The sequence below is a fragment of the Salminus brasiliensis genome, chromosome 10 (genome assembly GCF_030463535.1).
Source record: "Salminus brasiliensis chromosome 10, fSalBra1.hap2, whole genome shotgun sequence".
In the NCBI taxonomy this organism is placed as follows: domain Eukaryota; kingdom Metazoa; phylum Chordata; class Actinopteri; order Characiformes; family Bryconidae; genus Salminus; species Salminus brasiliensis.
Window position 1 is genome coordinate 22,234,452 of NC_132887.1, and position 144,179 is coordinate 22,378,630.

General features: G+C 39.9%; 1 protein-coding gene across 2 annotated transcripts; it reads left to right on the forward strand.

The window, feature by feature from the left end:
* Positions 1–5,542: 5,542 nt before the first annotated feature.
* On the forward strand, positions 5,543–87,258 carry insyn2ab (inhibitory synaptic factor 2Ab). Of its 2 annotated transcripts, XM_072689716.1 has the most exons (5): positions 5,543–5,624; positions 21,902–23,015; positions 50,147–50,221; positions 72,494–72,980; positions 73,091–76,455. In XM_072689716.1, the coding sequence occupies exons 2-4, from the start codon at positions 21,907–21,909 to the stop codon at positions 72,675–72,677; spliced, it is 1,368 nt and encodes a 455-aa protein (XP_072545817.1). In that variant the 5' UTR covers positions 5,543–5,624; positions 21,902–21,906; the 3' UTR covers positions 72,678–72,980; positions 73,091–76,455. The 2 variants fall into 2 exon arrangements, with proteins under 2 accessions (XP_072545817.1, XP_072545818.1); XM_072689717.1 differs by lacking the exons at positions 72,494–72,980; positions 73,091–76,455 and adding an exon at positions 87,176–87,258.
* The last annotated feature ends 56,921 nt before the right edge of the window (positions 87,259–144,179 follow it).

The following is a 144,179-nucleotide window of genomic DNA, read 5'->3' on the forward strand; positions in this document are numbered from 1 at the left end:
TTATGAACCTTTATGTATTTAACTCTTTAGACCCTTTATGTAAGCACACACTTCAGTTTCTTCACTCTAATAATTACATTATTGTCATAATTAGCCATTTTTATAGGTCCTTAAATAGAACCCTGTGGGACTCCACAAGAAATATGAAAATAAATCATTCCAAATAGTTTCTGCATTAGGGTTAATAAACTTCAGGGGGTTAACTGGAAAGTCAACACCTCTGAAACACAACTGAAAGTTCCAAAAATTGAAAAGGTTATAAATGACTGCAAAACTATAGCAATTATACAACCAATTCTGCAAATACAGTAGTTGTAGAAATAAATGTTGGCTAAATGTTTTGAGAACTGTTTGAAAGAAAATAAAGTGTAAAAACAATCCATTACTTTTAGAAAATGGACTTCAATAAGTAATGCATAATGTCTGACATTACTGAAGCATTAATAATGTCGCAAAGTGGAGTGCTTAGTGCCAGTCTAGACAGTAAAAGTGAATTGTGTTAAGCCGACCTCATGACTATGACATTAAGTTGAAATATCTAGTATGGTTCAATTAAATGCCAGCCTTCTTCCGTCTACTGGAACTACTGGATATCTGTTATTTTCGTCCTATCAGTATTCTAGAGCATACTGCAGTGTATCTCTAGAAGGTTCGTCAGAGGAAAACTTACCCAAGAGATCATGACCAGTGTAATTCATTTCAAGACTTTACGGGGAAGGTGATTCTGATAGTCCTGGATGGGCCAGATCTTATGGTATAACACAGGATGTCCAAGATGCTCATGGACATTTTGATCACTGACTTCTCCACTTCCCATCCCAGAGTAGTGTTTTAATACCAGCTGAGACTGTGTTTACACCAGCAGAGAGACACTGAGGAGCAGCAGAACCTTCTCTTCTGCCTCTTGCAGAAACTAATAGGGCTCTGAGAGACATTTGACAGATGAGCAGCGTCAGTGAAACACTCCCAGAAGTAGCATCACGATTTTTCCTTTCAGTGAGCGACATTTGGTAAGAGCATAACAATCATTTCAGAGAATACATGAAGCCAGTCACTCTCTTTAGGCTTGATTTCAAGGGTGTGATTCTGATCACTAGAACATGGTGTATGAATATGGAAATCGTCACTGCAGCAAGATTCAATGCTGTGACTTAATATTGGATCGTAAAACACTGGATCAAAAGATTGTTGCCGGACATGCATGTGGAATGCTTTTGTTGTCTCTCTGTGTGTATGTGTGTGTGAATGTGGATGCTGTGTCAAAAGCAGTGGAGTGAACCGTGGTGATCCTGCCCTCGGGAAACACTGTTAATTACTAGTCACAGAGTTGACACACATTAATTAACAATCCAATTACTGTTACCTCTACCTTTATCTTTTCTATTGTCACTCCTCGTGCTCTTTCCCCTTTCATATGCCATCTTATAATAAGCTAAAATCAATCAGGCGATAGAGAAGACAGGCAATTGAATTCCCATCACGCACACACACGCACATTCACATGTATAGGATTGTTTTTGTACCTTGTCAGGACATGAGGTCATATATACACTATGCATTTATTGATAAAACAGGGACTCAATCAGCCGCACACAACGATAATCTCCATTGAAAAGCATTGGCAATGGAATGGGATGCTCTGGGGCAGCTTCAGGCCTAAGGTCATTATGCCTAATGCCAAATGTTGCCTAGAGGGGTATAAAGCCCCCCAGCATTGGGCTGTGGAGCAGAGGAACTCCATTCTCTGGAGTGATGGAGCTCCATCCATTTCCTCTGAGATGAGCTGGAGTGGCACTTACGATCCAGGACGAATCATCTAACATCAGCAACTGACCCCTAATGATTGGGTGCAAAGAAATTCTCACAGGAATGTTCCAACATCTAATGTAAAGCCTACCTAGAAAGGTTGAGGCTGTTACTGCAACAAACTCCTTGTCTGCAAACATCTGAACATATAGAACATAGGCTGTAGGTTTCTCTTACAGGAGTACAGTCCTGGACTGTTTGCTGTCTAACACTCCCAGGCTGATGAAGTGAGTCTGACTGACCAGCTCAGCTCATATGATGAAATATGTCTGCTCTTAAGGGAGTGGCTTCTTTCAGGAAGACAATGTTCTTATTCACAGGCCACAAGGGGTCGCTGAATGGTTTGATGAGCATAAAAAAAGATATTAATCACATGCTATGACCTTCACAGTCTGAGTCACAGATCGGAACCTAGTTGAAAACCTCTGGGAGATGTTTGATTGATGTGTTAGACAGATCTCTCCACCACCATAGCACTAACTGAGGGACTTGTCTTTAGGAAGAATGCTGCTCCATCTCTACAGTCCAGTTCCAGAGGTTTGTAGACACATTGCCAAATGTCAAAAAGTATGCATGAAAAATGTCTTAGCTTAAATTTTCATTTTAAATTCTAAATTCTAATAAAACAAATGTTTAATATTGTCATTTCACTTATGCAAATTCTTACAGGTAAATAAAATGTTGTGAAATGCTCTGATTCAGATGTATTCACGGTGGGAGCAGGAACCAGGGGTCCCCATGTGTAAAATGCAAATACAGAGATTGTTTTAATATGATTTTACCATTTTGATAATGGTAAAATATTGATACATCAGAAATAAATGTTGTGAACAGTTTTGGCTTATAGTGCAATGCATGCACAGTCAGGTTCATAAGTATCTGGACAGTGACACAATTTTTGTTTTGATTTTGATGCAAGATCAAGATTTATCTTTAAAGCAACATTATGAAGCATTTCTACCTTAGGAGTTACCTTAGTAGGATAATTGGCTGACAATCAACTTAATGGCCAGGTGTGGCTTGTTCCCTCATTATTTCATAACAACTTGAGGACATAAAAATATTTGCAGTTAATTTCAGGGGTTGAATTTGCCTTTGGTAGCCATTCATAGTAGCTCCTCAATAAGCAGTCCACAAAAATGTAGATGCAGGTAAAGGAGGCTGTCAGTACTGAGAAAACAAAACAAACCAGTGGGATGTTAGAAATTATCTGGTACATTCTTAAAAAGAATAGAAATGCACTTGCGAGCTCAGCAACAGCAGAAACTGAAACTGAAGCAGATTTCTTTCCATGGTGCAGATAAACCCTTCACAACATCTAGTCAAGAACACTCCTAAAGAGGAATGTGTATCATTGTCAAAGTACAATTAAGAGTTGCCTTCATGCAAGTAAATACAGGGGGTTTACCTCAAAGTGTAAACCACTGGTAACACTCAAAAACAAAAAATGTCAGATTAGGGTGACAGGAAATATCTGTCCAGTGCTGGACTAAGATTCTTTGAACAAATAAAATAGAGTTTAATGGAGAAGGAAAGAAAGGTCGCCACATCCTCTGTTAAACATGGTTAATAAACCATATTGCCAAAAGTATTAACTCACCTACCCAAATAATTGAATTCAGGTGTGCCAATCTATTCCATGGCCATAAGTGTATAAAATCAAGCGCCTAGGGATACAGACTGCTTCTATAAACATTTGTGAAAGAATGTGTCGCTTTCAGAAGCTCAGTGAATTCCAGTGTGGTACCATGATGGGTTGCCACCTGTGCAACAAGTCCAGTCGTGAAATTTCCATGCCGGCCATCAGATGGACGAGTCTGGGTTTGGAAGTAGCCAGAAGAACGGTTCTTGTCTGACTGCATTGTGCTAAGTGTAAAGTTTGGTGGAGGGGGGATTATGGTGTGGGGTTGTTTTCAGGAGTTTGGTTCGGCTCCTTAGTTCCAGTGAAAGGAACTTTTAATGCTTTAGCACACCAAGAAATTTTGGTCAATTTCATGTTCCCAACTTTGCGGGGAAAAGTTTGGGGATGGCCCCTTCCTGTTCCAACATGACTGCCCACCAGTGCCCAAAGCTAGGTCCATAAAGACATGAATGAGCGAGTTTGGTGTAGAAGAACTTGACTGGCCTACACAGAGTCCTGACCTCAATCTGATAGCACACCTTTGGGATGAATTTGAGCGGAGACTTCTCGTCCAACATCAGTGTCTGACCTCACAAATGCACTTCTGGAAAATTGGTCAAACATTCCCATAAACACACGCCTAAACCTTGTAGAAATCCTTCCCAGAAGAGTTGAAGCAGTTATAGCTGCAAAGGGAGGCCCGACATCCTATGGCTTAAGAACGGGATGTCACTCGTGTTTATAGGCATGCGAAGGCAGGCAATCAAATACTTTTGGCAATATAGTGTACATGGCTGTCAGTGGAACTGGGTCACTGCATAAATACTTATGAACCTGACCATATTTCTTTTCCCTTAATAACTGAAAAAATACACTGTGGACCAAAACCTTTATAAAACAATATCTCAGGCAATGGGCAGTGAATTCATGACCATATCTAACAATAAGCTAGAGGCACTGCCAGGGATTTTGGGCCCCATTAAAGATATTACACGGGGACCCACAACTCTAAAAATCCTTCCAAATACTCAATTAATATATTTTTTTGCCCCCCTGTCAGTCACAGGCCCATAGAATCGTCCTGGCTTTCTTCCCATAAGGCATCTCTTTTTCAGCTTTTAGAGACGTGTTCCCATCAGCATCACTGTGAACTATTCTGACTCTGCAAGTTTCTCTAGAACTGAACGTTTCGCATGGAGCCCCTGTGAATAACTTTAATTACACCATAACCATTTAATTATGCAAACATCTCTGGAATTCTGACATTGTAGTCGACCCCTGATTTTCTATCTCTTTTTTTTTTGTCCCTTAAATATATAAAAGCAAACACACACACACACACACACACACACACACACACACGAAGTCTTTTCTCCTCCCCTTTCCCCTGATTATATAACCCTCCTCTCTGAGAGCTCAGATCAGATCTGCTCCGCTTGCTGCTGCTGAGAGCGCGCGCGCCCACACTGAAATGACGCTGGACTTCCCCAAACAGCTTGTGTCCTCCCTTCTTTCTCATTCGCCCCCCCCCCCCACCCCAGCCCACCCCCATCACCTTCTTCCTCCTCCTCCTCCTCCTCCTCCTCTCGCCCTTTCCAACCCTTCCTCCCATGTCCACCTCTTCTCCCTCCTCTTTCGTACCTCCTCTCACTGCGCGTGCACGCGCTCGCAAGCGCGCCGGGACTGCAGCAGCGGGAGATAAGCGATCCTCCTCACATCCGCGCGCGAGCGAGTGCGTGTGTGGCGTAGCGCGCTCCGAGTGCGCGTGAGACACTATACACATACGCGCGCGCGCACACACACACACACACACACTGTCTCCCTGTGTGGGATACCTTCATGGACCCTTCTGGAATCTAGGCACTTCTTTCTCGAGCTCCTCTGGGGAGATCCTCCTCCTTTCCAAACACTCGCAGACGCGGTGGATGTGGAGCATCTTGGCGCATCCTGACACACGCGCTCTCCCGGGGTTGCGCGTGTGTGAGTGTGTGTATGTGTGTCTATGTGTGTATGTCTGTGCCTGCGTGCGTGCGTGCGTGCCACCTCCAGCGCAACCACCTCCTTCGTCTGCTGCAAAGCCGGTTGGGACGCGTATGGCAGGGCTCCCCGCGCCTCCCCAGAGTGATCCGCTGAAGCAAACGGCAATGTCCCAGCGCCACGCCACGCTCGCGCTGCTGCTGCTGCTGCTCCTCTCAGGGTGAGTCCGTTCTCTTTCGCCTTCTTGCTTTCGCTCCCACCTCACGCGCTGCACGGAGGGGAACTGGGGAGGGGGAAGCTGATCTCCAGACAGCGCTTAGCTGCTCGCTTTGGGATGTAGTTGGCCGGTTGTGTTGTTTACTGGCGAGTTGGTCTTTTGGATAAGATTGGTGAATCATGCTCGAGCTGCTGCTCCACCACCAACAACACCATCCTTCATGCCACTTTTTGACCTTTGAGGACAGTGAGGATCAGGGAGTCCTTTATGGAGAAGCAAAAAGAGGTCTCAGGTGGTTTTACATCATTTGAATGATGAGTGGTGAAGAACCAGCATCTTCAGCTGTGCTGAGCAGTGATCTGAAGTGCTTGAAGGTCAGTCCTCTGTTGTTTGATCAGTATCTTTACAGACCACAGCTACAGAAAATGCAGGACTGAAATATCGTATCCTCCATTCAAGTATCCGAGAGTCTGCTTGATGGTGGAAAGTGCCCAACCAATGGACTGATTACGTGCTCCATTGATGTTCTTACTTATCATCTTCTCACACATGCAATGGGAAGGTATTGATCTGCGAGTTTGGCAGCTGAAATGTCCTGCAAAGCCATGCTTCGTCTCATTTTGGTCACGCATCGCCATCGTCTAGTCCAGTAGGCTGCGTTCTCACACACGGTGTGTGAGCAGCATCCACAAAGACCTCAGGTAACAAAAAAAGGGAAAATAGAAAGACCCTCTAACTACTAGAGAGAAGTTGTGGAATATAGGAACATCCCAAAGCATCTAAATGACACGGAAGGGTCAGTGGGGTCAGCTGTAGGTAAGTGCAGCCTTAGAGGAAAATGTACAGATATAGATATGTGAGTGTGAGAGTGAGAGCGAGAGATAGAGCGCAAGAGTGAGAGCGAGCGAGAGTGCGCACGAGAGAGAGAGAGAGAGAGAAATTTCCTTGTTGTCACAGTCGGCCTGTGTGATAATATCCTCGCTGTGTGAGAGAATGATAGTGCCTTGCTATGAGACAGCCGATCACATTCTTTCCTCAGAAAATAACTCGCTCGCTCTCGCACACTCGTCAGCGAGGGAAACACCATATTACTTTTTCATCTCCTTCTCCACCAGGAGATTAAACTCACCTCTATTTCTCCTTCTCTGAAGCCATTTCATCTCTCCCTCTCTCTCTCCCTCACAGTCTGTCTCTTCCTCTCCTACTCTCACAAACACACACACACACACACACACACACACACACACACACACACACACACACACACACACACTCATACACTGTCGTCTCCCTTTTTTCCCTTCAGCCCACCAAGAGGCCATGTCTGAACGGCTCTTTTTTTCGGACTTGACACACCTTTCACATGTCTGCCCTTGGTGTGATATCAGGCAGAGTCAGGCTGTGTTCTGTCACTCGTTTGTCTGAAGCGTTCTTTCCACTGCTCGCGGCCTTGCGGTTTCAAAATCTGTCACAGAAGACGCCGGTGTTTTTCTTTCTTTGTGATTTGTCGAAGGCCACTTGTGCCGGCAAATGCTGCCTCACAGTTGTTGCGTCAGACTCCACACTTGTAGATCTTTGGAGATCTTTGGAGATCTACGACAAGACGAAAGCAATAAAAGGTTGAGAACTGAGGTGGATCCAGGATTGAGGTGGATCCAAGAGCAAATAAAAAATCTTTTTGATCCTCTGTCTTGTTCTTTCTTTCTGTTTGCCAGAAATCAATCCACTGCCTGCTCTCTGTCCCCTCCAAAACATGAAGGTGCTTCAGAAGGTTCTTTGAGCAGGGCCATAGAAGAAACACTTTTGGCTCCATAAAGGACCATGTTTGTAATAGAGATGTGTAAGTCTGAAGATGCTTTTAAAGGTCTTGCTGTCACGTTTTTCTACACACACCCCTCTCTATTACAGACATGGTCCTTTATAGAGCCAAAAGTGGTTCTTCTGTGGCTTGGATTCTCCTGAAGAAGAACCTTCTGAGGCACCTTTTTTTTTAGAGTGTACATCCCAAATTCACAGGACGATTCCATTTCCATTTAGCCTGGTCTCAAGAGGAATTGGTGTGTATATATATATATATATATATATATATATATATATATTAGGCCATTTCAGGAGCTGTAGCCTGAAGCAGTGTGGCCTAAATATAGTTCAACAATTGCACTAAAGCAATAGGACACTCTTGGTTGCGTGTTATCGTGAAATAACAGACATGAGTTGAAGGTGAGTGTCAAATTTCACTACAGCCATGCTGTTATTTCACGATAACATGTGACCTTGAGCATTCTGCTGCTTTTATAGAGCAATTTGGAAAATAAATAAAGTACAAAATCAATAGATTGAGCCGTGAACGTTGCACTTCATTTGTTTTAATATTAGCATTTCCTTCGCCAAATTATAGTTCCTAACATGCAGCTTGTTGCTGCATCACATTAACAAACTCCATCCACTCACTGCACAGCCTGCAGGTCCAGCTCTGTACACAGACCAACTAATTAAACTCTGTTTCCCATTCACAGTATTTTTCCCCTCTGTTTGTTTGTTGTTATTCTGTATTCGTGTGTTAATCCTTTTACTTTCATTTCAGTTCATGCCTGTTTTCTTTTGCTCAAGGCATTTATCTTACGTCTCGGTTCATTATATGACTAATAGCAACGGCTTTCACCAGAGTGATGAAGTATTTATGAAAAAAATTTGGTTAAAATGTTCAACCAATCTGCTCGTGTGGCCGGAATTCCAGACACACAGAAATTTAACAATTTGAAAAGTAGTTCAACCTAAACGTGTGCTAAACTTAACCTAACTCTTAACTTAAGCCTAACTCTATACCTGATCATAGTAGAAAATGATGTCCTTATCTCTTTCTGCAGGAGTTTCTATCCATTAATAGCTTTATTAGAAGCTCCATAACAGAGAAAAGCAGAATGATGAGCCATCACTGTTTTATCAATTCTTCTTCGAGAACATGACAGGCTGGGTTGTGTATGTTTGCCAAAAAAACAGCGCCACCAGTGGATGGGAGCTCCTTGTGAATCCTAAATTATCTACGAATATATTTGTGCAAGAGTTCCAATTTTCTTGGGGTGCACCTTAGTGGTATATGTACAAAATCTGTGAGATCATGTTGCTCCATTAGATCTTATTGCATTCCTCATTCCTCCATGTTTTGTAAAAGATAATCCGATGTTTTCCCAGTTTCCATCTACCCAATCAATACATACCCACCATTTGTTTTCCTCTTGTAACGAGTGGAATTTATTGATACATAGCCATTACCAACCTCTCTTTATTGCTTACAATAAAAACAGGCAGCGTCAGTAAGGCTGATATATGTAAATTACCTTTGACAAAAGTATTGGGACACCTGCCCAATTTCTTTCCAAATCAAGGCTATTGAAAAAGGATTTTATCCCGTTTTTGTTGGAGTAACTGTCTCTACTGTCAAGGAAAGACTTTCTGCTGGATGTTGGAGCACTGCTGTGAGGATCTGATTGCAACTCATCCAAAAGTATTAAAAAGGACAACATTATTCCAGAGAACATAGTTCCACTACTCCACAGCTTAATGTGGGGTCTCCATATCTGGACTGAATAGACTGAATTTAAAACTTCTTCTAGCAATTTCACTCTCTTCTGCTCTCTCTCTCTCTCTCTCTTTCTCTCTCTCTCTCTCTCTCTCTCTTATTCTCTCTCTCTGTTCAGCACTGCTCTCCATTCCCGATTCTAAAGGAGGATTCCACTTCTCTCGCCGGCTTCTGTACTTCAGCTTGTTAGCGGGATTAGCCCTGCCTTTCCTATTCACGTTCGCCAGTGCAGGGCAGTTGTAATAGCAGCCATTTGATCCCACCCTGTTCCTCCTCACTTTGAAACTGCGGTTTCCGCCAATAAAGCAGCTAATCCAATGTCATGAAGAGCACCTTCATGTGAAGCTAGCAGCTGGAGGCAAAAAACAAGGTCGGCCGATCTCTATACAGCAGGGGAGAATGTGAGTGGTGGGTGAAATACTCATTTATCTAGCTCTAAGTGCCTGCACAAGAACAACTGCTCAACTAGACAGTGAAGATATTAGCCCACTAGAGGAGGCTACAGCAGGCAAGCCTCATCTGTACATGTCATAGGATCCGAATACAGCAGCATGGTTATGACTCTTAAAAATAAAGGCTCCTAAATGATTCTTGGTTTGGACACATAGCCCTAGGACTAAACCTACTGGCACAGGATTGTCTTTTTATTTGCACAACCACTGTGCTTTACTGTGGCTGTGAAGAACCTATAAATTGGTACAGAAACTTTACATCAAGTTTAGACCTTCTGGGTTAGGGTCTACTCACTCACACATCTCTATTACAAACATGGTACAAGTGATTGTTCTATGGCATCGCTCAAAAAAATTTTAAAATTGCGTTTTATGTATGTTATGGTTTGACATAGAACACAAGAGGCTGTGTATATATACAGCATACAACATACTTCTTTCATAAACAACAAAGCAACCATTGGGGGGTGGGGTTATGAAATTAGATTAGATTATTAATTTAGTGGTGCTAAAGCCGAAACTAAAATATCTATTAACTTGCCATGACCAAATCTTCTTTACTTCCTGTTAGTGATCTTGATGGACTACAGCTCGTAGCTTCTCTGTGCCCACAGGTTTGTTGGATTGCTCAACACAGAGTATAAATGGGAAAGTCCAAATAGTGTAGATCTAACAAGAATGATAAGTAGATTTACACAAGTCAGGATGTCTGTTGGAGCCGTTTTTAAACAACTGCAGATTCCAAGATCGGTTCACAGTTGTACAAAAGCACAAGTCATTGGAGGGTGTATCTTTTCTGACAGGGTCTGAAAGAAGAACCAAACCGTCAACCTCAGGAATAGCCCAAGAATCACCAATGATAGGCCTGCCATAAGCTGGGACATGTAAGTTTTACATCACCATGGCCCGAGAAGCCCCTGGTCTAAAACCGACATGTTCAAGCTTGACTACAGTTTGCAGCTGATCATATGGAAAAAAGAAAACGTTTTCTGTAGAAAGGTTTTATTGTGAGATGAGACATAGATTGAGTTCTTTGGCAACAATGACCAGAAGCATGTTTGGAGGACTAAAGGTGAGGCAATCCGCAGGCTAACATTAACATCCTGATCTCAGCCCAATCGAAAATATGCTGTGGACTGTGCCTAAAAGTCAAGAAACCTACACATTTAATTAAACTCTATTCTCAATTCTGTCATGAAAAGCGGTCAAATATCCAACTCGAATTCTGCCATGAAGCTTGTTGATGGCAATCAGAAGCGTCTGGTCAAGGTGCAGCTTGCTTAAAGGATCAAATATTAGGTCTGCTGTATGTATATTTTGGACCCTGTATGTATTATTTTGAATTAACTGTTTTACCCATTAAAATAGCAGAGAAGGGGGGCAAATACCCTCAACAAACAATTATACCTATTCCCCAAACCTAACATAGATAGTTTTGATGACAGTTTGAGCATCTGTGTATGATCTATAGGGAGTAATTCTTTAAACATTTAAAATACTCTTTTACAAATATGATTATTTAACCCGTTAAACCCTGTATGCAAGCCCCCTTTTCAGTTCTTTACTCTCATAGCTGTTATAATTAACATCAGCGTCATCGGCCCTAAAATAGAACCTTGTTGGACACCACAAGATATGCTAAACCAAACAATTGCCAAATCATTCACAATAGTTTCTGCATTAGGAACAATAGCAATAGAGGATCTTCAGGGTACCAAATATGAAACATTAGCTTGAAACAAAAAACCTTTTGGCACCTTTTTAAAGACTATATACATATATATATATATATATATATATATATATATATATATATATATATATATATATATATATATATAAACCCTGAGGTATAATAAGTATATTTTTAAATCTTTGCACAAAAATGTCTTCATAAAAAATATATATATTAAGTATTGCATATTTTATCTTAATTCTCAAATAAAATGTACTGTACACAGACTAAACAGAAGAGGTTATAGAGTTCAGACTCACACACCAACTTTTCAGCAACTCCACTTTTCACTTAAATGCAGTGTCCTTGCGTCAGATTTTTAGTCTGAGCAACCATGTGGAAGAAACCCAATGCTACGCTAGCTTGAAAAATCATTACACTTTGGCTAGTTGAAGGTTTAGGGCTATAGCGCTGTCACAAGTCCAGTGCAAAAGGAGGGGTAGAGAGATCAGCTATCGCTGCCCACCTGCAGCCTGGGATTATTCAAAGAAAGATAAATCAGAGGGGGGGATTAGATACATTATGACTAATGGAGTGAGACGGTGCTGGGGAACTATAAATCTGCCGACAGTGTCCTTGAAGCTGTCTTAACAAACAGGTATTTTGCTGTAAAGATTTTATGTTTTTTCATGAGGGAAACTGCAACGTGCTTCTGATCATATCAGGTAATATCAGGTAATACAGCCAAAGTATTCATTTTAAAGAGAGCACATAACACTCTAATATGCAGACACTAGACTAGTAAAAAGAGAGCATTACACTTACAGTGATGTGCTGTTATATAAAACCATTTATTTATTATAATAGATGCAAGTAAACATAAACACAGCCCCAAAGCTGCGTTCCATTTGCTGGGAATGACCTCACACCCGAGTTGAACACATTCCATGTACTTTTTATGTCCCAGGTTAGCATTGGGACCAGCATTGGGTAGCATGGGAGTTGCCAACGTACTATACAGTATTTTGTGTATCCAAACACCATAGAAATACGTCCACAGATAGAAGTTGGACAGTACAGAGTGTACAAACACTACTGTACAACACGTTATACCCACTACTGCTTTTACTACTGCTGATGTGCGGTGCAGCCAGCAAAATTCCTCTCTGGACAGCAGTAAATCCAACACCCGGTTCAAATGGAACGCAGCACAAGAATGTCTTATTTTCCAAAAAATAGATATCCTATGAGGTAGTTTAAAGTCCCTGACATCTCTCAGCTATGGATTTGGTCAGTTTCACTTACCTTAATAAAGCATGGATTAACAAAACTAGGTATAGAATGATAAATGTCTCCTACCAACTTATATGATCAATTATTTTTTTTTATCTATTTAAAAATGTGTCTTTTTTTTTGTTGCAGCTGTACTGCAATATTTACAGCATACTATTTTATTCAGTAGTATATTGAATGAACTAACTTAACAAATGGAATGAGAAACTGCAAGCATTGTCTCTCTTTTCACACAAAGTCGTTTGAAACATAAAACACCTTCAACATATCTGAAAAAAGTGGGCTTTTATTAAGAGAATAGCAACAGATCTTTCAAAATGCTATTTACAGGATTTGAAAGGTTCAGAAACAATACGGGACCAACACATGAACAAAACTTTTTTACTCTACCCTGGACAGCCTTTTTCCAGGCTGGAGGCTGAAATGCAGAAAAAAAGAAAATTCATTTTCAGAAAACATCTGTAAGAATGAGCAGGTCTGTAGATATAAATTAGTCCAGTAACTTGAAAAGAAAAAAAAATTATGATAGCTAAAAACTGAATATACTGTCCTGAATGCATTCAGTAATGTATTCTGTTTCAGCACACTCTTAAATATAAAAATGCTACAAAGGGTTCTTTGAGCGAGGGCATAGAAGATCTTCTTTTGGTTCAATACATTTCTGTGAGAAAGAACGTTTACATCAAATGAGAGTTCTTTAACCTCACATCTCTTTTACAAACATAGTGCTTGATGAAACCGAAAGTAAACTGAAATCCAGTACTTTTGGAATGAACTGAGGAGTAGGGGATGAGGTGGAGAAGTGATCATCCAACATCCTGACCTTACTAAAGCTCTCGTCTGTGAATGCAATCAAATCCTCACAGCAATGCTCCAAAATCTAGTAGAAAGCCTTCTTCCCTGGACAGTAGAAACAGTAACTCCAACAAAAGCAAAAGTCTTTTTTTTTAAAACAATGAATGAGCAGGTGTCCTAATACTTTTGCCCATATGCTGTATCTTTACAGTTTTCAGTCGATAAAGCTTATTAATAAGCCTGCAAAGATTAATGAGAGACTGAGGATAATAACTATTGAGTGAACCGAAGAAAGAATGAATACATGAGAAGGGTTTTGTAGGAAATGAGGATCAGATCAGGATCTTACAGCACTGTGTTGTCCTGCACCGTGAAGAGATATCTGTATCTAACAAGACTAGTACAGTACCTTTACAGTAAAGCAAACTCGGAGTGTAAAGTACATTTAAGTTTTTACATCAAGCCTTTTTTATGAGGAACTGCCTGCTGCCTGTTCCAACGGACAACATGGTCTACTAAAGTACACGAGGAGATTTAAGAGGATTACTTTTGCAATTTTAGATTCAAAGCATTATTCATAATCCCAGCAATGACTGTGGCCAAATCACCAGGGTCGAAGAGAGACCTCTGAATAACAGCGCTCTCACACAGAGCGAGAGAGAAAATCCGCTCCTACTGTATTACTGTATCACTCTACTTGAAGAACATCCGGAATGATGCTATTGGAGAGAGAGAGAGAGAGAGAGAGAGTAATTTAGTGTTCCTTATCATCACCACAATACAGTTTTGAGAGTTTTAGGGGCCTCTGAACATCAGACTGTACAGTAAGAAAGGGCATCGTTGATCTGGTGGATCTAATTACGCCATGCACTTCTGCAGCAGCAAGGCTTCTTATCTGCTAGACTAGAGGAGCTGGTTAGCTGAGATGGCTAGTTGCTGGTTAAATACATCACTAAAGCAAAAAGGAAAGACCACTTCACTTCCCCTTTTGTTTCCTGTATTATTAAAGCTAGACTTTGAAGTCCTTTTACTTGTAATCAAGGCTCTAAATGGGTGAATACCTTGATGTTTCAACACAGGAACTTAGATCTGCAGAATCCGTCAGTCTGCAAAGCCTCTGCAAATTACAGACAATATGGTGAGGACTTGTTTTGATGCTTCCAAACTCAGTTCCAGCTTTCATTAGACAATCAAGCTCGATACACCCTTTAAAGAAGCATTTAAAAACATTCCTCTTTGATCCAGCTTTTAATTACACTTAAAACTTTTTTTTGGCATTTATGTTTTATATATATATTTTTTTTTATTGATCTGATCAAACAGTAATATAATAAGTATAATCACTTAAAACACTTAACTATTTTTATTAATAAATATGTATATTATTATTATTATTATTATTATTATTATTATTAGTAGTAGTAGTAGTAGTAGTATGTAATTATCCCCTGTATAAAAGGTGTCATATAATAATAATAATAATAATAATAATTAAAACAAACAAACAAACAATATATATATATATATATATATATATATATATATATATATAATGTAATAATCTTTATATGACACCTTTGTAGGGGGATAATTACATAATAATTATTCAAATGAATAAAATACATAATAATAATAATAATAATAATAATGGCAATATTAATATTAACAACAACTTAAACTGAAAAGTTATTTTCAAAGTTATTAAGGGGCCCATACCATACATTTTTCTCTGACTTTTTTTCTTTCAAACTCTACTTATGATGTGTGGGTTTCTGTACAAAAGAAATCCTTTAAAAAATTATTATTAACCTTTTTCAACCTCCTTTTATTCCATTTGGTTTAAAAAAAGACTGCTTCATTTGAATTAATTTTAGTATTTTTTGTGGTTTTAGTCTTTTTAGTTATATGTAAATAAGATGCACGCCCTGTATTGTGTCATTCGAAAAGCACCCCGAGGTGAAACCCTCAAACTGCAGTATTAATAAGCAGAGCTAAACTGTGATAGGCTGAATTGGCGGTGTTATGTAAATGAGTGGATTCCCATGATATTATAGAAAGAGTGAATTCAAAATAAGCTGGTTTTTACATCCTTGTTTCCAAATATGTGCCATATGGACCGAACTTCAACAGTGCTTATATATTACTGTATGTGTATTCAAAGGTTAAAGAATACACATCATTCAGCATAACTGCTAAAATACTGTATCCAGTTGGAGTACATGTTTGTTCAAGAAGAAGCATGTGTATTTAACATAACACTTTTAATTAATAACACCATCATTAATGCTCTTTACATCTGAAAAATGTTCAGCATGTGGGATAATTTATTTAAAACAGATAACATGAAAATGAATGAATAATTTCAGCTGGAAACCTTTTCACTTTTATCTTGTATTATCAGATAAAGACGGGAACAGATTACATCTGGAATTGCTTGCAGCCCCTGTGACATTTAATGTCCTACTGGATAAAAAAATTCTCTTAGAATAAAAAGTATCATTATAAAAGGGATTTGCAGTGAAGTTGCAAATGTCCTTTGAGCACCATTTATTGCCACTCCCTACAAATTGTTGGCTATTATGTTGTTGGTGTTTATTACTTCTTTTTAGGTTTAGATTTGTCCATTTCAGTCTAAATCATACAATTACGTTCAGCCTTTCAGCTATAGTATTATCACAGATGCTGTTACACTGGAGGAAATCAATAATGTACAGTAGTTGTAGTAGATATTGTTTAGATGTATTATGCTACAATCATTACATATATAGTACTGTTTAGAGTCATAGACCAGCCTTCATATGCTTTATTTTAGTAAAAGCAGCCATTAAGTTATTTATTTTTCAGCATTAGGAAAACATTTTTTTCAGGAAAATAAAAAGAAGCCTTAACAGCTATCATCAGGTGCCAAGAATGAAATACAGGTTGTTCTTATATTTAAATAACATAATCATGCTCAAACATAGGAACAATATCAGGAACAATTATAATCAACAAAAATACATGATGAGTGCTCAAATTTCTATTTTTTTTATTTCTATTCAATTAATGAATTTATTATTAAATGACTGGAGACCCTGGCAGAGATGTGTTGCTCTCTGCTCAGTTTGGTCTTTGTGGATCGAACTTCTGCTCAAGTGAGAGAGAGTAAGTGTTACTTTAAACATTTTGTTTTGCAAATATCAGAAAAAATGGTAATAACCATAATAATAACAAAAATAATAATGTTTATTATTATTATTATTATTATTATTACATGTATTACTACTACTAATAATAATTGGGTTTATTTTGATTTATTTTGACCTTACTGGAGCAACTACAGGTAAAGGCAGGTGTCCTACCATGTTGCTATCAAGATATTAATGAGAAATATGAATCCTTTATTGCTGAAAATACTATTTTGTGAATGTAAAAGCTCATTCAGTGCTGATTCAGTTTGGACCTGTAAGCAATTTTGCAAACAAAATAAAGATTGATGAATGTTAGGCTTTGATAGATCACAGTCATTACATATTAACTGCAAAATCAGTGAGGTGTCACAGTATTAATAGAGAAAAGTAGACTGAACTGCAGGAACAGGGACCATCGGGGTCTGTGGAACGGGGTCAAAACAAGTCACAGGTTGTGGATCCACACAGTAAAAAAAGTACTTTTCCTATTTGTGTCTATATGTGTTTGCTGTCACTCAAAAACATTGTATTTTCAATTTTACGGTTTTCCTCTTTTTTGATATAATGTGAATCTGATTTTTTTTTACATTGTGTTGGAAATTCATGGTGAATAGACCAATACAAATGTTGCAAAATGACATAATTTTACATTTCCATTAAAACTTCCATTAGACTTTCATTAAAACTTTAGAAGGTTTTTTCTGTCCCTGTAAAGTTGCTATTTTGGAGATACAAGGTTTTTGTTTAAGAATGTGACAAGGACGATATACTATGTACATATAATCTTACAGTAATACGGTACTCACAGTACACACACTCACACACACACTCTTATACAGTATATATGTGATATACAGTACTGACAATTATACAAAGTTCCCGACACTTCATCAGCACATCACAGGTGAGCCACATGATGTTAATTGAATTATCAAATCAATGAATCAATCAGGCATTGCCATCTGTTTATAACAGACAGATGGTGTTAGCAAATGAGAGGTAGGTGAAACTGCAGATGCTATTAGGAGCCTTGGGCATGTCTTGCACATAAGTTATTATCTGCGCTCAATTCTATCACATTTCCGACTACTGACTGTTGTGAGTGGATGTATGGTGTGCGATTGCATGATGAGATTTCATCAGTAAATGCATGGAGGCGGCCATATCGTATTTTGCAGCATGCATTACGACCAGTGCATGAATATGTTCTTTCATATTTTCACCGGCTTAGCAGATTGACAGAGCAGGCTGCTCATTATTTTGAGAGGCGGAACAGAACTGATTGTATCAAGAGAGAGAGGACAGTTGAATGACGTGCTGAGGATAAGTGTATCACTATCATCAACTCAGATGGGCTTACACACTGAAAATCCCATACCTTAAGACACTGTGACCGCCTGACGGCTGCAAAGGAGACCAATCGTGCTCTCAGTAATTGAGCCATCCAGACATTGCCCTGGCTGATATTCAGGGCTAAACCAAGCCTAGGATGTCAGAAAGTATTGATAATACAACAATGGCTCAATAGCAATATCCGTGTCTGCATAGGTTCAGCGGCTCCTAGGGAAAAATACATGAGGCCAACAGAGTAAAATTCTCAGAGTTGTCACCAATTAAAACCAACAGAGTTCATTTAGATCTACTTGTACTCTTAAAATAAATGTGCCAAAGAGGGATCTTTGGAGAGATGCTGTTAAAGACACATTTTGTTCCATAAAGTACTACTACTATATATCCTTTCTGCCCCTAGATGTTGCACTAGAGTATCAGCATCTCAGATAGGAGTGGGCACTATCCACTGTCTCAAAGTTTTATCGCAGTATATGGTATTACCGGGGTCAAGGGGTCATGGGCTGTTGTACCACCTCAACCTGCCTTATTTTAAAACTGAAAAATGATCAAATACAAAGTGGAGTTTGCGACAAATCGACTGTCTGATAACTGCAAATGTTCAACTGCTCTGAAGCTTAGAGAGACGCTGGTTAGCATTAACTTAGTTAGCAGGATAACAGTCTGCTCACTACAGAACAAATTCAAGTCTGGCTGACAGAAACACCACTTATAAATGTTTATATTCAAAAGACTCAGATGGAGCGACTATTGTTCACGGACAGAAAGCTGAAAGTGAAGTTTTTTCTCCATGGGTTTGGATCTGTAGCCACTCGCTAAGTGAGCCTTTGCTTAACTAGCTCGATCACAACTCCCCTGAGTCAATCAGACAGTTCAGTTCAGCTGCTGTTGAGCTACTGCTAAACCACAGTGTTGGGAGTAACAGAAAGGCAAATCGAGACCGGTTTTTGGACTTAGTCTTACTTACTTAGACTTAGTAGTCAGGTAGAACTATCTAGCTAGCTATATTTATATTAGTTAGCCAGCGCGCTAAACACCACAGCACAGTCCGTGTTCCAGCTAACTGAGGCTCAAATCACTTCTGTGGTTTAAAGGATAATGCAGCATGTGTTTTCAACTGTTTTCAGGCACATTTGGTATCCAGGTTTGCTTGATTTCCCCTTTAAATGAACTCAGCACGTTGTTAACTCACAACTACGGTGGGCTTGTTTTTCCCCCAGATGATTTCAGAGCATGACATTACCAATCAGTAAGCTCCCACAGCGCCCCCACCCTGTGACTCTCTTAAACACACATGGGGGAACAAGCTTATTCGGCCGTGAACTAGATCGGCACAGAACAGAAATTGGACACATCAGACATGTCGGAATGTTGAAATACTGTCAACATTTTTAAATATTGTGGTATACGGTACCAGACATTACCATTATAACACCCAACCCTAATCTCAGAGGTCCATACAGTGGGCACACAGGCACATGGACTGGACCTTGGAGAAAGGAAGAAGGTCATCTGGTTCTTTTACAGCATGTGGGTGGTCAGATACACATCGGTTGTTTACCTTTGGAATGTGTCCGATTTCTAGTGGATCCACTTTGCATCCTCACAGTTAAAAGATCTGATGCTAATGTTATTACCTCAGGCACCTCCATAGGGTGTAGAATGAGCTGCTTTGGTGGCATGCAGATGACCATCAGCATATTAGGCAAATTAGTCTTAATAATTTTATTAGTCTCAATGCCTCATCAGTGTAGTTCCTATTAATTTGCTTATTTATTAAATGAGCTCTTTAGCTGTTGGTGAGTGAGAGTACACTGCTCTGATGTTTTCTTCATTTGGTTAGTTTCAGCCTTGTTTGTAAGGCCTTGAATGGCTGAATTGATTTCTGTTTCAGTTGAATCGCGTGTTTATGAAAAGTCAATTGTGGGCTTGTTCATATACTGTGTTTGTAATATATTGATTCCCAAACTGAATAGTGAATTAAAGAGAGCGCAATATTAGTTCACTGTTGCTTGAAATCTGAGTGTTAGTACATGTAAGCTTTCTTATACTACAAAGCCTTGTCTTGGAAAACAGAATGTATGAGATTCTGGCCCAGTCAGACAGCAACTCTCATTTTTTCCCTCCCGTTTTAAAACTCCTCTCTTTTAGGGATCATAAAGACACTCATTGAAAATCAAAATGCTGTGATTTCTCATTACGAAGTTAGTTCCAGTGCTCTTCTGTGTAACTTTAGTTTTGCTGCTGTGATTTCCCTAATAACAGTACTCAATGCATCTTGTGCTTGTGCAGCTTATGCAGAGGATAAACAAGATAAGCACTGCCTTTTGTCTTCCCCAAGCATTAATTTCTTTGATGGAAACGGTAGGAGCCGATTCTAGCCATCGGCTAATAAGAAAGCCCTTCACAAGCAGGTTTGAGTGTGTCAGAGCAGGGAAAACACAGAACAAATGTGTTATTCCCAGGACTGAGATTGAAAAACACTGCAATAATACTTGACTGTGTTTCTCAAAGGTCCAGGTCACCTTGTTACATCAAGATAAACAGTTTTAGGGCCTGGCTTTGGGTTTTCTAAATGGCAGAAATACTTTGCAAAGCTGTCACTCTTTGGCTATGGCAGGTGTTTTTCCCACCTTACCTTTTGTTTTTTTTCTGTACTTGGCTATCAATAAGTTCTGGTCTGTGTCAACGAGGCAATGAACTGGATTTCATTTCCTTGCTAAATGAAAAAAATAAGAAAACCAACAATTAAAACAGTCTGCCAGATGTCTCATATTGAGACGTCTCATTATTAAGTGATGATACACATAAAATTTGCTGGTCTTAAATCAACACAGTGTGTGTCAAATTTAACACTGGAAAATGCACAACATTGTATGGACAAAAGTATTGGGACACTTGCTCATTCATCGTTTCTTCCGAAATCAAGGTTATTAAGAGTACTCTACTGTCCACAGAACGCTTTCTACTATATTTTGAAGCTTTGCTGTGAGGATTTTTTTGCATTCAGCGACAAGTACGTTAGTGAGCTTAGGATGTTGGATGATCACCATCCACCTCATCCAGAACTCCCCAACTCATCCTAAAAGAATTGTATGGAGCACCATCATTCCAGAGAACACAGTTCCACTGCTCCACAGCTCAGTGTTGAAGGGCTTTATTAGGCATGGTTCCCACAGGTTAATGTTTATCTGCAAGCTATGTGTGTGTGCAGCTATGTAAGCAATGGGTGCAGCTCAAGGCATTCATTAGAAGTGGTGTCTACAAACATTTAAACACATAGTGTATTCGTAAGCAAAGCATACTGATAATGGATATGAGTAAGAAGCTGGCAGGAAAGGGAAAGTAAATGTATAAGTCGGATTTAGAATATCATTTATAAATATGACTTCATCCCGCATTGGCATACCACTAGACAGTCTGACCTTTCCCAGACAGATCCAAATGTCCAGGAAAGTGTACAATCAATGAATTATTCACACCAAAGTTTAAATTGGCACCACTGTCTTTAAAGTAGCCGAGTATGCATCAAGAGGAGATTGTATTAATGCAGTATGCAGTCAGGGAGTACATTTTTAAAACTCAGTAAAGATGAATGCATGCTTTTGTCCTCTCTTAATTACATTTCTGTGGTTCTATATTTGATTTAAAGCATTAAGTTGCATTTCTGATGTAACACCACAGTAGCCCTTTATCATCCTGCATGCTGCAGCCACCTCGTTCACAGCTATTCTGCACACAAAACATCATTAGAGAGGTGAAACCAGAGTATACTGAGCCTGAATGCAGGTCGCTCTGTGTCAACAGCATCTTCCATGACTAAACAAAACAGTGGAGTAAAAAAAAAAAAACTTTTGGCTGCCAGAATGTTGGGAGCAAGGGAACAGACAAAAGTAGGCCATCTGTGCCTGAGCTGCAATCACAGCCATTATTCTCACCATACTCTCTTTGTCTTTCTCTCCCAGGAGTGATGGTCAGTAAGGAGGCAGGCCGCTGTGCCCTGTCAAACTCGGAGTCGGACTCGGAGTGCGGCGGTCCGACCCTGGGAGCAGAAGGCAGCGGGCGTGGGGACGCGGTGCGCAAGCGGAACAAAGCCTTGCAGGTCCGCTTCAAGGACATCTGTGAGGCCCAGAATGAGGCAGCTCGTCTAGCCCGAGGTACAAGGGGGCGCTCCGTTTCCTGCAAGGTGGTGCACAGGAGGTACATGACTATGCCGGCACGCCGCTCCATCCCCAACGTAACCAAGAGCACTGCGGTGCAGACCTCGCCGGACCTAAAGAAGCGCTATCAGACTTTCCCCTTCGAACGCAAGAAAGGGCACACGATCAAACACACGGCTTTGGTGGAGAACTACCAGGGCCAGAACAATGGGTTCTTGAGCGATGTGAAGAGTGCAGAGGAGGAAAGGCCTTGCGAGGGCAGGGTGCAGAAGACCCGGGTACTTTTGCACAGTATGCCACCATGCAGCGATGTGCAAGACTTGTGCGCTGGGTCAGATTGCCCAGATAGCAATCTCTGCTCTGACTCCATTAATCGAGGCCGGGATGCCACCACTAACTCGGACCAGTCAGACGCAAGGAAAGAAGGGAGTTCTCAAGGGTCCAAGCACAGCGAGAGTGAAGTGGGGGCAGGGCAAGAGCGCAACTGTGCCAAGAGCTCCTCCTCCACTTCCTCAACGCAACCTCTGCAGGACAGGGGTGGCACTTTGAAGGTTACTGGCCCCATTGCATGGACGTCTTTGACACAAGTGGAATGTCTGGAGAGTCCCTCTGTGCGGTGTAAGCGTAAGAAAGAGACTGCACAGTTGAACGGCCTGCAGTCACAGACCCTGCCACACGCAGCCAGTTGTTCATCCCAGGAAACCACCCAGGCTCACTACCATGGCAGCCATGGCTTTAGTAGCCGGGAAGACGCAGCAGGGCAAGGGTACGGGCAGGTGATTCCACTGCCTGGGGTAGAAGGGGATGTGAAAGCCAGACTACAGGCCATGGAGACTCTAATCAGCTCTAGCCAGGAGACCATCAAAGTGCTGCTAGGGGTCATTCAGGAGCTGGAGAAAGGAGAGGCGCAGCGCGAAGGGTGAGTCACACTATATATCAGGACTTATACTATTCAACTGCTACACTTGCGTAATTGCCAGAGAACCGCATAACTGGATAACAGTGTGTTTGCAGCAGTCTCAAACTAAGCTTATTGTCCTTGGAGAGACAGAGATCATAAGCTAGTGATTTTGTGAATCTTAGTATGGTATACAGCACAGTGCTTGAGCTATTGTGGTGATAACACTTCATAAAACAGTGCTGATCAGTGTAGACCTGAGAGACCTTGCACTACAGTTTGGTGTGGTGTATTCCCTGCATTAACAGCTGATGTAATTCAGCCGCTAATTATCACCTCAACATGACATGAATCAAGTGTATGAAAACAGGGAAAACAATACACCATGCAAATCAGGCATCTCTCAGGACCAAGACTCAGAGCCCCTGCCTTCATATAAAACATTAATAAGAAAAATAAGACATCTCATTTTCTATTTTATTAAAATGTCATCTAAGCTATCTAACATTTCAATATATTCAAACAACTGGAAACTGCTTACTTTTTTAATGTATCTCTCTAGATTGTGGGGAGATGCAGGAAGTGTAGCAATCGGTTAATTTTCAGTTGACCAGATACGTCTAAAGATTTCACGGTCATGAACCATTATTTCTGCCTTACAGTCAACCCCCCACATTAACATCACTTCTTTTTAATATATTTTCTGTCAATATCTCAATAGTCATGATCTCAAATTGGTGTTAGGTCAAGGCTGACAGTGGGGTTTAAGCTAAAACATCCAGAAAAGATTCTTCAGGGGTTCATTTTTCAAATCAATGGCAGCAATAGGGACAGTTTAATACGAAGTGGCCTCCTTTTCCTTCTCCCTCTGTGGATGTTCATTCACAGGCATGGAGCCAAACCTTCACGTAATGTCTCCTCACCAATGCCAAGCCCTAGGGCAATGGCGGCTGATGAAGGATTTCTGGTGGGGTTCATGATAAAAAGGTTACTTTCTAGTTCAAAGATGAACAAGACAACTCACATATATGACACAGTGGAGTCTTGTGTCAAAAAATAAGCCTTATTCATTTATTATACATTTTACATAAGCAAATGTTGGACTTTATAGTGTCCTGATGAAGTTTACCCTACTCAAAAATCCATCTCAAGACCAGCTTTTGCTGATAACTAGTTCCAGATGGTCTAAGCTGGTCCTTGATGGTCAAGGTGATGGAAAAGCTGATCATCCAGGTGAAAACATAACGTATGCTGGCAAATCAGCTAGTTAGACTGATTGGCCAGCTTAGCTGTTGACCATCTTAGCTGTTGACCATGTTTTCATCTGAGTGCATGGTTTAGCTGGTCAAGTTGGTCATACTGGTGGATCAGTGTGGTCATGCTGGTTATGTTGTTTAAGAGCTAAGCTGGCCAGGCTGATTATTTCAACAGGGTAGTGTCCCAAGTGCCTCTGAGGGAAGGGGTGAAGAGAAAAGAGGGTGCCAGCATCTTGCTTCCCTGAGGTTACCCCAGGCTAGCCTCAGTTAGGCTTTTGCTAGTCATGATATAACAGTAGAATGCACTGTGATAGTGTGCAGTATGACATAACACTACATATTTTGTACTGTTGCATCGCTACAAATCTGCATTTATTAAAATGAAAGAAATGTTGAGAATTTTGAGCACACGAAACATATACAGGAATTCCACAATTGTATGTGTATTTTGGATTTCTGAGGTATATTGCAGAGTATGGTGACTGACAGTGAGAGACATGCAACCACGTAATGTAAAATTGATTAATGGTAAAAAAAAAAACATTCAGTCAGATTTGAAGGGTGGAGCTGGCATTACACCAGCGCCTTTATGCTGTACACCAGCAATCACCACCCAGGGGAGAAAAGAGCATGACATAATGAGTGCCCCTCATGTTTAATAATGCCTCTCCATTAAGCCTGTCGTTCTTGTACAAGGAGCTGAAAGTTCGAATACTGCCTGACTCAGCTTTTAGTTAAAGTGGATGTGACAGTTCAGCAAAAGTCTGGGAGAGTGGATTCTGGAGATACCAGCTGCTATCAGCACTCTGTCAGGGTTGTGACTGAGTTAGACACATGTTTAATGTTCAAAGAGGCTTGTGGTTCATGCAAGTTATATGCTTGTGCTATGTACTAGATTTTATGCAACTGCCAAATACTGTGGTGGTATAGCAGACAGTGAAAGCATCCGGTATAACCTGGGAGACACTGCCTCATTACTATTATTATCATTTTAAACAGTTAGTGTTGTTAATAATGTTGTTAATGTGTGTTATTAACTAACACTGGCATGTTTATTAAGTCTTGTCGAAGTGGTTGTATCCTAATAATCTTAATAAGTGCAGATAAAGTATTTGGACAGAAACGTTTATAACTGTGCCTTAGTACGCCATCTCAGTTTGATAATCCAGTGTAGACTTTGAGCTTTCATTTAAGGGGTTTAACACAACTATTTAATCATTTTACAGCCACAGGCTCTAGCTAACAATATTAAATACAAACATTATTTGTATCTTCTTGGATGTACATTTTCTGTAGTCAACGCCTAGAGTCTGGAACACATGGACATTACCAAATGCTTGGTGAGTTTCCTCTGCTGAGAGGCCTTTGCCAGGCCTTTACTGCAGTTTACTGCCTTTGGTTTTGATCAGATGACTAACTCATTTGAACTTTAAAGCGCCATCCTATCATTTTTGCAGCACTAGACTGAGTCTGAGCAGAAAGTATACACTTCAAAAATTCTACTTCTATCAGCAGTCACATCACCAATAAACACCAGTTACCCAGTTCCACTGGAAGGCATACGCTGGCAGTGCCTCCATTAAAGCATCAACACCTCTTTGGACTTCATACTGAGAGTTCAAGGATATAAAAAAGGAGTGTTGTTGAATTAACTGTTGGAGGTCAGGATGTTGGATGATCACCACTCCACCTCATCCCCATCTCCCCAAGTCATCCCAAAGGTTTTGGATAGAGCACTGCCACGAACACAGTTCCACTGCTCCACAGCACATTCTGGGGGGCTTTATACTCCTCTAGCACCCAACAGCACTGTGGTTTAGGCAGCCGTCCTGCATCAAAACCCAATTAAAGCAGGCAAAATAAACGAGGAGAGCTCTCTTTAAATGCAGCAGTGCTGACAAACTATTGTCTTTATAGATTTAATATTGAAAAGTTTCTTCACAGATTTAAGTGAACTTGTTTATGTGCCCACACTGTGCCAACAAAATCTAGCACATAAGAGTATAAGAGCATAATATGCTTGAGGTTCATGCTACACCATGGATATTGGTGCATTCTCAATCATAGTACTAAAGCAGTAAGCAGTATTATATTAAGCACATATGATTTAGAAGAGCATACAAAACCACACTATATTCAAGTTTATTTACTTGTTTATTGACTGTGCTCAGCGCAGGGTCTCAGTGCGCTTCATGAAGTGGCTGTTTTGCTGATACTGTGAAATGACAGGGAAGTTTTTAGAAAGTAAATGTTCTGAAATAATGTTTCAGTTAGTAAATGTGGGAATTACAGCATGTTTTTCAATTTGTGTATTCGAGTCAGGTTCTGTAAAAATATTAGTTTATTTTGGAGCTCAGCTCTGTTTACGTCAACTAGAACAAACCACTTGTGGTAACAATTCAGACAGACAAGCAAGCAGAGTTTAATGAGCAAATGGAGTTTGCTGTGAATCTGGAGGTCGTGTGTGGTGTGGGTTTGAAAAAAAAACCCAAAGTAGATCCTATAAACTAAACCTTTAAAATATTAAACAAATATTGTCAAATATTGTTTCCTATTCATATTATGTATTTGTATATGTTTAGATAATAATATTATCTGCACATCCCAAGTCAAACATTTGTATTTGGTTACAGTCATGTGAAAAAACTAGACAAGACAACCATGTTCACTATTTGTGTTGGACACAGATACTGCAGTCCATACACAGGGACACAGTAACAGAGAGAACACATGCCCGGAGCAGGTCCCAGGGAGCAGGGAGGGTGAAGGACCTTACTCAAGGTCCTAACAGTGGCAGCTTACAGAATTTGCGTATTGAACCTACAACCCTGTGTCTGACCTCACAAATGCGCTTCTGGAAGAATGGTCAAAAATTCCCATAAACACACTCATAAACCTTGTGGAAAGCCTTCCCAGAAGAGCTGAAGTTGTAATAGCTGCGAAGGGTGACCTGACATCATATGGGCAGTGGTGGATCAGTGGTTAGAGCACCAGGCTATTGATGACAGGGTTGTGGGTTCATTACACTGGCTCTGCCCACCAACACTGTTGGGCCCTTGAGCAAGGCCCTTCACCCTCCCTGCTCCCTGGGCACTGCAGCAATGGCTACCCACCACTCTGGGCATGTGTACTCACTGTCACTGTGTATGTTTGATCGCTAGTGTGTGTGTATTCACTGCATGGATGGACTTAAATAGCTATGGATGGAGAAAAATTAGCTAAACCAATCTTTTTGTAAAATGTTAGAATACCCCCATCTTTATCACTACTTACAATGTCTTATGCACATCAGCTGCAGGTGATTAGAACATGGTTAGAGAGCCTGTTTTATTTAAACCTCAGATATGCAGAGCCTGTTAACAGATCATGCTTGTAGTTCACTAAAAGCCAGCTATAAACACCCCAAATTGTCCTCATGCTTAATTACCAGTAGATGATGGCAAAAGTGCAGAGTTTCTTCCCTTGGGGTTTAAACTGTCCTCTAACGGTTCTTCTAAATTGCTCACAATCTCCCGAAGCAGGACAATTTTGATGAGACTGTTGTTTACAAGAAGTTAAACGGAAATTCCGAATGCGTTGGTGTGTTTTTTATACGGGAAAGTAAAAATGAACAAATTTTATTAACAGAATCAGGTCAAAGTAGATACAAAACACATGTTAATATCTGGTGTACACAGGCCCTTAGTTTGGTATGCTCTTGATTGTTGAAGTGAGTAGTTTCTCCATTAAAGCTCCATCCAAAGAGCTCTCTTAGGCCTTCAGAAAGAAGGCTCTGTATGAGGTTCTGAAGATGTATATAAGTCTGGGAAGGTATCTGGGTAAAGATCTCAGAACAACATAACAACTGGCAGCATGGCTAAGTGAGGCCATCCTAGCAAGGTCAGCCCAGGAGCAGACCTCAAGATGCTTAAATAAACCTCCAATGATACCAAATTATTATCACGGGACATACAGGTAGCTTTTGCCACAGTTGATGTCACAGTAAAGCATCTACCATCAGAAAGAGAGTGCATAAGTTTAACTGTCACAGGAGGTATACAAGCAGGAAACGCTTGTTGGTCTTTTCTGTACTTTGGCATCAACTATTGCAGGAGCTACCAGTAGGTCTTGTAATGACATGTTAGGGATGTTGGAGACTTCTTTATGAACCTGGATGTGTGCTTTTAGACTGAATCTGTTACCTTAGTAAAGTTACCTTCATCTCTCAATATTGCATTACAAATGTCCATATGTTTAAATATGTTGAAAAGATTAAGATGTCCTAAAGGATGTCCTATTTTTTCTTATGACTATGTATAGACACAAACACTGTACATGTGTGTAAGATCAAACTTTCCTTGAAGTATGTCAAATTGGCCACTCACCCTGTGCAATGAACCTGTGCTAAAACATCCCTCTCTGAGCATTAAAGGGCCCTCAGGCTGTGTGTAGGACAGCTAATGGCCCTTAAGCCTGCTCCACATAGACCCAGCAGCAGTGGAGTCCTGGCTAATCCTGTGCCAGGAGAAAAAGCAGAAGCCCCGCCTGGTCTCGGAAGCACAAAACCACCACTCAAACAGCCTCAATTAGCAACGCCTCATCAAGCAGGCCTTTCATCTTCCCGAAGAGTGTGGGACTGTGTGTATATGTGTGTGCATGTGTGTGTTGGAGTGCCTTTCTGCCATTCTGAAGGTTATTATTAGAGCAAGGCCCTTCTCTTTCCCCCTACTCTCGCTCGCACTGCATCTTCAAAGCAACCGTGTTCGGGCCGGCGAGCAGCGCAACGGGGGCACATGAAAGCCCCCGCTACTCTCTGTGGGCCAGGAGAGCTGCTGCCAAGGGTTTTCATTTGTTTCTCAGGCTGCGAGCGGCGCTTTTAGAGCAAACAAAACGGCAGCACACTCCAGACAGGCAGGGTGGGCAGATACTGTATGAAAAGTGCAGAGCACCCAGTTCTGGCACTGGCATGTCTGTAAGAGACTTCGGGAGCTGTTCACTCTATTTAATCCCTCCTGATATGGGTTCAGTCTGAACGCAAACCTGAACGGAGACTACACCATTCTTTTTAGTGAGTTCACCTGGCATTAAAGGTTTTGCACAATTGGAAACGGCACCATAGCACTCTGCATAATAGCTTCAGTGCTAGAGCTTCGAGTTAGAGACCTGGGGTTAAAGCCATGAATGTCAAAACCCATTCTACAATAATGGTCGTTTCTGCCAGAACCAGTAGAGGAATTGATGTTAATAGCATGTTAGCGCCAAGTTAACGCTGGTTGCACAAGCACATTATTTCATTTAAACATCTAGACTAAAAACCTACATTTGAAGCTTGTAAAAAACACTGTATATGTTCTAATTGAAGCTTTCAGCAGAACTTGACATTTACCTTTTCTGCAGTATTTCTACAGTGACTGCTGTTGAAATTACTGAGTATTTTAAGCTGTTATTTGATTTATAAATAGTAAGTATGTGACTTTAGTTGGGACAAAAATTACTCAGATGCAATGTTTCAAGTGTTTTTTTTTTACCACCCTGTTATTTCGAATTCAACCCTTCCTCTCTAGAAAGGCCACTCAGGTGCTCGTTCAGTCCCTTCTCACTTTAAGACTTGACTAATGCAACTCTCTTCTGGCTGGTCTCCCTCTGCGCACCATCAGGCTCCTGCAACTTATCCACAATGCAGTGGCACAGGTCGTCTTCAATGTTCCTAAATTCAGCCATGTCACTCCACTGCTGCGTTCTCTTCACAGGTTTCCTATATCTGATTCCCGCATCAGATTCAAAACCCTGATGCTGGCCTACAAAGCCAAGAACGGACCAGCCCCTCAGTACTAGATGGCAATGGTCAAAAGCCCTTCGAGCTTCAAGTACGGCCCGGCTTAACCTGCCATCCCTTAAGGTCCACGGAACACAAGCATCCAGGCTTTTTTGTCCTAGCTTGGAACTTCCCCTGGGTGTCCGAACAGCAGAGTCGCTTGCTGTCTTCAAACACAGAATTAAGATCTACCTCTTCCGAGAGTACTTGGCCGAAGAGTAGAGAATTATGGTCTCCTTATTGGCTTGTGTTTAGTAGTGTCTAAGCTTAGAGGTATCTTTGAATTTTAGTCTATTCAATCTAGCTGAGGTTATTCTTGAGCAAATAGTGAAGTGTAAATATAAGGAGTCAAGACTGTTATGAAACAGACTGTTGAGGTTATGGAATTGGCATGCTTCACAGTCCTGTTTTGGTGGTTGCACAAACACATTATTTCATTAAATCATCTAGATTACCTACATTTGACCTACATTTAAGCTTGTAAAAAAAACACTGTATATGTTCTAATCAAAGCTTTTAGCAGACCTTGATTTTTACCTTTTTTGCAACATTTCTACAGTGACTGCTGTTGAAATGACTATTTTTGTATTTTAAGTTGTGACTTTGGTTGGGATGAAACATGCTCAGATTTAATGTTACAAGTCTATTTACCACACTGTTACTTTGCCTCAGAATGGCTTTTCGGATGCCATGTGGGGGTAAAAACAAAGCTCTGTTTTTCTTGGCTGGCTTAAGCGAGTCTGACAGGCTCACAGAATCTGCAATACATTTTGATGTCTAGCATGATGAGTTTGAGCTCCTATTCTGCGGACACTTGTACATGAAAAGCCACAGCCAGGGAGGCCTGGTTCATGATTTATATTTCCATAACAAGCAGAGTTTGGTGGTGATGCTCCCTAGTGTCAACAACACCCTATTCACCTGAAGTTGTTGTCAAATTTTACAGCTTCACCAGCTTTGACTAGGGCTGTTGTAAGTGGGCTGGGTGTATGTACATTTTAGGAGTGTAAATATAGCTGTAAGACTGTTATGAAACAAGCTGTTTTGGAATTGGCACGCTTTGCAGTCCTGTTTTGATCACATCACATTTGTATTTTTTTATTTTTTTTTTATTTATTTATTTTTTTTTTTTAAAAGACACACCAGTGATTAATGTCCTGGTGTGGCACTTCCATGTACCATTATTTAACCATGCTAAAAAAATACAGTTTGATATTCATCCCCTGTTTTGGATTTCTGTTTTTAGTTTTCAGTTTATGTCACTGATGTCAAGTGAGAGCATATGGCTGCATGTTCTGCTTAATCATATTTACAGTTCCATCTTGTTCTCATACAACTCATATATTCAGCTGAAGGCGTACACCAGTGTTGTTACTTGTAAAGCACAGTCATGTGAAAAACAATGTACACCCTCTTAAATTCTATGGTTTTACACACTGGAACATAATAAAACACATCTGGTTCTTAGCAGGTCTTAAACTGAGGTAAATACACCACTACATTAACAACAACACACAATAGATTCTACTGTCATTATTTATTAAATATAATCTAGGCAACAAAATGCAGAGGCGCTGTGTGAAAACTAAGTACACCCAGTGAATCAATAGCTTGTAACTTGTGCAATAACTTGAAGTAATGGCTTTCTGTATAAATTAATCAGGTTTACATTGCTCTGTAGGACTTTTTGGCCCACTCTTCTTTACAACATTGCGTGAGTTCAATGACGTTTGTGGGCATTTGTTTATGCACAGCTGTCTCTTAAGGTCCCACCAAAGCACTTGGCTGGGCCATTGCAACACCTTTATTCTTTTCTTTTTCTGCCATTCAGTTGTAGATTTGCTGGTGTGCTTGGGCTTTTTAATAGAAAGAATAGGCTTTCTGCTGGCAACCCTTCCATACAAGCCATATTTGTTCAGTCTTTATTTAATTGTACTGTCATGTACTTCAACATTTAACATGTTAACTGAGGCCAGTATAGTTTGAGATGTAGATGTTGGGCTTTTTGGTATTTCTCTGAGCACTGCACAGTCTAACCTTGGGAAGAATTTGCTAGGACGTTCACTCCTGGGAAGATTAGTGACTGTTCTCAGTATTGCCACTAGTGAATGATCTTTCTCACTGTAGAATGACATTTACATTGTTTAGAAATGGCCTCATAACCCTTTCCAGATTGATGGGCAGCTGCGATTGCTTCTCTAAGATCATTGCTGATGTCTTTCCTCCTTGGCAATGACACCTGAATGTTCTAGACCCTGCTTTTATAGAGGTGGCTACACTTGCTCAATTAACCAAGATGATCAATTAACCAAGGGCATTTGATTGGCAGCACCTGGCTGCTACTTAAACTCTTCATTCCTATGAAAGCAGTAAGGATGTGCTTCTGCATTATGGTCTAGTTTTTGTTAATATAAAATATTAATATATAATAATGACACTGTAAATAGTCATGTGTTGTTGTTCAGCTGAGGTTATATTTAAATAATATTAAACATTCTATGATTTATATATAAATATATATATATGTAAAACTATAGAATTCAAAAGTTTTTTTTTTACATGACTGTATATTTTGGACGTATTTCTGTCATGAACAAATTCATGGTATATCAAAAGCTGGAAACACCTTTGGCTCTATCAAGAGAGCCTCAATGGAACATGTGGACCATTTAAGCTGTATTTGAAAAAGTGGCCTAGAGTAATTTGCTAAAACTCAAATAGCTCACTGCTTTCTATATAGTGCACTACATACATCATTAAAACCTACACATTTCAAACCCAAATGGAGCACTACATGATAATATGAAGGTGATGACTGAATGTAATTCACTATTTTAGTGTAGAGGCTGTTATTTTGTGGCTTATAGTGCATTACATAGAGAGTAAGGAGTGAGTTGAGATGCAGATTCCAAAACAAATATATAGTGCTTGAGCAGCTCACTTGATCACAGATGATTATAGAGCTGGGCAATATGACCATATTTTATGGTATTGTGATAAATTTTGTTATTGTGATACACAATATGATTTTCTAAGCATATCAAGGATTTTGTAAGTGCTTAGACTTTCATTGCCAACAATGTAAATAGATGTTGAGTAAAAATAACTGTATTTAGTATGGGAGAATCTCTGAATAGTAGTTTATAAAAGATTGTTGCTTCTGATGTATTTAGTCTGTGATTACATGTATCGTGACAAATATTGTGGATCGTGAAAATGTTTAAATATAATGATATAGTACTATCATAAACATAATCATAAATATAATGTTTAAATATCATGATATAGTATTTTCCCCATATCTCCCAGCCCTACTCAAAATCATGTTTTAACTAAACCCAGACATTTAACCACAATGCTGAAATATCCATTTAGTTTTTTTTAGATCACAGGACTTGTATGTGTGTGTGTGTGTGTGGTGTGGGGGGGGAGGGGGGGGGGGGGCGGTGAATGAAGAGTGCAGTTTACACAGAGTTATTCGGTGGCAATACACTAAGTGCAGGTCTAAAAGAGAACCCTAAAAGAGTCTGCATTGTTCTTCGTAGACATTAGAGGACTTCTCCGCTCAAAAACAGCACTGTAGCACTTAAGCCAGTGCGTCTCACTTCTCGGCTTAATAGCTTTAGTGCTAGTCCTTCAAGTTAGAGACCTGGATTTGAACCCGACTTCGTTTTGACCGCTGCCCCCAAAATGGCCGCAATGCATCACTGTCTGAGCGAGCAGTCATTTTGCTTGATGGAATTCATTGTGCTGTTGCATTAGCTGATGGCAGGCTTTTTTTGGACAGCAGCGCTTTCCAAGGACAGTCATCCCGCGATGTATCCAAATAGAGCATTCAGCAGCCCGAACTGCTTTTTGATCTTTATCACAGCTGGCTCGTTAGCGTGTCAATTACTTCCGCAGCCTATCCAGACTGGCAACAGATTGTCTGTAGATGGCTCATGACAGTGCCTGAAAGGACTTGTAGTCTTTCTGTGCTGTTCATATGTTCAAACATCCAGAAATCCTAAAAAGGGATAGAAAAGGCCTGACTAATGGTGCACTGTTACTGTACTAGAGCTGTATTTGTAATATTCAAATACGAAATGGACTTTTAAAAATACTTTTAGTCAATTATTATTATTATTATTATTATTATTATTATTATAGTCAATTATAATTTTTCCACTAGACAGCAGAATTTTTTTACTCCCTTACATTTTCAATCAAAGGCCAATGAATGCGTTTATTGAGCAAGTTTGACATAAATTGATTAATATATATGACTTTAGTCAGGGTGAAAATTCTTTGTGTTATTATAAATTATGTTTTGGCCTCATAATAAAACACAATGTTTTTCCTTTTATGGTGGGCTCAAGAAGAATATGATGAGCTCTTCTCTGAATGGCTGTCTAATGTCAACGTGATGGCTCACACAGAAGCCACAGAGCATCACATAACATAGCACACCATAGCATAGCTTAGTTTTTAGTACTGTAACAAGAGCATTATTTTTTGTAACTCCTTGGTTTGTATTTTTTGGTTTGTCTTACTGGATAGTGCAATTCTCCTGTCTAGTGGTGTGCGGTTAGCTAGCTGAGGACATGGTAAAGCCAGTCAAATAGTGTTAGTGTTTAGCCTAGCACAGATACCTGTTGGCTCCCTCGGGTTTGGCTTTGTTGCATGCAGCGTTATAGTGCTTCTTCTGTTATAACTGGCACAGGAAAAGCCACAGTCACAAGTTTGGTGGTGGTGTGCTGCTCTCCAGTACAACACCACCATATTCTGCCATTGTGGCTGTAGAATTTGACTGTGTTGCAGCTTTACTTTTTGAAAGGCTTTTGCTAGTGCGATGGGTCAATTTTAGGGATGTAAATATTTAAACATTTAAAGTACTTGTTATAAATCTCAAGACTAATAGACATTCTTCTTTTTACCTGACAATCAGTCGAGTTGCATTTCAATTCAATATTTTGATAAAAATATTAAGCCAAATTATTCTCAATGCAAAATTAAACTGCCCACAACTGTGCTAATGTATTGTTTAAGAAGGACTAGTACTGATAATTGAGTTGCTGCATCACTTACCACTAAAATAAACAGATGCTTTCAATGTAATTGTTGAAATGTACTTTTATATACTTGGGTATGTTTAAATGTAGATACGTCCCAGGCTGTTGTTAACAGCATTATGTTTTTTTCTGTGATCACAAGTGCATAAAAACACAGGAAAGAACCCAGCACGTCTTTGCCAAAGTGCTCCGAATCTCGGTGGCACAGTGGAACAATGTACTGTCACACTGTAAAACCACATTAACATATTTTAATGCGGTGTGTAATGTGAGGCATGCTGCAGCTGCCAAGGCATTTTTCACAGGTTACTGACAGAGCATGGCATCGTGCTCCTCTACTGTATGCCCAGGGCACCTCTCCAGCCAGCCACAATGTGCCTTTTAGTTGAGCTGACGTCTACAGTAACACAGGGGGATGTGCGAGCTGCCTGCGACAAAGCCGAACACTTGTATGAAAAGCAAAGCTTGTGAAAAAGTTAGGACACCTCATTTTTTTTTATTTTATTTTTTTTCATATTTTAACATACAGATATTTATTCTTCATTTGTACAACATTGAGAGATGGAGGTAATATAACTAACACATACCACCAAAAGATCTACAGGTACCTCTAGGCACAGGTGCCTCATTGCACACCTCCTATGAAAATGAAACTTGTGCATTCTCTGATGGTAGAGGCTGTACTTTGACATTACCTCTGGCAGGAGCTACCTGTTGATCCCGTGATGACATTTTAGGATTGTTGAAGACGTCTTAATTTATCTTGCCATCTGAATTTAGGGATGCTAGGATGAGCTGATCTGCCCATTTTCCAGACAGTGGAACAGCTGATTTTTGAGTGTTCTGAGATTTTAAAAAATCCCTTCCCAAACTCATATGCAATCTATAACTTTCTTTCTGAGGGCCTCAGAGAGCTCGTTGGCCATGGTGATATCACACAAGTCAACAATCAACCAAACAAAGGGCCCACTTACACATGCCATTAACAGGATCGATTTTGGAAATACTTTGACTGAATACTGTTTACACGTGTCATGCGATTTTACTTTCTTAAAAAGCACACCAACATCTTTGGATCTGGCCATGGTGATTTCACTCACTTCAACAATCAAGAGCAAACCAAATGAATTGTCTGAGGTTGAAATAAAATCCCCTCTAACCATGTTCTAATTATAAATTATAAGTAGCTGATGTGCTGCACCTAAATCCTAAACTTTAGGCTTTTTAAGTAGTGATAAATGTGGGGGTGTTCTAACTTTTTCTCACAAGAAAACTGCATGTCAGTTACGTATTTACAGATGATGTTTAAAGACATCTCTCCAGTTTTATTGATTTAGTTATATTACCTCCATCTCTCAAGATGCCCAGAGTGTCCTAACTTTTTCACATGACTGTATGTAAATATGGAGCATAGTCATTAGCAGAAGCCATTACTCACTTTATTTAAGGTCTATAATTTATATTTGTCTTGTATTTCATGTTTCCTTGAGGTCCACAAACATGCAGACACTATTAAGAATGTTCTTTGAGGGGTTCTTCGATTTAAAACTGTTTTTCTACTAAAAAAAAATTAGGGGTTCTTGAACGTTCATTAGAGTACCTTACGAGGTTCCTCCACTGTTTCAAATTAAATAACCTCACGAATGGGGATTTGTGTGTGTGTGTGTGTGTGTGTGTGTGTGTGTGGGGGGGGGGGGGGGGGGAGGGGTCTGTATAAATTAGCTTGTAGAAATTATGTCGTGTGAAACCTGGTTTATTAAAAAGATTATACTGGAAAAGACTGTGGCAAGTGGGCTTAAATGTGTTAAATGTATAATGAGATGGTGCTGGTGAATAACCCATTTAAATGCAGAGAGAATTACATTTACATTCCATTTACATTCTGTATCGGCAGCTTGGAGTCTGCACTTTTGATGTAACTTTTAGCTCAATTAAAGTTGTAGTAAAATACCATTTTGTCTACAAGAGCGATTGAGTGTTTCATATATATATATACTCTTCTCTGCTTACTTCAATGAGCAACAAGTGAGAAATAATTTACATAATGGCATGCTTTTATTGCTTCCACTAACTGTGCTTCATATGGATTAATTGGAATGCAGTGACAGTGTGTCTCAGAACACATTTTAATTACTGCTATGTTTCTATCCGGCTGTCCTACTGTGAATCAGTTATCTACATCAACATCTAACTTTTAAAAGAAGGCATAAAAAGGTTTGCATTAGGATTTTTTGCCTGAAAAACTACAGCTGTTCAAAACTATCCTAATGTAACGTTCACAATCTGTCCAGTGTAAAGGCTGTTGTTGATTGACTTTGTCATATGAGTATTTTATATATGGCTTAAATTCTCAGAAGTAATGGAAAAAGATCCAATTGCAATATTCAAATAAAAGTGTATATAATGATCCAGAAAAGGTATTAAGTGAAAGCTGAAAGCCCTCTTGGTTGCATCCAGGGTAGAGTGGGTCTTATGACTCCTTCTTAGTAGAATATTGGTCACACAGATGGAACAGTCTAACCAGGCTGTTTGGTGACATCACCGAAAAAGGTCCCGAACTCTGCTATGAATGCTTAATTTTCCTAACTTTTTGTATTGCAGACCCTCCCCTCCCCCCTTTCCGTTATGTGCGCAGAAAACTGTTAATACCCGAGGGTTGGAAAGGATACATCAGTTGCGTCCTCCAAATCACTCCGAACGTGGGCTGCATTTCTAGGCTGTATACGAAGGGTCCTTCACTTTGGAACAGCCTTCTGTAATATACCACCCAAGAAAAGCAGCCTACCTCTCCTGTAGACTAAGTTTTGAAACGTGGCTAGTTTTGGGTTTTATGTGTAGTTAAAGCAGCATTATGTGAAAATTGGTATTTTCTGCTCCTGTGCTTACCCTAAAGTTGGAAAGTGTAATTCGCACTTTGAGCCTTTTCCAAAGGACATGCTTTACACATGCATTTCTGGACAAACAGAGAGATACAGAACTGGCATCTGGAGGTAAAAGAAACATGTGGCTGAGTGTCAGAAAACCATTACAGGATTTTACATAAATATAACTTAGGTGATGCAGCATTTTGCACTTGTTGTGAGTGTTGTCCTGCCCAAGTAACAAGTGCAGAGTTCAGAGTAGCAATGATAGAGATGCTGTCCCACCTATTGCAGGTCGGTGGAGATTCACAATGAATTTGAAGCTGTTATTTTAAGGTACAAATGTCACATAATGTTGCTTTAAAAATCAAAAGTTAACACTCCTTAACACTCATTATTTTTTAATGGTCTTTTCTGTTGCAGTCAGTATGCTTTACCTCCTAGGAAGGGTGGCACTGAATTCATGGTGAAACCACTCTACAGCACCTATTGCCTAGAGCTCAATTGGTAACATCTTGTTAAGATCTAAACCTTTGAAACGTACACAACAGACTATAACATCTCCAACATGTGTGGTGTTTGTTTTTACAGGATTCTATTAATTCTGAGGAGTTTTATAATGCAGTTTTTTAATAATTGAACAATGACAGTATTGACATTTTGCCACTGCACTGCAGAAGACTGCATCTGGAATTAAACCATTTACAACCACTTAAACAGTTAAAATGCAGAACGTCAGCTTTAATTGAAAGGGACAAACATTACAAACACTCCTCTTTCCTGCAGTAAGAGCCCTACTCTTCAGGCATTGGAATGTTGATGTAAGCGTTGGTTACATTCAGCCACAGCAGCATTAGTGGGGTCTCCTGCTGATGTTAGAAGTTTGCTCTCAGGGTGAAAAACTAAGTGGACAATAATATAAGTATCAAATCTTCAATCTAACAACTGCAAGAGAAAAACTGGTTAGTATTAGCTTAGTTAGCAGGATAACAGTCTGCTCACTACAGAACAAATTCAAGTCTGGCTGACAGAAACACCACTTCTAAACATTCAGACAAGAATGACTCAGATTGAGCAACTGCTCTTGAAAGGACAGAAGCTGAAAGTAAAGGTGGTTTTGGATCTGTAGCGGCTCGCTAAGCAAGTCTTTGCTTAATTAGCTCAACTACAGCTCCACTAATTAATCTTCAGGCACAATTGGTATGCAAGTTTGCCTGATTCTCCCTTTCAAATACACTGACCGTATCATTAACTCACAACTATGGTAGACTTGTTTTTTTTCCCACCTGTTTTCAGAGCGTGACACAGTGCCCCCACTCTGTGGATCCCTTAAAAGAACATGGGGGAATGAGCTTATTTGGTCATGAACTAGATTGACACAGAATCGAAATTGGACTGATGTGTCCAATTTCGATTCTGTGTCAATCTAGTTCATGACCAAATAAGCTCATTTGACTTGTCATCATTTTAAATAACCGTCCTCATTTTGAGATACCATTAACATATTTAAATACTGCGGTATACGTTTTTATCGTTATACCACCAAACCCTATTTGTAACCTGTTTATCATTTAGCAAACCATGGAAGACCACAACAGTGAACAAAGACCATGTTTTGCTTCCATTCTTTTGACCAATGTCCTCCCTAATGTTAATAATCTTCATTGCCTACTCAACATCTAGCCCGCTCTTGTTTCAACACAAAGGATAATGCAGGTATCTTCCCAATGCATGGCTAACCAATTAGCATCATGGTTCAGCTGCATGTAGTTGGAAAAATGACAAAAGAATCCTCCTCCACTTTTAAAACCGGAGCACAGCAGCTCGAGCAGCAAACCTGAACCAACTTACACTGCTTCCTTACAGCACTGCAGCTGTACGAGCATTTTAATCCACATTCATTGTGAATTTTTCAATGTATAGTGTAAAGAAAGGCCTTGGGTTTACTAAAAACCCTCTCAATATAGGATGTGGTGTTTAAATGGTAGAGTGAGAAACACATTAAACACCTCATCTACCAGTTAAGATGATCTCAGTACTTCAAAGAGGTTGGGAAACGGGCCCAGATCTGAATACAACATGCATCACCCCTTAAAAAACAGTCAAATACTGTTTATGTAGAGTATTTTCAGGCATAGCAATTAAGTGTTGAATTGGGGCATTAAAGCTAAGTTGCCCTTGCTTGTTTCCCCCCCAATTCGGTACTGCCAATGAACCCACCTGTTTATAACTCTCCCTTGCAGTAACAATGCTCCCAACACTAAGAGGGTAAATACTTAACACGTCTCTTCTGATGCATGCAAAACTAGCCAACATTTTATTTGGAACTGCCGCAGTGTCATTCGTTTGGCACACAAGGGACGTTCTGGCATGGCCACACCCACAACTAATTTTATTGGCTACTGATGGTTTGGAGCTTAAGAGTGCATTTCCAGGGCTTGGTGATGATTTTATGTGCTCTATGTTTGGACAGTGCAACCTTAATGAGCAAAACTCGCAACTTTCCTGTTCGCTCCTGGCCTTGGAACCATGTACCTGCATACTGGGCGTGTTTCCCCTCCCCTCACTCGCCGCCAGTGTGTGGTCATTTCCCCTGGGCTTGCATTCCTCTGTGTGTTCATTTGTGGTCTTTATTATGTTATACCTGCCTAGCCTCAATGTTGAAGAGTGAAAGAGCAAGTAACAGCTTTCTCTGCTGCTGACTATGGCTTTATGTTGGCTGCATGCCATATTGTTCACCTTAGGTTCATTTGTGGATGGTAATTAGGATGTCAGTTATTAAAAGTCTATGATATTAAGTTACTCTTAAGTAATTTAATCACTTCTTGGATTGGCCATATTCAGTGTTTTTGTCAAGATGTTTCTGTGTTAAAAACACACATCAATTGTGTAAAACCACTTTACATAATTAAATTAAGTTCATTACCATGATTAAAGTTCATTTGTGCACAGAGTATAGTCCTGACATCACATTGTCTGCAAACATATTTTTGAAAGATTATTCCAAGAAATGAGAAGATAAGGAAGGAAACAATAAGTTGCCGTGACCTGATGAGCAGTGCTGCCTCGTTGGCCATACAGTTAGAGACACAGAATTTTAACATACTTGCATAAAAGGTTTAATGTTTGTTATTAAGCCTTTTAAAGAGAGTGATTCTGTTGTTTGTTACCTTATCAATTATTAATTGCATTTTCCTCAAAAACACTAAATGGCCTTATTTTAAAAACAATTTGGCTCAAGGAGCTTTTTAAAGTTCCATCTAGACCTTTCATCTTTTCTGTGCTTTCTGTTATTATTTGTTAAGTTATACCATAAGTCATGTACAACCTTTTTTACAGAATGATTAGTCATTCATTTCATAAAAAGTGAAATCACTAAAACCTCCATATCAGTCCATATTAGAAAAAAGTTCCACAAACTGTACACATATTTTGTTTAAGGTACTATGCTTTTAAAATAAAGATGCTTCTTAAAGACTTCTCTGAGCAATACCATTAAGAGATGTGCTTTATTTATTTTATTTTAATTTTATCCAATTTGGACCAACAGTTACCCCCCATTGCATGTGACACCCCTGCCACTAGTGAGGATGCAACATCCCACTGGGCAACCAACACAGGACTGCCCTGGACTGCAGTGAAGCGTTGTGGGGTGAAGTGCCATCTACCCACCCAGGAGAGAGCAAGGCCAATTGTGATCTCTCAGGGCTGCATGACCAGGATTTGAACCAGTGATCCTCTGATCATAGTGACAGTGCCTTAGCCGCTGGACCACTTGGGGCCCAAAGAGCCTTTAAGTTTGTAAAGAACCTTACCATGAAGATTAAGTAGGTTCCTCACACTTACACACCACTTTAATTAGGGACCCACTAGTGTGTTGTTTTTTGTTAATACCGTTGCTCAAAGACCCATCTGAAGCACCTTTATTTTTAAGAGTGTATGAACACAAAGCTCATTTAATTCTGTTTATTTTTATGGAGGAGAGATAAAAGGTCAAAGTTGGAAAGCCAAAGTAGTGGAATTCTGGCACACTACATTACAACATGCATGAAAAGTAAGAAAATGTCATTAACGAGGCACAATATAAAAGTTTAGTGCTACTACCACTTGACCTTTAGATATACACAAATAAATGAGGCCCTAGTTGTAGAATGAACCATTAAAAACCATTAAAAGTTCTGTGACAAAATCCTATGGAATCGTGAGAAAAACTATGAGTGGAAACAGAGAAAAATAAACTGGAGAACAAAAAGAGCTAATTGTGGGCTGAGGCAAGCCACCTCCTCTGTGGACTGTGGTGGCTGGGGTGTGAATGGCTGCTTTTTTATTGACGACAGCTGCAGAATGTTTTCTGAGATTTAGATACTCATTTTAACTGCTCACGATGACTCGACTGCTTCGTCAGTGTTTTCTGCTTCACCTTAAAAACACATTCACGGTGGCTTTGTGATTCAATAGAAGCAATGCCAGACATGAACTATTAGACTGGTATAAAACCCAGACACCAGGGAACGGAAGACCATTTAACACTGACATATATCAGAATAAAAGAACCTTACTTAATGGTCACATCAACAAAATTTTTCAAGCTTAATTGCTAATGGCACAGGCTTTCGTATTGCAGCATGAGGCAGCGGCTCCATGGTTTTAGTTTTAGTGCACCTCCTTTAATGAACTCATTTCTTTTGAATTAGACTTTAACAAAACTAATGAACTAGCTAGCACAGCGAATCCCCCCAAACCACACACACACACACAAAACAGACAAACAAGACAATGCACCCTTCAACCAGGGGTTTAAGGTTAATGCAAATGGGATGGGTAGGGCCTCATCCAAAAGATACTCAAGTATTTATCTGTCCAGAGAAACACAGTATGCAACGAAGCAGACATAGAGGCAGCATGCAAGTGTGAGTTGAAGATGTAAAAGTGACTAAGGCTCCTCTTCAAAACAGTTCACAACTTTTTGTGCGCAAATCTAACTCAACTGTCGGCTTTACGTGATGCTTATAATACACATAAGTGGCCACTCATAGGAGAGAACTAGGCTAGGCTAGCATGAATATTAGGTAAAATGTGTGAATAATTGCTTTGCCTGACTAAAGTCTTTCATTTAAAGCTCTATTGTATCTAGGCCAGTGATAATTACGTTATTGACTTATCATACAATATATGGACATGACCTTGATTGTTTTTGCTAACCTCGGTAATGCCCATTGTGGTTTCTTGCGTGTATTTTAACGAAGTAGTTGATTTTAGCCAACGTCGTGCTGCTTTGTTCTGTTTTCTATGCTGATCTGACAAATGACCTGAAAAGCAAAAAAAAAACTAAAAGAAAAAAGTGATCCATTCTGAACAGTGATTTATATTTTATTGATGTTAAAAAAATGTTAAAAGATTTTTATATATAATTTTTTTTTCATATTCCAATTCCAATATTTGAATAAGCAAAGTTCTTTGCTTGTTAAAAGGTTGTAATTGCATTCTTATGGCATACAGTGGTCTCAAAATGAGTGTGCTAATCATCTAGTTATGTAAACTTTGCAAGGTAATATTTTTTTTTTAAAGTATGAATATAACATCTATTAAACTTGGAAATAATTGCTTTCCCTGACTAAAGTGTTTGGGTTAAATCTCTATTGTAACTAGACCTGTCCCGATAATTACATTATACAATCATACAATATATGGACATGACCTTAATCATTTTTGCTGACCTCGTTATTGCAGAGAAGTTCATTTTAGCCAGTCGCGCTGCTATAAGGAACCTTTGTGGGAATGCAGAGGTTAAACAACACAACATCCTGATACACATTGAGTGTACATCACTCAGCCCAGTATAGTGATTATCAGAACACAGCAGAACTAGCAAACACCACTAACAGCACCAAAGGAGATTGGTATATTTTCATATTATTGCTGAAAATGTTCTGAGCTTTGAATGGTCCATGTAAAATAAGAGCTTATTCCAAATAATTTAGAGCATTTCAAAAAGTCTATTCATCATTTTTTTACACAGTGTACAGGGCAATTACAGGGTTCAATCTTTGGAGAAAACTAAAAAAGGACAAAAATGGAGATACATGATTTTCATTGGACAGCAGAGATATAGTCTATGTTTATTTTGGTCCATATCTACTTTTTTGCTGCTCTTAACCCTCCCATCCAAAAAAATATATATATTTATATATATAAAATAAATATATAAAATTTATTTTAATGTAAACATTTTTATATTCCAATTTCAATGTCTAAATAAATGAAATTTGTTGTTCTGTAAATAGGTGTAATTGCATTTTTATGGCATAAAATACTCTTAAGATGAAAATTATAACATTTATCACAATAATTTCTGGGACAATATATCATCCCCAAAAAAGTTACCACCTTTGTATCATCTTTATTTATTTAATAATTTATTTATTTATTGTTGTTGCAGACATACCTTTGTAGCATGTCGCTTTAGCTTGCTATCTAGCGAGCTGGCAGAATGTAGTAATGCAGACATCTACTGTTACAATACAGATGGAGAGGTTTAAGCCATAACCTAAAGTAAATTTTTTTGAGTTTTGAACAGTAGTATCCTGGTCAACCAGCACCATAAAACCAGCACCAGACTTTGTCTGCCATTTGTTTCAGGTTTGAAAGGTTAAACATGTCAGGTCTCAGTGATTTCTGTGAAGTTCTGACATCGGTAATTTGGTTGTGCGCATGCAGGTCCTTTCAGGACACAGGTTCATTCACATTTTAAAAAGACAGATATGCGCCTCTTGACCATGCGGATGTGAATCATCAAGTCACTAAAATACTGGAATTGAGCAATGAGGCTTATAATGTGAACACAGCCACAGACATGAGACTGGGGCAAAAACAGGAAAGGTCAGAAACAGACTGGGGAAACCATGTAACATAATGCATGCGGCAGCAACTAGCTGCAGTATTATGGAATCCTCTGCCCTCCAATAGAAAGAGCCAATTGCCTTGTTTATAAACAATAATAATAATATAATAATATTAGTGATCTAAAATAAATTTGAAGCATTAATGTGGCCTTTAAATAACTGATAACTGTGGAGGGCATTACAAAGATGACCATTGAGTGAACAGACTTTCCTATAAGGACTATAAAGAGCTTTGCAGAAATTAACATTAGCTAAGGTTAACTAACAGTATCCTAACAGGAGAAGAAGAAGAATTCTTTTAAAGAAGAATTATACGAGAAATGTTACTCTTGGGATCCCCCTACAGTTGCAGAGAGTAATTTACATTTACTCCACTGCCATAAATACAAATCATGCTTTAATCTCCCCTTCATAGCCAGCTGTACATTCACACAAGTGTAAGTGACTGACACAGAAGAGTAATTGCAGGAATTAACACAAATATTACTTGAGTTTTGCAGCATAACACAGTTCAGGCAAATAGTTCACACTCCACCAACATTACACAACGTTACAGCTGACAAAGAAATATAAAAACACTAAGCAAATTTTTTATTTAAAATGTTTTATTATAAAGAGAGCATAATTAGTATTGGTTAACTGTATTAAGTCCAACATAGTGTGTGAAATGTTGAATAAGAACATATATAGGTTATAGATTTTAATATAATTATTTAATATGTCCACACTGTCTCTATTACAACTTAACATGTCAGTATAAGTCAAGTATAAGTCATATAAAACTTGTGATTACATGTATTATAAAAACATTTTTAATGCCATTATACAACACCTACCTAATATTGGGAATGACCACAATTGGCTTGGATGACACTAGCAAGAATTTGTGTAATGGACTGTATTAGGTAATGGAAGGTGTTAATTATAGAGGTTAACTGATCCACAGTGGCTTTGTGATTGCTCCGTACCACTCCTCATTTCTCTCTGGCATCAATGGCCCATGAGGCACCACTGTAATGCTGTTGGAAGGAACTCAACGTGTGAGAAGTCCGTTCTCAGTACATCTTCAGTATGGTAGCTCTAAAAAATCCTACGAAGTTAGTGGTTTCCGAGATGCTACCAGCCTTCGCCCCACTGTCACAGTCATATCGGAATTTTAGGATCACCCCTGGTTTGAAAAGAACTCGATCTGGGACGTCACAGATGCCACTTGACAGGGTTTGCTGCACATATAAGTAAGCAAGCACACTAGTCAGTTGTAGCAGAGTGCAAAACGATCGTCATGGGCATCAACGCGCCCCTGAGTAGTTAACCTCTATAATGAACACCCTTCATCACCTAACACAGTCCATGCCACAACTTCTAGCTAGTGTCATCAGAGCGAAGGGTGGTTACTCCCATTATCCGGTAGGTGATCATAATATTCTGATTTGACTTTGTTTATCTGCAACATCACCCACTCCTGAGAGATAGTTATGTCTGTGACTGAATGCAGTTCATTCATTTTTTCCACTTACTTTTACAATTAATCAATTCTCAATCATGCTCACAGCACCCCCTGTTGGCAACAGTGCTATAGAATACAGAGCATTAGGTTAATATGGCCTTTGTAAAGCTATATAGTGTGGTTTTACCTCTCTGTATTTGTATCAGCATATTGCATTTTGCTGCACTGTTACACAACCAAGGTCAGTCTTTCTTCAGCCACGTCCATGTCCACTCTTTGCTGGAGTGAAAAAAAACTGATGAAATGCAGTGACCTCAGAACATCAATCCAATCCACAGACAAGGTCATCTGTAACGGCGTGCACCTGCAGACTTACAGACACACATACTTACTTGGCCACACAAACAGCAATTTTCATGTGCTGAATGACCATGGCAATTACTGACCCGACATTTTCTTTTGCCATGTCCTGCATGTGGCTGACCTGTAAAATATCCACTGCTGACAGCAGTTAAACAGCTCAGATAGAAGTTTCATTTATTACCGGTTGCATGAATATAATTTGAACCTGATTCCATTATTTTCTGTACAGGTAAGCACAGCTGAAGATCTTATTAAATGTTAAAACTCCATGTGAATATGCACAGCATTCAATAGTGCCAACACTGAAAAATTATAAATGATTAAATTAAAGTCATCTTAAGGTCAAAAAAGATGACCTTAACAAAGGACATCCACTCCCCTATAGCCGCTTTAAATAAAAAAGGAGCTCTGTAGCAGCTCGGTAGGTTACATCGTTACATTTAACATCGCTTAATCAAGTGTCTTTAATATGTCATGAAATATTGTATTATGCCACAAGGTTATTGTTATTAGATGCCAGGGTACCTTAAAGGGAAAAACCACAGATTTAATAATTTACAAAAAGGGTCACGTATTATTAATATTAATCATTGGTAACCTTTGGATATAGTAATCCACTGCTCATTAAACATCAGTTATTACTCAGCTATTAGTGATTAAGTACACTGTTAGGTACACCGTCACTACTAAAGCTTATTTACTCAACAACTATGAACTAACTGCTACCAGTGAATTGAAGGTTGATAACTGATGTGTACTGAAGAAACAACAAGCGAATTGTAATTATCCCTTTTAATTATCTTTTAATGATTTTATCTTTTAATGTACTGATAAGCACATTGGGTTTTATTTGCATAGTTTCCAACCCAAAACGGGTAGGAAGCATTTAGGATAACAGCAGTTGTCATGTCTTAATTGGTCTTCATAGTTCGAGTAGAAGTAAACTACTTTATTTGAACGGACATCATTATAATAAATGGTTAAGTAATAGAAACTAAATATTAATTCATTCATGGTAGAAATAGTAATGCTTAGTAATCCAGGGAAAGCCTAATTATTTTAAGGAATTAAAAAATACATCTGTAATTTTAATAAAATAAAATAAAATAAAAATTGATCAGTAGATGGATGCTTATTTTGAAAAAATAACTTTTTAAAATTTCACTTTTTGACTTTGAGCTTGTATCTGGCAGTTGTTCATTTTGATGATATTTTGACCAATGGAAATGCTCTAGAATGGCTTGGAAAACAATATTTTACATTGACTTCCAATGAACGTAAGGAAGAATTCCCCCTTCTCCTGTAAAGTTTACATTTCAGAGGTATAAGGCTTTTGCGTGACCATAGCGATATATTACATTACAAGTCTTATTTCATTGTTTAGTTTTGGCTAGCAATATTTGTTTCTCAGCGGTGTTGAGATAGACAGAGCCAATGGTTGGTTAACAAACATAGAACAAGCACAGATGACACACATGGATCATGCATGTGACTTGGAATTCAACAAATCAGCAGGATGCCAGCTATCAAGTGAGCAGGTAAAAAGTAAATAATAATTTGAGGCTAAAAACTGTTTGGTAAACATGTTGAAACACTCCTGTGTAATTGTGTAATTGACACAGTAACAAAAGGACGTGATGGGGTTGAAATGCTTTATGCCTGCGGTTGTACAAGTCCATTTTGAACCCGAAATGTGATGCCGTTCGGTGCCTTGTTGAAGTAATGGGAGGTAATTTTTGCATCTTACTTCGGGAGAATGCTTTTCGCAGAAAATAAATAAATAAAACACCAGAATTGCTCCAAAAATGGGTTGAGGAAACAAGAAAAAATAAAGGCTGCTATATACCTTTACCTGCTGCACATCCAAACACTGCAGTCACATTACATGGCACTGGGCGCGGAATACCAATGACCACCCCTATACTTCAGTGCACTGAAAAATAAAGTGATCCAATTAAGTTTTCATTAAGCTTTAATGAAAACACATAACTGTATGGCCTCCGGGTGTGGCGGGTTATTGTCTCAGGAGAAATGCGAAGCTGGTGCCTCGACGGCACACAAATAATACATCAGACCGCGGCAATTCGGCGTGGCTGATTGATGTGTGATCCATACACACACATCAGCAACGCTGTAGCCTGAGGGCCAACAAGAAGACTCTCCGACACTTAGGGTCAATCTGTAATGCTGGGAAGATGTCCTGGAACTACTGAGAGTGCTTGTACCACAAAAAAAAACATACACACACATACACACACACACACAAACATGATTCTGCACTTACACATCTATCAATCTAAATGCATTTAGTCCAGATGTTTGACTTTTGGTGGAACAACATGCCAGTGTTGAAAACGTGTCTCTTGGATATTGTCACTGTTGTGGAGCTTGGAGGCGGAGGTGGGTGTAAAAACAGGTAACAACCAAACCAAAAGAAAAAGAAACCAAAGAAGTACAAACTAGGCAACAAAAGAAAAATAAACAGGAACCCAATAAGCCAAGCTAACAAACCACAAACTGACATTAACGCATATGCACAAGACCAGACCAGGAACACTGAAACCAAGGGAGTACTTCTACAAACAGCAGCACTTACACAACAAGCAACACCTGAAACCAACAAGAGGGCATGGCTACAAAGGAAGCACACCCAATAAGGCATGGCTGGGGTGGAGACAAGAAACAAATAAACAGAGCTAATGTGTACATTGCACAGGACAAACGACCAGTAAGGGAAAGACCAGTAAAGGAAAACACAGGGAAAAGCACCTGGACACATATTTAAACACATGGACATTTGATATTCACTTGAATCTTGGATATATTGGGACGTAATATAACGAAGAAATGTCTTGACAAATTAGGACACCCACACATTTATCACTACTTAAAATGTCTACAATTCACACAGAATCAGCTGCAGTTGATTAGAACATGGTTAGAGAGGATTTTGGAGGAGCCTGCCTTATATAAACCAGGTTTTCTCTTGATTGTTGAAGTGAGTAGTATTACCATAGCAAGATCCTAAGAGCTCTCTGGGGCCTTACGAAATTACAAGTAAAACACCTGCCAACTTGGCCAGAGCAGGCTGTCCTAGAAAGTTTAGACCACAAGACCACCGATCACAAGATGAGTAAAAAAGTCTCAGACAATCATAAAATGTCATCCCGGGACACAGGACTTACAGGTAGCTCTTGCCACAGTTCAGATTTCACAGCTCAGTGTCTACTATCAGAAAGAGAGTGCCTCAGTTTGTTAACCAACTTTAATGGAAGGTGTGCAAGGAGGCCTCCTTGTACACTTGTGAGTAAGACTAAAGTTTGCCAGAGAACATCTAGACAAACACCAGGACTTCTGGAACAATGGGCTTTGGACAGATGAGCTTTGAGTCTTGCCCTGCTGTCATATCTCCCTCCCCCATGACTGTATGTTAGAAAAAAGAAGACCAACCTTTCACATTGTTTCTGTTCTCTTTCAGCCGACTGTCATACCGGACCGGGCAGGATACAACCAACTGTGACACTTGCCGGAACAGTGCCTGCATCATCTACAGGTGAAACACTGCAGACTTAAAAAGCACCCTGGCAGATAACACTTGTAAGCCTTAATATGGTGGAATTACTGTAAATGATTAAGACATGTAAAAAAACACATTTATTCATTTTTGATAAATCTCATAATCCCGCCATATTATTAAAGCTTACCATTAGAACCAGCCGGGCTTCCTTTTAAAGCCAGAGCACGCTGGTTGAACACACCGTCACGAAAGCAGAAAGGTTTGGTTGCCATAGCCACGTTTGATTGGCCCCCTCATTCACTCTGGTTCATTTAGCTTGTTGAGTTCTCTCCCTGCCTTCTCTTAATACATCTCCAAACATAAGAAGAATGGCGGTGTTTGTTGGAGAAGGGTCAGTAGGTGTGTGTGATGAATGTATGCAGTCGGTTCCATTTGGAGAAGAAGTGTTTCTGCATCCTGTGTCTGTTTTGTGTTTTCACAATCAGTGGCAACAAGTGGATCAGATCTACACTCTGAAAAATAGAGGTACTACAAAAGGTTCTTTGAACGATGCCATAGAAGAACCACTTTCAGTTCCATAAAGAACCATTTTTTAAACTGAAAAAGAACCTTTACATCAAGAGAATTTTTGGGGGTCTTGTAAAGGTTCTTCACACTCACACATTTCTATGACAAACATGGTTCTTTATGGAACCAAAAGTAGTTCTTCTATGGCATTGCTCAAATAACCGTTTGTAGCACCTCTTTTTGAGAGTGTAGATCTGAGATTGTTTCAAGCCTGTGTGTTTACATGCCTGCGCAAATGTGGACAGATTCACTGGGTAATATGGCATAAAGCCTGTTGCGGATAGATGTTAAATAAGGATTTACTGTTTTCATAACAAGTACACTTCATTTCTGCATTATCATATACAAAGAAAAGTTTAGAAAGTGAACACCACTAACTTGATATTCCATATTACATTTACATTTAAGGCATTTAGCAGACGCTCTTCTCCAGAGCGACTTACAAAAGTGCTTTGCTATTTACTCAAGAAAAACCTCAGCTAGTTTGAAAAGGCTAAAAATTCAAGTTATAAGGTTACCACTCTGCTTTTCGCCCAAGTATTCTCAGAAGAGGTGGGTCTTCAGTCTGTTTTTTAAGACAGCAAGCTGTTCAGAACCCAGGTGAAGCTCGTTCCACCACTTTGGTGCAGGACAGAAAAGAGCCTGGACACTTGTCTTCCGTGGATTTTGAGGGATGGCGGGTCGAGCCGAGCCATACTTGAAGCTCGAAGTGCTCTTGGTGCAGATTGGCTTTTGACCATTGCCATCAAGTACGGAGGGGCTGGTCCATTCTTGGATTTGTAGGCCAGCGTCAGGGTTTTGAATCTGATGCGGGAAGCAGATACAGGAAGCCAGTGAAGAGAACGCAGCAGTGGAGTGACATGGCTGAAGACGACCCGTGCCGCTGCATTCTGGATGAGTTGCAGGGGCCTGATGGTGCGCAGAGGGAGACCAGCCAGAAGAGAGTTGCAGTAGTCAAGTCTTTAAGTGACGAGAGACTGAATGAGCACCTGGGTGGCCTCTCTAGAGAGGAAGGGTCGAATTAAGTCCAAATCTGTTTGAATAGTGCTTTCCGCAGTGTCTGTCATTACAAAGCAGCTTTTCTTAAAGCCAGGTTTTGAGCCCCTGGTAATCAAGCGAAGTGCAACAGTCGCAAGAAAAAACTCCCTCAGAACAATATCAGGGAAACCTTAGGGAGAACCAAGCATCATCCTCCTGTGCTTGACACTGAATAGCAAAAACACAGCATATTAATTACAACAACAATAAGAGTTATGAGAACAATGAATGAACCATAAAGAAAGTGAGTCTAATCAGTAGATGGAATTCAGATGAACCGGAGGGAAAAAAACCTTGACTAATATTAGAGGTTATTGTAAAACAGTGCAAATGAGAATTCAGTCCATGATTGGATACAATTTGGTTCGCTCAGCCAGTCAGGAAACTGAAGCTGAATAGAGCCTGGTTTCTATAACAGGATAATGATCCAGAACATACCTCAAAATCCACCATGAACAAGCTAAAGCTTTTGGAAATGGCCCTCACAGACCTCTGACCTTAACAGCATCTTAGACGTGCTGTGCATGCAAGCCCAAAACTGCTGCAGAGCTAGAGGCGTTCTGCAAGGGAGGAGTGGACAGAAATTCTTAAAAATCAAACCAGAAAACCTTTAGCTAGCTACAAAAGTGTTTCTGACTAGGGTTGGCAGTATCCACTTTTTCCATACCTTCAAATCATATTCAAATCATTGTTTATATGGTAAAATAATGACTCAATGCTAAAAGATGAAGTCAAGTGAAGGCGGAAATTGTTTTCGCTAGTTTGGCTACAGAGCCACCGAGTGGCACACAGCACGGGGCAGCTGCATCACTGACTAATTGCTATGCGAACAACAAAAGTGTTGATGATGTAAAGAGTGCAAAGTCTGGCACCAGGTGTGGAGGAGTGAAAGAAAGTCAAAATGCAACAGGTTTATTCATGTTTGAAACCATAGTCAGCCAGCTAGGTCTTGCTTCGCTTAGACACGTTAGCTAGCAGTTCATACACCTTAGTACAGACAGTGTTGCAGCTAACTGAGGCTCAAATGACACGCATTTAAAGGATAAATATTTAAATATCTGACAGCACAAAGTTCAGTGAATGGTCTTAGGAGTAACTAAACAGCCGGTATTGAAGGTCTTCTGGTCATTAATGATTGATCAGTGGCATGTAACTTTATTAACACTAGTTTAACCAGCACAGTGCATCCATAGGAATCAGGAATCCATAGAATCCAGAGGATCCTTAATTATTTTTAATAAAAGTGTTGACTGGATGTGTTTCCTTCTCTGGCTACGACTGTTTCCAGGAAAACATGCTTTCCATTTTTTGTATTTGGAATACTTGGCAGAGGCAGTTTGTTTTCCCACCTCTTGTCAGTGCGTGATATCCCTAGTCAGTAAGCTCACACTGCACCCCTCACCCTGTGGTCCTCTTAAAAAGACGTGAAAGACATGGGCGAATAACTTTTAGAATTTTTTCAATTCTGAAATAGTCATCATTTTTTAATTAACATTATACCACCCAACCCCAGCTCTGACTCTGCAAGACCTCTGAAGGTGGTATCTGGCACTGCCACATTAGCAGCAGATCCTTTAAGTCTGGTTAAGTCGCAGGGTCCGATCCGTGGCGGCCCCACCTTTACCACTTACAGGACTTAAAAGATCTGCTGCTAACGTCTCAGTGCCAGATATCACAGGACAGCTTAAGAAGTCTTGAAGAGTCCATTCAAGCTGCTATGGAAGTTGGCTATGAACTCTATCCTTTATAAATTTGAATAAAATACCTTTCCCATGAAATAAGCGTATTGTAATACATATGTAATGTTTGCTTTAGCTACCTCAGCGGGGGGCACCCTTATCTGTGTATGGAAATGAGGTTTGCTGTCTATGCAAGAGAACCTATTGGAATTGCTTTGGATCTAAAGTCACAGAGGGAAACAAACTAATGTGAAACGCATCTTTGCATCCTGTAAAGACAAGGCGACTTCACAAAATCCTCTCCCTTGCATCTCCACTGGTTGAACTGATCACAACAAACAGCCAAATCACTTTAATTAGGCTTGAATTTTAAATGATTTCCACCAAATAAAGGACAGTACCAGAGCTCAGATCGGATTGCCGCATAAAAATCAAGGTTCTGAAGCTTCAACCCAGTTTAAACTCTGATCATGGAAAGAAAGCCAGAAGCAGCAGAACCTTCTGCTCACTCCCTAAGGAACATGCTTGCTTTTAGTGCAGCTGTAGAGCATTTTGCTGCACTACAGAAGGCCAGGGGTTCAGACACCATCACATTTTCCCACGCAGCATTTGCAGAACACACTTTGAGAGTACAGAAAGTGCCGATTGTTTCCCGTCAAGACTCCCCATTAGCACTAATGTGGTTTTTAAACACAGCCCTTTATGATTCATTTTTATCTTGGTTTCACACAGACACATGCTGATGTCCTTCATGCGGTCAGCCACCATCAGAGAGGGGGCAGCTGGAGCTTTTAGGCCGATGACAAATCCACTGTGGAGGCTCTAGTCCTTTTAATCAAAAGTTTGTGTCCGCCGCATTGAACAGGACATGCAAAATGTCCTAAAGCCTGGACACGCTAAGCTGATTTTGCCCTGATGTGGCGATCAATTTTGAGAGGAATCTCATTGGTTGTCCCGGCCTTGCGGTGGACAAAGACATTTAAAGCTGTGTGAAATAATGGGAAATGTTTTTGGTGCAGATTGACAATCTTATCTCTCTATTATTGCTTCTATTAGAGCACACACAGGTCCACAATGACAGTAAACAAGATCGCTTTTTAGATTGTAATTTAACAAGATAGCACATTATTACTATTTGAGTTTGTCGCATACAACCCACTGATGAAATGACTGCCATTAAAATAGTTTTAATTAGAGATTATACATATTCAGGTACACTGTTAAAAGTATTAAAGTTTCATGAGGAACTTTTAGGAGTCAATTTGGAACTGTGAAGGAACCTCTTATTAATTAATTATTTTGGTGGTGGGTCATTCTCAACACAGCAGTGGTGCATGAGTGGTACAGTGTTGTGGGTAACACCATCACCCCCATGAAATTGAACTGGGGTTCAATTCTTCACCTGGGCACACACCAAGGTGTATTATTCAGTAACAACATGTAAAATAAGTTTGTAATAATAGTTTCGGCCAGAAAGGGGTCAAAGGTGTTTAAGGGGTCAATGACTGGTACTGCTGATTAGTCACTATTAGGGCTCGACATAACAATTATTTATTAATCTATTGATTATTTTTTTCAATTAGTCGATTCCAAAATGACTAATGTATTGATTATTCTAAAGGGGGTTGTGGATGTGTGTGAATGCTTGATTTAAATAATTGAATCATAATAATGTAAAAAAAAAGCCTCATGCACCTCAGGGCATCATTCTGTAACACAAAACAACAGCAAGTGTACAGATAACCTCTGTTTTATGTCATAGCAACACTTTTTATGTTGATACTAGACCTAATCTTATAACGGTTAGAACCTGGAATTATTTCATCGCTGGTAAATTTTAGCACAGTAGTCCAACTGCACCTAAGCATTCTTTTCTCTTAGCAGTTTCATATATACATGCATATATTTTGCATCAGTGTAGTGGGCAAGTCTTTGTTTAGCTGCAGCTTGCTCTCTAGAGAAATCCATTTGTTTTTAGTGGGTGCGGTCATCTTAGCAACGCCCTGAAAAACATTATGCAACTCAGCGTATTTCCATAATCGATAAAGCCAATGAGTCGCCCTATCCCTGGTCACTATATCATTACAGCATCACATACCACTAATTTTAAAAAAAAACTTTTGTTTGCTTGTTAAAACATTTCATTTTTACTTTTATATACTTCAGTGTGTTTCAAAGCATTGGAAATCTGATTGCTGTGTGGGACAGAATATGCAAATCTACTCATTACGTGGCAACCTGTTGTTTTTCCGTTCAGCCTCTTCCTGTGCTGTGCTGGAATTTGCAATTTTACATGTCGTGGCCCTCCATGATTATATTCCCCACATACACTGATCACGTGCTCAGTGATGTACTGCATGCTGAGTTATCTAGGAGACATTCTTCTTGAAGACTGTTTCTTCTTAACTTTTCACTTAAGAAAGATTCTAAGGACAAGCAAAAGGAATTAGCTCAAAAGTATGCGCCTCATTTATGGTTGTTGCAGCTCAGAAAAAAAGGCACTGGCTGGTGTTGGAGAAGGGCTGTGTCAGTTCTTACCCTTCCAGTGTCAGGAGCATTGCATGTGATAAGGAGGGAATAGATATGGGTTGGGTAATTGGAGATCGAAACTGGGGAGAAAATGGGTGAAAATCAGAAATATAACTTTAAGAAAAAAGAAATCTAGCCCCAGATTTATAATAGAGATGTGTGAGATCAAGTGAAAGTTCTTTAGACATTTAAAAGGTTGTATATTCTCTATAAGCGACTTGCAGTTGAATTATGCTGCAGAAGCAGACGAATGCAACATTACACTCAACATAAAGGTGCAAAAAAAAGTCCTGAATAGCAACAACATTAAAAAACTGCCTGAATGTAAATGTCACAATATAAATGGCCAATCTGTACAGGCAGAAGGTAGATGTAGCCCATCTACTGCACAAGCAACCTGTAAATATTCTTTGCAGTACAGTCATGAGATGCAGAATGAAACCATCAAGGATAGAAGAGTCATCATCCTGGTCCTTAAACTGCAAATGCAGCTTTTACATGTAAAACAGAGCCAGAGGCCATTCTGCCCACAACACTGACCACTGGATTTGCGTCATTAAGTAATTACAAAGCAGGCTGTTATGTATGTGTGTGTGTGAGTATATGTGTGTGTATATCGCTGAAGTGAGGCAGCCAAGACAAAGGGGGAGAAAAAAAAAACGTTTAGGTTCCTTTTGAAGAATTTTACATTTAAAAAGGATGGTATTGTTTTTGCCGACCAAAGCCAAAAAAGATATAATAGCTTACTGTGCAATAGCCCAACCTGTCTCTCTCTTTTACACACACACACATGCGCGAACCCATACACTGTCAGCTCATTCACACGTTGGCACTTTCCTATATATCTCCTTGAATGTTTATACAGGCTCAGTATGCGTCCGCATGAGAGCACAGTACACGCATTTTGCACGTGAAGCATTTTCCCATTCATTCACATGCACCCTTAAATCAAGCTCTGTGGCTTGTATGCGAGTGTTTTTCATTTATCATCAGGAAAAATGTAGCACTCCAGCGCGTCACAGACGGCAGCGGGCATACATTCCTCTGGATTAATCACAAATGAATTCAAATGTATGCGTCTCATTCACAGAGCCGGAGAAATCAATTAACACACATACACACACACACACACACATTTATTCTTTCTTCTTGAATTATACATTATAACTGCCCCTCTCTTTTACCAATTTTCATGTGTGTATTAACTATCTTAGTAGCAAATATCATGGAATAAAGAGCAAAATATCTTCTCCCCAGTTCGGCTGACATGTAACCATGTTATTAACATTAAAACAGCGTATTTTTGGCCATGTTTTTAGGAATGCAGGGTTGAAGACCAACTTGAATCATCTTTGTCATCTTTGATGTCGATCAGTTCATCCATTCCACCAGATAATTGCTCTGGCAGATGTTTGGAAGCTGGTTAAGGTTCCGATGAAAAAAACAGCAGTTTACACACATTTTGACTGCCTTATCTGTAACTGTGCAGTTCACACTCCCACTGAATGGAAACCGAATTGTGAGCTAAATTATTAGTCTAAAAATATCCTCACCATTCTGACAAAACCTAGGTTCTCCAAAATGATAAAGACCGTTATGTACAATCTAAGCAAAAAGAGTTGTATACTGCCTTAAAAATGACTCTGACTGGCATTTTTAATGTATTGGCTTTTAAGATTCCGATCCACTTCCGATCCTTAGGTTTGCTGTAGCAGGGAGCTGTCTGGCATCCTCTAGACGCCATTCATAGACATGATCTGTAGCTGCTGCAGACGAACATTTTATTAATTTTTAGAAAGCTACTCCAGGCAGAGTTCATCTGGGGCCTTATTTCGGTGAGGAAAACTAAACAGAGCTTTATTTGAACTGGTAAGTGCGTCAATGTTAACAGTCAGTAGCTAAAGTTGGCTTCAGTTACTCTGAATCCCGCCTTAAATCTTAGACGCTAACGTTCCATCCAGCCGTCTTTACTCCTGAATTCTACCTGATTAGAAACCAGACTATGGTGTAAATGCTCTGTTTTACCAGCGAGAGAACTATGCTCCTTGCTAAACCAGCTCTGAACGGTGCATTCAGAACCGAGGAGGAGGCTAATGCTAATGCTAATGGGGCATTCACCAGCTTCTTATTCAGAATTACTCCTTCCACCTTCAATGGTGCAGAAGTTCACGTTACATTCTGGTGCCTACATGCCACTTAAGGATACTGTGGCACAATTTAAACCCTTAATATCAGTGGATCTCGACATTATCTTGTGAAATCCTGAAAAATCTTGTCCATTTCTGTTTTTGGTTCCATTTCTTGTACTGTTTCCATTTCTTGATGTTTATTGTAACCCTAATTTCTAAGAATAGATAATTTAGTGATTGTTTACTTACAGCTCCTGGTGAGATATGTCATCTAGAATAGCTGTAAAAGTTATTAACTGCTTTTCTCATCTCTATTTAGTATTTTAAACAGGTTAAGGTGAATGAAAAAGTCAGAATGTTGATCATAACACTGTTTTGTATCGCTCAGTTTCTCAACCCGTAGATTTAAGTAAAGAATTTCTAGGCGATTTTGACAGCTCAACCAAGTATTTGAACCGACTGATCTAAACTTCAAATTCTTGTAAATCTAAGCTCATTAAAATAAATAAAGGTAGAAAAGAAACGTAGAACCATCAGTGCTCACACTGTTCCCCGTCCTCTGGAATTCCTTTGTTGTGCAGTTTTAAGACGATGTGACTGTATGACATTAGTGGATGCCACCAAACCCTAGACAGAATTTGACTTGACTTCAGTGCCCGTGATTGATCTGCATCTGTCGGATGTTGATGGAGAGCATTTAAGTCTCTGTGTTTATATCTGTGTCTGATACTAACTATAAAGGGACAGATCTACTCTGTGCCAACTTCACCATGTAAATATATATTTTAGGCATTTTTAGAGGGCCGCTGTTGCATTAAGGTTAGAGAAGCAAGCTGGAGGGCCAGAAGAAGGCTGGTTCAATCCCCTGGGCCAACGGGAAGTGGGGGCATGGAGAGTGAAAGAACAATGCTTTCTCCTGCCTCAACATTTACAGCTTAGATGCCCTTAGATACCCTTGATCAAGGCACCTAACCTCCAAATGTTCCAAATGCTCTCCAGGAGCCAGGTGGCCACTGGTGGCTCAGCAGTTAGAGCACCAGGCTATTGATGACAGGGTTGTGGGCTCGATCGGTAAGCTGCCACTGTTCAGCCCTTGAGGAAGGCTCTTCACCCTCTCTGGTCCCCGGGTGCCGCAGCAATGGCTGCCTTACCACTCAGGGCATGTGTGCTTACTGTCACTGTATGTGTTTGACCACTAGTGTGCGTGAGTGTGTGTGTTCACGGCACGGATGAGTTAAAAGCGGAGGCCAAATTGCATTTGTGTCCAACACAAATGGTAAATATGGTTGTCTTGTCTTGCCAGGTGCTAAGGTGGCTGCCCACTCCTCTGGGTGTGTGTTTTGACCACCCATTCATTAGTGTGCGAGTGTGTCTGTGCGGAAGCAATGGCTGCAGAAGTGTGTTTCTGAATTATCTTTGAGGAAGTGAGCCCCAGACCAGCTGAAATTCAGTGTTGTTCATGTGGAGTTGAAACAAACCTGAATAGGACCTGAGGTGTCTAGTTCTGTCAGAAGGCAGTGCCTGATTGGTCAGAAGCTCACCATGATTGATACATGAGCTATTCCCAATCCAAAATCTAGAACTTAACCTGCCCTGGAGCAGGTTAGGCGTGCAGCATGAGTTGCCATGGTGATGTAGTCCTGTGAAAAATTATCCACCGTCATGAGACTGAAAATCCATGCTAAGGTCGAACTAAGCTTAAACTTAGCTGGCTGAGCAAGAAACACTGCATCCTGAGACCTGACCCTGCATCCTAAACCTAGATGGATTCTCCAGCACGTACTGTTTACACTATGTAGGTTTTAAGACTGTGAATGATGTAGCTAATTATCATGTAGCTTAAAATGTCTTTTGACACATTTACCATCCTTTTTTTTTTTACCTTGGGTTTTACTTCTCATGTGTTGCTTCTCATGCAGATAAGACCTGCTCTTTATTTTACGGCTTCCAATAATCCCGGCTTGAATCCTTATAAGCTTTAGCGCCCTCCACCTTCAGCCTCATTCATGTCACGTCTCAGGACACTCGAGCGGGTATCCACATACGTTTGGCAGGAAGAACAGGCTGCTGATGAAATATTTATCCCGTCTCATGGCACATTCAAAGATTCAACATTGTAAGTACTACGTGGTATTTTGCAACTCTTTGTTTCTCTCCAAGACAATTATAGCAACTATCCTGTTAGCATTAATTATTTACTCGGTGGGTGATTTCTTTTGCAGTCTCTTTTATGGGCTGCATTTCCCATTATAAGCCGTAAGTCTGTTTCCATTACAGTATTTATGGTGGTGGAATAAATTGAGACAATCTCGCGCTTTATGGAGGATCCAGATGATTTCTCCCAGTTTAGGAGTTCTCTCTGCGTGTGATTAGCCTCATTCCTCTAAGCTGTTAACAAAAGAGAGCAAAGAGAGAGAGAGAGAGGGGGGGGGGTCGGGAGAAATAGAGAGAGAGCAAAAGAGAGAGGGTAGGGAGGGGAGAAAGAGAGAGGGAGAGAAGAAAATAGGGTGACAAATGTGAGAGACATGCAGTAGAGAGAGAGAGAGAGAGAGAGAGAGAGAGAGAGAGAGAGAGGGAGGGAGAGATGGAAATAGGGTCTGTGAGAGAGACAGGCAGTAGAAAGAGAGAGAGAGAGAGAGAGAGAGAGAGAGAGAGAGAGAGAGAGAGAGAGAGAGGGAGAGAGAGAGAGAGAGGGAGGGAGAGATGGAAATAGGGTCTGTGAGAAAGACAGGCAGTAGAGAGAGAGAGAGAGAGAGAGAGGGAGAGAGAGGGAGAGAGAGATGGAAATAGGGTCTGTTAGAGAGACAGGCAGTAGAGAGAGAGGGAGAGATGAGAGACATACAGAGAGACAGAAACAGAGGGGAGAAAGAAAAAGACATAGGGACAACGAGAGAGACAGGCAGTGGAGAGAGAGTGAGAGAAAGAAAAAGAAGGAGACAGGGAGTAGGGAGGGACAGAGAGAAAGAGAGAGAGAGAGAGAGAGAGAGAGAGAGAGAGAGAGAGAGAGAGAGAGAGAGTTAGAGAAAAAGACTAATAGAGAGAGATACTGAGTGCTGCAGGGAGTTCACCTTGCTTTATCTCCGTGCTGTAGTCAGCACTAATGATCTGGCTCATTGGAACAATTGGATCCTGAGCAAACAGGAGACAAGAGTGTGTCTGTTCTTGAGTCGTCTGGAGAGCGTGGCCTGGCACAAACCCGCCCTGCGCTCCTCCTTTGTTTGGCTTTGTCTTTTAGGTGTGAAGTGCCAATCTGCCCCTCAGCCACTTCACTCCTCCCACTCTCCTCCCTCTGCAGGACTACAACTCTGTTTTTAAAATCCTGGAGGAACACGGTAGTGGACAATATAAACAGCACATTAAGCTCCACCAGGCTCAGCCAGGTGCAATGAGCATAGCACCAGTACATTTAGCTGCATTACTGGTTAATAAAGACCTGCAGTCATGTTACACTGCTCAGCCGTCTCTTTCTAATGCACATTTTTACACTTGATTAGGGATTACCTAAAGGTCTGTCTTATGTCAACATTAGCAGTCATTTAAGCTTATTTTAAATTGTGAGGTCACCCTTTTTATTTATTGCCAGGCTGCCTAGAGGAGGTAATTTTTGCTTATTGACAGGCTGAGTGAGTGAATGACTGACGAACGGACCTCATTGAAACACACAAGACCAATGACTGCCTCTTGTTTGCCTACAAGACATTTCTCGCACTGAAGGTCTGAGTATCAAGTACAAGTATCAAACCAAATCATCAAATCATATTGATTTGTATAGTGATTTTGAACTGGTGTTGTCCCAAAGCAGCTTTACACAATCAGTGATTACTAAAAGACAAGAAATCAACAACATAAAAAGACATGAAAAAGCTTAGAGCAAGCCGAGCAACAGCAACAGTGGCGAGGAAAAATTCCCTCAGGACTGGGAGGATCCAAGAGGGTCAGAACTATTTATAAATTATTAATAAAAGTCACCAAACCACTTATACTGTTGTATTGCTCAGGTGTGCACCATATTAATATATAATATAATATATAATATAATCATAACATAATCATGGTGTAGTAGAAGTTAATATAGTCATGGCAATGATGGTAAGAGTAATGAGAGTAATGATAGTTAATAGTGCTAATATTAATAATGGCAGATAGTTAAGAGTCCATTTAAGTTTTAACATGGTCATTAGGCAGGTAGCAGTGGTAGGAGGGTGTTGTGGTTAGGCCTGGTGGTGGACTGATAGGTGGCAGCTGGTCTGACGCAGGTAGTGGGGACCCCAGTGGTCAGTTTTTCAGCAGGTTGGGCAGGATGAGTGGGTGACCATTTACTCAGAGAAGGTAAAGAAACAGAGTTAGCAGAGAATGTTGAGCAATATCAGAGTGTGTCCAGACTCCGGCAGGTCTGACTATAACAGCCTAATTGAATGGAGAGAGACAGAAGGTAATGTGTGCTGTTGAGAGGAAATATAATCTTAGGTTGGGTCTCCTTAAAATATTATTATAATGGGAAGTGGTGCAAAGACATGCTGTGGCATTAAATGTGCATGTCAAAGTCTGTTGCAATAGCATGTCAACCAGCATCAACTACCGTGTTGTTGGCTCGCCAGCCAACATCTTTACTGTGGTGTTCATGCACAGGCAAACAGCCTCTCCCAGCAATAGCGTTTGCATCGCGAACAGAGAGACCGCCAGCCTAGCCAATCATTGCTGCTTTGGTGTTTGTTCATGAGGTCCTAAGCCCTTCATGTAAATATGTGGTCTACATCTTAAGGTTCTGGGGTTAAGGCTTGAGTCCTTTACCAGGCAGGGTCCTATGAAATGGGACATGAAACGTAATAGATGTCATTTTACGCCACAGCACCTTTTTTCACAGATATTTTGGTCCCAAACACCTCATTGCTGAAATTCCATTGATGATTCCATGCAGCCAATAGGCTTGTCTGGTTGTCCTTGTTTCCTGTTAAAACGATCATTAAGCATGAGGCATTTAATTTCCAGTCCACGGGACAAAAAACATCCGAAAATTTAACCGAAGCCTCAACAACTCAAACATAATTTTCAGTATTTAGTGCGTCCACCCTATACCTAGACCCTATAATTTATTTTATTATTTGCCACACCTCCAAAGTTCAGTCTTAGATGTTGGAACATGTTCTGCTTCTCAGCATCATTAAATGCGTTTACTTGGATGGTGAGGAGCAAAAAAAAGTTTTCACACCAGGACCGATTCTGGGTTCGTTTGGGGGAGTTGCTCCAGCGGTTGGTGGCTCAATGGTTAGAGCGCCAGGCTATCGATAAAAGGGTTGTGGGTTCAATTCCCGGGCTCGGCAAGCTGTCACTGTTGGGCCCTTGAGCAAGGCCCTTTACCCTCTCTGCTCCCCAGGCGCTGCCCACCTCTCTGGGTGTGTGTGTACTCACTGCCCTTAGTTCATGTGTGTGTTCACTAACACAGATGGGTTAAATGCAGAGGACACATTTCGCTGTACAGTGCACACTGTACAGTGACAAATACATGCACCTTTACCTTAATCACTGGTTTGCATTCACACAGAAGAATTCCATTCAAACCTGGATCTGTTGGGCAGATCCAAACATATGCACACATTTGTGCAAACCCTCAAACAGTGAAGAACAGCGATCTCTGGAATCATGGCATTTCACCGTGCAGGAATACCTGCAGTCAAGGAGCTGTTCTCGCAGGACAAGGTTTTTAGCTGTGCAGACACACATGGCGTCTGGAGTGGATGGCTTTCACACGCACAGTAGACTGCATTAGATTCCACTTGAAGCGGACCTCAAACCACTGATTCCAGGTTAATCAGAGACTGTTTCTCTGAGTTGCTCCTGGGCTCAAAAACGCTTTCACACTTGATCAAATGTCCTGAACTCTCAAAGCAAGTGCTCCCCCCCCCCCAAACTGAATCTAAAGCATTTTTACACTATTTCTTTTTTTTTTGCAGAACTCTTTAAACCAGCATTATTGAGCCCCTCCCCAAACGAGACCAGAATTGGTCCTGGCTTAGACCAAATTTTGAAAACTCCTGTCGTTCTTCTCCTATTCATTTGACTTGACTCTTCCCAATGCAAGTTACAAGATTGCCTTGTTTGTCAGAAATAATCCCTAAAATATTATTTTATTCATTTCCAGTCTATTAAATTGAGCAGATACTGTGCAATGTATGCAGAAAATGGCATATTTAAGTCTGCTTCCTGCATGGAATGTGTTCACTTATTTAAAGTTAGAAAATAAGCAAAACATGACATTTGAACTAAAATATCCAAACTGCAAACAACTATAGATTGTATCAGTCCACACCGCTGCTTACAGCACGTTAAGTGCAGTTAGAAACTGGTGCAACATTAAGGACTTGGAGGCATTTGAACAAATGGAATTGGTAGGTACGATTACCAGGCTCCGTTCATAAACCCAGCGCTAGCCTTGGGCGGCTTTAGTATTGCTGTCCATTGGGACTTTATGAAATTGGGTGGCTCCCAATGCTTGTGCACAACTTACAATAACTTACAATAATATGAATATTACCTTCATAAATAACTTAGATAGACAGTTGGTAGCCCGGCTTTACTTAATGCTTCACTAAATAAACACTCCGACAAGTAAACAATGTACATCCCAGTCCCAGTCTGGCAATCTCACTTTGTGCCAACAAAGAGGCTGCTAGAAAACCTATTGTTCAAATATTTATGGCAATACAGAGCAATGCTAGTCGGTTTTGCAGTGACAACACTCAGGAGAATACTTGCTGAATCCTACTTAGTGAGTGACTGTGGTGATGTGTGATTGTGTGCATGGTGGGTGGGCGACCGAGCGTATAATTGAAAGAGACCCTGGGTTACGTATATTTGGTGTTAACAACAGATAGAGTTATTTTAACATTCATATTTCCATATCTATCCATGCTGTCAGTCAAAGTAAGGTAATATACACTAGAATATTACAATCTTCATACACAAATGGGAATAGGGATGTAAATGCATAATATTCAGTGTATTCACTGAATATTATCAATAGAAAGTGTCTCATTTTGATATAGTGGTTAGAATATGTTTAACCCCTTAAACCTTGTGGGTCTTTTCTCTCACAGTTACATAACTTCCATATTAGTTGCACTGTAGCTAGGGAATAATTCATGCTGAAAAATACCATCTTGAGATTAATAACGGAATGTTGAGCCTTGTGTTTAAAGGGGTTACCATGCAAAGCCCATCTCCATTTCTATGATTAACCATATGCAGGCCCAATTCCTAAAATGATTGTGGTTCTCAACTGACCCCTCTATAAGGTAAATGTACAACTTTCAGCAATGACACTTTTAATAACTACTGCAGTCTCAGAATTATTCACCCCCTTCATGACAGCATCTTTAGTGCTTAGTAGAGCCCCCTTTTACTATTATGAGATGCTGCAAGCATGATGCATAGCCAGACACCAGCTTCTGGCAGCGGTCCTGAGGAATCTTAGCCCATTCCTCATGGGCAGTGACCTCCAGTTCACTAGTATTAATGGGTTCACATGCTGCAACTTCCTTCTTCAAATCCCACCAATGATGTTCTATGGGATTCAAGTTAGGCCACTGTGACGACCACTCCAGAATCTTTTGACCACTTCAGGACTTCTTTTGAAAGGTATGTTTGAGATCATTGTCCTGTTGGAAGGTCCAATGTCGCCACGCTTCAGCTTTATTACAGAAAGCATGGTGATTTCTCCTAGGATTTCTTGATACCTGACTGAATCCATCTTGCTCTTCCACACGCTGCAGGCTTCCAGTGCCAGAGGAAGCAAGTCAGGCCCAGAGCATTACTGAGCCACCGCCATGCTTCATTCTTCCGCCTTCAGACTGCTGATCCATAGCCCCGATAAGGTCCAGTTTTGTTTCATCGCTCCACAGAACAGAATTCCAAAACTTCAGTAGAGCTGGTATGTTTGGATCAGTAGTATGTCTGGAGGAGGAAGAGTGAAGAAGAATGACAAATATGCTGAAAAGAACACCTCCATGCCTTTTTTTGGCTAATAAATCTGATTTGCAGTTGGGGGGGTGAATATTTTAGATTGCAACTGTATGTTACAGATATCAGCATTTCCAGCAAAAAGAAAAGTCATACTACATCAGTAATAAACAGACCAATAAAAGCAGTTATTGCTTCAATAAATAAACACAGTGGAAGTGATTGCTTTGCTTTCTTGCAGTTCCTCACAGTGGCTCACTCATCACACACACATTCATGTGGAAGTGCCAAAGTAGCTAAACCTGGGTTAACAAACTTTTGAACCACTGCTGTAGGACAGTTATCATTACTTTAATCACAGACTATGATTTTGTAAAGTCTGAGAATCCTGCAGGGTCACTATTTGCAAGACTGCAAATAACAATGGAGCAGGAACAGAAGTGGCTTTTGGCCACTCCTGTCAGGTCCGTGTCATTGCACCCTCCCCCGGGGCGGTCTCGAGCCACGGCCCGGAGGCTCACATAAGGATTTGTGTTACGTTTCAGTGTGTGTGTGTGTCAATTCAAAGACTTGGTTCTATTCATTTACGGTCATGTGTGTTTGGTTCAGTTCATTGTGTTCTGGTTTTTGATTGCTCTTTGTCTCTTGTTTTAATCATGCGTTTCACCTGAGCGTACACGCTTCGATGCTCAGTTCGATGCAGAGAATTAAATGGTTTGGAACCTTGAGGTAGCCCGAGAGGTTCCCGTCTCTGACCACATTGTGTTTAGGCCAGCTTCGTCTTGACTTCCTCGTTTGCAAGCCAGCCACCCGGCGGTTCAAGTACTCAGCGAGGTTCGCTCGCTATCTGCTGAGATATACCCACGACTCTCGTTCCAGCTCGACTACCCACGTTCACGTAGCAGTGTCAGGTTTGGTCTGCCTTGCCGTTTTGGTTCTGCAGCTGGTCCTCCAGCTGTCATTTCCCCTTCTCTTAGTAGACTCAGTGCCAGGCGAGCGCAGCTTTAGTTCTCCCCTGTTCATCCCAGGCCCTGCCTGCTGGTTTTTGTTAGTTTTCCCTTCCCGTTTCCTGCCCTTCGTTCAAGCTCAGCTCCCGGAGTGTCCCCGGTCTCAGGTGTCATGTTTGTATTTAGTTTGTCTTTGTGCCCTGTAGTTGCTGCCTTTTTGCTTAACGTGACCCTTTGTGTTTTCCTGAGTATTGTTAATAAATTACTAGCATTGGACCCATCTCTGTGAGTGTTCATCCGTCTGTGTCTGGCCTAACCTGCCATGACAACACCAGCCCTTGTGTGTGCAGAAGTTTGTTTGGAAGACCCCAACCCACCCAAAAAAGATGCCACAGAACCACCCTGGTTTAATAAACGGGACAGCAAAGTGCTTTCTGTTTGGTGCAGGATAGAGCTCACCTATTGGTTATTCAAAATGTCCATGTCACAATTTGCATAAGCCAAGACTGAAAACCTGGGATTATATTAAACACAGTGGATTTTATGGGAACATTTTACGAAGTAAGAGCCTGAGTTAAGACTGCTATACGACATTGGCTGACGCAGTGATATTATCCACTACACAACACCAACCACAAAAGATAACATGACGCAAAATGATCCCAGCTTCTGTTGACATCCCTCACCTAAACCAGTCATCTGTCATTTGATTAGGACAGTTTTGTTTTGGGGATTTTTTGCATCCAAGCCTTGCATCCAAGTGTTTGGGGCATGGAGAGGTCAATTAGGATATTTTTCCCCCAAAAGCCTTTTTTAATGGATTGCAGTTCCTTCTGTATAATGACGACCAAGTAGCAGTCACTCATTAGTGAAGAAGCCAAGCTCAGCGATAGAAGAGAAGCTCTAATAGCTTCCAGAGCAGATGATTAGGCTGATCATACTTCAACCATTCAGGGTCATCACTGCAAAAATATCAGATACAGTTTCTGTTGTTCGACGTCCCACTGGCCACTGATATGGAGTAGGCCTCACGTAAGACGAGAGTAATTGTCCAGGCCTGCCCAGTGATTAATTGCTCAACAGAGTCTATGCACATTCTGGTGCAGTTATTCTCTTCTGTTGCGCCATAGGAGCTGAGAATCGCTGAGCTTTCACGAGTGCTGAGAATAGACGAGGCAAAGTCGATTGCTGATGCTAAATTTACCGTGCCGACGAGAAGTTTACTTGTGATCATTTGCGAAAAAATCTGGATCTCTTAGACTCCACGTTATAAAAAACTGTGTTTGTTGACTAGGCACATTTGCGCACTTCGCCGTAAAAGAGGACACAGACTCTGAGGCTTCTTGGCTGGCTTTTATTCGCTGGGATAAAAAGGCAAAAGTGCCTGCTGTAGAAGATCATCACAGGCTGCAGACTGACACTTACATGCGGTATCTTCCCAGTGCCAAGACATGCTGTAACAAACAAAATAAAGCCGGGAATTTGTGCGCAGGTGTGTACAACTGCCTCCCGAAGCCGTCGTTATTTACTCAGAGCTTCCTCTAATCTTTAATAAATGAATGTAATCGATGGTCACGACTGTATCGACTTCCACTCTATTATGTCTGTTTGGAGTTTAATAAGCTGCAGAGGAAGCAGCTAAAGGCTAGGTGGGTGTGCGGGCTTGGTGGTTAGAGAGAGAAGGAGAGTGAAAAAGAGGAACTGGAAATATCATGAGAACGGCTGGCGGGTCTGTACATTAAGACTACAGCTTGTGGGAAAGTGGAATGTGATGTTGATGGCATTGCAGTGTAGTGTAATGTAGGTCTGTGGTGCAATTCACAACGTCAGAGGTCTCATGTCATAGAAATCAATGTCAATGAATTTTCCTAACGTCTATACATTGTTTGATGTCATTTGTAAACATTGCTAAAGCTTTTTAATAAACAAATATGGCTGTGCATCGAGATATCTATAGTCTTCATGTTCATAATTCATCTCACAGTTTTCTAGATATCAACAAAGTTCCAACTCCTGTTGGGTCAGATTGTGTGATTCAGGCTTGTACATTGCTTTTTGCCTGCATAGCATAATATTTTTACGGGACTTTTGTCCCATAGGAATAAATGGGGTGCAAATGTTTGTGCATCCTTCTTATGTCTATAACTAACCACACCGGGTACAACAACATCCATTTGGCAACACCATAGCCAACCACCTAAAACCTGAAATGCCTTAGAAGCAACTTACCACTACGTTGCAACACCATAGCAACCACCTGGAATGCTATAGCAACCACCTAGCCACCACTAAACAACTTAATAGCAATGGCCTAGCAACAATATTATGCTTACGTTTATCCATATGTTTTCAAACATGTTTGGTCACACAGGCAAGTCATCAATAAATTGTGCATATCCACACACTCTAACTTATTTAATATTTATAAAGTAGTTTTTGGTCTGATTAGACTGATCATTCTAGCAAACATTGCAACTGCATTTAGTTTTTATAGTGCATTAATCCAGCCAATCAGATTTAGGAGAGATACAGTTTTGCTGCTCTGTCACAATTTTCATCATTAACTTAATTAACTTGATTAAATTAGCAAACATGTAGTTTATGTCAAGCACTAGAGTCCCAATGTATCCAGGGTACACTTTTCTTTTTCTTATTATTGTATGTCATTAAATATTTATATGATTTTCTATTTGTTGTTTATTTGTTGGTTTTCTCTGAAATTGCATGTCCAACTCAAATGGTGCTGAGCATTACCTCATTAACATGCCCCCCCCCCCCAAACATCCCCCACCATCAACGGTACTACCGGTGCTAATTTCATTGGACCACTCAACACTCTTGGAGGAGAATGCCAACTGTTCTTAGGTCAGTTGACAGCATTGCATCATGCTGAGTAATTGGTCATAGAGGAAGGGGTGCCAGGGACGGGAAACTCTGCCAATGCTAAGGCTAATGTTTCAACATGTGCCACTCAGGAGACCAAACATGTTTTTGACTGCCTCGTACCGCGGACATAAAAATGTAAAAATACACTATAAATCCATCCAAATGTTTGTGGACGGCCCTTTTAATGAATGCGTTTAGCTACTTTGAGTTACACCCATTGCTGACACAGATGTGCAAATGTGCACACACACAGCTTGTCCAGGTTCAGCAGAGAAATACTGCCAATAGAATAGGACAAACATGAACCAATTGACAACATGCCTAATGCCAGGTGTGGGCTAGAGGAGTATAAAGCCCCCCAGCTTCTGGAATGATGATGCTCCATCCGATACATTTGGGATGAGTTGGGAAGGTGGGGATGAGGGGGGCTGGTGATCATCCAACATTCTGACCTCACCAATGTTTTTGTTGCTGAATGCAGTCAAATCCTCAGGGCAGTGCTTCACAATCTATTAGAAAGCCCACTGGTCACCATCACAGTGACTTTATGAATAGAACCTCATTACAGTGCTGCTCATTTTGTGTGGCTTAGCATGTGCTTAATCCAGCAACAGCTGTTCGGCTCCGCCCTTTCTGTTTGAAGTTGGGAGTGTTTCTGCATTTTTCTACATTATGACACACAATACAGGGCAACCAATCAGAATGGAGATCATTCAGCTCAGCGCACAGGAAAAGTCCTTTATTTCTATTGGATCTCAAAAGGGTGGTAAACGGTCAAGGGACAATATTAATGACTGGATTTGGTACGTAAAGCATGTGAGAAAATATGCGAGGGAGTCGAGGCTGTGGAGCAGCCTTTGTTTGCTCTGTGTATTGATGAGTCATGTCACGCAGGACACGAGCGCTTGCCCAACGATTTTATTTAGATCAGATTAAGGGCGGAGAGGGCCGCTAATCTGAGAGTTTAACTGCTGTGCTCCTCAGAGATCAGCTGATCAGCAAAGGGATTATGACTGTGGCGAATAGAGTGGGTCAGATAGCTCACTGAGAGATACACACACAAACACACACACTTGTATTCCTTTCCTACCGACCATAGTTGTATACACAATATATGAGATCAGGCAAGCTGAGATCAAATTGATTCTCTTGTTGAAATTGGCTCTGAAATTAGCTGGGAGAGTCTTACGGGAAAGCGTGCAGTGTGCATTAACTGTGCAGCACTTTATTAATGACGTGCTGTGGTTTTCACTCTGTGGACAATTACAGTGGTGGCCCTAGCAATTGATTTGCCGAGGGAATGAGCCGGAGGTGGGCTGCAGGCCTCAGATTCATAACTACAACTCTGGAGGCCAAGAACAGTCAGCATGTTTAGGAGCCATCATTTATATACACTGCCTCTGTAGATTAAAGAATGAAATACACACACATAGTGTTTTGTGACAGTCTGAGAAGTTTAAGTTTTTGCTTAGGCACTTTTATAGTCCAGTTGACAACACCTTTTGATGCTTTATTTGTAGAAATATCATGTTATTAGGGGCGAATAACGGTTGGACCACACAGTTTGCCCCGAGCCTGGTAGAACATGAAAAAAAAGCAACATAAACCCCCAAAAGCATGAAGCTGTTCTAGGCTTCTTCTCATTTATTGTGAAAAGGCAGTCATGCAGGTTACAGTGTGTTCCACCTAGTGTTGTATTGTTCCCCCTGAGGTAGTTGTTACAGCCTGTAGTGTGTAAACATTAGCATGTTCACACACATACTCTGCAACCCTCCAACAATACTGACAACACACCATTCTCATCTGATCCAGCATGAGTAAATGTGAGAGTGCATATTGTTCAATGGATACAAAATGCAGATTTACTGAGAAACTCAGAGCTTTCAAGCCAGTTAATGTCATAATATGTGATTGACATTACTGAACTAAACAGATTACTACTAGGGGTGTAACTGTATGTGTGTTTGTCCCAAGGCATCACAGTACAGACATTACAGCTCTGTGCATGTGGTCATACACAGTATGCAGTAGTCTATGTGATCCATGTATTGCACCTAGAAACCTCAAGCTGTAAATTGTTAGCAAGTTAGCAACATGCCATGCTATGCTTAACTGAAGTTGATTAGTGTCTTACTATGGCGAGTGCAAATGACACACAGTGGCTCGAAGGCCCGTCTGCTTTTTTTTTTTCCTTGGGAAAAATTTTAGACTTATGATTTAAATGTTTAAATCAATTTTAAATAGAGCAGTTATTTTTTATTTTTTGTCTTTTTTTTGTTTTGTTTTTTGTTTTTTTTAACAGCCCTACATAAAACTACAAAAACTGCCTCAGAGGGACTATAAAACACTAGGTGGAATAAAGTGTTACTGTGACTGTGCTGTGAACCGAACTGCGACTTCTGAGTACCTTTACACCCCTAATAATTACTCTTAATTACGTGTCAACAGAACAGCAAAATTAAAGTAATAACTCTCAGCTTCTGAGGGTTAAAGCAACATTATTGCCTTGCTTTTATGACCTGTAAGTAATCACACAGTACCTAACGTAACTGCATCTGGCTTCTCTTGTGTGTCTAGTGTGGAGCTGGACTTTAAGCTGCAAGAGGATAAACTCCAGCCGCTGATGAAAAGACTGTGTCCGACAGTGGACCCGCCCTACCCGTCTCTGCCTTACCCACACGACGTGATTACGTCCACCCCCAAGCGCAAGTCCAAGAGCGAGGCCAAGAAGCACGCACGCTGGAAACTCTGGTTCCTCTGACAGCCGACTGTCCGAACTGCTTTCTTGGATCCGGTATCCCTGCGCCATCAGGCCACGAGAACATTCAGAGCCCAATCTATCCAGTCCTGAGCTGACCAACGGAGGCGACGGAAAGCCACGATCCACTGCTTTGCGACTGTAGTGGCGGGGGCTGCCGTCAGCCGTCGGATTTTAACGAGGAACAACATTTGTTTTCATTCTGTAATCTTTGATAAAACCTAAGGGAACTGCTGAGAATTCATCTGCTGTCATGTTTGCCAAAAGGATCCCATGTAAAGGCTCCATGTATGGTTAATTAGCAAGGTAAGGGAAAGAATCTAGCTTTGTTGGCTAGATTAGAGCCGTTTTTTTGCTGTTTAAATCAACTATCTTCTCTCCTATTTTCTCGCCCTAACTCTTGTCTCCTTCTCCAGGGGCCCGTAGAGCGGAACAGAAACTTCAAAGCTAAAAGCTAGTTCACCACAATGCCAATTTGGAAACGCACCCTCAGAGGCATCTAATCAGCAAAGCACAAACTTTGGGAAATATGAAAGGGACATTTTCATTTCAGACTCTCTTTATGTTTGTCTTTCTTTCTTTCTTTCTTTCTTTCTTTCACTTGCAAATGGTTTGCCTATTATTTTTGCAGAAAAAGGGGAGCTGAAATAAAACAAATGTCAAGTTGTTGAAAGAAGTGATTGTGTGTGAATGCAGAAACAATTGACTGCATGCACAACAGCTGAAGACTGATAAAGATATTTTTATGTAAAACATGTTAAGAACAATTAAGTAATTAAGTGAGTAGTTTGTAAGATGCTGGGAGCTAAATAATAATTAAATTTCCGTGCAAGCGTTCCCCTAAAAAACGGCTGTAAACGATTTCTGTAAACGATATGGACTTTTTTCCAGTTTCAAACAGCGGCCTGTCTTTCACACTAAACAAAGCCTGTGGCAGGACGGCAGAGACTGCGGATTTTCTAGACTCGTCGCGACGCAACGAAACAAAGCATTGTATCTTCATAGGCTAATTAAAATGTGGTTTTGTATATTTTGCAACGTCACCTCAATTGACAACAGAAACCCTGGACCCCCGTCTGTGTGCAGCTGTCTGACAATACAATCCTACAGACCTCAAAACCTGAAGAGGGGAATGATATCGGTGACAAAAAAAAAGAAAAAAGAAAAAAAAGAGGGCTATGTATATATCTTATTTCTATTATATATTATATTTTAGACAGTCATTACTTGGACAGCTTTGTATTAGCTTAAGAAATTTCAAGAAGCCACTGCCTAGCCTACTTCTACTCCAGTGCCAAATACAGTATTTTTGTTAGCACATCACTGAAAACTGGAGGAGCCACCACCAACTGCACTCTTGGAAATAAAGGGGTCAAAAAGCCTTTTGTATCAATGCCATAGATAAACCACGTTTGCTTCCCAAAAGAACATTTGGTAACACTTTATATTGAGGGTCGTGAAATAGTTCCAAATTGTGTGATTGATTAACCACTATTAGTGATTTACCTGACTGTTCATTAGTGACTGTTCATCAGGACTGAAGTATAATCTAGTAAGATGAAGTACACCATTAACTGATGGATTCGTGAAAACTTGTAAAACTGTAACTGTAAAATCCATTGCGCAATTATGATAAATTAATAAATTATAACAAGTTATATATTTCACTATAATTTAGAATCATTTATAACTGTAAAATTACAACGTATATACTCTGAGTTTACCCATTCAGACCGCATCATTACTGTGCTATACAGTCATATGCAAATGTTTCAGCACTTTACAATTTACATATATTCTCTCAACTATTCTAAAGCATAAGTACTGTTTATTTGACTAGTGTAACATTGCACAAACTGTGGTATATGCAAACACAATGGCACATTTCCTTATATTTAGACCATGAATAGCAACTAAATCTACAATTTGCAGAAAATGCTATTTTCACGTTTTCGTACTGCAGAGGATTTTTTCACATATGTTTATGTAGAAAATCAACAAAATGTGTCAAACATTTGCATAGGTCTATAGCTGAATTCTGCTGTACTTTTACAGCAATAGGCAGGAATCATCCCCTGTGTTTTACATAAGAACTGTAACAGGAATTCAACTAGTCTGGCAATTTCTGTCAGTTCACCTAAGAAAAAAATCCACATATACATTTTACCTATAAATGTCAGGAGAGCATGATTTGTGGGAAATTACTACAGGATACTAGTTTCTAAAATATCTGATGCTAGCTCTGCTTGAGCTCTGCTAGGTCTACTAACAGCATATTACAGCTACAGAAGCATATATATTACAGTTACAGTCGTAATCTAGAAGTAAGGATTAACTAAACTGGGCCCAGCTAAAATCATCTTAACTGGCAGAGAGAGGAACTTCTTTGCCAGCTTTTTAATCCTCAGTTCCAGTTGTGTCCAATAATGCCAACCTTACAGTAAAGTGCAGTGTTATTACAGACATTCTCTTCATGATGTGTTGATTTCACATTAAAATGATGAATAGAGTGTTTAACTATGAAAATTAGTGTTAAATATTATGAAATCCTCGCAATATTTAACAGTGTGCTCATAAATCAACTGATTTCTAATTGCATTTTTTCCTCCATTGGAAAGCCTTGTGTGGGACAAAGTGCTTGGGCTTCACTGCTCTCCTCTCTTTACCTTCACAGATTCAGCTGCCTCACTGCTCACAGCTGTTTTTACACTTTCACCATTAATTACTGTTCAATTCCCATTACTTAACCATTTATAGGTAATATTTGGGTGCTGGGACATTCTAAGTACTAATTCTAAGTGCACACTGTCCACTTCACTCACTTCTACCTAGTTGATCCACCTTGTAGATGTCAAGTCAGAGACAGAAGCTCATCTGTTGCTGCACAGTTTTTGCTGGTCATCCTTTAGGCCTTTGCCAGTGGTCACAGGATGCTGCCACAGGAGGCTGTTGTTTGGATATTTGTGGTTGGTGGTGTTTAAAAATCTCAGCACCACCATACCAGTTTCACTGCAGTGCTGAGAATGACCCCCCACTCAAATACTACCTGCTCTGTGGTGGTCCTTTGGGGTCCTGATCACTGAAGAACAAGGTGAAAGGAGGCTAACAAAGTACACAGAGAAACAGATGGACTACAGTCTGGAATGATAGAACTACAAAGTTCTCCTGTATGGTGACTGGAGCAGATATAATGGACAGTGAGTGGTAGAAGCAAGGAGGTGGTGTTAACATTATGGCTGATGTATAGTTTATATGATCAGCAAAGAGTATAATTGCTAACAGTTCTGATCAATTCCATCATTGGGAATTATTTCACAGCCCTTAAAGCTAAGTGTTATCAAGCATTTCAGTGGATGGTTCTTTAAAGAAACGTGGGTATGGACTACATGAGATACTGAGAGTCTGAAGAACCCTTTTGTGAAGATGTAAAAAACCTCCTCATAAAGTTACAGTTCTGCACCAGTAAGACATTCTTTCTTGAACTGTACAACCAAGGCAAGAACCAAGAACTATTTTGGAACCCTTTTTAAAAGAGTGTACCGCAAGAACCCACAAGCTAGATCATCTGTTTTAAATCATTCATGCACATGATTAGTTTAGAATTAGTGGAGTGGAATTGCACAGTGTGGACAAGCTGTACCTGTAGCATAACGAGACCCAGATGCATCGCTATACCTTGGGAAAGTGCAATTGATTTATATTGTGCAATATATTACATTTTATACTCTTTCTATCCACTACAAAACAATGCATTTACAATAAACAAACAGCTGTGAAAAAGTCCAAGACTCTTCTGTCGTGTTCAAATTCAATCAAGTTTTTTTCTCATTCTTTTTGGAAGTGGACCAGAGCAGCGCTGGGTTGTTTGGGGATACTCACAAAGTAGATCACAGCACAGCTCGTGGTGATTGAATAGTGCCTGTGAACGGGACTCAGCTGTGGGATTAGAAGGTGGGAACTTTTTTTTCCCCCCCCTCACCGAAATTGATTGGCTCCGGCTCTGGCGAGCAGCACAGACGTGGCCTGTGATTGGACTGCCTCTAGTGCAACACCTGCTGCCCAGATATTGTCAGTCAGTCCTACTCAGGGGATAAAATGTCCCTCCAATTTCTCTCTCTCTCTCTCCCTCTCTCTCTACACCATATACTGAAGAGTGTCTCTCTCCACTATCTGAATACAGGCTACATGAGTTTAGTAAGAACATCTGTTTCACCTCTTTAGTCATTAACCTATTTTTCTCCTAACATTACTAGCTAGGTTAAAGCCCATACAGGCCCCTAGGATGCTCTGAGCCCCCCCTAAACCAGTGCCAAAGCTTCCTATACGCAAGTAGAAACCAACTTTGATTAATTAACTAGCTGGCTAGTTTTTTTTTTCATTAGTCTAGTTTGCTATACTTAGCATTAATTAAGTGGTCATCTCTGAGCCCTGATATGATCATAGATGTTCCTAAATTGCCTTAATCGGGAAAGCTCATACTTTTTAATGAATAACTTATTTAAGTAAGGAGGCGGCCATGGCCTAGGAGTAGGCATGAGACTGGAAGGCCGTTGATTTGATTGCCAGGACCAGCATCCAAGGCCGGTGTACCCTTATTGCAAGCCACCTAAACCCCTTTTGCTCCCTAGGATTGCTCCGGGTGTGTGTTCCCTCTGCTCTAATCACTAGTGTTTTCACTGCCACAGTTGGGATACGAGAAGGAATGGACTGCAACACCAAATAAATTGAAAACTTGTAAGACGATTAAAGTGGATGAACTCTTCCCTTCTTCCCTTAAAACTAGTTGCCATGTCATCTCAAATGTCTAGAATCTAGAAAGTCTTTATTCATTTAAATACCAATGGTGACATTCAACAGCAGAAGGGTCAAACTCAAAGGAAACTAGTACTGGAACAAGATACCTTGGACAGATTAAGTCAAGACTAACTTGAGAATGGAGAAGAAAAGGAAGGGCCTTATTATTTGCAGCATTCCACATCAGCTGTCAAAAATGGTGGAGGCATTGTTGGGGCATAGGCAGTTCTCAAGGAACTGAGTTACTTGTGTTTATTAAGGATGTGTGCGGAAGCAGAATTAACACTAATGTCTACGGAGCTATACATGCTGCTCAGATTCAGTCAAATGCTGCAAAGCAACCCAAGAGCTTCTTAAGGCAATTAATTGTTTTTTTTTTTTTTTTTTTTCAAATGTCAGAGTCGGTCATCTGACCTTAGCTCATGAGTAAAGCATGCTTTTTACTTACAAATGACAAAACTGAAAGGAAGACGGCTGCAGAAATAGGCCTGGCAAAGCATCGCAAGGCCTCAAGTATTGGGGAAAAAAAATGCATGGTATAATCATAATTGTGTTACGTTGTTCAATCACCATGTTTTTTAACATGTAGAAATTAAGGTACTGTGCAAAAAATGGCCATAATTTCTACATGGTCAATACGTCAGTCACATATTGACTCCAATCCACTGACCTGACTGTATATTTTATGTTATTTACATCATAAAAAACAGCAGACATGCTATCCAGCAAGTTGCTGGGAATGCCTGTCAGTAAAACATGGCTAGCAAATATGATTGCTGTGCCCCTGGGTGCTCATCCAAGCCCTCCAATTGTAGATCCAACAAGACAAGATTCTATGATTATAATTATATTAGTAATCAAGTAAGCTACCAATTACTTGAAGGATTTATCAAGTAATCAAGCTTAGAAAAGGCTGAATAATAAAAAGGGACATTATAGCAGCAAATCATGCTTAGCCTTTCAAAGATTCCAAAATAATTTATTAGAGAATTATAAAAATTAGGAGCCTTTAAAACCCATCATTAAAAAAAATGGCAGGAATGCATATAAATGTGTTCATCAGGCTTAGTGTTTTACTCTGAGAGCGACCAGTAGGAGGATTTAAAATATGCAATTTCATCATTCAGACAAACTAATTAATGTTGTTTCATCAAAAAGGTAAATATTAATCACTTTGGTTAACTGAGTAATCATGTTTAATTAACTAATGAGTACAATTACTGTTTCAGCCCCCATCTTAGCATGTATAGGCCTGCATATATTGAGAGGACTAAGCTGCAGCATATTCTTAGCTCAGCAGTAGACTATTTTACCACTGGACTGATAACAGAGTCTCATTGTAAAGCTTGAGGCCTGTTCTCAAGATAAATCCTGTAACCCCGAACAACCCTTTATCATCTCAATAGCTGCTCATCCTTAGAGGACTTCCAGGACTCTGAATGTTCTTCATTTAAAGGTTTATTTTGAAAGTGTATACAGTCCATGAAGGAACAGAGGATCATAACGGATATTGAGACCAATAATTTAAAACAAGAATTATTGATCGTGTTCTGCACATTAGCCCCAATGGAGGATTGTTCCAGGGTGGCTGATATAGCAAAAATATAACACTACACTCTTGAAAAATAAAGGTCCTTCAGATGGCTCTTTCAGGGACACTATATGGTTTCATAAAGAATCATGTTTGTAATTGTAGATATGTGAGCATGAACATTCACTTGATGTAAAGGCTCTATACCAATGTAAATGTTCTTCCCACTTACTCATCATTATGGTTTAGATATGGGTGTTCTAGAGCAGTGGTTGTACCCAAAAGCTTAGACACCATGACTTACTTCCCAGTACTTAACTCAGTGACTTAAAGGACTAAGATCTATAGAGACTTAGTTTCTGTACAAGCTACATGCCTATGTCTATATCATATTAAGTGCTACCAATGAAGTGCTATGGGTGGGCTGACTTTTGGATCATGACTTTTCTCTCCACACTTCTTCATTCCTTCACTCTGGTGCACAGTTTAATCTTTATCAGTTCATAGGTCCCAGAGCTCTAAAGGCTTTAACAAACTCCATTAATACCTGCTTATTAAAGCTCACTTGCTGATTATACAGTTCATACTTCTGGTTTCAGTTTTGGTGGAGGTAGTATGATGGTTTGGGGACACTTTGCCACGTGAGGAACTGGATCCTGCTGTTACCACCTGCTCTGTGTTAGAGAATTCGTCAAAAGAATATTAGCTAAATCAATGCAAATGTAATGCAATGCAATCTATATTGCCATCCAATTTATAGAATTCTTCACCTTTCCAACTCCAGATTGATCGGTCTGATTGTGTGATTCCATATACAGACTTTTAATCGGACACATGGTTTCTGCTTAGCAATTGGTTTTTGAGGATTTTCTCCCTCAAAATGTTCCCATAGGAATGACTTGGGTGCTACCATAGCAACTGCCTGGCAACCACCAAGTATACTTGGTGTACTTAAATAACATATCAATCACCTTCCAACACCATATCAACTATCTAACAACCATTTAGGAACATCATAACAACCACCCGGGATGCCATAGAAATCACTTTTTAGTAACACCATAGCATCCACCAAGCAAGCACTTCGAAACACCATAGCAACAACCTGAGGTGCCATAGCAACCACCCAACACCACCATAGCAAGCACTTAGCAACATCATAGCAAACATCAGGCAATTACGCATCAACAGCATAGCAACCACATAGCAATCACTTACCATCAGCATAGTAAACTTTAAGAAATGTATACCCCTCTAGCCCACACCTTTAGGCATTAGGCATGGTGCCAATAAATCTATGTTTATTGCCCCAGAGAGTCCTACTTTATTGGTAATACTTGTCTACAATGACTAGGCAAGCTGTGTGCTTGTATTTGGACTTGTATTAGTACTAACAGGTAAAGTAGCTAAATGCATTCACATGCCTGACTCCACCAGGACAGGGGTTTGGCACCCATAGTCTTCTCCCTGAATCAGAGAATAGGTTGTCAGGGTCAACATATATATATATATATATATATATATATGCTTATATAGTGGTTTGTTTGTCTCCCCAGTTAACCACAGCCACAGCATTATGGATAGAAACTGTAAACACACACTGCCATAGCTCAGTGTACACTGTGGGTTTATTCACTGTGAGAACTGCTTACAGATGTTCAGCTGAGGCACATGAAGGCAAAATAGAGGTGAGTGCTGTTCTCCCAGAGCCTGCGATAACCTCCACGGCCGATCCCCTGCCTGCCATACAGAGAGAGTCCATTTACATGAAGAGTGGCCAGGGTCACCCTCATAGATATTCCCCATACGCACCCGGCCGGTGAGGGGGGGGGCAGAGAGCAAGAGAGAGAAAGAGATGGCACAAATTAATGCATGGAGAGAGAGAGAGAGAGAGAGAGAGAGAGAGAGAGAGAGAGAGAGAGAGAGAGCGCGAGAGAGAGAGAGAGAGAGAGAGAGAGAGAGAGAGATCTCACCACCCAGCAAGAACAAGGTCATCCAGACCATCCACAGGATTCCACTCATACTCTAATTAATTACAAACAAGAAAGAGAAACAGAGAGAAAAGGAGCAAAGTAGAGAGAGACAGAGAGAGACAGACAGAAAGCATGAGAGAGAGGTAGAGAGAGAGACAAAGAGACAGACAAGGGAGAGAGATAGACAGACAGACAGAGGAAGAGCATGAGAAAGAGAGACACTGAGGAGAGAGAGATAGTGAGAGACAGACAGGCAGAGAGAGAGAGAGAGAGAGAGAGAGAGACAGAGACAGAGACAGAGACAGATACAGAAAAACATACATAGGTGGACAGAGGAAGAGAGAGACAGTGAAAGACAGAGAGAACAATGAGAAAGACAAAGAGCATGAGAGAGGTAGTGATAGAGAGAGATGGAGAGAGACTGACAGAAAGAGAGACAGAGGGGGAAAAGACAAGAGAAAGACAGAGATACAGACAGACAAGGATGGGAGGACAGTGAAAGGGACAGAGAAGAGAGACAAGCGTGTGAGAGATGGGAGAGGGAGACAGTCAGAGACAGAGAGACAAAGAGAGAGAGAGAGAGAGAGAGAAAAGGGAGACGATAAAAAATGGCCAAAGAAAGCAAGTAAATGGTAGAGAGGGGGGAGAAAGAGAAAAGGGGGGGGGGGGTGTTGGGACAGCACTTTTATGAAAATCAAATGTATGAAGTGTATCTCCAGCATAGATGCAAATTATGAGCACAGTATATTGTAATACATTTTTTAAAATCATACTTTTTTAAGAAAAAAAAGTGAGACAAGGACAACCGAACTGAACTGTACTTTAATCCCTAATCCCTGTCCCTCTTTAAAAATGCAAGGCTTCCTAAGAGCTCATTAAATAATGATGGAGTGCAGGAGCTCAGTGGGCTGTAAAAGCAAGCTGCCCCGGCCTGTTCCCTTCATCCTCACAAATGTTTACGAGGTAGCCCGCGCAAGCTCAGCCGTGGACCTTGTATAATGGCGTATAATATTGAAGTGCAGTGCGGGGTAAGGAGGTCTAATGGAAATGACAGGCTAAGGTTAATGCGTGTGTGCGTGGAAGCGACGACAGAGCCCACAGGGAAATGCTTAGTCCGCATTGGTGACATGTAGGCCTTTTGAAATCTCCATATGCATCATTAGATGAGCACAATGCCGCATTGCCCCCTAAAAGTATTGATGCAGCTATTGTTATCAAGCTACCTACAGTACAGTACAGCACAATGCACAGATACTGCACTGTGGCACAGTGCACAGGACGGTGCCTTACTTTTTCCAGCGCAAGAAATAATAGCAGCTGAGTAGATCTGCTGTCTTATATATGTGGCAAAATTCGGGAAGGAAGGGGGGGGGGGTTTTAGGCTAAAGTCATGATTATGTTTGATTGAAGGTGTTAGGATTAGAAGGAGTTCTCAAAAATAAAGGTTCTTTAGCTCTACAGTTTGGTGACAGTTTAGAAAACCTTTTTGAAGTTTAAAGGGTTAAACTTAGGGTTAAGTGTAGCTGTAGTTTAAGGAGTATTTTAGGGTTATGTTATTTAGGGGTATGTGTAGATTATGGTGTAGGTTAAGTTTAGGTTAAGGTGTAGATTAAGGTTAGGTTTAGATTTAGGTAAAAGTTAGTTTTAAGTGTAGGTTAAGGTATAGGTCAGGGTTAGGTTTAGGTATAGATTAAGGTGTAAGGAAAGGTTAGGTTTAGGTGTAGGTTAAAGTTAGTTTTAGGTGTAGATTAAGATGTAGGTCAGGGTTAGTTTTAGGTATAGATTAAGGTGTAAATTACGGTTAGCTTTATGTGTAGGATAAAGTTAGGTTGAGGTGTAGGTTAAGGATAGATGTAGGTGTAGGTCAAGGTTAGGTTGAGGTGTAAATTAGGGTTAGTTTTAGGTGTAGGTTAGGGTTAGGTTTATGTATAGATTAAAGTGTAAATTAATGTTAAGTTTAGGTGTAGATTAAGGTTAGTTTTAGATATAGATTAAGGTAATGGTAAGGGTAAGGTAAGGATATGGTTAGGTTAAGATTAAGGGAGTAGATTAAGGAGTAGATTATGGTTAGTTTTAGGTATAGATTAGGATATAAGATAAGGTTAGGTTTAAGTACAGTTGTAGGTTAGTTTTAGGTATAGAATAAGGTTAGGTTTATGTATAGGTTAAGGTTAAATGTATGTATAGGTTAAGGTTGGATTAAGAAGAGGTTTAGGTGTAGATTAAGATGTAGATTATGGTTAGTTTTAGGTATAGAATAAGGTTCGGTTTAGGGTATAGGTTTAGGTTAGTTTTAGGTATGTAGTATAGATAGTATAGTATAGTAGGTTTAAGTATAGATTAAAGTTAAGTTTAAGTATAGATTAAGGTTAGGTTAAGTTTATATTTGGGTATAGATTAAGGTTAGGTTAAGGTTATGTTTCGGTATTAGGTATAGATTAAGGTTAAGATAAGGTTAGGTTTAGGTATAGATTAAGGTTAGGTTAAGGTTATGTTTAGGTATTAGGAATAGATTAAGGCTAGGTTTAGGTATAAATTAAGGTTAGGTTTAAGTATAGATTAAGGTTAGGTTTAAGTATAGATTAAGGTTAAGATAAGGTTAGGTTTAGATACAGCTTAAGGTTAGGTTAAGGTTATGTTTAGGTAAAGATTAAGGTTAGGTTTAGGTATAAATTAAGGTTAGGTTTAAGTATAGATTAAGTTTAGCTTAAAGTTAGGTTTAGGTGTAGATTAAGTTTAGATTAAGGGTGAGCAAGTTTTGGTTTTGGGTTTAGGGCTAGGTTTAGATTTTGGGTTGAGTGTTTAGATTAGTTTTAGAAAGAGTGCTGGGTTTAGGTAAATGTAATGGGTGTCGACAGTTAGTTGAATACAAATTAAAGACAAGGGGAGTATCTACCAGTCATCTACACTGAATAATCAAAATGAACTGTTCCCAATATAGCTTTGCTAGTGAGGGTCTCATTAGAGCTTCATCTGCACCACTGTTTTATATAATTCTCCAGAATGTCAAGCAATGTGATATAATTGCAAAGCCTTATAGATTTTACCTGGGCTTTTGAGGCCATCTGAGACACACAATGGATAAAAAGCAATTCTTTGGTGTGAGATCTAAGTTTTACAGTGGAAAAAAGACCCTAATGAGGACTCCTGCTTTTCCACATTCCTGATCCAGGTATGATTAATAGAGTAAGTCAGCCAGAAAAGTGGACGCAGTCTTACCCTCCACAGTGTAAATTACAAAGAGACTGTCAGCATAAGCCACATTTTGATAGACATGACCAAAACAATGTCAGAGAAATGGTTAAACACAAGCTCACACTGTGTAGAGTGTCTGTGTGTGTGTGTGTACACTGTTAGATCTCACAGTTGAACACTGTCATTTGCTTAACTGCTGAGCCAAGCCACAGTGAGAGTCTGCCACTTCAGCTGATGTGCTATGAGAGGGAGGATAAAGCAAAGAGAAGTGGATGACAGTAAGGGACTTGGACAATAATATCACACGCACACTGTTATCCTACTTCATGACATCCTATTTTTGAGGCTGGCATTTATGATGGATCTAAATTCTCCTCTCTGAGAGGGAGCAAGAGAAAACAGCACAGAATTGGATAACATTGTCCTTTTTCTCCAGCTAGCTGCCCTTTTGACGAGTTTAGGCCAGAGCTTTATACTGCATAAATTATAGATAGGAGGTTGAGAGAATAAACTCGCTTACCCAGCCCAAGAGACATGCGGGAAAGGTGCCGTGAGAAAGCATGGATCTTAAATCTGGAACAGAATCAACTTTGCTCATGCATTCGTCTTCAAAGGTTGAGAAATACTCCACTCCCATCATGTGCATCTTCATAGGTCTCACAAAGATCCTTTCCTCTGAAAAGGAGAAAAATCATTTTTAACTGACAAGAATGAAGAACAGAGCTGTAGGTTAGCTCCTTAGACACAACATTAGTCACCTTGCATGTTTAAGGCGGTAGTAACTTTGCACAAGGATGATCAGGCTTGAAATACCTGCTGGGTGAGTGATGGGATTCATAGATTGAGATAAGGGGGAACAGTGCAGTGAATGTCTAGTCTGTATGTGTGAAAACTAGGTCGCAAAGCAGATGCTAAAAGGAGTGATTGCATTTGGACATGCCAAAGGCCATAGTGTGAAGGAAGTAGTTGAATTTGCAGGGTCATACGGGTCTACCAGCTGTGGCAAAAAATCTCAGCCTACAGGAAATTCTCATCAGAATTGTGTACGAAAGATGAAACTGATGGACAGGGACTGCTGAAGGCTTAACAGCTTGTGAATGAAAAATCGCTTTCAGGCAAAAATGGCTTCTAAAAGTCAACGCTGGTTCTGCACAACCAATTTCTGAAAGAACGCTCTGCATAAACCATAAAGATATGGAGCAGAGTGACACACACAAGGCCTTTCCTTACTTATGCTGAGAATTTCCAGCATACTGGGACTTTTGCCACTGCTGATAGACCTGTATGACCATATGCTTCGACACGCCTGCAAATTCCATTACTTCCTACACACTATGGCCTTTGGCATGCCCAAACTCAATCAAACCTCTTCTTCACTGTCCCACCTCTTCTCACTTAATGCATCCAACTGCACACCTGCCCGCATCTATAGCCTGATTATCCTAGTGCAAAGGCATCTGCAGGAGCCTGAAGTTACTAAAACTTTGAACATACACTGAGCTTTTACTGTTCTTTAATATCCAGGATGCTTCATGTTTAAAAATGGTGATAACACCTTGAGGCAGGAAACCTGACAGAAAATCTTGCCATCTCCTTCAAGAAATCCATGGTCACCCAGTCTGCAGAAGCATGTAGCCTTGGTGTCATTTTTTGTTCTCAACTCATATTGCAAACCTTTTTTTGCAAACCGTTTTGGTCCAAAGTAGTTAATGTGCCGCAACAGGTAACACCACTTCCTGCCACTGAGCTATTACACCATGTGGGAGCCCTGGGTTCGTTTCCCAGTCAGGGTGCGCTACACCACATACGATTCCTTGGGCAAGACTCCTTACGCTGCTTTGGCTCACATCTGTAATACGAGTTGCCTTATATGTCGCTCTGGATAAAAGAATCAGCTAAATGTAAATATCTCCTTTGCAACATCCAAAGACTTTGATGTTTTCTGTAGAGAGACCACCCAGGTGTTTGTGCAGTCCCTCTTCTTTTCCAGACTTAACTACGGCAACTCCATCCTGGCTGGTCTTCCTATGTTTAGCCATGTCACTCCTCTGCTGTGTTTACTTCACTTTGCTTCCTGTAGCTGCCCACATCAGATTCAAAACCGTGATGCTGGCTCACAAAGATGAACATGGACCAGCCCCTAACTACCTGATAGCAGCAGTCAAAACCCCATCCATACTAAGAGGCCTTAAAACCACTCCAATTCACACCATTCTTCAAAATGCATAGAGGCAAGCATCTACACTATTTTCTGTCCTGGCACTGAGGTAGTGGAATAAACTCCCCCTGGGTTTCTGAAAGGCAGACTCACTTGCTGTCTTCAAACCCAGACTGAAGACCAATCTCTTAAGAGCACTTAAATCAGCACTTTTAAAAGGTTTGTGATGGCATGAATGTCTTACTTTGATTTTTACTTTGTTATTCAAGCAAAGTGTATTAAAAGAATGTAAGTGTTGAGTGGCATGCATCTTGTGGATCTACACTATATGTACACTATATACGTATTGGGACACCTGCTTGTTCATTGTTTCTTCCAAAATCAAGGGTACTAAAAAACTGCTTTTGTTGCTTTTGTAACTGTCTCTACTGTCCAAGTAAGGCTTTCTTTTAGATTTTGAAGCACTGATGTGAGGATTTGATTGCATTCACTACCTGTCCCATCCCCAACTCACCAACCCATCCCAAAAGTATTGAATTGAGCACCAGCATTCCAGAGAACACAGTTCCACTGATTCAGAGCTCAATGCTGGGGGGCTTTATATTCCTCTAGCCCACGCCTGGTATTAGGCATTGTGCCCATAGGTTCATGTTTATCTGTTCCAGAGAGTCCTATTCTATTAGCATTACTTCCCTTCAGGGGCTAAACAATCTATGTGTTTGTGTGTGCGCTTTTTTCACATCTGTGTTAGCAGTGGGTGCAACTTAACGTAGCTGAATGCATTCAAGGGGTGTCCACAAACATTTGGACATATAGTTCAGATATCCACACTGACTGTTGTATTTGGCAGGATCTACGTTTGGAGGTATCTTTGGACTGCAGTCTATTCACCTTAGCCAGGGATATTTTCTGAGTGGACAGCAAAACACTGTTGTAAGTTGATCTGGATAAATGCCTTAAATGTAAAATGATTAAAAATAAATGCTTATATTATACAGTTTTTTGTTTTAAAATTTTTATTGTTTCCAAAATGCTTGAAATATTGATGTAAAACAACACATTTCTGTTTTTAATATTTATTAAATCCACATTTCCACATTTCCTATTTAATACCCAGCAGGTATTTGTACACAGTCATATCAGAATATTATAACCACCCCTGGTTTGGAATTCATTTTATCAGCTCCAATAATCACACAGGAGCTCCTTGTAATTCTACAATTCCAGACAGTAGTCCATCTGTTTCTCTGTGTACTTTGTTAGCCTCCTTTCACCCTGTTTTTCAATGGTCAGGACACCACAGGACCACCACAGATCAAGTAGTATTTGGGTCATGGGTCATTCTGAGCACTGCAGTGACTCTGACACGGTGGTGGTGTGTTAGTGTGTATTGCGCTGGTACAAGTGGATTAGACACGGCAGTGCTGCTAGAGTTTTTAAACACTCCTACCAAGTTGGTCCACCTTGTAGATGTAAAGTCAGAGACAAGAGACCATCTGCTTTTGTACAGGTGGTGTTGGACATCCTCTAGTCCTTCATCAGTGGTCACAGGATGCTGCCCACTGGAGGCTGTTGGTTGGATATTTCTGGTTGGTGGACTGTCTTCAGCCCAGCAATGATGCTGAGGTACTGCTGTGTCTGATCCTCTCGTACCAGAGCAACACACACCACCATGTCAATAACAGCCCCCAACCAAATAATACCTGCTCTGTAGTGATCCTGTGGTGTCCTGAGCATTGAAGAACTGGATGAAAGGAGGCTAACCAAGTACACAGAGAAACAGATGGACTACAGTCTGGAAGTATAAAACTACAAGATGGTTAGTTGAGCTGAAAAAATGGGCAGACTTCATTCCAAACCAGGGGTGGTCATAATATTCTGATATGACTGGGTAAATCCTGCTGAAAATACAGACTGTAAACCCTCAATTGATGCCACATTTGTTAGTATGTATAGGATATATTATCATGTTATGAATTTAAAAAGTTAACATTGTTAATATTTGTTAAAAATTACAATATGCATTAATAATAATGAAAAACTTCATATTGTGTCTACACTCTTGTTTTGCAGGAAGTTTGTGCCCTGTCCAGAGGGCATTTCTGCCTTATGCCCAGTGATTCCAGGTAGGTTTCAGACTCGCCACAACCTTGACCTGGAAGAAGTTGATAAGAAGAATAGTTGAATGAATATTCAAATGTATGCAAATGTCCTTGTTAATGCCTTTGGACAAAAGGTCCAATTCCCGTCTATTTCACTGAAGTTCATGTTCAGAAGACTCTTAGGTGGATTTGATCTACTGATCAAAGGCTTCTGCACAAACTTGTGAAGTCTGTGTTGAGTGCATGCTGTCATTAAAGCAAAAGGAGGAAAAACCAAACACTAAGAACACTGAATTTCCTGTTTAAATAGACTGCACTTTTCTCTCAGATTGTTATTATGATTAAACCATTTGTGATGAAAATTGCATCAAAATACAAAACAATTCAAAAATATAACAACATAATATGATATGTTGATCTCCATTGTACTTACATTTGAAATAAGTAACAACATTAAAGCAATGACACTCTATCAGATAACATCTATCAGATAAGCTTTTATTTAGCTGCATTAACTCTGTGGCCTATCTCTGGTATATCATTTATGAAAAACGTTTTTTTCAAGGCTTTAAGAGTAGAACAAGGGGAACGCTGAGCAGCAATGCTAACAGCAGGGGCTGCAGTTCTGTTCTCCCCTCTGGCCTCAGCAGGGTTTATTTACAGTAGACTACCAGCAGCTCGGTTCTCTCCACAACGACCCTCCAGTTTCTCCCCATGGATAGTTAAGCCTGCACAATTTCACACCTTAGCGCTTTGGAAAAACCACCCAAAAGTAAGGCTTGATTTATGGCTAGAACACTGCCGCAGTAGAGTGAAAAAACCTCTACACTTCAAAACGCCAACCCTCACAGGGATCTAAAGAACAGGGGTGTGACAATGATGAATATTTATAGCCAATTTCAATTCCTTAACAGACAAATTGGCAGATGGCTGATTTTTATTTTTTTGGGCTTTTATTAGTCATACAGTTAGACAACTATCTGCTTTGTGTGGCGACTGTTGGTGTAAAGGATTTTCCAAGCCCTGATATTTTCAAGCATGAAGTATGAAAAGCAACCTTCTTATCCTAAATAAAGGGGAGATAGACAAATAGACACCTTATTCTGCCACGCCCACTTTCAAGAGTTTGCTTCTGCCACCTTTTCCTATAAAAGGTTTGTGGTTGTATCATATTTAAAGTAAATGCTGTCTAAAGTAGGCTACTGCTGTGTACACTAATTGTTAAGTAACTAGCTATGCTAACCCAACATACAAACAGGCTATTTAACATTATTCAGAGCTCCATTACAACACAAAAGACAGACGTGTTGTGGAACAACATGTCCAAAGGGAAGGAATTGTGTCTATGGTTAAAATCACTAAATGTAAAACATCCACCCAAACATTCATTCGTCTGCTCTTACCATTTTATGGCATCAGGTCCTTGTAAGGCTGTCAGGTGAGACATTAGTCTCTGAGCTAATCTAGCTGGCTAAGAGCCTGGCAAGCACCTGCATATCTGCTTCTCTGAAGCTTCAAAATTGAGCAATTTCTCTTGGTAAAGATGTTCTGGTGTTGGATGTATTCAATTTAGGGCCTTCAACCATAAGTGCAGGTCCTAAAATAGGTGTTATGGTGCCCCACAACACTCCAGACTTTTCGTGTTGTGTTCGTAACACTGTTGTTGAAGTGAAATTCTCTTCTTTCAAATATTCTGACACCCTCTAACTGAGCATATCCCAATCCTCATTATATTATTATTATCACTGTGAATGTAGTCCAGCTATATCAGTATTTCTACTTTTGTTTCTATTTTTATCTAATGAAAAATAAGGTTGATCTGTTAACAGCATTAATGCTTGCTTGCCCTTCCCATTAATAACCACTACAGCAGACCTGGGCTTAAAATGACTCTTTATTTGATTTAGACTTGCAACTAGATTCAGACCTGATTAATCATTCTGCTTAAATGACTTGCAACTAGTTAGAACTGGGCTTGAATGATCAACTTAGACTTGTGCTTAAATGACTAACAACTTGATTCTGACTCCTGCTTAAGTGACTCCAGACTTTGGCTCACATCCCAGAGACTCAAGTCTCGACTCCCAGAGACGAGACTCCAATTGGACCCACAGGAAGCAGCATCTCTAGTGAGGTACTAAGTCTCAATCTGGACCCATGGCCTTGCTCCAATAATACTATAGCACTACTATGCACATTTGAATGCAAATGATCTACTACTTGCATTTGAAGACATTCTTTGCTTGCTTGCATAATTTGTTTTGTAACTCTGCACATCGTTTGTGTTGCCATGTTTTGCTGTTTTTGTTGCTATGAATTTAGGGCAAGTATGCTGAAGACTGCAGCCCAGGCTGCCTCTCTAACCCACATCTGTAGAGCTTTGTAATTACCTGATGGGCTTGATGAAGTGTGTGAGGAGTGGGGAAGTGTTGAAATTGTACAGGGCAAGGAGGTCCACAGGACTAAAATCAAGAAGCCTTGATCTAGGTTACAGTGAGTAGGCTTGATCAAGGTCACGGTTTCCAAGCACAAGCGGAACCCATGTCCTGCACATTTTAGTGTTTACACTCTTAAATTCAGGAGAGGCTTGTTAATGAGTTGTTAACTTGTTGATTAGTTAAATAAGGAGTGCTGGGAGCAGGAAAAAAATACAATATGCAGAGTAGGATCCTCCAGGACATGGGTTGGGAAACCCTGAACTAGGCATCACTGTTGTTTACCCTTGGACGACTAAGTGTAGAATTGGCAGAGTCAGGGTTGTGTTATTTGTCACTGTAAGGTAGTGACATGTATACATTCTCAATGTGTGTTTATCACCTGACTGAAATGTATTTTTACTGAAACAAACTAGAAGCCTCTGCTGGGTATATGTCAAGATCTGTGTCCACTTCCCCCCACCACATATCAATGAAAGAAGGACATCTGTCGGAATGTATTTTCCAGTCTTTTGCCAAGGACAGTATAGATATCACTGTTTTTAATATTTTGAACTCTCTACTATGGATGAAGGATAGGGAAGGAAAGAGGGGGGTAGATTGTACATCCTACCCACAGAGAAAGATTAGTGGTGGGAGTCACCCCAAATGAAAACCTGCCTAACTGCTGTCGTCTAGTTTATCTTCTCCTCCACATGCATTTATGATGAATGTGGAGTTTAATTCATTTAAAAGTTGGCTATTCAGACTGAAGCCTCGTTCACACCTAGCATTAACAGGCATTCTGGATGACCTGATCATAAGTGGCCAACACAAAGTACAGGTGTGAATGGGATACAATGCCAGTCTTGAAGACGCATTGTAATTGCATCACTCAAACCACCAAGGTGCTCAGAGATGCATATGACCACAGTTTTCTTACAGTGCGAACGACAAAACAATTGGCAGTAAGGCAAAATTAGGCTTGTCTGGTTTTAATGAACACAGTGTTTAAAGTGTGGTCACTAATAAAATAGGTTTTTGAAAACACTTTCCAGGGTGGAGATTTTTAAGAATTGAATTTTCATAGTTTTTGTGTGGATAAGCAAAACGTACATTTTGAAAATGCTAACATCACACAGGTAACTTGTGCCTAGTTGTTGCTGAAAATGTGCTTCGGTTTTGTGCTACATTTAGGTTTATCTTAGACATTAATATTGATTGCATATCTTTAAAAAAAACAGAAAATAAACAGAATATGCATTTTATGTTTAGACATTTTAAAGCAGCATTACACATCTCATGTGCTCCTCAACAGGTGAATAATAGTCACTGTAGTAAACACAAATCGTGTTTTGAGTTCTCCCTTCTCACGCGGCACCCATGAAATTTTACATGCTAAAAGATACAGAACCAAACCGACACCTGATGTAATAGAAACATGGACTGGTGTGGTTAAGTAACATTACAGGGTTTTAGACAAACAGGGTGCAGGATATGCCGTGTTATGCCGTTTCACCCAAGTTACATAGTGCAGGTATCAGGGTTCCAAGCCCAGAGTAGCCATGATAGAGAAGCTATTCTTCCTATTACAGTCAGTGGAGTATCAACATGATTTAAGCTGCTATTATAAGGTATTATACTAGATAATACATACTGTTTCTTTAATGTTAGAAATCAGGCTTTAAATGCCTTGTTTTGATAAGCTCTTGCCCATTATGATTTGATAAAAACAAGCTTGGAATCAAAAAAAAAAAAAAAAACACATCTGTTGAGCTTATTTCATCAAGTCTCCATGTCTGCAGACAACTACAGATGTAGTTTGGGCACATGAGTCACAAGGTCCGAAGTTATGAACTGATTCAGAGAGAAATTAAAAGTATCCACTAAAAACAATTTCAGTGTCAGCAGATTCCAAACATGCACAATGCTTAAGACTGTGCTCGAGAGCCAGAAAAGAAGGTGCACACAATGTGCTTTGAATACTGTAAGGTACGGGTTCTGCAGGTCAGAGGAGGACTGTTCCACTGAGATGTAATTCTTTCCGCCTTGCTGCTCCCTCTGGCTGTGAAACTCATCCCAGAAAGAACCTAGAAGCAGAGCTGCGTTATCTGCTAACTTCAGCACACCCCATGCCAGATGATCATTTTTTTTGCACTCTCATCCCACTTCACCCATCTTTCCATAGCCCACGACCCTACCGTCTACCCCATCTGTGGGAAGCAGGTGTTTCATATCTGCAAGCACAACATCAATCATTGCGATTCTTGCAATAGATAAAGATAACCCTAGTCCATGCTTAGGAGTCCAGGATTCTAGCCCATGTTTACTCAGGAAACCTCCTGTGGGACAGAACAAGTGTGTTTTTGGCTTCAATGACGTGAGCATGTGTGCCCCCCCCCCCCCCCTCCCACGCGCACTCGGCTGGAGAGCAACCTTGGCAGCAAGAAGTGGCTAATGAAGCGTGAGGGTCATTGAGATGGTTCAATATTTTTCATTAAACCTCCAGCAGGAGAGCCCGGTCTAGAGCCGTGACACTGAGCGGCACTCCACACTTCTCTAAGAAGCGGCTGTCAGTTTTCTTCATCATTACTCATTGCCGTAGAGGAGACTGCCTATAGTCCCCACAGTCAATAAGAAGACGCGAGACACCATGGCTGCTAGCGATATGAAGGGTGGGTAAGTTGAGATAAATTTACGCGGGTTTGCTCCAGAAACCCTGACACAGCAGTGAGGCAACAGAGGAACTATAAGCCAAAGCCTCTTTCCATTACAGAGAATGAAGATGGATGTTGACACAGATAACTTATGAAGGTATTCCTGAAGGTGTTCAAATTTTGGTTAGACTGGAACTGTGATTCATCTTCTTCAACAATGCTCCTGATGGACATTCCTCAAACTGAGCCGAGTTATCTCCATTTACAGCGTAACGGGTAGAAATCGCCAAGGATTTAAATCATCTACTGAGGATATTTCCCATATTCAAAAGTGCGAAGGCCAGATGGGATATAATCCTAAAGGGGCTTTCTGTTAAATCTATGCTTTTAGCTATAGACTTTACCAACATGAAAGTGCTAATGATTGTAAAAAAAAAGACCAGTGTTGGTTGTTTGGTTGAGAGATTTTTGCCCTTTTGTGATGTTGGATTTCAATTGAACAAGACTATGTTGGCAGATGCGGATGCTAATTAGAAAAGACAGATTTTTCATTAACAGCTCCTTTTCACATTCCCCCCCCTAAAAAACCAAATCCTCTTAAGGTGTGCCTGACAGACTACCAGTGGAAAAACAAGCTAGGATATTAAATACAGCATTGAACTGTGGTAAAATGACTGTAATGCAATATATACAGTGCTGTATTTATGAAACATCAGTTTAACAAGTTATCTAAAGTTAAATGGCTTTGTAAACCAGCTTGCTAATAGAGCTCTTCCTTCTTTTCTTCTTTCTTTTTGCTTTGACCGGATGTCTGAGCTGTCGGTCAGTGTGTGCAAGTAAAAGGTAATTTCTGCATAATTTGGGGATGAGTCTAAAGGCTAATTTATGGTTCTGCACCAAATCCATGCCATAGACTATGCATAACCGTATACCCTACAGTGTACCCTACTCCATAGCTACATATCGCTGCAATGCATGACTGGTCTGCTTGGTAGTTTTGCCCTCACTACCATTACCGTCCACTGTTTGTAATACACCAGTAGAGTCAACACAGTGGCATTGACCCCCCCCTCACCAGACTAGTGTTTTGGCTGCAGTGTAACGCAGACGCGACTATGCACAAAGCTTACAATGTAGTATGGTCTAAGATGGGATCAGGAAATCATACGAAAAAACATCAAAAACCTTCTGTGAGGAAGCTGAAGCTTAAACGTCACTGGGCCTTCCAACAGGACAATGATCCCAGACATACCTCAAAGTCCAAAAAGACTGGGTTTTAAAAGAAGTCCTGAAAGATTCTGCAGTGGTTGTCACAGTTGTCTGACTTGGACTACATGGAAAACCTTGGGACTGCAGCACACAAACCCATGAATTTTAGTTAACTAGAAGCCATTGCCCTTGAGGAATGGGCTAGAATTCCTCAGAAATGCTACCAGAAGCTGGTGTCTAGCTATGCATTGTGCTTACAGCAGGTTATAACAGTAAAAGGCTGCTTTACTGAGTACTAAAGACACTTGTCATGAAGGAGATAAATAATAATGAGACTGCAGTAGTTCCTTAAAAATGATTTTTGCATTGAATGTGGAGAAGACATTTGTTCTATTATTGAGCTATTTAACTTGCTCTTGTTTGATTGGTTTATTGCAAAAAGTTGAACGTATGTCAAGTCAAGTCAAGTCAAATTTATTTGTAAAGCGCTGTTTACAACTGGTGTTGTCACAAAGCAGCTTTACACAATCAGTAATTAGTAAAAGAACAGAAAAAAAAGAAATAAAGTAAGAAGACATGAAGGATCAAAGACCCTCAGTGAGCAGCCAACAGCAACATGGCAAGGAAAAACTCCCTCAGAGGTGGAGGAAGAAACCTTGGGAGGAACCAAGACTCAAAAAGGGGACCCATCCTCCTCTGGTCAGAACTATTTATGTCAATTGTTTGTCAATTCAATTTTACTAATCAATCTAATATGTTATTGGGGTTTATTCTGGGGTTATATTTTGGATAAATACACTTTACAAACTGGTTAAATTTGCCTTGGTTAATGATCATCCAGTCACAGATATTTGGGATATTAGTTTATGGTTTATACTTTTACAATCATCACAAACTCATCAAATCCAAAAGGTATTTGAGAAATGTAGGCTAATGAGAGCACTTGTATGGAAATATGTATTGAAATTGATTTCTCAAAATGGACTTCACTCATTCAGGCATTCATCAGGTAATATCCTCTCCAAAGATCACACAGAGTCATCTAATCACATAAAAATGCACCAGATTTGTTAGTGAAATTGGAAAGAACCAAAGGTTAGTTCACTCCCTTGGTGAAAAACACACCCGAGTGTAAGCTCATCTAATGTGTCGGGTTTGAAGTACACTGATGATTGGAGCACTCTTGCTCTTCCCTCTCTATCTCTCTCTCACTCTCTGTCCTTGAAACGATGCCCCTGCTGAGGGTTCCTGCCAGAGTAAATCTGTATGGACTCAGTGTTTGACATCTCTTTCAGCGAGCAAGTTAATGAGTCAGCTTAGGACAGAAGGGGAGCTACTAATCGAAATCAACAGTCACAGTAAAGGTTACAACCTGACATCTCCAATAAAGCGAAGCTGTGGATCATCTGGCTGGGGAATCCCTGACAGTTTTCTGTGGAGGGAGCTCTTTGCTTGCCCAAAGTAAGTCAGGACATACCTTAATGTTTGTCTTCTCAACATAATCCCCTAATCGTACAGTCAATTACCATGCCCAATCATTTAGCCGGGTTCACCTGAACACAAAACGTATTGACTCAAATCAAACTTAATACACTATATGGACAAAGGTTTTGGGACAACTGCTCAATCACTGTTTGTTCCAAAATCAAAAGTAGTAAAAAACAGAGGATTTTGTTGGAGTAACTATCTCTATCTATAGATTTTGAAACATTGCTGTGAGGATTTAACTGCATTCAATGACAGGAGCGTTGGTGAGGTCAGGATGTTAGATGAGCACCACCCCACCTACTCCCTGACTCCCCAACTCATCCCAAGAATATTGAAATGAGAACCATCATTCTACACAGTTCCACTGCTCCACATTTCATTTCCAGCTGTGCTTTTTACCCCTCTAGCCCATCCTGGCATTAGGTACGGTGCCAAAAGGTTCATGCTCATCTGCTCCAGAAAGTCCTTATCTATTGGCAAAACTTCTCTGCATGGACTAGACGAGTTGTGCATGTGCATTTGCACACCTGTGAAGCATGTAGCGGAATGCATTCATTAGAAGGGGTATCCGCAAACATTTAGACATAGTGTATAATCCACTGAGCAGATGCTAAACTGTATTTCTACAGAACACGTTCATAAATTCTTCAGTTACAGGTATTTGTAAATGATGTTATACATTTGCATAATTTGGTCTTTCAGAAATGGGGTTGTCAGTTGGTGATCATACATTACCAGCATTATTTTGTGGCCTACTAGCTTCTATTAAAGGGCCAATAGATTATATTTTCGTATTGTGCTGTATTTGATTTCTTTTTTTTTTTGTGTTCCTATTCATATTTCTCAGCTTGGCTGGTAGAATGGCTGTCCTGCATTTGGCTTGAAGGTGGACAATTTGCCAATGTTTTATTGTTGCTGTGATAAATGTTTTTTATTTATGATAATTTGAGCGTTTCATGGATTTGTCCATACTTAACATCAACCAGTTGCATGTTTAGTAAAGAACATAATTATTCCTGTTTTTTATGTAGTGCAGAAAATACTACTACTACTACTACTACTACTACTACTAATAATAATAATAATAATAACAATAACAACAACCAAAACAACACTGTACCAGTCTGATGCTCTACCACTATGACCAGAGGGTCTTGAGTTAGAATCCACTGCCATGCCACTTCACCATCAGTGGCCAGAGAAAGAACAAAAAAGTCTGAAAGAACACAAACTGAAGGTGGGTAGATAGCGCTCTTTCCCTTCATCACTCTTAAATTATGTTGCCGTCTGTTGAGCTGGGAATCCGGTGCTTTCCTCAGAATGTGTCGACTGCCCGGCAATGCTGCATAAGTGGCAGTTCTAAAAGAGATGGTGATTGCATGTATCGGAGGAGGTGTGTTATAAGTGCACTAAATTCAAAATAGACGTTTTTGTCACTTCCTGACCATTTCTGAAATGTATAGACTAAAATTGTGTGAAAGTATGGAAGTAATTGTATGGGATAAAAAGGCCTAGGAAGTAAAAATGTGTTTCAAAATGTAATCTATTTGCAGTCTACAAATTTAAGTCTAATGATACAGTCCATTTAAATGTGGTTGTTTCTTTTTCTTATGGGTCTATGGGTTCTCTGGTTTGCAACAACATGTTGACATTATTGTTGGTGGAAACCGACCTCGTGCTACAGATTTGGAAGACAGAGATAAGCTTGAAAGATTCCAAATTCTAATATTTGCTTGACATGAATGACACTGATTGATTCTGATTATTTGGGACTTCTTTCATTCCAGGAATAAGAACATTCTCATCCATGCTACTGGAACCAAAAACCCATACATGCTCTTTCATTTATTCATAATAGCTTTCTGCTCTTTAACCTCACGGTCATCGCTTCATGTCAAATCCAACAAGCTGGGGTACAAAATCAAGAAACAGCGAAAACCGTGTCACTGTGCAATTACTTATGGACCGCACTGCGTGTACCTTTAATCACAAAGCTGCCCGCAATACAACACCAGCAGCCCAATCCATAATGAATATTGTCTGACACACTCAGCTCATAGCCAAAGTTAGGCACCTACTGTTAAGGATTAAGCAGGATTACATCCTAATCCTTCAGCCTACCCACAGAAAAATACAACTCATGGGTTAAACAGCTTTCTTTCGAAAGTAGGGCTTTGGGCACACACACACATGCACTTTAAAGAACAATGGCAGTATGGAAATCGAATTGCTTTATGATAGTAGAGCAACCAGAGAGCGTACGACTCAGAGTGAAGGGTCTAGAGATGGTTTTGACAGATTTCAAACCAAAACCCTTCCGATTATTGCTTTATGTTCCTTTAGCCTTTTCCCCCAGTGTCAGTGCACTCACAGAGTGTGTAGTTCTGGTCTGGGAGAGCCGACAGGGCATGGGTAGCAGAGTAGAACTATCACAGCACGCCAGCATCCAAATCTCTCTCTCTCACACACAGACACACACATACACACACACACACACACACACACACACACACACACAAATATGTATTCTGCAATATGTACTCTCCCTCCATTTTTCCTGTCCTTCACAGAACAGTAACACACTGCACTCTGTGTAGTTTACCTCTCCATGCTCTGCTCTGCCCACAAATATATTCTTAGCCAGGCATTTCTATGACACGTTGGCAGGTCAAATGTATAATAGACTTCAACAAAAATAACTAGAGTTTGTAATACAAATAATAAGCAATACAAACTTTGCATGTGTTTTTAAAGGGCCAATATCCTATATTTTGTATATGTAATTAATTTCCCCGGCAGGTTCTCACTCTTTTTTACAAGACGTTTGTAGTGATTATAAAGATAGGCTAACTTGGCCAATTTCCACCTGCTAGAAAGAATGCTAGCCATCTAAATATTTTCAAACTACCACAGACACAGTCAACAGACAACTGTACACACTGTAAAAACATATATTTTAAATCAATTAAACTGATAAAGTCAAACAAAGTCAAGAATAAATAGATGATATACAAACTTACTTTGAGTAAGATCTTATCATCAATCATTTTGATTTATTTTCATCATAAGATCAATCATTTTGATTGAAGTTAAATCCAGTCTTATAGAACAACCCATTACTGTCCTATTTTAAAAGACTGTTTAATATTTAGATCTAGCCAATCGTGATATTTTAATGCTAAATTAGTGCTAGATCCAGAATTTTGTTCCCAGTACTATTCAACAACTACGCAAAACACAATATTTACGTGTAGGGTTGGGCAGTACAGCGGTAATACTGTATTCCACAGTATTTAAAATGTTGACGGTATCTCAAAATGAGGAATGTATTTTAAAACCACGCCTAAGATCGTTCCCTCGATTCTGCACTCTCCGATATGCCGATTTATCCTTTAAAGGTGTGTGATTTGAGCCTCAGTTAGCTGGAACATGGACTGTGCTGTGGTGTTTAGTGTTTGGTTAACTTTTCTAAATATAGCTGGATAGTATCTCAAAATGAGGACTATATTTTAAAACCACGCCTAAGATAGTTCCCTCGATTCTGCACTCTCCGATATGCCGATTTATCCTTTAAAGGTGTGTGATTTGAGCCTCAGTTAGCTGGAACATGGACTGTGCTGTGGTGTTTAGTGTTTGGTTAACTTTTCTAAATATAGCAGGATAGTGCTAGCTAACTGACGTGAAGTTCAAACACGGCAAAACCTCGATCTGCCTTTCTGTTACTCCCAACACCAGACATCTCGTAATTTTGAAATACCGTCCTCATTTTCAGATACCGTCAACATTTTTACACACTGCTGTATACGGTATTACCGTTATACCGCCCAACCCTAGCTAGGCCTGTCACAATTAATACGTTATCCACTTTTGGTACAGTACATGGTCATGGCCTTAGTATTGCCCATTGTGTTTTAATGAGAAAAGCATGTTAAGGTGAATGGGTCTGTATGTCAACCTTGTTTTAAGCCAGTGGTTTTATTCTATTTCAGTTTTATTTGTGCAAAATATTGAAACATTTTTATATTCATTTTAGATATTTCAATATCTAAAAGTTCTTAATGATTATACGTTTATTGCTCTTTAAAAGAGTGTATTTGCATTATTATATTTTTATTATCAGTATATCAGTGGCATAAAATGGTCTTTAAATTACAATAACATTTTATCATAATAAATGATCTATCATATCAATTATCAATTATCTATCATAATTATTTCAGGGACAGTATATCATCCAGAACATTGAGGTCTGTTATCGTGACAGGCCTGAATGCAGCTTTAAGGCATGTTACTCACTTCCCTATGTGCTCCAAAACAAACCACTCCAAAGAAAAACAGCCACCTGCTAATTCATCGATTCCCAGCTAAGCACACACTGCATTTTAAATAAACTCGGGTAGTTTGAAGAGAAAGGGATCTTAATTTAAAAGTAAGCCTCAGGTTTCATGTCTGCAGCTGTGACTGCAAACCTCTGACTACAACTAACTTACGCGCCTCTATCCAGTCCAATCTGTTCACATCTCCACATTTATATTTATAATATATTTCAATATGTTAACTGTCTGCTCAATCAAGAACTGATGGTCAGTTTAGGCTGAAGCAGAAATGCAAGAACTGGCTTTGAGAAACCAATCCTGATATTTGAAAGAGGTCTATTAAACAGGTTGTTTTTGTTGCTGTGTTTTCAGGACTACTGTTCTGATTGGATGTACTGCATTGAAAGCGGTCTGCAGCAGTTTAGTTTCCACAAAAAACATTGCCAAGGTTGTTGGTTGGTGAAGTTGGTCATGCTAATGGAGCAGCTAGTCCATGAAACACTATTCTATGCTGGGCGAAAGCTTAACTGATCAACTTGTTTATGCAGCTGGCTTACCATCATACAGTATGCTTTCAAGGACCAGCTTAGACCATCTGACCACCAGACACCTCATAATTTTAAAATACTGTCCTCATTTTCAGATACCGTCAACATTTTTACATAATGCTGTATATGATATTACTACCACCCAACCCTAGTTAGGCCTGTCACAATAAATACGTTATCCACTTATGGTACTGATAAATTCCTAGCTTCCTAGATTAACTAACTAGCTACCTAAGTAGCTAAGTTACACAATCCTAACAAGTGACTAGTTTAACCCGCCTATTCTTCTTGCTAAATTTGAGTTGTTTTGCTCTACAGAGCAGAAGTTTCACTGGATGCATTTTGATTAAAGTCGATAAGGATGCATTTCCGTGACCCCATTTTTGCCCCATGGTTATTTATCCCTCTTCCCACAAAACCACCAAATAAACCATTTGCAATGGATACAGTACTGCTCTAAATAAAGATGAATTTTCTATACATTAATGCACCAGAACTTTGTGGAGCATATCCTTGAAGTGTGAGTGAAGGAGAAAAGTTCCCACATGTCAGAATGCATACATTCTCTTTTGGTGGGGAATGCTCTGATGTGTGTGAACAGTTCCCCATAGCTGCCCTCCTCTCTGCCCTTCCCAGAGGGGGAAAAAACATGCCAAATACTCTTAAAGTACATTACTGAGCTGACCAATCCTCATGAGACAGGCAAAGTAGAGATAATGCGCAGTCAGCAGAGTCTGCAGCATACACCAGCCTGTCTGAGCAGAGCTGATACTGATTACGCACCGAATGATAACACAGTACTAAGACATGACATCGATAGGGTGGTGGCAGTGGGAGGATGATTTATATAAGCCTACAAATGTGGGGCACCAGTTTGTATTGGGGCTGGAGGGTCGTGGTTGAGGCTTGTAGCACACATATTAACATCAAAAATATAGATATAGATACACCCACCCAAAATGTCTTAACTTGCCAAGGCCAAGACCTCATAACATCCTGTTAGTATTTAGAACAGGCTACAGCTGATAGCTTCTCTGGGTCCATAAAAAAGGTTAAAAATATTGCATGTAAGAAGTACGAGTTATTGGGAGGTGTAGCCACTTTGCCAAGGTCAGGAAGACCTCAGCTAAGAGGAAATTGGTGCTGGTGGTCAGGAACAACCCGAGAACTAGCAAGATACAAGCCTGCCATATGCTAGAAAATGCTGGAGCACTAGAGTTACTATCTAAAGTCAAGTGAGTTTTACATCGTCATAGAGTTAGAGAATCTGTCATCTAAGAAAAAAGCTCCTGCTTCAAATTTCACACCTTCAAGCCTGACTAAAGTTTGCAGATGGTCACATCGACAAAGAAAAGACAAAGAGTAAAGGTTGAGTTGGTTGGCAACAATAACCAGAGGTACGTTTGGAGGAGTAAAGGTGAGGCATTTGATCCCAAGCACATTGTGATAACTGTTAAGCATGGTGGTGGAAGTACCATGCTCTGGGGCTATGTGGACTTAACTATGTGCTTAAAAGTCAGGTCCTGACCATGTGTTAATTTCAGAAATGACCAAGTAATTGACCATGCACATTTTTTTTAAAATGCACCATGCACAGTTTTATTAAAGATGTATGTTGCCCATTTATTCTGCCTTTAAGGAAATCACTGAAATCCCACTATTGCCATGACATTCATATCACTGAGTGTATGCAGGGGTGGGCATTGCCATTGAGAACATTTTTTTTAGTGCGATACAAGCAAGCATATCATGGATATCATAAGCACATCAAATGCAATGTTTCTTGATGTGTCTGTTAATATCTTTGCAATAAAATAGTGCAAAAATACAGAATCTTTGCAAAAATTTCCTGAATCTGTAGAGCCTGCTCTTTCCATTACATCTCATGCATATCCAGATCGTAGGCAACTCACATCCAGAGTGAAGCTTGAAGATTGAGATACTCATCAATCTGCCTCTCACTGTTTCTGTGAGACTTCAGAGTCTATCAATTCCATTTCAAGCACCAAAACAATATATCCACATGACTAAAAGCTTTGTTTACACAGAAAATAAAAGAATAAATGTCATGTATCATGAAATTGCTGTGTATCATGGAATTACCTTTAAATATCACGTTTTTTACCCCACCACTAAGTATATATAAAAGTCTGACCACAACTGTACCTGCTATAAATAAAAGGAATTGATCTCCCTCTACCCCTCCCTCACCCCTGAAATGGCAAACGTAGGCTTAAATAAATCATCTTCCCACTGACCCCACCGTATCAGTGTCATGTTTTAATACGGTAATCAATTAAAACCAAGATCTCATTTTGTGGGCTTATTCCTTTCTATATTTATTTATTCATTTATTAATTTATTTATTTAAGTGAAAATCAGACTGAAAATGTGTGGGAGAGACAGACAGAGCATCAGAGAAAGGGAGAGTTAGAGATATCTGGCGATATAAAATTAAGCTCAGATTGTCAGATTGTCCTCCTTAGATCTGGAATGAGATGTTGCCCTATAAACGTTCATTAAAATCTGAACGAAATCAGACCTTCCTGTCAATGGCTTTGCTTTATCAATGCCATTCCACTGAAGCAATTCCTATCCATTAACTACAACTGCACTGCACAAGTGAATTATATGATATTCCTGTCTGTTTTCAATTGCTACAGCAAGCTACAGATCCACTACATCTACAGAACCTTCTACCCCCTTGGGTTTCTTTTTTTGCATCAGGCTGTACTACAATAACATCTTCTGCAGGATGTGACTGACTGTGAAGTGTTTGTGTCGTCATAGCCATTCAACTATTAGTCTATATTCAGCAGTACATGTCGGCATGCCAGGGGTGAAAATCTCTAGGCACTTGTGTGACTCTACTTGGTATTTTTAAAGCAAAGTATTTGCAATGATCCATAATAAACTATTTTTTACTAATAAAACAAATGGAAGCGATGTGGCAAGTCCTTTCCAAGTTGTGTGGAAGCTTTGACATTCTTTGCTCGATGGTCTTTCGGTTGGCAGCAACAAAAAATGTCCGGTTGTAGTTGCTGCCAACCAGAGCCAAAGTGTCCTCATATGCAGAGGGTGCCGATCAGATTTCTCGCTCATCCATTTTGTGTTTCTGTTATGTGTATGCCACAGACTGACTGGCGCTGCACTTCCAAGTTCTCCAGGTTTTGCGTTCCATCAGTATTATGTTATCAATTAACATTTAGAGAATCATTTTTTGACATTTACGAATCCATTCAGAATCATCACCATCCACACTGAGATGCATCTAAGAATCCTTCCCCATCCCTATCAGACATACTTGTGTGTACTATGTACGAGGAGAAAAGCATTTGCACATGTGATATGTGTGTGACTGTATTTCAGCAATTGGTTTGTGTTACTGTCTGCCCATGTGGCAAAAAAAAGCTATATGGTCATCAAGCAAAGACTATATCTGCATGCTGTGGACATGTGTGATGAATCTGATTATGTGTGTTAGTGTTACAGCTAAGTCTCCAAAATGAGGAGGAGCATTGTCCTGCAGGCCATTCGGGCCTCAATGCACCCAATGTTCAACACTATAAAAAAGATTATTACATTTATAAATCACACTCATTGTACATACATACACATTCATATAGTTATTTCTGTAACTCACTTTTATCTTTTACTACTCTTATCTCTGTTTTTTTTCTTTTTATTCTATTTTTAAACATATCCATTTATTTTAAGTTTGTTTTTGATCCTTATATTTCATCCATTCTTTGCTTTCTTCTTATCCTTGGTTCCATGGGAGCAAACAGTTATTAAAGTTGTACAACATGTGACTCCATATATATGACCAATAAATGTTAAACTCTGACCTTTAGAATAGAAAAACAACTAATCATGTAAAAAGCAAAACAAAACAAACCAAACAAACTGTTTTATATCAGTAATGCGTCCTGTATTTTTAAATATTGCAACATCACAGAAATTCCATTCCTATAGCTGTCATGACGTGCTAGGCCAGATGTGATGGGATGAACACTCGCAGAGATGGAGATCTAAGCAAGAGGGTTTATAAAAAAAAACACAAACACCAAGAGTACGAAAAACATGAGCAGCAATGAAAGGGCAAAAACATGAACAAAACCGAAACGTGGCAACACAAAGGGTGAACATAACTAACCTGGGACTGGGAGGAGTTGGGAGCTGAGCAGACACTAGAGCAGCACAGGGTCACCTAGTTGGGACGTGGGTAGCCAGTGAATCCTGACAGTGAGCGAGCGAGTCTCGCTAATAATGTGGTAAGCAGGGTGACCTGCTCCTGAACACGGATACTGAGCCGAAGCTGACCGTAACACACCTCTAGTCGTACAGGGAACCTCTCGAGCGACCTCAAGGTTCCAAACAATACAATTCTCGGCATTGAACCATGGAGTTGAGGCTCCTTAAGTACCCCCAGTCCCAGGTGAAACACATGAACCAAACGAACATGAATCGATACACTGAACCAAACACGTGAACACAAACGAGGGGGAAGTTCTTATTTGGGTCTGTGGGCTGTGGCTTGGATACGCCCTGGGGGAGGGCGCGATGCCGAGGGGCTGACAATAGCAAGCAAGCCAATTGGTACACCCAGGGCACTTGGGTTCTGCTAATAACCCAACACTAGGTTAATTCTGTCAGGCACTTGGTATCGCGCCCTCCCCCAGGCCCACAGGTCCAAATGAGGACTTCCTGTTTGTTTCTGTTGATTCACGTTCATTTGTGTCGATTCATTGTTCATGCGTTTCACCTGGGACTGGGGGTACTTAAGGAGCTTCAACCCCTTGATTCTCTGTCGAGAATTGACTCATCTGGAATCTCTATGATGCCCTGAGGCATTTCCAGTGTGTTCAGGTCAGCTCTAGCTCTCGACTCAGGAGTTCAGGAGTAGGTCTCCCATCAACTCTTTTGGCAAGCGAGGCACGCTTGCTTCCTGTCCAGGTTTCCAGGCGATCCACGTTCAAGCAAGGCGACCCACGTTTATGGCAGCGTGCTGCATATTCAAGTTAGTTCGGCCTTGCCATTTGGTCTAGCAGCTGGTTCCCCAGCTACCCCTCTTTTGTTTATTAGAGCGTGGCTCTAGCCTCTGTTTAAGTTAACGCCCCTTCACCCAGGGTCTGCCTGTAGGTTTAAGTTCAGGTTCCCTTTTGGTTTTCCCCCTTAGTATTCCCTCAAAGTCTGCTCAACTCCCAACTCCTTCCAGTTCCAGGTTTGTTGTGTTCGCCATTTTGGTTGTCACGTTCTGGTTCTGTTTGTTGTTTAACCCCTTGTTGCTGCTCACGTTTTTCAAACCCCTTGTGTTTATGCTTGTTTTCGTTAATAAAACTGCGTGCTTTGTATCCATCTCTGTGAGTGTTCATCCCTCTTGTTCTGGCCTCACACGCCATGACAAATTCCATAGTACTAAACTTGTAAACATAACGTTCATTGTCACCACCTCACAACCCAACTTTAAATGATGTCTGAACCACTGGGAAAAAAAGTTATGTAGTTTATTAGCAGACATTTTTAAAAATGCTTGCAAAAATACACTTTAAGTGGAATAGAGACATTTAAACATATTTTACATATTTTAAACCTAAACCCAAATCAAATATCAATTAGAGGGGTTTATTTTTTGTTCTCAAGGAATATGAGCTTTGCTTGGAGTCCAACTGCCTTATGGCCATGCATCCTCTCCCTGCTGGTGTGGCACCTTTTTCCAGTGCGTTATCTGGCTGACATCTCTCTCCATCTGTCTTAAGATGCACCCACAAAAGCTCTGAATCACCGTTGTTGGGTAGTAATGTAATACTTGTACTGGCACTACATAATGTAGGATACACCACAAAAAAGGGTAAGTTTACTCCACTACACTTACAGAAAATGACGATAATGAGACTACAGATGCATTATGAAATTAGGATGACCAGTGCTAGCAGGATTACATTAAAAACAACCTATATCCTCATCACTGCATTTATACAGCGCTAACACCAGAACACAATGCAAAAGAAATGAAGAAAAAAACACTAAAGAAGTCATTAACATCATTTCTGTGCACAGCAGCTCGATCCAACATGTGTACTAATCCATAGCTATCTCCATTTACCTCATATATGTACACACACTTATGCATGATTGCATTTAGACACAACAGTATAAGTGAGGCTGGACGATTAGTTCTGGATCACAAATGCTACCCCAGCTCTTCAGTCATCACAGAAAGCTAAGCTTAAAGAGAATGTAGGTAGTTGGGATTAGGCCAAAGAAAAAGAACTGAATGCTGAAACGCTGCTCAGATGGGAGGGTGATGCATGCTGCATGCTGCCCCTTTTTTATAGTTGGTTTTCCCTCTGGCCTCTCCTCTGAACCAGTTCCTCTGGTGGTTGTTTTTACATCTCAGTCATTACTTGGTTTTATGCACAGCTTTGTGGTCTGTTAATCTTGATTGTTTCAAGTCTGTTGCTTGATTTTTACATCTTGTTTGACGCATGGCCTTTCCCATCCTATGTATCTTCCCAGAAATTAGATTTTTATTTTTAAAATGTATTTTATAATCAAATTCTTACGAAAACAATCCAATCAAAAACTAGAGTTACAGCACTTTTGGTGCTTGGACCCCTGATACTAGGGAAGAATAGCAGCCTAATGACTGTGAGTCAGCAACAGGAAGGTTAAAATCTCAGACCGACTGGAACCCCTTGCTTTGCCCTTGGGCAAGACACTCGAATTGATAACATCCCCAGACGACACTGCTCTGTTGGCGACACTGTGTCACAGACTGGACATGGCTAGGCAGAAAAAGAACCAATTTCCATCTACAATAAGATCAATGAAGTGTAATAAAGTCCTTTGATGACAGCAAAGTAATTACACTACTTTGAAATTTTATTCATTTACATTCATTTTCCTGTGGGGTAATCAGTGCTAAGAAAGTAGCTCAAAAAATAAACTATTCCAAATGATTAATTACTTCTCCATAATGGGAATTCTTTACCTAATACTTCCTAGAAAAATAATGAAAAATATAAAAGAGATAAATATAAAAAAAAACATTAATATATACTTCTTATGTACTGTGCTTTATATGTAATATAGTATATAATCTGCATAAACAAGATGACATCAGGTTCCCCTGGTTCGGAATGATCACTTTACCAGCCCACTGTACCAGCTCCACTTCCCATACAGGAGAACTTTGTGGTTCTATAATTCCAGACTGTAGTCCATCTGTCTCTCTGTGTATTTAGTTAACCTCCTTTCCCCCTGTTCTTCAAAGGCCAGGACCCCACAGAACCACCACAGAGCAGATATTATTTGGGTGGAGTGCAGCTCTGCAGTGACACTGACTCAATGTGTGTTGCACTGGTATGAGTGGATCAGGCAGAGCAGTGCTGCTGGAGTTTTTAAACACTGTGTCCACTCATTGTCTACTCTACTAGAGACTCCTACTTAACTGTTCCACCTTGTAGATGAAAGGCAGAGACATAAGATCATCTGTTGGTCTTCCTTTAGCCTCTAGCCCTTCATCAGTGGTCACGGGATGCTGCCCACAGTGGTGGACTATTCTCAGTGGTTAAACACTCCAGCAGCACTGCTGTGTCTACTCTTGCCAGTGTAGAGATTAGGAGTTCGATGCCATAGATATTCGTGGTTTGGGGGTCCAAGAAAGCATAATCTCTCTCTGAATTGGAAAATGGCCCTACCTCCTACTCAATCACTGTGTACATTTACTGGTGCAATATAAAGGGGATGGTGACGGGTAGGGATGAGTTTACATGTCATTTTACAGGCTGTAGGGTAGATTAGTGTCATCACATTCTTCAGAGCTTACATACCTTCATGAAAATGCCAATGTATACACCATCCTCTCGAGACTATACAAGTACCCAAAAATGCATAATTTCAAGTTAATAAAGTATGACATCGTAAATCGAAAAAAAAGATCACTACATAAATCACAACAATTATATGGTATCCACATATGCAAACTGGGAGAGTTTTGCTCCCCACAATAAATCCAGGATGCTTAGTTTAAATCCAGAGACAATACCCTGGAAATACCACAGAGCCTCTGTGATGAAAGCTCCAAAATATAGCCATAAATTACAAATTAAAAAGCACTTTAATCAGGTAAGTGCACCGACAGCAACCTGTCACTTAGTGTCATCCCAGCACACTGAGTAAGACAACTATCCCTTCCTGCTGACACCTGCTACACGCTTTGAACCCAAAATGTGTCCCCAAATGTCAAGTCCACTAAACTCTGAGTGAATAGACTGTGTCTGATGACAGGGAAAGGAAATCTCTTATTATAGTGATGAGGCAGTATTTTAAGGCCATGCATGTACTCAGAGACTTCGTCAAGTTGTCTACAAATGGCAGCTCCCATTACTTTAAGCTTTGCTTTATGGTAGTAGCAGCTGTAGCAGCAGTAGTGGTGTCATGTTATTGTAGTACTATCATAGTAGAAGTAATGTAGTAGTGCTATGTACTAGTCATTATAGCAATACTAGTAGCAGTGGTTGAAGTAGTAATGTAGTAGTAGTAGCAGCAGTAGTAGTGTCGTAGTAGTCATAGTAGTTTTTAATGATGGCAGCAGTAATAGATCATAGTAGTACCAGTAGTCATGGTAGCAGTAACAGTAGTAGTAGCAATAGTAGCAGTGTCATACTTTTGTAGTAGTTTTATTATAGCAATACTATAGTCATTTAGTACTTCAAATACTAAAGTGGTAGTAGGTCATTGTAGTATTCATCATAGTAGTGGCAGCCATAATAATGTAGTAGTAGTAGTGTCACAGTAGTTGTAGTAGTTGTAGTAGTAGTAATGGTATCAACAGTAATAGATCATAGTAGTAGCAGTAGTCATAGTAGCCACAGTAATAGTCCGTAATAATTGTAGCAGTAGCAATGGTAGCAGTGTCATATCCATTTTATCTTATCCAGTTTTATTATTGTAATACTAGTTATGTAGTACTTTAAATACTAGTAGTAGTTGCAGGAATAGTAGTAGCAGTAGTAGTGCCTTAGTAGTTGCATTTATTGTAGTAGCATTAGTGTAATTAAAGTAGTAGATCATTGTAGTATTCTTCATAGTAGTAGCAGTTATGATTATGTAGTAGTAGTAGTAGTAGTAGTAGTAGTAGTTGTAGTAGTAGTAGTGTCACATTAGTTGTAGTAGTATTTGTAGCACTAGTAGTAGGTGTAGTTGTAGTAGTAGTAGTAGCTTCAGTTTATAGATCATAGTTGCATCAGTAATAGTAGCAGTAATATCAATAGTAGCAGTGTCATATATTTTGTAGTAGTTTTATTATAGTAATACTAGTTATGTAGAACTTTAAATACTACTAGTAGTTGCAGTAATAGTAGTAGTGGTAGTAGTGCCTTAGTAGTTGCATTAATTATAGTAGCTTTAATGTAGTTAAAGTAGTAGATCATTGTAGTATTCTTCATAGTAGTAGCAGTCATAATTATGTAGTAATAGTAGTAGTGTCACAGTAGTTGTAGTATTGTATCCATTAGTATTCTAGTAGAAGAAGAACTGGTGTTTCTTTTTAATACATGTTTGTACACTATAGTTTGCTTGGCACTAATATGGGATTGCGTGTGGGCAAAGACAAGGTATGTACTGCTATTCATTGAAATGCAGGGATTGCTATTGTATGTTTGTATGGGTAGTCCTAGGCTGTGGAAATAATGACATTGGAAGAGTTAAATTATGCTAATTAAAGAAATACCAACAAGCAAATAGAAACATGGTTGTCATACAAAAATGCAAAATGTATGTGCTTAGCTGGCTCACATGGACTCACATCATGGGCTCATATCATAACACAGGTTTGACACAGTTTTAAAAACAGATCAGCTTATCAGATAGATAGATTGATAGATAGATACGTTATTGATCCCAAAGGCAATTTAGCTGCACAACACAACACAGTAATACAATATAATAATTACAATAATAAGAATACATATATATATATATATATATATATATATATATATATATATATATATATATATATGCATTTGAACCAACCAGAGATTAAAGATAAAGTGCAGTTATAAGGAATAAGGAATGAATAATGTGCTGGAGGAGTGGGTATCAGCGGATAGATGACAATGCTGAATAAATATGTGCATATATTGATTTTTAAGTAAAGTAAAGTGTCAGTAGTGTCCAGAAGTGCAGATGTACAGGATGTACAGTAAAGTGTAAATAGTGCAGATAAATAAACCTATGATTTGACAGAGGTATCAGCGGGTTCTAGTCGATTACAGTTGTGCATTCAACCCTGGTTTGTCTCAACACTTAAACAGCTTCAGAGAAAATTATCAAACTCCATTCAAGTGTTGAGTGCTGGAAGTGAATAAGTTACCGTTATTATATTGGATTCCACTAGTCTCTTGAGCTCATCACACTCACATTCTTACTTTTTTTATAATGCCTAAGGTTACAGTAAGGCCAGAGGAAGCTGATCCTCGATCAGTTTAGCAGGCCAATTTCTACCATGAGCAGATCAATCCTGTGAACAAAAGCTGCATAGCCCATGGCCATACTCTGAATGGAACACTCGAAAATGGAATGGAATGAATGGATTTACATGCTGGATGTAATTTATATAGAAGTTCACAGCCAAGACATGCCATTGTCCTCAAGCTGGTGAACGTAGGACATCTGCCAGAGATCACAATGCACGACACTGCACAGGGACTTAGATGTGCCATTGCATTGCGCTGTTCTGTACTGCGATTACTTGTCTTTGTCAATGTGTAATTTAGACCTGGTTACACATCGATTAATCCTTGCATGGCTCTTCTAGTCCCACTGCAATTCTCTGTAAGTGTTTGGCACAGGATTATCTCCATTGTGTTATTTCTGACAGCTCCAGGAGTGTTACCTACTGGGAAGAAACGTCTAACATGCATCTGCACTCGTCTGCACTTGTTAGGAATTTGGTTGCAGATGTGTGAAGCCGTATGAGGTTCCCTAAATGTTTTAATTCACCATCAACTTTTGTGAAATACAGAGCTTGAATAAGGTGAGATGCTGCATGGAGAATAACATCTACCCTATCTTTTTATGGTAGCACAGCTAGCACATTCTGTCACAGGATATGCTGTTTAAGAGACATTTTGGTGAAAACTCTGCACACAGCAGTCACTAGAGCCACAGTTTCAGGTTTTTCAAGACCAGCAAAAGCATATCTGTTGATACCCAGGTGAAGGTAGCTTTTAGGTGAATACTCAGAAGAACCTCTTTGGGGCCACAAAGCAATACATTAGTAATAAACACTGATCAGTAATAAAATCAGCACCAACTGCCTAATATTAATTGTGCCACCACAACAGATATGACTATTCGAGACATGGACTACGCAGGACCTCTGAAGGTGTAGAATCTTGTCCTGTAAGTTGTGACATGGGGTCTCCATGGATTCTTGGAGCACTTTTAGTAAGTACTGATCACTGCCAGATTTTTTAGAGATGTTTCCAGACTCTAGTTGGCTCTTGTCAAAATGGCTCAGATCCTTTTGGACACTTCACCTTCAGGAACTGACTGTTCACCTGCTGCTTAATATATCCCACCCCTTGACAGATACCACTGTAGATGAAGATAATCAATGTTTTTCACCCAACAGTGGTGCTAAGGTTCTGGCTGATTAGTGTAGATGTAAGTGTTAAGAGCCTTTAAATTGGTAAAGATGCTTTACAACAATTTTTTTAAACCTTTCACATTCACATTCACATTCACATTTACATTTACATTTACATTTACATTTAGCAGATGCTCTTATCCAGAGCGTCTTACAAAAGTGCTTCACTATTTACTCAAGAATAACCTTAGCTAGATTAGACTAAAATTTATACCTGTCACATTTATACCTCTAAGCTTAGACACTTCTAAACCCAAGTCAGTATGAAGACCACAACACTCTACTCTTCACCCAAGTACTCTTGGAAGAGGAGGGTCTTCAGTCTGCGTTTGAAGACAGCGAGCGACTCTGCTGTTCGGACACCCAGGGGAAGTTCCTTCCACCACTTTGGTGCCAGGACAGAAAACAGCCTAGACGCTTGTCTTCCGTGGATCCTAAGGGATGGCAGGTTAAGCCAAGTCGTACTTGAAGCTCAAAGGGCTCTTGGTGCAGATCGGCTTTTGACCATTGCCATCAAGTATGGCTGGTCCATTCTTGGCTTTGTAGACCAGAGACAAGGTTTTAAATCTGATGCGGGAAGCAGCTACAGGAAGCCAGTGAAGAGAACGCAGCAGTCGAGTGACATGGCTGAATTTAGGAACGTTGAAGACGACCCATGCCGCTGTTTCTGCATGAATTGTAGGGGCCTGATGTTGTGTAAAAGGAGACCAGCCAGAGGAGAGTTACAGTAGTCTGGAAGTGACGACAGACTGAACGAGCACCTGGGCGGCCTCTCTAGAGAGGAAGGGTCGAATTCTCCGGATGTTGTATAGGAGAAATCTGCATGACTAAATTAGATTTGCAACATGGCCTGAGAACGATAACTGATCATCCATGACTACACCAAGGCTTCGAGCTTCTGTAGATGGTGTGACCAGTAAGTTCTCAAAGGAAATAGCAAGATCATGGCAAGACAGTCACAATCTTAAATTACAATTATTTATTCATGAAGGTACTTGGCTAAAGCAGAAGCAAGCCAACTCTAGGAGGCCAAACATAATGTCTATTTTTTTTGCCTCTACATCAGTGGTACATCTGTGGATTTCTTTTTCACCATGGGGGGCATTGCCATTGAATTATGATGTGTTTGCTTAATGCATGCTGGGTATTGTAGTGAGAAAACAGATGGACTGGGGAAAAAAAGGATACACATGAAATCTGTCAAACTGAGGGCTGAGGAATGCAATGGTACTCTACAGAATATCACACAACATGACAAATAACATGAGCTGCTAGTTTGAAGCCAGCATGTGCCTTTCAGTTTGCAGTTGGATCATTTGTTTGGCTCAAATGTTTCCTCCAATCATTTACATAATGTTAGGCTCTATTTGCAGTTGTTTCCACTGACAAGGATGCATTCACTGTAATATTCTCTCACCTCTCTTTGTAATGCTACACACCATCATTATTCACCCATTGAAACAGCAATTTCAATGTATGAGTGATTCTTCTATTGAGGGCTCTTTTTATCATGTTAACTGTTAAAAAATAAAAGGAGCAGTAACATTTTATGTCAAGATACTGTTGACATGCACATTGTGGAATTGAAATATTTTTATATATAAATCTATATAAATCGATTTATTTGCACAGTGGCACAGTGCAGAAATCCACATAGTTTCACTTCAAAAGGTTCATTTACTTTTCTTTCTGTAGGCTCTAGAGCTCCCTACTCATGTCCATATTGATGGAAAAACAGTACAATTAGTGTTTAGAACATTTAGAATTCTGAGACAGTTAAAAGCTGCTCATGTTGGAAGTAAAATCCTGTCTTTACCATCAGAACCAGCTGTGTGTTGGTAATAAGGTGTCACAGCGTGATAGAACTAACCAGGAGAAACACTGGTTAGCCTTAGTCCCTGTCTTTTTTTTCCATTTCCCACATTGTTCTGCCCTGTTTATTGATCCCTACTCTTTATTAAACTCACTATTTCAGTCATATGCTAGCTTGGTCATTTTCCTATACTTTCTAAAAGTCATTATTACTTTGCAGGGTTTGCCTGGCAGAGACAGACACTGTTTATGCATGCAAACTCTCTCATCCATACTTACACAGGGTATCATTTGGGGTTTTTATTGTGGGGTAAAGGTTTGCTTTTACCTGGCCTTTTATAGTCCAAGGGCAAGTTTGGGGCATGCCTAGTGGCTTAACCCATTATTCTTCCATTTAATTTGGTATTTCATTGTTTCTCAGACCTGTTTAAAATTAATGATCAATGCTGTACCTTTTTATGTAGTATGTGTATGGGGCAGATATGTTTAAGTCTAAATGGGTAACCACTAGAGGAGGGCAATAAAAGATATTAGTGTCTCATGGCTGGGGAAAAGTGAGAGGGTTTGTGAGGTTTGACACCTCTATATCTATATATATATATATATATATATATATATATATATATATATATATATATATATATATATATATATATATATTTATTTATTTATTTATTTAGTAAATTCTTCTTCATTTTCTTCCAGTGCACCTCATATATCTTTTATTCACAGAGCTCCAATAAACACTCTTGCACTTAACGTGCTGTTTTGTTCTTCCATATTCTTTGTGCAAAACTAATCAGTTAAAGTAGTCATTTTTAAAATTGCCCACAACCTTGCAACAGTCTCTACTACCCTCACTGCAAAGTGTGACATGCGATAATGACCATGTTCATTTCTTTTCAGGACCTTAGACCTTAGATCATGAATTTTCTAGGATTATCCAGCTGCTGGTATAATATGCACTTTAAACACATGTTTCATGTTGTGTTTTTATGAATTATTGCTGTAATGGCACAGAATAATTCTACTCCATGGTCAGTAACCATTGTTCGCTTTTCCACCCATCAAAATGTCACTGTTATGTCATGGCTGACATGTGCTCCCCTGTCAGTCTTTGTTTCCATGGTTATGATATAAATAAGTGATACCTTTAAATAATTCCTTGCAGAAATCACAGACGGTTGCGGTAATGATAGTTATTATTATTTTTTAAATGGTACATCATTTTTCAGTGCAATGAATAATATATTTAATACATACACTTATTTTAGAATCAAATATTTATATCATGAATTTATAACCTTAGGTTTCCCTAACTCAAGGATCAACCATGTGGCAGCAACACTGAATTCCAGTGGGCAGTCTTCAGGACTAAACAAACATTGGGATCACCTGCTCTTTCCTTAAAACAGACTGAGCAGTGAATCCAGGTGAAATCTGTGATCTCAAATTAATTACACTTGTGGTCCATTTCAGTTAGCCCAGGCAAAAGGAAGGACACACAAGGGTTAAGATAATTGAGTCATGGATTGTGTTTGTGAGCAAGAAATGAGGAAAAAGTCTTTGAATGACATGTAGTCATGCCACAGGCACCGGTCTGAGTGTGTCAAGAACTCTAATCTTTCTTGGGTTTTCAAGGTCTGAAAATGCCATGACAAGAAGACATCCAGCCAACAGTAAACTGCCAAAAAAATACTGAAGAAAAAGGTGACAGGAGGTTGGCACATGCGGCACAGATCAACAGACAGTTTGCAATTACTTCATGGACAGTAAAGTGCAGAAGTGATGCTAAAGAAAAAAGAATCCGCAACTGGATGTGCTTTAACGCGAATGCAGTATGGCAGCTGCTGACCTTTCGTAGCTCACTTTCGTTCCGCAAAAACAAGAAACTGCCCCATCAGAGAGCGAAGGAATTGGGGCTGCACAATATATTGTTTGTCAACTGTTATTGATACTGTTTTTTGCAATAGTATGATATTTCCAGGCAAAACTTAAGTGTGAATATAGAGTTTGCACACCCATACAACCATATGTATATTTTCATGTCATGCAAAAACATTGTATCTCCAAAATGGCAACTTTAGAGGACACTTTCAATGGAAGTCAATGTAAAAATATTGGTATTCTAGGTCATTTTTGAGTATTTCTATTGGTCCATTCATCATGACATTTTGAAACAATATAAAGAACAACTGCCAGATTCATATTCACATAAGTATAAAACAATAAACTAAGATACACACTTATTTATTTTTCATTTGTTTCATTTTTTGGTGTGACAGGAATGATATATTGATTTTTCTCTGAGGGCCTAAGATTTTTTTTTTTTTTAGTTAACTTCTTCCGTCTATGAGTATGCACTTGCTGCAGGAGCTCTGCTGTCATTTTATGACCAGGCTTGATGCTGTAGAAAGAGCTGTGCTGTGTACATTTCTCAAGCTAGATGCCCTCTGGAGCAGAAATACAAGGCCTCGTGTACCCATCCAGTCCATGGTGGCCTTTTCCCCTCAGCAGATACACAATCTTTTAGAAACCGGCAGAAGAGAGCTTTGTCCACAGTCTTGCATGCTCATAAATCACACTAACCTGTCTCAGATAGGGCTTTCACTTCACAGGAGAACAGCACAGCAGTTTACCCAAAGATGCCACAAAACTCCCTGGATTCCTAATTACACTATGTAGATTATGTTAATGGATGTCTCCTTGCTGAAGAGAGCAGTGCGGCTAATTAAATGACAAGGCATCTTGTGACTTGCTACAGTGCGGAGAATATGCAAGGTCGATAGCATGTTGCTAGTGAATAGATGGTGGTGCAGATCTTCTGTCTCTTCTCTGTGGCTAAATGGCCTGAAGCAGTTTAATTTGCTCTAAATGGACGTGTGCAGGCAAGTAATGCTAATCAGTGGCGGGTGTGTTTACACTTGGCGTAATTACTTTATTGACAAAGCTCTGAGAATTGGTGCAGTGTCATTGTCAACAAGTATCCCTATGACATTATGACATTATGTGTGTGTGCATGAGGGCGGATGTCGGTGTATATGTGCATCAGTGGACATTCTAACCGACACACCACAAAAAAAATCTGAGGGAAATTATTCATCTGTTTCCAGTGCCCCTTCCGACTTCTGAGCTCAGAGCCTGAAGTCAGTGTTCCCTTTTTTCCGAACGGTTCCCCAAGATCAATTTTTAATTTACTGACAGTTCAACTAATAACAAATCCAATTACACAGCAGCTGCCTCCAAATAGACTTATTGGGGGCTTCTTGCTGATTTGCTCATTTGAAAGAGAGAGGATGGCAGAGGGGAGAAGCAAGTGTCATATGCTTCCAGCCCTCGGCTTTAGATAGGAAGTTGCGTCTTATTAGCATTCAGAAGAGAAGGGTCTGTTTTCATGCCAGAGGAGTCAACCATCCTCGGCAGCACAAACCTGTGGCTGTTACCCGTTTCATCTCAACAGGGTGAACCCAAAGGTCAGATCCGGCAGCTAGCATCATACAAAGTGATTTTTTTTTTCTTGAAGCCAAACTACTCAAGATGGACTAAGCTGTCAAATCCCAGGATTCTCAAAGTCAATTTATGGCAGGTTCTCATAGTGGAAAAGAGCATGGCCTGGAAAGCCCTGGTCAGAACGGGCAAGGTTTTAACTGATGCCATACAATGGAAAAACCCAGAGAAATAACAGCAAGAATAGAAGCAGACAGCCCTCAAGAAAATGCACTACAGTAATGCTGCAGGGTTTTTGTAGGCTTCCTTACAGAAGCTAGAAGTAGAGATTTTATTATTGATTTTCTACCACAGCATATCAAAGTTTACATTTCCATACACAGCCCTCCCTTTCAAATATAAGTGGACATGAATTAATACTTGGACTCCAGCAATTAGTAATAAAACCCCACTATTTCATGGCTCATGTGTGTGTTATTTTCTCATTATTACACTGACAAACAGACAAAAGGTCTAGAGATAATTTCAAGTGTGGCATTTAATAATGCACTAATGGGCTCTGAAACACCAGAAGGCCCAGAATACAGTGGAAAACAACTGTAGTAGATGTTTCTGATGATGACTGTATATGATAGATAATATGAGAATGCCTGCCTTGGTGAAGAAAACCACCCTTCACAACAGTTGGCCAGATCAAAACTATTCTCCTTGAGGTAGTAGTAGCTGTCTTAAAGTTGACAAATAGGAAAATACTTCAAGATCTAAACCACTGATGAGGTAAAAACAAGATATTGTATTTGTTTGACCAGTTTGACCCCCCCTGCCCCCCCCCCCAAAAAAAAAACAAAACAAAACAAAAAACACTAAATTGATGATAAGAATATATTAAAGAGAAGGAACTGGAGGAGCTGAATCAAAGTTTACCACATCATCTGTCAAGCATGGTGGAGGTAGTATCATGTGTGTATGGCTGGCTTCCTGTGAAACCCTGGATCCATTAAATTAATTTATAAACTGACTGGTTCATACACATGCTCCAAAACCCATTGACACAGGACAGAAGGGTGGTTTGGCAAAAGCTAAGCGAGTCATCTCATCTCAATCCCGCCAAGCATGTATTCCACTTACTGCAGACAAAAGTGAAGGTAAAATGCCAAGAACAAGCGAGGAGCTGAAGATAGCTGCAGTAAAGGGAGGAAACCCAGTGATCTGGTGGTCTGTGGGTAAAATAACAATAACTTTGTTAATTTCCAAATATGTAATGAACCTGACAATAGATTGGACCAACTGCTGTATACCGTTAAAAGTAAAAGATCATTGAGAAACTTTTAATAATAATAATAATATTTATTTATAATTCTTAATAATAAGAAACAGTGGAGCAACATCTTGATGTGCTTTAAGGAACCTTTAACCTTTTTTATGAACCTTTTTCATGAAAATCTTTTCTTGAAGGCTTCCTAAAAGGACTCAATAACACGGTTTCAAATTGAAGAATCTCCAAAGGTTGCTTAAGGATCTTATACTTTTAACAGTATAGTTTACTACAGTTTCACAATAATTAAATATTTTTATAACACAGAAATAGTGAAATATTACACACAGTAATAAGTAAACAATTAACCTTATGTTTTTTTTGACAGCATCATATTTTACATAACACTGCTATTAAAGGTACCACATTACAGCAAAAGCTATAGAAAACCAATGAAGCTAGGAAGTAAGTCAATTCATAGGCTCTTCCAGGGTCTGCTTACAGAAGCGGGAGACTCGTCCATCAGAACAGAGCTGTCTTCCTGTTAGCCAATGCAGCACGTCCATCCATTACGAACCCATTATCCATTATGAAAGATTATTAATAGCGCAACCGGCTCCTCTGACATAAATCTCTCACAGTTTGCAGACCCCACAGCTAAACGTCTACACCCCACCTCATTTACATCCTTATCAAAATCAAATACTCTCCCTCCTGGAGAGCAAAGAGGGGCTAGATTCCCCCACCCTTCACAGCTTTCACCCAGGTCAACCAAAAGCCTATGACCAGTCGCAGAAAGTAAGGAATTATAAACAGTAGTTATATATTTAAAGGTAATTTCAAATCTCACTATTTTATTTAATATCAATCCCCCAAAATAAATACATTAATTAATTAATATATTACTATAATTAATATATGATATAATAAATGTATATATATAATTTTCCCACTTTGAGGCACTGGAGGAGAAATAACAGAACACTGTCACATAAAATAAATAAAAGAAGCTTTAATACTGTCAATTTCATCCACCAAATTGTAGTTCCACTATAAACGGCTACTGCTATGCAACAGTAATCACATAGTAATCTGCTATGCAACAAAACACAAGGAGATTCATTAAGCCCAAGATATTTGTGGATATTATAAGGCTCACTAATTTTTGGCAGGAATAGAGCCATATAACTGTAAAAGTTGTTGGTCATGCCCCAAGCAGGGGAGTGTTGACATGCCATTGTCTACATATTTTGTGCCATTTTGAGCCAAACACTGCAAACTATTTGTGGAGTTTTTGTCAGATTTGATCAGTGATTCCAAATCTGTTTTTGAAACAGTAATTTGAGCTTTTCACATTTGTCAGGTCACATTACACAGGTGTCGAGGAGAGTGAAAAACATCACCCCTTACGGTAGTAAAAACCACATGTATACAAAGTAGAAACACTTTTTACACATTAACTTATACTACACATATACACACACTATACATACTCTCTATTTGCAACAGTTTAAATCTGTTTAAATGTACAAGTTTGATATAATCTACATAGGTACAAAAGTCTAAGTCTAAACTAAAAAGTTTACAAAAGACACTGGATGAGTGTGAGTTCAGGTGTAGTGTGAAGTCTTTGTGGGTGCTGTGTGACTGAGCATAGGGGTTCCAGTAGTAAGTGCAGGCAGAGTGTGTTTGTATGGGGTGGAGGCGTGATGATACAGATAAGATAGTATGCGGACATGGATATTCTCTCCATGTCTGTGTCCAGATACTACAGCTTCCTCTTACCTCCCAAAACCACACACTGTAGGTCAGGGGTGGAGAGCTCCAGTTTTGTGCTTTTCCAGCTCACCTGATTCAACTCACCTGTTAATTGCCAGACTTAGCAGAACTGGTAGAGCAGGGAAAACAGCAAGCTGTACTGGACTCCGACCTTCAGTTCCCCACCCCTACTCTTGGGGAATTGTTTATTTTACATGGCCCCCTTGGCCCCATTAAGTAAATGGGTATGTGGTACCCAGCAATGGAGTGCTGCCCTCTTCAGAGGGTATTTCTGCCTTGTGTCTAATGAATCCAATTAGACTCTAACCAGAAAGAAGGCAAACTCATCATGCCTAAGAAATAAAAATAACTATACACTTAAAAAAAGGATTATCTTATCTTATCATTATTGGTCAACTATCGGTCAAATTCAATTTCTAAAAATGTTGAAGTTTTCATAAAATGTATGTAATCCCGATAGTAACACACACCACCTCAGATATGAGAGAGAGAGGGGTAGAGGTCCCCATTCAGGAAAGAACACCATCCTAAGTTACCCATAAACGTATCTGAGCAAGACTTCTCTCGCTACATCTCCGACTAGTGTAAATATCTATGGATATGGAAATATCCAAGACAGCCATCTGAATACATTAAAGCAATGTTGACAGGCAAATATGTTTAATTATCATGCAGTCCCCATTTGATGGTGAAAGTCTATTTAAAAAAGGCTACCGACATCTACTGCTTTAACTTTAAATGGGTAAAAGTGTGACAAAAATACAGAGAAAAAGCTGTATATACATAGACACTTTCCTACTCCCCCCCCTCCTCTCAAACGGAGGGGAGGCAATGCCTCTGCAATCCTTGTGTCAAGCATGACAAAAGCCATAGTAGTGGAACTGCACAGAACATCCTGAAAACAGCAGAGACAGTAAAACCATATTTAACAGTGACAGAGGGGGTTGTAAAGCACTGGGTAGCTTCAGCAGCCAGAAACACTGCACAGGTTTCTGTATGCGTATAGAAAGACCTTTCTAAAAACATCCCTTTTAACATCTCTGTCTGCTGTTTAAGAGCCAGAATGAAAGTTAGGATGTCCTTTTGACCCAAAAGTCTATTATCAATGTTCACAAGTCATCTTTTACAAGGTTTAAAAAGAGCCACAACTCAGGAGCCAGAATGAGAGTTTTTATGACGTCTTTGTTAGAAGTTTACCAAACTCCCATGATCTTAGCAAGGTTCAACTGAAGCAATGATTGCATTATATTACACACACACACGCACACACACTTCACATTAGCTTTATTTAACACAAATCTTTATAAATACAATATCAAGCTATATAAAAAGCAGTAGAACTCGAGAGTGAGTGCGTTATTGTGAAATAGCTGTGACGGCTGTGATAAAGCGCATTTCATCACAACTATGCTGTTATTTTATTATAACACACTTCCTCTTGAGTTCTACTGCTTTTATATCTAAATATATTATATATATTATATATATATATATTGACATATACAGCACCCGCCTCACTTGGAAAGCCCTCTGCATGGCAGGGGACCCTACCCACCTGCTACTACACAACTTCTTCAGCCTGCTGCCATCAGGGTGGAGACTGCGGAGTTTCCAGGCTAGAACCAGCAGACTGAGAGACAGCTTGGTCCATCAGGCAGTCAGGATGCTCAGCTCTCTCCCTGCCCTTCCTCCTCTTCCAATTTCACCCCCTTAACATACAAACTTTGTATCCTGTACACAAACACACAACTTAGAACTCTGCATGATCAAAAACTGGTTATGCACAGATCACTATAAGAGACTTCAGGCTCTGTTTTGCACTACTGTTAGTCTTTGCACTGACCATACCCAGATATATATGTCACTTTGCTTTTTATGTCATTTCAGGGAGCTCTATATATATACTTTATATTTATACACTTTATAAGGACATTGCTGCATTGCTGCATACACAAGTTTACTTCTGATGTCAATGTCAGGGACCTCTATTTATTTATTTATTTATTTATTTATTTATACAAACACTTTAGTAGTGGAATACCTTTTCTTCCATAGTGTTATGTAATGTTTAATGTTTATGTAAATGTTTGATGTTTATTATTGCACCATGGGTCTAAGAGTACAACAGTTATAATCCTGTGTATGTCCTGTACATATTGCACTTTGAATTTGATTTGTACGTTATATATCCTCGCTGTCCAGTGAAAAACATGTGTCTCCAAAAGGGTGACTTTACAGGAGAAAACAAAAGGGCTCTGAGATTTGAATGGACATTAATGTAAAATAAGAGTTTATTCCAAGTCATTTCTATTGGTCTATTCATCTAGAAATATTTACACAGTGCACAGAGCAGCTACAGGGTTCAAACCATGGAGAAAACTAAAAAGAGACAAAAATAGAGATAAATGGTTTTCATTGGATATCTGCAATATAGCCACCGTTGCTGTTGGAACAGGGAAATGACAAAAACCTTCAATTATCCAAGTTAATGTGAAAAATACCGTAAAAAGTGAAATTACTTTTTTGGATGATTTAAGTTGGTTCGTTCATCATGAAACGTTCAATCATCCGCCTGAAACAAACATCTTAGACCAGCATGAATTCCATGTTTATCTAAAGTTGTCTGATTTGTTGGTGTTTTTTGAGATTTGTAAGAAACTAAAAAACATAAAAATGGAAAATATCACACTGAAACACAGCTGCACACTCTTTTAGCAGCAGGAAGAAAGGCTTAAATAACCCACTGTCCAGCGATCAGCTCATCATACAGCAGCCCTGGCTAGTCTACATGGATTCAAAGGCAATTTTCTTAACAGAGACAGAGAGGATTGTAAGCCACTGGGTAGCTTCAGGAAGGACCTTTCCAAAAGACTATTCCTCCTCCCATTCCTTTTACCCCTTTTATCATCCCCACCCCCCTTTGTCATCATACAGCAGCCCCAGCTGGTCTACATGAATTCAATGGCATTTTTCTTCCTTCAAATGTTTCTTCAAAACCCTCTAAAGTGTTTTTTGTTTTTTTGTTTTTTTTAACTAAAAGTTCTTTTCCTTTTGCTTTTCAGAATTAGGTTCCTTTACACCATGTCATGCAGGGAAGGCAAGCTCAAACATCTCCACCAAGAGGGTGCTGTTACACTCAACTAGTACCATGTGAGTTATTAAAAAAGAAAGAAAAAGTCATAATGAACATTAACAGCAGCAGAATCTCACAAACACACATTTGCTCACGTCCATTTGAAACAAACATGGTAGGTGTAGTGATCTTAATTTAGGCTGTAATGTAATCCAACTAGGAAAAGTAATTAATCAGATTACAGGACCATTTAGAAAAAATAATTAAAATAGTGTTATTTTTTATTTTTTATTAATTTTATATTTTTTATTTTTAATTTTAAATATTCTTGTAATCTGAATAGTCACTTTTTTCACTATGACTCTAATGGATTACAGGTACTGTTTCTTTGCATCCTGATTACGTAACACTATCACCTGTATTCCATTACAAACTAACCCTTTGTGCGTCTCAGGACTCTGCGACCATGCTCTGTAAAGTTGCTGTGGTTTCTAAACACTTCCACTTTTCAATGCCACCATTTACAGTTGATGATGACTGGTAACTGACTTGCTGCAATGGTGGCATGCTATTACAGTATCAGGCTGGAATTTAGAACCCTCTTTAGAACCCACCCATTCTTTCACTACTATGTGCGATATGGTTGGGTGCTTAACACAAGTGGCAATGGGCCTGAATAAAACACCTGTCTCTACAGTTTGTACAGTCTCTTAGTATTTGTAGGGTACGCCTGATGATTTTCAAAACTAGCCTCATTAGCTTTGTTTGCTAATGTGAACTGCATGCATTGGTGAGGATGTCCCTGCTGTCCCAAAGTTAAGTAGTGCAGTAAGTAGCATATCGAGCCCAGAACAGCCGCGATATAGATGTTATTTTCCCAATTACAGTCAGTTGGATCATCATAATGACGTTTAAGTTATTTTAATGTAAAAATCCAAATGCTGATGACACTAAAGTGCTAAAGAAAACAAGCCATGTTTAAAGACATGGGCGTTTGATCTTCATTTGAACAATATTAAGAGATGGAGGTTATATAACTAAATACATACATCTCATGATGAAATGCCTTTAAACAGCATGTGTAAAATGTAATTAATAGAAATGCAATTTTTTTTTGTGAGGACAAAGTTAGAACACTCCCACATTTAGAATCACTTTAACCTCCTAAATGGCTAAATCAGCTGCAGATAACAAGAACATGGTTAGAGAGGATTTTGGAGAAGCTTATTTCATTTAAACCTAATATGGTTTGCTTTTGATTGTTGAAGTGAGCGGTTTCACCATGCCAAGAAGCTGAGATCTCTCTGAGGCCTTCAGGAAGAAGACTATAGAGGCATACAAGTCTGGTAATGGATTTAAAAATGGATCTCAGAACAATTAGAAATCACTCACTTTAAGGTTTTCAAAGGTTGACTGTACATCTGAGTGTTTAATAGCTACTTCTCCTTCCACCACTATCTGTGGCTGACATCAGTTAGTCAGCAAAAGCTTGGGTGTCTGAGTGTAAAATGGCCTGAGGGCTGTGAGGATGAATTTCCGTACAGTATTTTACTGAGTCGTTTACTGTATTCCTGTGGTTTGCGATGGAAATCTTGCAGACGTCATGTGGTGGCATTATGTAACTGGGTAGGTAGGAGAGTTAGAGTGTCTCCTGGGTACTGAATGGGATAACTTTAGAAGAAAAAAAAAAGGCATAATCAGATAAGCAGCTTCTTTCATCTAGCTCTCATGCCACAGATATGCAAACAGTAAGGATTATACTGTATATGAGGCCTTCGGGCCTAACACACATGCAGATACTCATAAACTGGTGCCTGATGCCCTTAAAAATGGGGCAAGGGTGGGACAGGGAGGGTGTATGCTAGCTTCCCACATCCTCACATCATTCCATGTCCTTACTTCCATGTCTTAAAATCAATTTGTAAGCTATATAAAATGAATTCTGATACATCTCAAATCTGATACAGAGGCAGGATTGCTATTTGATGTGCTTACAACAGCTGTCTTTGCTTTGTTATCTGACTCTCTCATTATCCTCCCTCTCTCTACCTTGTATGCTATCCCCCTGCTGGTCTGTGAAATGTAGAAGCAGGAAAACGATTAAAAGATTATTACTACAAAAAAACAACAAAAAAAAATTTACAGCCTTTGCTTTTGACACTTGTCGACTGCTTTCTGGCTACTTTTCCTTGAAACGACAATAAAAAATAAATATCCAGTCCAAGTCAACTGTCAGCTAGTTTTTGCTGTGGCTGCATCTGTTTACTTTGATGCTTAAAGGACGACAGCTGTGTTTCTTTGCGACGCAAACGCTGTCTTTTTTTTCTGAAGGCTTATGCTGCCATGACTTGAAACACTAAAAACAAAACAGCAGATTATATTCTACAACTGCAGTCTGCATCTGTTGCTGTTTGCGATAAACAAATGCTCCCACTTTAGAGGATTCCCTGACATGTCTTATTAGTACAAAGGAGACCACCGTTAGCTTAGACAGCTTTTCAGAGAGACACATAAAGCATCAGCACTGCACAAGGCACGAGCATGAGATGGCCCACCATAACAATTACCGCTAACTTACGTCTGCGCAGATGGCTGGCATTAACGAACAAGCGCTCTGTCAGAGAGCGCCCTCATTGTTTACATCCCCATTCATTATGAGCAGGCCGTCTAGCTGGAAAAAAAGTCACACAGAAGTAATGAAAGGAGAAGGTTCGAAACACTCTCACCATGTGTGCTCTGTTGCAATAAGCTTCAAAGAGAGGTTGAACATAGATTTGCCCCATGATGATCCTATGATGACTCCTTTAGCAACTTCATTAATGTTAAACAATGTGATTTTAGGAACATATGTACAGCTCTGTGTAATACCCTGCGGACAGATACATTGAGAGACATAGACAGAAAAAAGACAAAAGACAAAAAGATAGGACACATTACTGTTTATATGTAGACAGACAGAGACAGGCACTACTATTCATCTGGTTGCTATCCACTCAGTAGTGTTGTGTATGGACTAGTGGGTTGTCTTGCTCTCTAGACAGGACACTGCTGCTCATATGGTTGCTATCTACTTAGTAGTGTAGTGTAGTGTCGTGTGTACTGTAGTGCAGTGTGTAGTAGTGTCTTGTTTGACCGTCTAGACAGGACACGACTGCTTATATGGTTGATAGCTGCTCTAGATAGACAGACAGACAGAGAGACAGATAGAAATGACATACTCTACCGTTGTAATGGTAGCCATCTACTCACTAGTGTAGTGTCATGTGTAGACAGACAGGACACTACTGCTCATATGGTTGCTGTCTGCTCTATCTATCTAGACATATAGACAGACACAGACAGAGATCACACACTACTGCTCATATGGATGCTGTCTACTGTGTCTGTCTGTCTGTCTGTCTACTCTATCTAGATAGACAGACACACAGACATCCAGACAGATATATAGACAGCAACAGACAGGTCTTTTTACACTGACTTCTACTGAATGTTTGTATTAGCATTTTGATAGGCAAGGCTTTGTTCCAGGTTTGGTCGGCCTAGCCGTTTTTGGTTCAGCAGCTGGTTCCCCAGCTCTCTTCTCCCCTTTCTGAGTAGTCTCAGCACGGCTCTCGCACATCCTTAGTTCCCCCCTTGTTTTCCCCCAGGCACTGCCTGTAGGTTTTGTTAGTATTCCCCCTGTTTCCCTGCCCTGCTCACCCAGCTCAGCTCCCAGAGCCCCCGGTCCCAGGTGTGCTTTGTGTTCGCCCTCTAGTTTGTCGAGTTTACATTGTTTACCTATTTATTCCCATTAGTTGGTTCTTTGTTTGCTTTGGTTTGCTCTTTGCATAATTTTCTATTGTGTTATTAAAGTACTTGCATTGGACCCATCTCTGCGAGTGTTCATCCCTCTGTGTCTGGCCTAACCCACCATGACATTTGTAACAAAATATCGTTTAAAAAAAGAATCAGCATTTACATAAAAAATGAATTTGTACTCAAATGTTTCCCAAAATTTAGGGTATTTTTAGATGTCCAGTTTTGTGACTACAGTTATAGCAATGAAAATTAATTAATTAACATTATATAAACATTATTAAAAGCACAGGAGAAACCAGTGAGCTTGGTACCATGATATAAGCCACGGAACAGCACCACATGTAATGATAAAGAAAAAGCCCTGTCTAGATCTAAAAAAAAAACGCTTTTCAAGATACGTAGATTGGTCAATGACTACTGTTGTTAGAAAACTTTATGAACAGAAGTACATGGACTACACTGCTGGAACTGAACAAGAGCCTCATTCAACGACAACTCCTGAGCACTAAAGTTAAAGAATGGTCTGTCGTCATTTATAACTCTTGCTACCAAGTTCCCAACTGTATTTGGAAGCAACATCAGTCCAAGAACTGTTCATCAAACTCGAGATGACAATGCCAAGCACTGGCTAGAGTGATGTAAGGAACACCAGCATTGCTGTCTGAAGCAGTGGAAATGCGTCCTCTAGAGTGATGAATCATGATTCACCATCTGACACTCTGACAGATGACTCTGGGTTTGGCAGATGCCAGAGGAACGGTTCTGGCATAAATGTATATCACCAACTGTAAACTTTTAAAAGTTTTTCATGAGTTGGAATGGGCTGGGCAATAATGTTACTGCTAAAGTTCTTCTTGAGAACTGTGCTTCTAACTTTGTGACAACAGTTATGGGAAAGACATGGCTTGCAAAGTTTGGATTGAAAGAGCTTGACTGCACTGATACATGCTCCCTTGGATGTTTTTATTCGACCCTTTTATTGCCTTTATTATTTTTTTAATGGAATCATGGGCATTATATTTAGGCTGCATGAAAAGCTTTTTACATTATTAAGAGAATAATACAAAACAAACAAACAAAGATCCATCATTCAAAAACAGAAGGAATATTGTGGATGGGCAGATGGATGGATGATTGAATGGGTACACAGCACACCATGCTACACCAACAACAGTCCTTGGGCAAGACTCCTAAATCCACACTCACCTACCTGTGTACCAGGATGTAAATGCAAGTGGCTAAAAAAAAAATCTAAATCAGTTTCACTTAAATGCTAGAACATATGGATGCAATATTTAGGTTTCTTTTGGCTATTAAGTGCATTGCACAGAAAAAGATTTACTGGACCACTATGTGACTGTGTAGCAGTCAAGATTATTGACTTCTAGCGGGCGAGGCTGGGCGAGGCCGGTAGTTGCTGCAAGAGCAATGCTAATGTTGCAATAGAAATACTAACACTGCAACTGCTGTCCTCACCAGAATTGCTAACACTGTGGTTGTCACAAGCCATGTCCATGAGCTCCTGGGCCTTTCACATATAAAAAAGTAAATATGTGGTCTACATCTTAAGGCTCTGGGGTCAAGGCTTGAGTCCTTTACCTGGCAGGGTCACTTGAAATGGTACGTGAAACATAATAAAAGCCATTTTATGCTACAGCACCTTTTTTACAATAAGAAGATATTTTGGTCCCAAACTCCACATTGTTGAAAGCCATTGATTATTCTATGCAGCCAATGGCGGTCCGGCCAAACTAGGCTTGTTATGGTTAAACTCTTCTATTGCTTTTGCTTTTATTAAAGATTCATCCTGCACTTTCTGCTTTGAGGAGCCTCCACTGACTCACATGCAGATACACACACACACACACACACACAAGCTCATTCGCTCGTCCATGAAGCTCATTAATTTCTTGAGAGATACTGTATTTCCGAGGAGGTGTAGAGAAACGCTTTGTTGCTAGGAAACACATTTTGGTGAGGAAAACCCTCAGTGTCCCTGTGCTTGGATCCCACTCAAAATAATCTCAAAGAGAACTCCAGACAGGCAGTAGTCTAGACTACAGAGGAAGACTGACGAGATTTTACTTGTCATCATACCATCAAAATGTTGTGGTTTCATGCGCTTGCTTTATCTGCTGCTGTGTAACGAGAAGTCCTACGTAACCAGATGACAAATCAAAGGTCATTATAAAGGAGACGATGTGCTAATGGACAGCTTGGTGATGCAGGCCAATGACTAAACCCACAAAGCCTTTGCAAATGGCCCAGGCTTATTAACAGTAAAGACAGCAGGTTGCCCATTGTATTGCATCGGCTGATTTCCCAGCGGTCTTTGAGATTGGCGGTTCAGTTCCCAGCAGTGTTCACTTGGAGATAGTGATACATGGAGCTGTGTCACTTTTAAATTCCCTCTGCCTTTATTACAAAAAAAGTCATGTGTAGATGCACTGCTGACATAAAATACCTGCCTTACTCTATTCAGGTTACATGAAAGCTGGGAGAAAAAATAGTTTAGGGTTTTCTGTTAGAAATTCTATATTCATTATATACATCTATTCATTATATACATATATATATATAATTTTGATGCCAAAATTTGACCTATTCCCAGATCAGCAAATATGACGAATATGACCTAAGAACTGAACTCTACACCAGCCTCTATGCCTCCATGTCCAACCTACAACTCAATGATCAAACAAGCTTGAAATTTTACTTTGCTGTTTTTAATTCTGACCCTGTGAACCAACCCTGTGGCATATGAGAAGACTGAACAGCCAGATGAGATAATGAATAGCATTCCTACCTATTTCAGATTTATTCTGCATTTCACTGTTTACATACGTGCTAACACACAAGATAAGCAACTGATCGGATTTCAGAAAGATTTTGGCCTGGTCCTCCTGTCCACTTTGTATGAGCGCTGACTTCTACCAGAGTGCCTGTCATTATTACAGTTGTAGGTCTGGCCTTGAGTATAACCTTAAACTGGCACAGGCACTAACAGTTTCATTTTTGTTACACTTTGGTACAACACTACACTTGATGCATAAGCAGCCGTAATCCTGTATGTACATTTTATTTATAATGTGGAGGTTCTGTTACAGTAGGTAGTGCAGGGAAAGCATCAACCTTAGACTACTTTTGTAATCTTTCAAGAATTTAAAGCTTTATTTCTGGAATATGCAGAGGATTCCATACTGAAACAAACCCAGCAAGCATGCCAGGGACTCTTTGTCAGGTAAACGGTAATCTATTAATAACAGTGATCCCAGCGGCCTGACCACAAACAGTTGGATTGCTATCACTGCTGCCTCCAACCTCAGACATGGGAATCATCAACTATTAGGTGGTCACACTTGTGGCAAAAGTGTGAATACCTGCTAATAGTTCAACAACTATAAATCCCCTAAAACCACCTGAGAGTAAGGGCCTGTTCCAATTCTCAATTCTCAATTCTACGCCCTTCTCTGAAGTGTTATAGTGTTGTTGAAGGGCGGGCAAAAGGGGCTTAAGGCATTGGAGAGTTTAGAGCAGAATTGGTATACATTTCACATCACGTCCCTTCAGCTGGATACATCACTGCTGCCTAAGTGCCAAATTGCCACAATGGGTTTAACAGTTGCTGCTATTTACACAGTGCTGGTTGCAAAATGCATAAAAGGTCAGCCGCAGAAAATCATTTCAAGGATAATGAACGTTTCCTTGCTTTATTTTGCATTGCTGTGGAGTCTCTTGTCCCTCCAGCTCCATGAATTTGCTTATTTCACTAATACAGATGTTTACTTTCATTCAAATGCTTGAACAGAAATGTGCAGAATGTTGTTCAAACAATTTGTCCCAATTCACTCACTCATGCCGGCATTTTAGTGACGCGTGAACCTTTGATTTTCTGCTCTATATTTGATAAAACTAAGCAATCTTTTCTGTCGCTATAAAGACACAAATACATTGGACAAATTTCAAGGACAATACCTTTCCGTTTAACATTAATGTAACAAGAACATGATAATTCTCCATACTTTTTTAAAGCCAAAACACCAGGAAGTGAGCTATTTGCTCTGGAAGCTGTGAAAGCACTTATGAAGCTTTTTATTTTTTGATATTAACGGAAAACCTGTTTTCTATTATCATGAACTGTCATAACTAATCTAACAGCTCTAATGCACGTTTATATCACTACAGCAAGTTGACCAGTGCTTTTTCTCTTCAGAATTTCCAGGTACATGACCTGCTAAACCATTTCAATCTTGCTCAAGAAAACTCCACTCATGCTTTATAGATTTCCGGCCTTTTTTTGTAAGGAATCTCACAAGACTGCAGTGAAGCATGGATAACTGCTTTCACGAAAGTATGATCTGATGCAGACTTAACTTAATCTATTACATCCAAACTTAATTCAATAATAATAATGAAAGACACTCCTTTAGAAGTCTGCACTCATACAAAAGTGTACAGGAGGACCAGGCCAAAATACATGTCACTGAACATTGTCTGGAGTTCAGCTAAATCCGTCATTAAGAAATGGAAGTAATATGCTGGGCGTGCGGGCAGATGACTGGATGAATAGATGAATACACAGCACACCACACTACACCAACAAAGTAATTGAGCAAGACTCATAAAGCTTATGAAGCTCTGATATTAACAGAAAACCTGTTTTCTATTATCATAAACTGTCATAACTAATGTGACCAGTGCTTTTTCTCTTCAGAATTTCCAGGTACATGACCTGCAAAGTGGGGTCTGATGCAGACTCAACTTAACTTATTACACCCACTTCATTGGGTGTTCAACTTCATTGAACCTAAATGTACGCTAAACGTAACCTAACCCCTAACTTAACTATGACCTAAACCTAACCGAACCCTATCACTAATCCTAACTCTGAATATAACCATGACAGAGTGTCAAATTCTTACAATTTCTGCAGGAGTTTCTGTCCATGAAAGCTCTGTAATGAAGAAAAGCAGAAGGCTGTAGTGCTGCTGTTTCTCAGTTCTTCTTCGAGAACTTGACTGGCTGGGTTTGGTGTGTTTGGCAGAATAGCGTGAGAGCTCCTTGTGGCTCATAAAATATGTACAAAATATTGGACGGGAGGCCCTGGAATGTGTTTGTACAAATGTTATGAATTTCTTGGGGTGCACTTTAGTGATATATGTACGTGTTTTATTGTTGTATTGTGAGCACCCTTGTTGGGGAAATGTAAATAAATGGGACCTTGTACAGTGAGCATGTGCAAACAAGGGGTGCGAGGGTGCATGGGCAAGTAATGGGACAGGGCCTACCTACCGTGTCAAAATAAAAGTCACTACCACAAGTAAGAAATGCTAAAACAACTCACAGTAATGATGTTTTCAGCACACATTTGGTTGTGCCACTGTCTAGCCGAAGCCTCTCAATAGCACATCTTTTGACAATCTTCTGCAAAATCCACCAAATTTACAACAGTGCAGCCAGTATTTAGCTTTCATTACAATTCAAAGTGCCCAACGTCACAGTTGGTGGAGCTTGAAGGTGGAGGCATACGTAAGAACAGGTAATTTAACAGAAAACTAAACAGGAACCAATTTGATCAAAAACTAGATACAAAAACAAACAGACAGCAATCAAAAAGCTAAGGAATTATATATATATATATATATATATATATATATATATATATATATATATATATATATAGCCCTTATCTGTTTATATTTGAAAGTCATTAATAGTCATTAATAATGCTTTACATAAATGTAGCTACCAGAAGGGTATTAGTGGATCTTGGAGAACAGCTTAGTTAATGTTTTAATTCTCAAGACAGAGTGCAGGTTCCCTTTTATCATTATGACTTTCGCAAAAGAAAGCATAAAGAGCTACCCCAAACCAGAGCTACGACTAAGCCCATGAAACACCGATAACGAGAGCAATAAAACTGTAATGATCTCTGTGACTCATACAGTATCTCTCTTAATAAAAGATAATATGCACAGAGGGGAACTAGTCCCCATTTTAGAAGAATATTAAGTTACTTATCATTTATAAGCATACCACATATTATTTTGCATTATGTAGTATATGCAGTTAAATGTGAACTTTGGGAAGCCTTGGGCAAAGGACAAATTTTGACCTTTTTTTAAAAAGAAGTAGTACACACAGAATCTGTAGCCAGTCAAACACAGAAACAGGGACAGACCCCCTGGCAGAAATCGCAGCTTGTGAGCACTTTTTAAAGCCAACCGAAAGTCGTTTAAATCTTGTCGATCTCAGATTTTCTACGATATCTAATATCATAAGATTGCGAGGTCCATACAACAAGCTTCAGTCTGTGTCTCCTTAGGTAGTTTATTGTGGAATTTGAGGCATGTTTTGGCTCATTATCCTGTTGTAGAAGCAGTCCTTATGTCAGCTTCAGCATTTTTTAACAGATGGTTTGATATTTATGTTCAAGGTTTGCTGGTATTTTGTGGAATCCATTGTTCTCGCTACCCATGAAACATTGCCAAATGCCATCTCTACTTATTGTGCCCAAAGACTTTATATCCATTTTTTTAAGAACTAAGCCTAGAAGTTGGAATCTGAGCATAGCTTTATATTTATTTATTTATTTATAGCTGCCAAATTGCAATGTAATACACACATACATTGTCTGTGAATTATCTATAACTTCTGTTTCATATCATCAGATTCACAATGAACACTAGCACTCATAACATGGGAACATGCATATTAGACAGCTTGCTCAAAACACAACAGACAACAACATTCTCCAACATTTTTACTTAAAGAAATAACATAAGCATATAGAATAAAACAATTTGAACGAATAAGCTCAACTAATTAAGTTCTGATAAGGAGGCATTCCCCTTTTGATGAGCATTTGCAGGTTTTTATCCTGACCCATTAACCCTTCACCCAATGCTTTTTGGAGGTCTGAAGTCAAACATTTCGAAGCGTTTCAGACATTGCACTGGAAAGCCTCTTGAAAAACAGCAAGCACTATGTTGTCTTTAAAGCCAAATCTCTGCTCTGATTAGATTTGCTCAATGGTGTCATTTATCATCAGATTTTTTACAAAATAATTTGAGCAAAGGTTACCCTCATTATTTCTTTATCTTTATTTTATTTCTAATCAGTCTCCACATCTCTCCTTTAGAGTAGTCGTAAATGTCTTGTTGGCCTCCCTTACTAGTCTCCATTTCACAAACTGTGAGACTACTAGCATCAGTTGCCTGAAACTCTTTACTTTAAAGGGGGTAAATATCACTTTTTTAACATTACATATTTTTGAATTTATATTACTAAGTAGAAACCTGTTTAACTTTGACATGAAATATATTGTTTGTAAATTATTGTAAAATTATATTGTTCATGATTCCATTTATAAAAGCAATAAAAAAAGCCAAACAACCAAGGGGGTGAATACTTTTTATGGGCACTGTAATTCTAGGTTGAGCCAAATGAGCTTTCTAAGCTAAATGTGTGAACACATATACATTGAAATAAAAGGACGTTAAACGTTGGGAACTTTTTGACTACAAAGAAAAGCTGAAATCAGAACAATAGAATTGACATCTTTTCTGAATGTATATGGGGGAGGGGGGAGATGATTTTAAGCTCATCGACTGTTTTGCAGTATTTGTAAGACTGCGTTACAACTCATACTGAGGCTGTACCTTAGCCTTGGCCTATTAGTAAGTTGTCTAACTAACATAGTAGGGGAATCTCTATGACTTTCACACACACCTCAGTAATAACTGAGGCAGTGGTGGCTCAGCGGTTAAAGCGCCGGGCAAGCAAGGCCCTTTACCCTCTCTGCTCCCCGGGTGCTGGAGTCTGAATACAGTCAAAATTCACAGATAATGTAGCTATAAGCTTATACGCTTATAAATGATGTTGCATATCTTGTAAGGTAGCTATACGAACAGGAGAAGTTTTACTTGAACTTGTCGACCAAAATAAAAAATACATTTCACCCTCTAGTCTCTAGGTTGTGTCCCGCTCTCCACCCCAGTACCAGACAGGGGGGCTCTCAAGAGTGATACATATGGAATATGAGCCAACCCACTGGCTCTGTTCCCAGGGCACGACTGAGCTGAAATGGATCTTGAAGAATAGCAGAGGCAAAATGAAATATACGCTGACCAAGAGAACACTTGTACAGTCTGAGACCAAAGGGCTCTGGCCTTCCCTTACAGGTCCATCTGTGCACATGCCTAGAGATGGGAGTTTGAGAGAGAATGAGAAAGGAGAAGAGTAGAGTATAGAATTCGCCTTCAAGGGGCTCCAACACTCACTCATCCTCTGATGCACATAGACACACACACACACACACAGACACTTCCATCAGTTTTGTTAGTGTCAGCGGACTCCATGCTTCAGTATATAACTATGTATGTGTGCTCTTTTTTGTGCTGTTTCTCCTTCCTCTCTTTCTATTGCCATGTCTCTCTCTCTCTCTCTCTCTCTCACTCTCTCTCTCAGCCTAACATTCATTTTTCTTGTTCTACCTCCTGCCCCCCTCCCCCTGTTTTTTACTTTCCCCATACGTCATCTTTCTGTCCCATCCACTTGAGAGCAGATATGTGTTTCAGTAGCGCTTACTGTCAATGCTCTGTAATTTCGCTGCCGTTAAGCTGTCACTGCCTGTGCCCATGTCTTGGGTTAACTCATGTTAAGGATTCTCGCACAGACAGGAGGCGCTGTGAAGTGTCTCCCGGACATGAAGCGCACGCTTACCTGAATTATGCCTGACAGATATATTGATGCTCCACGCCATTTTATAGGCAACTAAAGGGAGGAGTGTCAGATACGCCATTTCCTTCAGTGCCTAAACCAGCTTACACCATTTTACTGGTCCTACACATAAGACTGGACAGAAATGGGACTTGTGCCTCAGAAATCCCAGGTTGAAACTCTTTGATTGTTTGAATGACTGAAATTGATTGACACAGCAAAGCATGAACATATGTTAAAGATACCATATCAGTAGTGGCAGTAGTGACTAGGCCCATTGGGGTTAGGCTCATAACTTTTGTCACTGGCACTGGCAATATTTACATTATATGTATATATATGATATATATAATATGACTGCTTAAACTGTCTACTGTTCCTTTAGTATTAAAACTGCATGAACAAATATAATAGTTTAACAATAAAAATATATATATTTTAAATGATTTAATAATGAAACAAAATAACATAAATATTAGTTGCCATCCCAAAGTGCTGACCAATCCAAACAGCAATGTAACCAATGGCCATAACTATAAGGCAATTGCTAAGCTTTTTGCTTATACAAATGAAGTCCCTTGTGATTAGGGCTGTGTATTGGCAAGAACTGAGCAATATGATAAACATCTCGATACAGGGGGGCATGATATATTGAGATATATTGCAATACTGTAAGCAAGACCATATACTGCAATTTTTTTTTTCAAATTAAATGGAAAACTGTCATAGTATAAAAACACACCAAATATCAAACTATCCTAAAATGCAAGTAAAAGGTTGAAGAACATTTTACCTAAAACTACTATCTAGGTGAACCAGATGAACCACTGTCTGCCACCAATCTTTACATGTAAACTATTAAAAACTGTTTTTGAGAATCGATACAGCATTGCAAAACATTACATCAGGGCACTTCAAGAAATTTATAATTTTTTACACCTGTACTGGAAATGCCACAGTTATCCATACACTCTTTCTGGGTGGGAAACATACAAGACATAGTCAAAGCACAAAAGTAACCAATCACTCCACAATAATGACCAATAACTTCAGACCAGTTATCTGACTTTTAAAATGGTTAGCTATATATGAAGGCAAAAAAAATGCTACAAGAAAAGAATATCTACTATCATATGCTTGTATATTTCCTGTGAAGTGATAGATTCTTCAGGTCCAACTTTTATATATCCCGGTTTTAAATGTTGATGCGAAGAAATGCCTGATACAGTAGAGAAGCATCTCGTTATCTATTTGTCCTGGTCAGGGTCAGAGTGGGCAACATGCTCTCCTATAGAAATGACTATAAAGGTTGATTGTTTCAGTCCAAACATATGAGGTATTTAGTTGTGTTTTTTCTTAGTTTGTCCACTAGTAGCACTGTTAATCAAAATACACAAACACAAACTCACCTGGAAGAAGAAAAGAAATGACTGGAGAAACAGTATGGACTGTTTGGATCTGTGGATCATGGATCATTTCAGTGGGGTTAAGGTTAGAATAAGGGTCTAGAATAAGGGTTAAGATTAGGTTTAGTTGTAGATCATAAGACAATAAAATTACATTACACAGTTTTATAGTTTATGCTTCATTAAAGTAACGCTGGTTTTAAAGAGCTGACTCTCTGTTGTGAGTCGACTGTAACAGGAGCCCCCTGTGGTCTTTCCTTTTTGCTAGAAGTCGTGTCCACGAAACATTAAAATAGGTTGTTTTACAACACTAAACAAACGACCACTGAAGACATTTTCATGGTGAGATTAAGTTTAATTTAGTAAAGTTAATCCATTTAGTATAGAAAAACCCACATGGACACGGAAACACACACAAATTTGCAATACAAATGAAATCCACTTTACATTTACATTACATTTATGGCATTTAGCAGACGTTCTTATCCAGAGCGACTTACAAAGTGCTTTGCTATTTACCCAAGAAAAGCCTTAGCTAGTTAGAATAGACTAATAATACAAAAGATACCACCAAGCCTAGACATTGCTAAACACAATACAATAAGGCGTCCATAGAACTATTCGTCCAAGTACTCTCTGAAGAGGTGGGTCTTCAGTCTGCGTTTGAAGACCGCGAGCGACTCGGCCGTTCGGACACCCAGGGGCAGCTCGTTCCACCACTTTGGTGCCAGGACAGAAAAAAGCCTGGACGCTTGTCTTCCGCGGATTTTGAGGGATGGCGGGTCAAGCCGAGCCGTACTTGAAGCTCGAAGGGCTCTTGGTGCGGATCGGCTTTTGACCATTGCCATCAGATATGGAGGGGCTGGTCCATTCTTGGCTTTGTAGGCCAGCGTCAGGGTTTTAAATCTGATGCGGAAAGCAGCTACAGGAAGCCAGTGAAGAGAACGCAGCAGTGGAGTGACATGGCTAAATTTTGGGACATTGAAGACGACCCGTGCTGCTGCATTCTGGATGAGTTGCAGGGGCCTGATGGTGCGCAGAGGGAGACCAGCCAGAAGAGAGTTGCAGTAGTCAAGTCTGGAAGTGACGAGAGACTGAACAAGCACCTGAGCCACCATCCAAGACGAGACGTCGGTAAGGCATGCTGAGATGCGGGCAGAAACCTGTGTGTCGGACGGTGGGAAAGAGAGCATGAGTTGAGTGTCATCGGCGTAACAGTGGTAAGAGAATCCATGGGAGGATATCACTTTGCCAAGAGAGTGAGTGTACAGTGAGAAAAGAAGAGGACCAAGAACTGAGCCTTGTGGAACGCCAGTGGAGAGACTACAAGGAACGGACAGGTCGCCCTGCCATGTTACCTGGTATGAGCGTCCCTGCAGGTATGATGCAAACCATTGCCATGCAGAGCCGGTAATTCCAAGACCGGCAAGGATAGACAGGAGGATCTTGTGGTCCACTGTGTCAAAAGCTGCAGAGAGGTCAAGAAGGATCAGAACCGAGGACAGTCTGGCAGCTTTAGCTGCATGGAGCTTCTCTGTAACTGCAATGAGAGCAGTTTCAGTAGAGTGTGCAGCTTTGAAGCCAGACTGGTTAGGGTCCTGAAGATTGTTCAGAGTGAGAATAAGAGTCAGTTGGTTGTAGACGGAACGTTCAAGAATCTTTGAGAGGAAAGAGAGAAGAGAGATAGGTCTGTAGTTGCCGATGTCCAAGCTGTCTAGAGTCGGTTTCTTTAGGATGGGCACGACTCTGGCAGACTTGAAGGCCGATGGTACCTGACCTGACAACAAAGAGCTGTTTATGATAGAGGAGATGAAGGGAAGGAGGTCTGGAGAGTCCATATTTTTTGCAGAGTCCATATTTAGACTTATAGACATGTGAGTGAAGGGTACATTTTGATGCGTCAACCTAATTTGCATAGTATAGTAATGTGTAGCACACCAACCTAATTTCAAAAAGCTTTCATAATGTGGACCTTTTCATAAAACCATACTCACTAACAAACCGAACATTCATGACACTTAGTGAACAGTTTTTAGCTTGTAGGATTACAACAATCAGTCAAATGCATCTCCAGGCTGGAAATCTCTTAAGGCAGTGTCACAGGTTGTAAATGATGTTTAACAAGTCAAGTCAAATTGACATTTTTTTTTTTGTTCGAAAAGTCTCCAATGAAAAAAAGACGCTGATAAGTTTCAGAAAACCCTTCCACATTCTGGCTAGCTTATACATGACAGCTTTGGACTATGCTCCACTGGACCTTACTAACTAAATTCATCAAGTTCTAGAATCCCTTTGGATTACCCAACTCCAGACCATAGCTGGTGGAATTTAGGCTGTGCAGTTGAGGATGTTGGCTTTACCAAGATATCAACAATACCAACCATGTATAGCTTAGGAGCCAGAAGAATTGCAGATAGCAGAGATGTGAATCGTTGGCTATTTTCTTTGTAAAACAGCAATGACCTAGAGGAGCTTAAAGCTTCCAGAGTGGTTTAATGTGAAACCATTTGCAATGTACTGGACTGAATCAGACCAAATGCTGTTTTGTGCTTTTATTCGCCGGCAGTTGAAAATAACCTCTCGTATGAAGGCCAAATGCCTATTAGCCTCCAATAAAGCCCTGTTGAAAATGCAATCGCTATAATAGATTCAGCAATGTTATCAACGGCGGAGTAAATATCATTTCCATCCCTTTCCTAGCAGTGGATGCCTGAAGTTGGGACCACAGAGAGCCAGAACTCCGGGACAGTATATCCCTCACCCGATCCTTAAGATGCCTCGCTCTGCCATTTTGTCCGTGCAGATGGTGCCATCACAGTAAATCACTCTGATAACCTTGACTGTAAGGGAGTTGCAAATGTGTAGACAAAAGAGATGCAATCTTGTTCCGGGGTACTTGAAGGTTGGGGGGGAAAAACAGGCATTCCATCTGCCGTAACAAAAGGCTTATATAATTCCAGCAAAGCACCCAGACTCTGCCGCAGGTACACTGCCTTCATTTGAATGCTGAGAGTAAAGCTGAGATTGGTACAAAATGTTTCATGTGAAACAGACAGTGAAAGGAGGGGGACTGGGAAAACAAAAGCATTAAATGGACAAGGGTCCAGATGTGAACACGCAAGAATACACACATCCACACAAACACACAGGGTCTTGGCAGATTTCTGTGCACCTGCTCACCTTTGTTAGTGGTGTCAATCAAATAAGTCCCCCCTTGCCATTATCTGGACGGATGCCTCTCCGCACACAAGAAAGGGGTTTGGGGGGTGGGGACTTTTTATAAGCTGACACGCACATTCACACACATGCTGGCCATTTGAATAAGCAGCATGAGGTTTTAGAGCATGCATCCAAGGCTTATCAGCTTCCAAGTGATATCTGTGCCATGTGTCCAGCGTCTGAGTCAGAAGCGAGCATGTACATCCCAATTTCAGATTAAGTGCTGGACACAGAAACCCCGGGTGCAGAATGGTGCATTATGCCCGCACAATATATTGCTTGTTAATTGTTACTGCAGTATTAGCCTAATGAACACTGCAGAAAATATAGTAAATTGTTTATCAATCCAAACTGGGCTTTGAATGAGCTTGCAAGCTCACTTGGGACAAACAGTGTATCAAGAATGAAAGCTTATGCATCTTTTGTACAGCAATGAAGTAGCTCAAAAAAAACACTGATATATTTCATGAATATGTGTCAGCTTGGTCTCTAGATATACATACAAGTATTCGCTCGCCTCCCTTTGCATACATATGAACTTGAGTGACATCCCATTCTTAATCCTTAGGGTTTAATATGATGTCGGGCCTCCCTTTGCAGATACAAGAGCTTCGGCTCTTTTGGGACGGCTTTTCACAAGGTTTAGGAGTGTGTTCATGGGAATTATTTGAATTTTTGGGATTTTTTTCTTACAGAAGCACATTTGTGAGGTCAGACATTGATATTGGATGAGGAGGCCTGGCTTGCAGTCTCCACTCTAAATCGGGTTGAGGTCAGTCAAGTTCTTCTGTACCAAACTCACTTATCTGTGTCTTTATGGATCTTGCTCTGGGCACTGGTGCGCAGTCATGTTGGAACAGGAAGGGGCATAACCAAACTGTTTCCTCAAAGTTGGGAGCATGAAACTGACCAAAATCTCTTGGTGTGCTGAAGCATTAAAAGTTCCTTTACTGGAACTAAGGGGCCGAACCACATCATAATCCCCCCTCCACCAAACTTTACACTTGGCACAATGCATTTAGACAAGTTTTGACTGGGTTTGACGGTTCCCATGGCAACCGTCAAACCCAGACTCATCCATCAGACTGCCAGACGGAAAAGCATAATTCAACACTCCAGAGAACACGTTTCCGCTGCTTTAGAGTCTAGTGGCCGACGTGCTTTACACCACTGCACCACTGCTCGGCCATAATTGACTCTGCTGAAAGTTGGCGACCTCTGTCCACAATGTGCTTCACCATCTGCTGACCCCATTATGTCATTTTACATGGTCTACCACTTCGTGGCTAAGTTGCTGTTTTTCCCAAATCGCTTCCACTTTGTTATAATACCACTGACCGTTGACTGTGTAATATTTAGTAGCGAGGAAATTTCACGACTGGACTTGTAACACGGGTGGCATCCTATTACGATACCACACCGGGAATTACTGAGCTCCTGAGAGCAACACATTCTTTTACAAATGTTTGTATAAGCAGCCTGCATGCCTAGGTGCTTGATTTTATACACCTGTGGCCACGGAATAGATTGGAACGCCTGAATTCAATGAATTAGATGGGTGAGTAAATACTTTTGGCAATATAGTGTATGTGACTAAAAGAACATTTCAGGATTCATACAATGTGAACTAAATATAGTTTGACACTCATACATAATACACAAATTACTGCTGCAACCCAGACATGGAAATCAAATTATATAAACAGAGAATGTTACAAAGCAATCAGTGACATTTTAAAACCTAAACCTCAACCTAAACATCTAGTCTACCCTCAAATGAACTTAACCAAACTACACCTCGACCTCAACTTAAACTAACCTTTGTCTAACCTTAACCTAACCTAAACATAACCAAACCTGCACCAAAACCTGAACTCTTCTAAACTAAAGTCTTCCCTCAATTTAAGCTAAACTTAACCAAATATACACTTCAATCTAAACCAACCAGTCTACCCTCAACTTACCCTCTAAACTTAACCAAACCTTAAATTTAACCTACTACACCTAAACCTTATTCTGACATTGACCTTAATACTGTTTTCTTCATTCTACTTCAGGTACATATCAGGCAAAACAGATAGACTAGTGGAAGATGCTGTGATGGATGCTGCACATTAAATATTTTGACTCCAAGTCAAAGCTTGAGTCTCTGGGGTGCAAGTTTGAGTCAATTCTCCAGACTGCAGTAGAGAATTTCAGTCTTAAAATGATTGTTTAGCCTGAAGATTGCATATGAAGCTACCATACTTGCCATCAAAACCACACAAACGCCAAGCTGTTTTGTACTTGTTTTTTGGAAACACTACATTTAGCTACTGCTTGTCATACTTTGTTTTGTCCATCACAGGTTTTTCTATAAGGAAAGGTTTGTTATTTGAAGCAACATTAAACCGGAAGGCGCTTTGAGCTGTGGACGAATTGTTGTTACTGCTGTTTACCTTTCCCCATTTCTGCCACCAGTGTTTAATCCTGCTGCTCTGCTGTAATACCCATGTTTCCTGCCACTTTTCCTTTTTTGGTGATGTACTTGGCATTTGCAGATGGCTCACTTAGAAAACAAATAAATGATGGGCTGTCGTAAAATCAATGCACTGTACATCCCTGGCACATCACTGTGCGTGTCTGAGAGCGAGCCTGCGGCTGAAAATGCCACAACTCCAGCAGTTACTCAGAGAGCTTGCCCAGATCTTCTAGCCAGCCAAAGGCAATAACTAAATTGATGTTTCTTCATTTGGACATGTGCCCACATAGTGTTACAGAAAATGTTGGTTTTAGAGACATGATAGCTACACTGTAGCCCAGAAACACAAAACCAGAGTGGGCAGAATTTTAATGAATCATGTACTGGGATAGAGTGATCAGTTATGCTTTAATAGGCATTTCTGTCTACCTTAACATGCTTTTGCCTGATCTGGAGCTCATGTGGATCCACACGCAAGTCAGCTCTGCTG

Coding starts and splice junctions, on each gene's coding strand:
- insyn2ab (XM_072689716.1), top strand. CDS start 21,907: ATGGTCAGTAAGGAGGCAGGCCGCTGTGCCCTGTCAAACTCGGAGTCG. Junction 23,016..50,146: donor GGAGAGGCGCAGCGCGAAGG/GTGAGTCACACT, acceptor GTTCTCTTTCAG/CCGACTGTCATACCGGACCG. Junction 50,222..72,493: donor AGTGCCTGCATCATCTACAG/GTGAAACACTGC, acceptor TTGTGTGTCTAG/TGTGGAGCTGGACTTTAAGC.